General features: G+C 44.2%; 1 protein-coding gene and 1 non-coding gene across 2 annotated transcripts; one reads left to right on the top strand and one right to left on the bottom strand.

Moving 5' to 3' along the window:
- Positions 1-45,129: 45,129 nt before the first annotated feature.
- TRNAV-UAC (transfer RNA valine (anticodon UAC)) lies at positions 45,130-45,202 on the bottom strand. The gene has a single exon. It is a non-coding gene; the product is annotated as a tRNA-Val (tRNA).
- A 474-nt stretch (positions 45,203-45,676) lies between these two features.
- Positions 45,677-141,954, top strand: PPEF1 (protein phosphatase with EF-hand domain 1). Its single transcript, XM_056558764.1, has 19 exons — positions 45,677-45,750; positions 65,484-65,518; positions 78,331-78,468; positions 85,017-85,184; positions 100,765-100,892; positions 103,813-103,879; positions 104,772-104,932; positions 107,220-107,334; positions 108,487-108,533; positions 119,119-119,285; positions 120,398-120,434; positions 124,651-124,800; positions 126,214-126,510; positions 131,267-131,452; positions 131,841-131,983; positions 133,482-133,588; positions 136,448-136,611; positions 140,487-140,571; positions 141,434-141,954. Exons 4-19 carry the CDS (start codon positions 85,130-85,132, stop codon positions 141,646-141,648), a joined length of 2,124 nt encoding a protein of 707 aa, XP_056414739.1. The 5' UTR covers positions 45,677-45,750; positions 65,484-65,518; positions 78,331-78,468; positions 85,017-85,129; the 3' UTR covers positions 141,649-141,954.
- The last annotated feature ends 2,225 nt before the right edge of the window (positions 141,955-144,179 follow it).

Genomic DNA, 144,179 nt, shown 5'->3' with positions numbered 1-144,179 from the left:
GCCAAAAAAAAATTTCCTGCAGATCCGGAATCCAAGAAGGCCATAGTAGAGAAGGAGAAGGTAGAGGCAGATATCCGCACAGGCACAGTAAGGCGTGGAGAAGCAGAGTTGACATCAAGAACTGTGTCACCTTTGTGCGGAGTCAGCGTACGTCTTTCCAGGCGGGGAGGACGGATAGGACAATCCTTCAGGAAATGTTCGGTACCGGCATAGTACAGGCAAAGATTCTCCATGCGGCGTCGTGTCCTCTCTTGAGGTGTCAAGCGAGACCGGTCAACTTGCATAGCCTCCACGGCGGGAGGCACAGGAACGGATTGCAGAGGACCAGAGGAGAGAGGAGCCGGGGGGAAAAAACGCCTCGTGCGAACAAAGTCCATATCCAGGCGGAGCTCCAGACGCCATCCGGAAGAACGCATGTCAATGCGAGTGGCAAGATGAATGAGTTCATGTAGGTTAGCAGGAGTTTCTCGTGCGGCCAGAACATCTTTAATGTTGCTGGATAGGCCTTTTTTAAAGGTCGCGCAGAGGACCTCACTATTCCAGGACAACTCGGAAGCAAGAGCACGGAACTGAATGGCGTACTCGCCAACGGAAGAAACACCCTGGGCCAGGTTCAGCAGGGCAGTCTCGGCAGAAGAAGCTCGGGCAGGCTCCTCGAAGACACCACGGACCTCAGCGAAGAAGGACTGGACTGTGGCAGGATCATTGCGGTCCCAGAGCGGTGTGGCCCAAGACAAGGCCTTTCCAGAAAGGAGACCACGGCAGAGTCTAGAGTCCCCATCAAATTTGTCCGGCAGGGACAAGCAGGGGTTAGGAGCGGCCGGTTGCTGCGGAGGAGTTGCAGGAGCCGGCGGAGGAGATGGTTGTTGCAGCTGTAGCTGTGACTGAAATTGTGACTGAAGCTGCTGTATCTGTGACTGAAGTTGCAGTGTCACGGTGGTCAAGTAAGCCAGCTGGTGATTTCGTTGGGTGATCTTTAGGGCTTGCTGGGCGATCACCATGGAAATGTCGGCAAAACTTGACAGCGGCACCTCAGCGGAATCCATGGCCGGATCTACTGTCACGGATCGGCAGGCTGGAGGTGGATCCTCTGTGTCAGAGAGGGTTTGGCGAGGACCGTGTCGGTGGACCGGTTCTAAGTCGCTACTGGTTTTCACCAGAGCCCGCCGCAAAGCGAGATGGTCTTGCAGCGGCGGTAGCAACCAGGTCGTATCCACCAGCAACGGCTCAACCTCTCTGACTGCTGAGATAGGCATGGTACAAGGGATAAGGCAAAAGCAAGGTCGGACGTAGCAGAAGGTCAGGGCAGGCAGCAAGGATCGTAGTGAGGGGCAACGGCAGGAGGTCTGGAACACGGGCTAGGAACAAACAAGGGAACGCTTTCACTAGGCACAAGGGCAACAAGATCCGGCGAGGGAGTGCAGGGGAAGTGAGGTATATATATGGAGTGCACAGGTGAACACACTAATTAGAACCACTGCGCCAATCAGTGGCGCAGTGGCCCTTTAAATCGCAGAGACCCTAGGGAGCGGGGCCGCGCGCGCCGGGACAGGACCGACGGAGAGCGAGTCAGGTACGGGAGCCGGGGTGCGCATCGCGAGCGGGCGCCACCCGCATCGCGAATCGCATCCCGGCTGGAGGCGGTACCGCAGCGCACCCGGTCAGTGGATCTGACCGGGGCGCTGCAGCAACGAGGATGAGGCGAGCGCTCCGGGGAGGAACGGGGACCCGGAGCGCTCGGCGTAACACCAACTTTGAAAGATATTGTACCGAAAATTGTGCAAAAAAAAATTACGCAAAAAATGCAATTGCGCAAAATTTGCAGGGACATTTAGAACATTTAAGTGGTGTAAAGCCAATGATAAATGTCTCCCAATATGCTTATAATAAAGGCGATGGTGTGCATGTCAGCACAGCCTCTATGACACTTGATCTTGGAAGGAACACATGATTTCATAACTTTGAAAGCAGCTAAGAAACAGGTATCATTTTTATCTCTATATTTTTTATCTCCTTATCAGCTCTCCATCCGTAATCTCTTATCAGCTTAGAACTGTCCATGTCTGCAGCTCTAAGCATGATATAGACATTACAGATTTCCTTTAAGAAAGGTGAACAAACAGTTCTCGTAATGGCTCATCACCTAAATGGCCACTTTCTCTTTCTACTGCTGGATGAATACATTTATTTCTTGGCTTATCGTCTTACTTGTCACTGTTGCTCTAGATGAAGTTGAGTAGGTGGTTAGTGGGTTCCCATTGGTGTGCTGTAGGTATAAGGCCTTCTCTTACCTTTGCTAGAATCCCCTGTATGTAGAGGAGTTTCACACTGCACCACATGATGTAGAGGTGTGATGCCCGAAACTGGCTTGCAAGCCCATCTTGATCCATGTTAACTTCTCTCTAATATTCCATTCTCAAATTGTCATTGATTCGTAGGACATTGCACCACATGATAAAGCTGGGAAACATCCAATTCAACCAGCTAGGACCACAGTATCATCTCCTTTTTGGAGTAATGTATTCTGATGATTCAGGATTTGCCTTTTGGCCTATCTTGGAGAGAAAGGCAAAAAGTAAGCTAATAGATGTCCTTTATAACCTTATAACCTTATGTTTTTTGTGACCTAGAAGGGAAGAAACGAGGAGAAAGCTGTATGTACTTCCACCCTCCCTCCGATCAGGGCATTTCTTTAACAAGTACCTGTCACCAAATTAACTTTTCTAAACTAACTCAGACTATGTTCCCTAACTATTCCTAACACTCCTACCACCCTTAAAAAACAATTACAGAGCTTTAAAAAGCTCTGTATCTTACCTTTATTCTTGCTCACATAGTGCAATCTCCCAGCAGGAGAAAACGGGCGTTTCCCAGCAGGCATGACATCATTGAAGCCTGCGGGGGGACCACTTCCACCCTCATATGGTTGCAGTGCTGTGATAAATTGAAGACCTCAGGTTCTGTGCATCTTTCAGTGAGGCTCTCTGCAGCTTTCAGTGAGGATCAATGCATGTTTCAGTGAGGCTCAAAGCATGTTTCAGTGAGGCTCTATGCAGCTTTCAATGAGGTTCTATGCAGCTTTCAGTAAGGCTTAATGCATGTTTCAGTGAGGCTCTATGCAGCTTTTAATGAGGCTCTGTGCAGCTTTCAGTGAGGCTCTGTGCAGCTGTCAATCAAGCTAAGTGCAGCGAAACACTTCCTAAGTTTGGTCTCCTGCCAGGCCGGGAGGAGACCAAACTCACTGGCCCTCATTTACTATTCACAAACCGACAACTTTTGTCCGTTTTTTTTGTCGCATTTTTTCTGCGACATGGCGCAGACATGTTGCAGACATCATGAGCCAGTGAGCGGCAGTTCTTCCTGAGTCATCCCACTCGATTAGGCTGGAACCCGAAAAAGGGATGTGTCCCGACAAAGAAGGCCCTTTCACACATATTTATCATTGTAAAGCACCCGAATTGTCGTTTTTTTACCCCCCCCCCCCCTCCACAGCTCTAACCTGTTGCAAATAGCCCGAACTAACCTATGAAAAGCCTAGTATGTTGCATTTTTTGATGTGATGGATTTTTCTCATAAAATAGTGACTGCTTCTTTTTTATTTGATTGTTTCTAATGTAAATATATATATATATACAACAATGAGAAGCATTAACAACATGGAGAGGAGTCTCCTGCTCACTGAGCAGGCACTCTCGGGAATAGAGGTGGGGGAGGACAGTGGGACGGAGTTGCAGGACAGTCAGGCAGTTAGCTGGGTTACAGTTAGAAAGAGGGGTAGGGGGAAAAGTGTCAGGGAGGCTAGTCCTGAACTGGCACACCCCAACAAGTTTGCCCGCTTGGCAGATGAGGGGGATGCCATTACAGAGCTAGCAGAACTGCAGCAGGATACCGCCTCTGACCGCCAGGGGGGTGTCTGCTCCAGTAAGGAGGGAGGGAGGAGTACAGGGCAGGCCAGACAGGTACTAGTGGTGGGGGACTCAATTATTAGGGGGACAGACAGGGCAATCTGTCACAAAGACCGGGATCGCCGAACAGTGTGTTGTCTGCCTGGCGCACGAGTTCGGCACATCGCGGATCGGGTTGACAGGTTGCTGGGCGGGGCTGGAGAGGACCCAGCAGTCATGGTACATATTGGCACCAATGACAAAGTAAGAGGTAGGTGGAGTGTCCTTAAAAATGATTTCAGGGACTTAGGCCGCAAGCTTAAGGCAAGGACCTCCAAGGTAGTATTTTCTGAAATACTACCAGTACCACGAGCCACACCAGAGAGGCAGCGGGAGATCAGGGAGGTAAACAAGTGGCTCAGAAGCTGGTGTAGGAAGGAAGGGTTTGGGTTCATGGAGAACTGGGCTGACTTCGCTGTCGGTTACCGGCTCTACCGTAGGGACGGGCTGCACCTCAATGGGGAGGGTGCAGCTTTGCTTGGGGAGAAGATGGCTAGAAGGGTGGAGGAGTGTTTAAACTAGGGACTTGGGGGAGGGAACCTACAGCAAAGAGGAGGAAGATAGTGTAGATAGAGAGGTGGGAATTATAAATGTACCTGGGGGTGGAGCGGAGGGAGGGGTTAGAATAGTTAATAGGAATAGGCTTCATAGGAAAATAAAACTTACACCCTTGAATCCCATTAACCCCAATAACATAAAGGATGGAAATGTAAAGTGTATGTTCACAAATGCCAGAAGCCTAGCAAATAAAATGGAGGAGCTTGAGGCCTTGATACTGGAGGAACATATTGATATAGTTGGGGTCACTGAGACATGGCTGGACGCCTCGCATGACTGGGCTGTCAATCTGCAGGGGTTTACATTGTTTCGCAAGGATAGAATGAACAGAAAAGGTGGTGGAGTCTGTCTGTATGTAAGAAGTGGTATGAAAGTCAGTGTGAACGATGCCATAGTGTGTGATGATTTTGAGGAGGTGGAATCACTGTGGGTAGAATTACAAAAGGAGGAAAATACTGAAAAAATAATATTTGGGGTAATCTACAGACCCCCTAATATCACTGAAGAGATAGAAGTTCGGCTTCATAAACAAATAGAGAGGGCCGCCCGGGCAGGTACAGTGGTAATAATGGGAGATTTTAACTATCCAGATATAGATTGGGGTCCGGGGTTGGCTAAAACTACAAAGGGGCAACAATTCCTAAATTTATTGCAGGATAGTTTTATGGGCCAGTTTGTGGAGGACCCAACAAGAAGAGATGCCTTGTTGGATCTGATCATTTCCAACAACACAGAGCTGGTTGGTAATGTAACTGTGCGGGAAAACCTTGGGAATAGCGACCACAATATAGTTACTTTTGACTTAAAATGTAGAAAACAAAGACAGGCGGGGAAGGCAAAAACATATAACTTTAAAAAGGCAAACTTCCCTGGGCTGAGGGCTGCACTACAGGACATAGACTGGGGGGAGGAGTTCTCAAATACTGATACAGAAGGTAAAAGGGACATCTTTAAATCAACTCTAAATAACTATACATCTAAATATATACCAAAGGGGAACAAATATAAACGATTAAAACTAAATCCTACATGGCTGACACATGATGTTAAAAGAGCAATAAACAACAAAAAAATAGCCTTCAAAAAATACAAATCTGATGGGTCAGCTATAACATTTAAACAGTACAAGGAGCTTAATAAAATCTGTAAAAATGTAATAAAAACAGCAAAAATTAAAAATGAGAAACAGGTGGCCAAAGAAAGCAAAACTAATCCTAAATATTTTTTTAGATATATAAATGCAAAAAAAACAAAGACAGAGCATGTAGGACCCCTTAATAATGATAATGGGGAGGTTGTCTCAGGCGATCAAGAGAAGGCGGAGCTACTGAATGGGTTCTTTAGTTCTGTATACACTATGGAAGAAGGAGCTGACATTGGCCAGGTCAGTGCTGGTAACACATCATGTAATGTACTGAACTGGCTTGATGTAGAGATGGTACAAGGTAAGTTAAGTGATATAAATGTAAGCAAATCCCCAGGGCCGGATGGACTACACCCAAGAGTTCTTAGAGAGATAAGTTCAGTAATATCTGTACCCCTGTTCATGATATTTAGAGATTCTCTGGTGTCTGGTATTGTGCCAAGGGACTGGCGCAAGGCGAATGTGGTGCCAATCTTCAAAAAGGGCTCTAGGTCTTCCCCAGGAAACTATAGACCGGTAAGTTTAACGTGCATTGTGGGTAAATTGTTTGAAGGACTTATAAGGGATTACATACAGGAATACATAGGGGATAATTGTATTATAAGTGATAGCCAGCATGGGTTTACTAAGGATAGAAGTTGTCAAACCAATCTAATTTGCTTTTATGAAGAGGTGAGTAGAAGCCTTGACAGAGGAATGGCTGTGGATATAGTGTTTCTGGATTTTGCCAAAGCGTTTGATACTGTCCCTCATAGACGTCTGACAGGTAAGTTAAGGTCTTTGGGTTTGGAAATTTTAGTTTGTAACTGGATTGAACACTGGCTCATGGATCATACCCAGAGAGTGGTGGTCAATGATTCATACTCTGATTGGTCCCCGGTTATTAGTGGTGTACCCCAAGGTTCAGTACTGGGCCCACTGTTGTATAATTTATTTATCAATGATATAGAGGATGGTATTAACCCCTTAAGGACTCATAACCCTTTCAATTTTCCACCTAAAAATCCATATTATGGCTTATTTTTTGCGTCGCCAATTCTACTTTGCAGTGACATTAGTCATTTTACCCAAAAATGCACAGCGAAACGGAAAAAAAATCATTGTGCGACAAAATCGAAAAAAAAACGCCATTTTGTAACTTTTGGGGGCTTTCGTTTCTACGCAGTGCATATTTCGGTAAAAATTACACCTTATCATTATTCTGTAGGTCCATACGGTTAAAATGATACCCTACTTATATAGGTTTGATTTTGTCGCACTTCTGGAAAAAATCATAACTACATGCAGGAAAATTTATACGTTTAAAAATGTCATCTTCTGACCCCTATAACTTTTTTATTTTTCCACGTATGGGGTGGTATGAGGACTCATTTTTTGCGCCGTGATCTGAAGTTTTTATCGGTATGATTTTTGTTTTGATCGGACTTTTTGATCACTTTTTATTCATTTTTTAATGATATAAAAAGTGACCAAAATACGCTTTTTTGGACTTTGGAATTTTTTTGCGCATACGCCATTGACCGTACGGCTTAATTAATGATATATTTTTATAGTTCGGACATTTACGCACGCGGCGATACCACATATGTTTATTTTTTATTTTTTTTACACTGTTTTATTTTTTTATGGGAAAAGGGGGGTGATTCAAACTTTTATTAGGGAAGGGGTTAAATGACCTTTATTAACACTTTTTTTTTACATTTTTTTTGCAGTGTTATAGGTCCCATAGGGACCTATAACACTGCACACACTGATCTCTAATGCTGATCACTGGCGTGCATTAACACGCCTGTGATCAGCATTATCGGCGCTTGACTGCTCCTGCCTGGATCTCAGGCACGGAGCAGTCATTCGTCGATCGGACACCGAGGAGGCAGGTAAGAGCCCTCCCGGTGTCCGATCAGCTGTTCGGGACGCCGCGATTTCACCGCGGCGGTCCCGAACAGCCCGACTGAGCAGCCGGGTCACTTTCACTTTCACTTTAGAAGCGGCGGTCAGCTTTGACCGCCGCTTCTAAAGGGTTAATACCGCACATCGCCACGATCGGCGATGTGTGGTATTAGCCGCGGGTCCCGGCCGTTGATTAGCGCCGGGACCGACGCGATATGATGCGGGATCGCGGCGCGATCCCGCTTCATATCGCGGGAGCCGGCGCAGGACGTAAATATACGTCCTGCGTCGTTAAGGGGTTAACAGCTCTGTTTCTATCTTTGCAGATGACACTAAGCTTTGTAGCACAGTACAGTCTATAGAGGAGGTGTATAGGTTACAAGATGACTTGGATAGACTAAGTGTCTGGGCATCCACTTGGCAAATGAGGTTCAATGTGGATAAATGTAAAGTTATGCATCTGGGTACTAATAACCTGCATGCGTCGTATGTCTTAGGGGGGATTAAACTGGCAGAGTCACTGGTAGAGAAGGATCTGGGTGTACTTGTAGATCACAGACTACAGAATAGCATGCAATGTCAGGCTGCTGCTTCCAAAGCCGGAAGGATATTGTCATGTATAAAAAGAGGCATGGACTCAAGGGACAGGGACATAATACTCCCCCTTTATAAAGCATTGGTACGGCCTCACCTGGAATATGCTGTTCAGTTTTGGGCACCTGTCCATAAAAGGGACACTGCGGAGTTGGAAAGGGTGCAGAGACGCGCGACTAAACTAATATGGGGCATGGAACATCTTAGCTATGAGGAGCGATTAAAGGAGATACAATTGTTTAGTCTTGAGAAGAGACGTTTAAGGGGGGATATGATAAACGTATATAAGTATATTAATGGCCCATACAAAAAATATGGAGAAAAACTGTTCCAGGTTAAACCCCCCCAAAGGACGAGGGGGCACTCCCTCCGTCTGGAGAAGAAAAAGTTTAGTCTCAAGGGGCGACACGCCTTCTTTACCGTGAGGACTGTGAATTTATGGAACGGTCTACCTCAGGAACTGGTCACAGCAGGAACAATTAACAGCTTTAAAACAGGATTAGATAAATTCATGGAACAAAATAACATTAATGCTTATGAAGAAATATAAAATTCCATCCCTTCCCCAATATCGCGCCACACCCCTACCCCTTAATTCCCTGGTTGAACTTGATGGACATATGTCTTTTTTCGACCATACTAACTATGTAACTATGTAACTATATATATATATATTTTTTTTTTTTTTTTTTTTTTTTACTTAAAAACAAAAATGCAACACAAATACGAGCTTTATAAGGAAAGCATAAAATAAACCAGTCTTTATAGGTAACTATTAAAAAAGTTCATGGAGGGTCAAAAGGAGCAGACTAGAGCACGCGTAACACTACAGTTGATTTTAGCAAATAAGAACGTAATGTTGAAGCAAAAAACAACTTGTGAACCCCCCCCCCCAAAATCACTAACCCAGAAAATGCACACCCTCAAAATCCCCCCCTCCCCCACCACACCCTATCAACTAGAATTGCAGTATTGAAAAAGAATGGTCAGTATAGTAGTATTGAAAACAATAATGTTATTATCCCTTCTAAGATATATGACTTTACATTTCAATTATCAAAAAATACCTCTACAACAATAAGGTGCTTTTCCTCTGGAGTGAATCTTTGCTTCTGATCTTGAGATCCATCTTCAGGCCCTCCCTCATCTTCCAGATCAATATTTTCCTCAATAAGAACTGTCTGAGTAGGTTGAACCTCGGCCTCACAGACATTCCAGTCAGGTCTTGAACGAGTTTCAGGGATGCGGTCTGAGGAACAGGACGGCTGACTTACACATTCCATCATCCCGTGGAAACTGGCTGTTCAGGAATGCCTGAAAGGCTGCAAAAATTTTGTCTTTGCGGCGGGACATAGCTGCCAAAATGGAGTCTGCCTTTCACCTCCGAGACTTCTAGCCTTACTACGCAGACTTTTTGCAAAAAAAAAAAAAATGCGACACAAATACGAGCGTGCGACACAAAAAAAAATTACTTGCAACAATGATTGCGACACATTAGTAAATAAGCGTGAAAACTAAGGTGTCGGGTTCAAATACAACTAGAAACCCGACCCGACTTTCTAAGTAAATGAGGGCCACTGTATTAATTGTGGCAGGGAACAGAACAGGGCCACCTAGTGGCCATTTTTTCTATTATATTTTAAACATATTTATGTTGATAATTTTAAAAGAATGTTAATGGGAAAGTGTCTGCTATTTTCACAAGGAACACTATATTAAAAGTTTTATTTGGTGACAGGTACTCTTTAAAGAACATTTTATTGCCGGCTCAAATTTATGTAGTGAGAAAAACATATTAATAGGTTTTTCTTTTTATTCTGTGTTCTGAACATATTTGTTATGTTTCAACATCTACAACATGTAACAGTTTGATGGGTGCAGTCATTACTATCCATTGGCTTCCGGTACATTGAACTAGCTGGCTAATAGTGATCCACTGAAAACTCCCAAAGGCTCTTAATTTCTCTATTTTCTGGAACTGTTGGATGCAGGAGTGCAGCAATTTCCAGTAGTGGTTTGCTTCTTCTATATTGACTGAATGGCTGTAAGTGACCCATTGTAAACTGCTAGAGCATTTCTGAGAGATACTCTTGACTGAATGTACTTTATTCCCTAAGGAAACTATAACACAAAATTGATGGATACAAAAGTGCAGTAATTTTTTCCGTAATAGTGTCCTTCTTATATTGAGACTTTTGGAGAGACATTCCCAATGGGATGTATTTTCTATGGTGAGGCATTTATAACTGTCTCATGCAGAACTTCAGTGATCTTTATTTCCTCTTCCACTCATTTTTGCTCTTACTTTATTGAGTGCTATTTTATAAATTATTATAAAGTTCTTGAAAGACACTTTTGATAGCAGACATATAATTGGCAAGTTTCATCACTTAAAGGGGTACTCCGCCCCCTCCCATAGACTTGCATTGAGGGGGCAGGGCGTGACATCATGAAGGGTGGGGCTATGACATCACAAGCTCCCCATGCCGGCTCTAAGCGTTCGGAACATTTTGTTCCAAACGTTGAGCAGCGGAGTACCGCTTTAAGGGTGACTCTGTCATTGGACATTCTTAAAGGGCTACTCCAGTACCCTAAAATAGTGAAGAGAAGATGCGGTCCATGAGAGTAGAAGAATGGATGCGTGTTCAAAGGAAAGAATTATAGTAAGGTCTTAATATTGTTATTTCCTTTGGACACTGTGGGTAAGCGCCAAGACACGCATCACTGGTGTCCCGGTACCGTACCTTGTACCGTACCTTGTGTGCTAAGTCCCCAAAGTCAGAGTTCCTGTGTATCGGTAGGATCCTCCTAGTGGGATAACCCCTTGTCACCACTTCCTTCTTTAATTTTATATGTTTGGTGTGTATAATATGTATATCATTTATAGAGATGTATAGTACTTCCAGGACCTTAGGTCACATGACTATTAAGCCTACTGTTAGGTTAAGCTTAACCCCTTAAGGACCAGGCCATTTTATACCTTAAGGACCGGAGCGTTTTTTGCAATTCTGACCACTGTCACTTTAAACATTAATAACTCTGGAATGCTTTTAGTTATCATTCTGATTCCGAGATTGTTTTTTCGTGACATATTCTACTTTAACTTAATGGTAAAATTTTATGGTAACTTGCATCCTTTCTTGGGGAAAAAGCCCAAAATTTGATGAAAAAAATGAAAATTTTGCATTTTTCTAACTTTGAAGCTCTCTGCTTGTAAGGAAAATGGATATTCAAAATATATTTTTTTGGGGTTCACATATACAATATGTCTACTTTATGTTTGCATCATAAAATTTATGAGTTTTTACTTTTGGAAGACACCATAGGGCTTCAAAGTTCAGTAGCAATTTTGAAATTTTTCACAAAATTTTCAAACTCACTATTTTTCAGGGACCAGTTCAGTTTTGAAGTGGATTTGAAGGGTCTTCATATTAGAAATACCCCATAAAAGACCCCATTATAAAAACTACACCCCCTAAAGTATTCAAAAAAACATTCAGTAAGTGTATTAACCCTTTAGGTGTTTCACAGGAATAGCAGCAAAGTGAAGGAGAAAATTCAAAATCTTCATTTTTTACACTCGCATGTTCTTGTAGACCCAATTTTTGAATTTTTGCAAGGGATAAAAAGGAAAAAATTTTTACTTGTATTTGAAATTCAATTTCTCTCGAGTAAGCACATACCTCATATGTCTATGTTAATTGTTCGGCGGGCGCAGTAGAGGGCTCAGAAGGGAAGGAGCGACAAATGGTTTTTGGGGGGCATGCCGCATTTAGTAAGCCCCTTTGGTGCCAGGACAGCAAAAAAAAAACACATGGCATACCATTTTGGAAACTAGACCCCTCAGGGAACGTAACAAGGGGTAAAGTGAACCTTAATACCCTACAGGTATTTCACGACTTTTGCATATGTAAAAAAAATATATTTTTTTTTTACCTAAAATGCTTGGTTTCCCAAAAATTTTACATTTTTAAAAAGGGTAATAGCAGAAAATACCCCCCAAAATTTGAAGCCCAATTTCTCCCGATACAGAAAACACCTCGCATGGGGGTGAAAAGTGCTCTGCTGGTGCACTACAGGTCTCAGAAGAGAAGGAGTCACATTTGGCTTTTTGAAAGCAAATTTTGCTCTGGGGGAATGCCGCATTTAGGAAGCCTCTATGGTGCCAGAACAGCAAAAAAAAAACACATGGCATACCATTTTGGAAACTAGACCCCGCGGGGAACGTAACAAGGGGTAATGTGAACCTTAATACCCTACAGGTGTTTCACGACTTTTGCATATGTAAAAAAATATATTTTTTTTTTACCTAAAATGCTTGGTTTCCCAAAATTTTTACAATTTTAAAAAGGGTAATAGCAGAAAATACCCCCCAAAATTTGAAGCCCAATTTCTCCCGATTCAGAAAACACCCCATATGGGTGTGAAAAGTGCTCTGCTGGCGCACTACAGGTCTCAGAAGAGAAGGAGTCACATTTGGCTTTTTGAAAGTGAATTTTGCTCTGGGGGCATGCCGCATTTAGGAAGCCCCTATGGTGCCAGGACAGCAAAAAAAAAACACATGGCATACCATTTTGGAAACTAGACCCCTCGGGGAACGTAACAAGGGGTAATGTGAACCTTAATACCCTACAGGTGTTTCACGACTTTTGCATATGTAAAAAAATATATATTTTTTTTACCTAAAATGCTTGGTTTCCCAAAATTTTTACAATTTTAAAAAGGGTAATAGCAGAAAATACCCCCCAAAATTTGAAGCCCAATTTCTCCCGATTCAGAAAACACCCCATATGGGTGTGAAAAGTGCTCTGCTGGCGCACTACAGGTCTCAGAAGAGAAGGAGTCACATTTGGCTTTTTGAAAGCGAATTTTGCTCTGGGGGCATGCCGCATTTAGGAAGCCCCCTATGGTGCCAGGACAGCAAAAAAAAAACACATGGCATACTATTTTGGAAACTAGACCCCTCGGGGAACGTAACAAGGGGTAATTTGAACCTTAATACCCTACAGGTGTTTCACGACTTTTGCATATGTAAAAAAATATATATTTTTTTTACCTAAAATGCTTGTTTTCCCAAAAATTTTACATTTTTAAAAAGGGTAATAGCAGAAAATACCCCCCAAAATTTGAAGCCCAATTTCTCCCGAGTACGGCGATACCCCATATGTGGCCCTAAACTGTTGCCTTGAAATACGACAGGGCTCCAAAGTGAGAGCGCCATGCGCATTTGAGGCCTAAATTAGGGACTTGCATAGGGGTGGACATAGGGGTATTCTACGCCAGTGATTCCCAAACAGGGTGCCTCCAGCTGTTGTAAAACTCCCAGCATGCCTGGACAGTCAACGGCTATCTGGCAATACTGGGAGTAGTTGTTTTGCAACAGCTGGAGGCTCCGTTTTGGAAACAGTGGCGTACCAGACGTTTTTCATTTTTATTGGGGAGGGGAGGGGGGCTGTGTAGGGGTATGTGTATATGTAGTGTTTTTTACTTTTTATTTTATTTTGTGGTAGTGTAGTGTAGTGTTTTTAGGGTACAGTCGCACGGGCGGGGGGTTCACAGTAGTTTCTCGCTGGCAGTTTGAGCTACGGCAGAAAATTTGACGCAGCTCAAACTTGCAGCCGGATACTTACTGTAATCCTCCGCCCATGTGAGTGTACCCTGTACGTTCACATAGGGGGGGGGGAACATCCAGCTGTTGCAAAACTACAACTCCCAGCATGTACGGTCTATCAGTGCATGCTGGGAGTTGTAGTTTTGCAACCGCTGGAGGCTCCGTTCTGGAAACAGTGGCGTACCAGACGTTTTTCATTTTTATTGGGGAGGGGAGGGGGGCTGTGTAGGGGTATGTGTATATGTAGTGTTTTTTACTTTTTATTTTATTGTGTGTTAGTGTAGTGTAGTGTTTTTAGGGTACAGTCGCACGGGCGGGGGGTTCACAGTAGTTTCTCGCTGGCAGTTTGAGCTGCGGCAGAAATTTTGCCGTACCTCAAACTTGCAGCCGGATACTTACTGTAATCCTCCGCCCATGTGAGTGTACCCTGTACGTTCACATTGGGGGGGGAACATCCAGCTGTTGCAAAACTACAACTCCCAGCATGTACGGTCTATCAGTGCATGCTGGGAGTTGTAGTTTTGCAACAGCTGGAGGCACACTGGTTGTGAAACACCGAGTTTGGTAACAAACTCAGTGTTTTGCAACCAGTGTGCCTTCAGCTGTTGCAAAAGCTACAACCCCCAGCATGTACGGACAGCGGAAGGGCATGCTGGGTGTTGTAGTTATGCAACAGCTGGAGGCATACTACTTTGGCTGGGGATGCTGGGGATTGTAGTTATGCAACAGCTGGAGACACACTGGTTTACTACTTAACTCAGTGTGCCTTCAGCTGTTGCAAAACTACAACTCTCAGCAGTCACCGACAGCCAACGGGCATGCTGGGAGTTGTAGTTATGCAACCAGCAGATGCACCACTACAACTCCCAGCATGCACTTTAGCTGATTGTGCAAGCTGGGAGTTGTAGTTACACAACAGCTGAAGGTACACTTTTCCATAGAAAGAATGTGCCTCCAGCTGTTGCAAAACTACAAGTCCCAGCATGCCCATAAGGGCATGCTGGGAGTTGTGGTGGTCTGCCTTCTGCTGTTGCATAACTACAGCTAAGCAACAGCAGGAGGCTGTCACTCACCTCCAACGATCCAGCAGCACAGGTCAGTCCCTCGTCGTCTCCGCCGCCGCCGCTGCTCCTGGGGCCCCGATCCCAACAGGGACGCCGGGGATCGGGGTCCCCAGCACCAGGGGTCGTCTTCCCGCACCCGCTCACGTCCTCCGGAAGAGGGGCGGAGCGGGTTGCGGGAGTGACACCCGCAGCAGGCGCCCTGATTGGTCGGCCGGTAATCCGGCCGACGAATCAGGGCGATCGTGAGGTGGCACCAGTGCCACCTCACCCCTGCTGGCTCTGGCTGATCGGGGCCGTCTCTGACGGCCCCGATCAGCCAATAATTCCGGGTCACCGGGTCACTGGAGACCCGATTGACCCGGAATCCGCCGCAGATCGCTGGACTGAATTGTCCAGCAATCTGCGGCCATCGCCGACATGGGGGGTCATAATGACCCCCCTGGGCGATATGCCCCGATGCCTGCTGAACGATTTCAGCAGGCATCGGGGACCGGCTCCGCTCCAGATGGTTGCGGGGGGCCGGTAAAACACATGACGTTCTCATACGTCATGTGTCCTTAAGGACTCGGAAATGGAGACGTATGAGAACGTCATGTGTCCTTAAGGGGTTAAGGACCTTTCAGATCATGTGAGTGGGTCACATGATGTACCACAATGCTTTGTGAAAGGATTGACAGTTGGTGGAACCAATAAGCTATGAGCCGGCCCCTTGCCACATAAGGGCGCTGTGACCCAATCATCACTCTCTTGGGTTCCGGACTGTCAGAGAGAGAGGAGCTCTGTGTATACCTGCAAGACAAATCTAGGCCTGAAGCCTGCTAAGTTCAGCCAAATATTAAACCGTGAGTTCAACTTAACTCAATCCTAAATCTACATGACTACTGAACCTAAAACCAAACCCTAAATTCAGTCGAACAGCGTAAAGCAAGCCTCAGAGCTTATTTCCCTACTGTGAGGAACCTAAAGTCCGGTCCTCCGTAAAGACTGTTACTCCTGTTAACCTGCATAAAAGTTGCAGTAAAGTTATTCCAGTTTACTAAACCTCCGGTTGTGGACAATCCTTTATTCCTCCCTATCATTCCTGTTACGGGTGGCGGAAGGAAATATATATATACTGAGGAAGAACCCGCACCCTGGCATCATGACAGTTAAGGGTTAATCAAGCACCCTTTCATCACTGCACAGATACACCCTATCTACCCTACATCCCCACAAGCTCACCACACATCCGTACTTTTACATGCGTGGATCACGTCTTCTCATCCCTTAACTTATCTAAGAAACAACAACACGCGATGACAAGCATAGGACCAGAAGTCACTGAAACGGAAGTTGAGAGGAATCAAGGTAGGAGAGGAATATCTGGAAAATGTTTTGGTACTGGTATAGCACTTTCATGTAATCACCAAGATGTGGAAATCCCTGGGTCAAGGTAGCGACTCAACCTCCCTGGGTCAAGGTAGTGACTCAACTTCTCTGTCTGCTGTGATAAGGCAAAGTATAAGAGGATCAGGCACAGGCGAAGTCAGACGTAGCAAATGGTCAGGGCAGGCAGCAACGGTTCACAGGCGATAGTCAGTAGCAACGGGTTCGGCAACAGGCAGGGTAACACAGGAACAAAGAATGCTTTCACTCAGGCACAAGGCAACAAAGATCCGGCAGGAGGCTGTCGGAGGAGATGGTACTTCTAGGCAGTGCACAGGTGCAGGCCTAATTAAGTCAAAGCAGAAACCTTTAACCCTTAATAAACCACTTTGGACCAGGCACCAATCACTGGTGCACTGGCCCTTTAAATTTAATAGTCCCGGCACACGCGTGCCCTATAGAGCGGGGACGCGCCTGCCGAGACCACGTGACCGGAGCGCTGCCTGAGGACATACGCTGTGAGCGCACCAAGGCAAGCAGGGTGCCCGGAGCGCTCAGCGTAACAGTACCCCCCCCCTTAGGTCTACCCCTCTTTTTGGTACCCAAGAACTTGAGGATGAGACTGCGGTCCAGGATGTTCTCCTCCGGCTCCCAAGATCTCTCTTCAGGACCGCAGCCCTCCCAATCGACCAGAAATAATTTTTTTCCCCTGACCGACTTAGAGGCCAGGGTCTCCCGCACAGAAAAGATATCAGAAGTGCCAGACACAGGGGTAGGAGTGACATCTCTTTGGGAGAAGCGGTTGAAAACCGCCGGCTTCAGGAGGGAGATGTGAAAGCAGTTGAGAATTCTTAAAGTGGAAGGTAGGTGGAGCTGGTAGCAAACTGGATTGATCCTCTTTTTGACTCAGTAGGGTCCCAAATAGCGACGACCCAGTTTATAACTTGGGACCCTGAAATGGATGTACCTCAAAGATAGCCAGACCTTGTCTCCGGGGGTAAAGACTGGAGGAGCCCGACGTTTTTTATCCGCCTGGACCTTCATGCGGGATGAGGCCTGTTGGAGAGAGAGAAGTATCTAGCGCCAGATGGAAGCAAAGTCCCGTACTAGGTCGTCTACTGCAGGTTCATCGGAGGTAGAAGACAAGGGCAGAGGTGGCAGAGGATGACGGACGTAAACCACAAAGAAGGGAGACTTGTTGGAAGCAGAAGAGTCCTTGTAGTTATAAGAAAACTCTGCCCACGGAAGAAGATCGACCCAGTCGTCATGGCGAGAGGAGACGAAGTGACGAAGATAGTCACCCAGAATTTGGTTCACATGCTCCACCTGACCGTTGGTTTGGGGGTGATATGAGGAGGAAAAGTCCAACTTGATCTTTAACTGTCCACAGAGGGCTCTCCAGAATTTAGACACGAATTGAACACCTCTGTCAGACACAATATGGGAAGGAAGACCATGTAAACGGAAAATGTGCTGTAAGAACTGTTTTGCCAACTGTGGCGCAGATGGTAAAGCAGGTAGAGGAATAAAGTGCGCCATCATGGAGAAGCGGTCCACGACAACCCAGATTACCGTCATGCCATGAGATGGTGGAAGATCAGTGACGAAGTCCATGGCGATGTGAGACCATGGAGATTCCGGAACTGGAAGAGGCTGGAGCAGACCAGCAGGTTTCTGGCGCTGGGTCTTGTCTCTGGCGCACACAGAACAGGCTTGCACAAATTCGGTGGAGGAGAAGCAGCAGATGTTTGCTTGACAGGAACAGGCTTGAGACAGCGGCTGAAGAGGGACCCCAACTTAGGATCTCTCCGGAGGTCCAATCCAGGACAGGACAATGGCGTTGGAGCCAAGGCAGACCCAGGAGGAGTTCAGAGGAGGAAAAGGGGAGGACATAGAACTCCAGTTTCTCTGTATGAAGAATCCCAATGTCCATCTGGAGTGGCAGAGTACGGAACTGCACAGTAGCAGCGAGTCTCTCTCCATTGACTGTGGAGATACTGAAGGGCTTGAGAAGACGAACCACAGGAATATGATACTTATCAATCAAGGAAGCATGGATGAAGTTGCCGGCAGAACCGGAGTCCAGAAAAGCGACTGCAGTGAAGGGTGACTTGGTGGGTACGGATAGCCGCACAGATACCGTAAGACGTGGAGAGGAGGAATCCACACCTAGTAACGCCTCTCCCACATTTACTAGGTGCGTGCGTTTCCCGAACGCGGTGGACGGAGAGGACAATCTTTCAGGAAGTGCTCTGAGCTGGCGCAGTATAGACACAAATTCTCGCTTCTACGGCGGCTCCATTCTTGAGGGGTCAGGCGAGACCGGTCCACTTGCATGGCTTCCAAGGCGGGAGGCCCAGAAGAGGGTTGCGGTGGACGCTGGAAAACCAGAGCCAGACGAGGATAGCATCTAGGACGAGCTCTCTCCCTTTCCTGACCAAGTTCCTCTTGTCTCTCGGAGAAACGCTTGTCAATCCTAGTAGCCAAATGTATGAGGTCCCTAAGAGAAGATGGTATATCTCGTGCGGCTAAGACATCCTTTATCTCACTGCTTAGTCCCTTTTTGAAGGTAGCACAAAGTGCTTTATTATTCCATTTCAGCTTTGAGGCCAGGGTACGGAATTGGATGGCGTATTCACCCACTGTAGAGCTTCCTTGGGCCGTACCAGGGGAACGGAGTCTAAGGGGTTACTGGTTTTCACCAGAGCCCACCGCAAAGCGCGATGGTCTTGCTGCGGCAGGTAACCCCCAGGTCGGTCCTCCCAGTAGCGACTCAACCTCTCTGGCTGCTGAGATAAGGCAAAGTACAATAGGATCAGGCACAGGCGAAGTCAGACGTAGCAAATGGTCAGGGCAGGCAGCAACGGTTCACAGGCGGTAGTCAGTAGCAACGGGTTCGGCAACAGGCAGGGTAACACAGGAACAAGGAACGCTTTCACTCAGGCACAAGGCAACAAAGATCCGGCAGGAGGCTGTGGGAGGAGATGGTACTTATAGGCAGTGCAAAGGTGCAGGCCTAATTAAGTCAAAGCAGAAACCTTTAACCCTAAATAAACCACTTTGGACCAGGCACCAATCACTGGTGCACTGGCCCTTTAAATTTAAGAGTCCCGGCACACACGTGCCCTATAGAGCGGGGACGCGCCCGCCGAGACCGCGTGACCGGAGCGCTGCCTGGGGACATACGCTGTGAGCGCACCAAGGCAAGCAGGGAGCCCGGAGCGCTCAGCGTAACAATACAGTTTAGTACGGTTTTGAGGAATCAGTTTTTGATCAAAAACCTAATACGGGAACTGTATTGCAAAAACGTGGTGTGAATGCACCCTAATAGGTTACGGTTGGTGGAGCATAAGGTTGAAGACTTGAAAAATTAGGCTTGGAGTATGGCAGGGAATCTGAAATTTTTTTCTTGAAAATTCTAAATGGCATCAGTCTGGTCCAGCCAGAGTACTGCCAATCCTAGCTGACACAACAGTCAGGTTACATTTGTTCCTTGCTGTGTGATCCATGGTTCCCCATGCTCTCCTGGTGTGTACAGTCCTTTCCTGCATGTGTTAGCTCTCATTGAGGATACTACCCTGCACCCATTTGAAATTATGAATTTTCTGTTCATGTCTTTATTACAGCTGATGGTGGATGGGATTTCCCCTTGGCACTTTTTTGGAAAACTACCACTACAGTTTTTTGAGCCAAAGCCATAAGTGTATTCAAAAGAAATAGGAAATGTAAAGAAAGGACTTATACTTCTCATTCCAGCTGGATCCACTTCTGGGTTTTGCTCAAAAACTGCAATGGCAGTTAAGCAAGTAGAAATCCAGCCTTAGGGTACGTTCCCACACGGCGTATTTTGCTGAGTATTTGCTGCGTATTTGGTGCTGCGTATTTTCCTACCCATTGACTTCAACAGAGAAAATAAAATACGCAGCAGCAAATACGCAGCAAATACGCCGTGTTCCCTTAGGGAACATTCATACGTACATAATCTGCAGCGGAAAATCCGCATTGAATTCATTAGGTACTGAGAAAATCCACAGTATATTATGTATGTTTGAACGTGCCCGTAATGGGGTACACCTTCCTAGACATGTTATCCTGTATCCAAAGGGCCGGCGGTGCGGCGTTCATGAACACAGAAGCCTGGGGCTTCCGTGTTCGTGACGTCATGCCACGCCCCCTCAATTCATGTCTCTGGAAAGGGGCATGGTGGCTAATACACAGCCGTCATGCCCCCTCCAGGCTTCCGTGTTCATGAACGCCGCAGCGCTGGCCCAGAGATCGCGGGGGTTCCCAGTGGCCGAACCCTCCGCGATCAGAGATGTTATCCTCTATCCAAAGAATAGCATGTCTAGAGGTGGAGTACCCCTTTAAAGTTCTTTTTCATGCTATAATATAAAACATAAAACCGCTTCAAGAATAGATCTTGCTCTGTGTAGTAATCTTTTTCCCCCCTAAAATAACAAAGGTAACTTATGAATCTAAGAGATCTCTGATGATAACCACTTAACATTAATTATAAAGAAGGATCAAGTCCCAAAATACAGGGCTAAATTGGTTCAAATGAATTTGAATGAATTATTTAGAGAAAACTGGAGGAGCATTAGAAGAATGTTTTGAGAATAATTCCTCATCTGCTACTGTACAAGTGGTATGGGATTGTGTGAGGGCATTTTAAGAGGTATATTATTTATTTAAATAAATGAAGTTATTATAGAAATAATTTGTGAAGAAGGAAAAATAAATAAGCTAGTTGAACAATCATAGCTAATTCCTTTCATTTTATAAAGAAAGTCTCCAGGCACAAAAAAGACCCAGTTTAAGAACGTTCTAAATTTGCACTTTTTTTTCTTTGGTACAAAAAAAAAAAAACTTATAGGTAATATTAGCTTTTCAATTAGATTATGGGCCCTCATAGTAATAATTAAGAGCTTATTAAGAGGGATTTTGAGATATATTATCTGATGTATATCTTGTACAGTGAAGCCGGCCAAAATTGCACAAAAACCTGGTCCTCTTGGAGGGGGGATCTTCTCACAAATGCAGAATAAATTACGTAGTTGAATATCACAGGAAATCTGGGTTAGATAAGCGGTGGTCTTTTGGAGACATTTTACTGTATTTTATTTCCATCATTTAAAGGGGTACTCCGGTGCTTAGACATCTTATCCCCTATCCAAAGGATAGGGGATAAGATGCCTGTTTGCGGGAGTCCCGCCGCTGGGGACCCCCGTGATCTTGCACGCGGCACCCCATTTATAATCACGCACGCTCCGGGTCTGATTACTGGCAACCACAGGGCCGGAGGCGTGCGACGTGTGGCGTCACGCTCTTCCCCTCAATGCAAGCCTACGGGAGGGGGCATGACAGCTATCACGCTCCCTCCCGTAGGCTTGCATTGAGGGGCGGAGCGTGACGTCACACGGGGGTGGAGGCGTGACGTCACATGCCGTCGGCCCTGTGGTCGCCGGTAATCAGACCCGGAGCGAACACACTCCGGGGACTGATTATAAACGGGGTGCCGCGTGCAACATCACGGGGGTCCCCAGCGGCGGGACTCCCGCGATCAGGTATCTTATCCCCTATCCCCTTTATGGAGGTTTCCGAGAGACTACACTTATTACCTATGAATGGGATAGGTGATAAGTGTATGATTGCTGGAACCCCAACACTAAGATCCCTATCTTTCGAGAGATCTGGTGTCTGTCCCTGTGCCATTGAAAGTCAATGGGACTGAAAGAGATCTCCATCAGGCCCATAGACTTTTAATGGAGCAGCAGACTGCTCTGTTCAAAGGCGACATGGAACCCTTGTTTTCATGACCAGTTAGGTCCAAGCAATGGGGCTCTAGAATTCAGACACTTATCACCCATTCTGTGGATAGGTGTTATTTCTGTGAAGACCTCTTTACAGAGAAAACAGAAATCAATGTGAAATGCACCAGTTATATTATACAAGAAATAGAAAATAGGAAGATATTTTTTTGCCCAAATTGTTGACCTATCAAATCCATTCTTAATAGGATGTCTCCCGCAATCTAAAGAGCAATATTTATTTTTATCTAAAAAGATAAAACAGAGGAGGAATAGGCAGCCTACCAACTGTGATAAGGCGAAAGGGATGGTGATTGAAGGACGATATGTGTCACCAAGGCTCCTGGCCTTGGTGGAGTAAAGCCGTATAGTTTTCCAGTGTTTGTGCTGCGGTGCAGCCTGATGCTGTGTTTTTTGTATGGCTGGAAGGCTAACAAGGGACAGCTTTACTGGGAATGACCAAGAGCAGGGTGGGGGTCATTCCCCACAATCCAGGCCGGCTTTTCCCGGCTTTAACCTGTTAAGGACCAAGGACGTACAGGTACGCCTTTGCTCCCTGGTACTTAAGGACCAAGGGCGTACCTGTACGCCAGTGGAAACTTCGGTCCCCGCCGCGTGCCAGGCAGGGACCGGACCGGACCCTGCACAAATGCCCAGGGGGGTCATCAGACCCCCCCATGTTGGCGATCGCCACAAATCGCAAGTGCATTCACACTATTCCGGGTCATACAGATCTATGGTGACCCGGTGACCCGGAAAATAAGGGGGATCGCAGTTGTCCAAGACACCTTTGATCCCCCTAAAGGGATAGGAGTGAGGTGGCAGGGGTGCCACCCCTCCTATCCCTGCTATTGGTCATATAGACGCGACGATCAATAGCAGATCAGGGGCTGGGGGTTAACTTTCGATTTTCCCGTTCTGCCCACCCACAATCGGCGGGCAGAACGGCGAAACCCAAGGGGACCACTTACCCTGCGGGTGAGGCTGCGGGCGACGATTGGTGTCGGAATTCCGCGGGCGGCGATGTCGTGCGCCTGGATCCTACGGAAGCTGGTGAGTTGCCTAGCAACATCTGGAGGGCTACAGTTAACGACCACTATACAGTGGTATCAACTGCAGCCCTCCAGATGTTGCAAAACTACAACTCCCAGCATGCCCAGACAGCTATTTGCTGTGTGGGCATGCTGGAAATTGCAGTTTTGCAACAGCTGGAGGGCAACATTTTGGAGATCACTGTACAGTGATCCAACTGTGCCCCTCTAGATCTTGCAAAACTACAACTCCTAGCATGCCCAGATAGCTGATTGCTGTGTGGGCATGCTGGGATTTGTAGTTTTGCAACAGCTGGAGGGCCACAGTTTGGAGATCACTGTGCAGTGGTCTCAAACTCTAGCCCTCCAGATGATACAAAACTGCAAATCCCAGCATGCCCAAACAGCAAACAACTGTCTCGGCATGCTGGGAGTTGTATTTGCGTACCTCCAGCTGTTGCATAACTACATCTCCCAGCATGCACTTCGGGGAGCAGTACATGCTGGGAGTTGTAGTTTTACAACAGCTGGAGGCACACTTGTTGGAAAATACTGAGTTAGGTAACAGAACCTAACTGAAGGTTTTCCAACCAGTGTGCTTCCAGCTGTTGCAAAAGTACAACTCTCAGCATGCACGGTCTGTCAGTACATGCTGGCAGTTGTAGTTTTGAAACAGCTGGAGGTTTGCCCCCCATGTGAATGTACAGGGTACATTCACACGGGCAGGTTTACAGTAAGTTTCCTGCTTCAAGTATGAGCTGCAGCAAATTTTTTGCCACGGTGCAAACCCCTAGCGGTAAACTCACTGTAAACTGCCGCCAGTGCGAATGTACCTTAAAAACACTACACTACACTAACACATAATAAAGGGTGAAACACTACATATACACCCCCTTACACTGTCCCCCCCCCCCAATAAAAATGAAAAACGCATTGTACGGCAGTGTTTCCAAAACGGAGCCTCCAGCTGTTGCAAAACAACAACTCCCAGCATTTCCGGACAGCCGCTGACTGTCCAGGCATGCTGGGAGTTTAGCAACAGCTGGAGGCACCCTGTTTGGGAATCACTGGCGTAGAATACCCCTATGTCCACCCCTACGCAATCCCTAATTTAGTCCTCAAATGCGCATGCCACTCTCTCACTTCAGAGCCCTGTCATATTTCAAGGAAACAGTTTAGGGCCACATATGAGGTATTTCTGTACTCGGGAGAAATTACGCTACAAATTTTGGGGGGCTTTTTCTCCTTTTACGCCTTATGAAAAGGAAAAGTTGGGGTCTACACCAGCCTGTAAGTGTAAAAAAAAAATTTTACACTAACATGCTGGTGTTGACCTTTACTTTTTATTTTCACAAGAGGTAAAAGGAAAAAAAGACCCCCAAAATTTGTAACGCAATTTCTCCTGAGTAAGGAAATACCCCATATGTGAACGGAAAATGCTCTGCGGGCGCATAACAAGGCTCAGGAGTGAGAGCGCACTATGTACATTTGAGGCCAAAATTGGTGATTTGCACAGGGGTGGCTGATTTTACAGTGGTTCTGACATAAACGCAAAAAAATAAATACCCACATGTGACCCCATTTTGGAAACTACACCCCTCACGGAATGGTGTTTGACGAATTTTCATTAAATTTGGATGGGAAAATAAATTTAAAAAATCACTAAAATGCTGATGTTACCCTAAATTTTTCATTTTCACAAGGGAAAATAGGAAAAAGGCCCCCAAAATTTATAGCCCCATAAGTGGATGTAAATTGCTCTGCGTGCGAACTACAATGCTCAGAAGAGAATGAGCGCCATTGGGATTTTGAAGAGAAAATTTGTCCGGAATTGAAAGCCACGTGTGTTTACAAAACCCCCAAAGTGCCAGAACCATGGATCCCTCCCACATGTGACCCCATTTTGGAAACTACACCCCTCATGTAATGTAATAAGGGGCACAGTGAGCATTTACGCCCCACAGGTGTCTGACAGATTTTTGGAACAGTGGTCAGTGAAAATGAAAAATTAAATTTTTCATTTGCTCAGCCCACTGTTCCAAAGATCTGTCAAATGCCAGTGGGATGTAAATACTCACTGCACCCCTTATTACATTCCGTGAGGGGTGTAGTTTGTAAAATGGAGTCACATGTGGGGGGGGGTCTACTGTTCTGGCACCACGGGGGGCTTAGTAAATGCACATGGCCCCTGACTTCCATTCCAAACAAATTCCGTTCCTCCTCTTCTAAGCATTGTAGTGCGCCAGCAGAGCACTTGACATCCACACATGGGGTATTTCCATACTCAGAAGAAATGGAGTTACACATTTTGGGGGTAATTTTCTCCTATTACCCCTTGTAAAAATGAAAAATTTGGGGAAATGTTTTTTTCTTCATTTACACATCCAACTTTAACAAAAAGTCGGGAAATACTTGTGAGGTGTTAAGGCTCACTGTACCCCTTGTTATGTTCCTTGAGGGGTGAAGTTTCCAAAATAGTATGCCATGTGTTGTTTTTTTGTTTTTTTTTTGCTGTTCCTGCACCATAGAGGCTTCCTAAATGTGACATGCCCCCCAAAAACCATTTCAGCAAAATTTACTTTCCAAAAGCCAAATGTGACTCCTTCTCTTCTGAGCATTGTACTTCGCCGGCAGAGCATTTTACGTCCTAACATGGGGCATTTCCATACTCAGAATAGATGGGGTTACAAATTTTGGGGGCATTTTCTCCCATTACCCTTTATAAAAATGGTAAATTTGGGAAAAAACTGCACTTTAGTGAAAAAAATTTTTATCTTCATTTACACATCCGACTTTAAAAGTCATAAAACACCTGTGAGGTGTTAAGGCTCACTGGACCCCTTGTTACATGCCTTGAGGGGTGTAGTTTCCAAAATGGTATGCCATGTGGGGGTTTTTCTGCTGTTCTGGCACCATAGAGGCTTCCTAAATGCGACATGCCCCCAAAAATCATTTCACTCACTCTCCAAAATCCCATTGTCGCTCCTTCCCTTCTGAGCCCTCTACTGCGCCCGCCGAACACTTGACATACACATATGAGGTATTTCCTTACTCGAGAGAAATTGGGTTATAAATTTTGAGAGGCTTTTTCTCCTTTTACCTCTTGTAAAAATTCAAAAACTGGGTCTACAAGAACATGCGAGTGTAAAAAATGAAGATTTTGTGAAACACATAAAGGGTTAACACACTTACTGAATGTCATTTTGAATACTTTTAGGGGTGCAGTTTTTAAAATGGGGTCATTTGTGGGGTATTTCTAATAGGAAGGCCCTTCAAATCCACTTCAAACCTGAACTGGTCCATGAAAAATTCCGATTTTACAAATTTTGTGAAAAATTAGAAATTGCTGCTGAACTTTGAAGCCCTCTGATGTCTTCCAAAAGTAAAAACATGTCAACTTTATGATGCAAACATAAAGTAGACATATTTGTGAATCAAAATATAATTTATCTGGAATGTCTATTTTCCTTACAAGCAGAGAGCTTCAAAGTTAGAAAAATGCTATATTTTCAATTTTTTCATCAAATTTTGGAATTTTTCACCAAGAAATGATGCAAGTATCGACAAAATTTTACCACTAACATGAAGTAGAATATGTCACGAAAAAACAATCTCGGAATCAGAATGGAAGGTAAAAGCATCCCAGAGTTATTAATGCTTAAAGTGAAAGTGGTCAGATGTGCAAAAAACGCTCTGGTCCTAGAGTGAAAATTGGCCTGGTCCTTAAGAGATTAAAGCCCGGATCCCTCAGCAGGTGAGGGGTATTTTGTATTTTGGCAGCTGACACAGCTAGGAGAAGCTGTGTGTTTGAAGCTCTGTGTTGGATAACAGAAAAGCCATTGCCTTGTGCCACGCGGCACGAACCACTATGTGAACTGTTACCTAAGGAAGCTAAGTTGGACTTTTGTTTGCTGTTTCATTTTCCTGCATTAACCCCTTAAGGACCAGAGGTTTTTCGGTTTTTGCATTTTCATTTTTTGCTCCTTGCCTTTAAAAAATCATAACTCTTTCAAATTTACACCTAAAAATCCATATGATGGCTTATTTTTTGCGCCACCAATTCTACTTTGTAATGACATCAGTCATTTTGCCCAAAAATTTATGGTGAAGCGGGAAAAAAAATCATTGTGCGACAAAATTGAAAAAAAACGCTGTTTTGTAACTTTTGGGGGCTTCCGTTTCTACGTAGTACATTTTTCGGTAAAAATGACACCTGATATGTATTCTGTAGGTCCATACGATTAAAATGATACCCTACTTATATAGGTTTGATTTTGTCGGACTTCTGGAAAAAATCATAACTACATGCAGGAAAATTAATACGTTTAAAATTGTCATCTTCTGACCCCTATAACTTTTTTATTTTTCCGTGTATGGGGCAGTATGAGGGCTCATTTTTTGCGCCGTGATCTGAAGTTTTTAACGGTACCATTTTTGCATTGATAGGACTTATTGATCACTTTTTATTCATTTTTAAATGATATAAAAAGTGACCAAAAATGCACTATTTTGGACTTTGGAATTTTTTTGCGCGCACGCCATTGACCGAGCGGTTTAATTAATTATATATTTTTATAATTCGGACATTTCCGCACGCGGTGATACCACATATGTTTATTTTTATTTTTATTTACACTGTGTTTTTTTTTTATTGGAAAAGGGGGGTGATTCAAACTTTTAATAGGGGAGGAGTTAAATGATATTTATTCACTTTTTTTTTCACTTTTTTTTTGCAGTGTTATAGCTCCCATAGGGACCTATAACACTGCACACACTGATCTTCTATGTTGATCACTGGTTTCTCATAAGAAACCAGTGATCAACGATTCTGCCGCATGACTGCTCATGCCTGGATCTCAGGCACTGAGCAGTCATTCGGCGATCGGACAGCGAGGAGGCAGGTAGGGGCCCTCCCGCTGTCCTGTCAGCTGTTCAGGATGCCGCGATTAGCCGCGGCTATCCCGAACAGCCCGACTGAGCTAGCCGGGAACTTTCACTTTCACTTTTAGCCGTTAATAGCGATCGGCGCTGCGCGCTATTAGAGGCGGGTCCCGGCTTCACTATGACGCCGGGCCCGCCATGATATGATGCGGGGTTACTGTGTAACCCCGCGTTATATCAGAAGAGCAGGACCAAGGACGTACCGGTACGTCCTTGGTCCTTAAGGGGTTAAAGACTGTGTTTGCCATTTATTTTGAGTGTGAATAAAACACTGGACTTTTGCTTTACAAACGCTTCCTCAATACCTCAATACTGCTAACTGCACCTCACGACAGGAGAGCATGCGGGCAAAGCAGTGAGGCCAGCGTGGTTGGTGCGGGCAACCGCATGATAAGAAGCATATGTCCTGGGTGAAAGCTGCTGCTGCAATTCAAGGCCCATCCAGCACCATGGAAGAGGCGGTAAAACAGCTGATACAAGCCCAACAGCAGACCATTGCACAACACCAGCAGTCCATGGCACAACAGTAGGAGACCAACCAGCTACTGATACAGCAGATGATGGCGCTGCAGGCCGTAGCGGAGACTCAGACCACGCCAGATGCCCGGAAGGCTGTACGGATGGCAATGCCAAAGATGACAGCAGCCGAAGACGTCGAGACTTACTTGCCGGTGTTCGAGAGAGTGGCTGAGAGGGAGAAGCTACCCAGCGACCAGTGGGCTGAGGTCATCGCCCCCTTCCTGACTTCCGAGTTGCAGCAGGCCTACTTTGATTTGTCAGATGACCAGACAGCAGACTACAGCACGGTGAAGGGTGAGATACTTGCCAGACTGGGGGTTACTGTGTGGGTCCGGGCCCAGAATGTGAGGGAGTGGGGATATAAGCCGGCTGAGCCTGCCCGGCCGCAATACTATGACTTATTGCAGCGGCTCCAGAAGTGGCTGCAGCAAGAGGTCCTGTCCCTATCTGCTATGCTTGACCGCCTCCTGGCTGACTTGTTCTGGAGGGCTTTGCCCACACCCCTCCAGAGTTGGGTTGGTCAGGTATCCCCTAGCAATGCCCTGGGGATGGTGGACTTGGTGGAAAGATACAAGGCCACCACCAGACTGGGGGGGGGGGGGGGGGCATTTAAGCCCAGAAGGTCCCCACCTCTTGCCCAAGAGGATGTTGGTCCCTATGGTTCCCCGGGAGGTAATCCCTAAAATGGGCATGTCACAAGCCAGGACATATCAAGGCTAATTGCCCCCACCTGGGAGAACCCATGGACGTGAACTTTTCCCACTGCCCCTCCATGTATGCCCAGAGAATGTGTGCCGCAGGAAACCCCAAGGCAGGAGAGTCGGGACACCTGTGCTGGGTGGAGTTGGCAAGGCATGAGGTGGAGGCACTGCTGGACTCGGGGAGCATGGTGACTCTGGTGAGGTTGGAGTTGGTAGCCCGCATAGACTATACAGGACGGCAAGCGGGAGTGTTGTGCATCCACGGGGACTTGAGAGACTACCCCACTGCTCTGGTGACTGTGTCAACCCTAGCCAGCGAGTGGACCCACGAAATGGCCGTGTCCACAAAACTCCCTCACAAACTGATTATTGGGAGAGACTTCTCAGGTTTTGTGGCCCCAGATAAAAGCTCCCCAAACCTGTGAGGCAGGGGTGTCCCCAATAGATTGGCCTTATTCAGGGGTGACCCAAGAACAGTGGGAATCTGACCCCGATGAACCCACAGTAGGGGTGACCACACCTGACGAAGAAACGTCTCCATTACATGTAATGGTGGGAGATGTTGAGGAGCTGCCCTCAGGGCCCGAGTTGGCAGACCTCAACATCTCAGGAGAGAATTTTGGTACTGCCCAACACCAAGACCCAACGTTGTCACGGGCCTGGGGAAATGTCTTGGTTGTAGAAGGTGCACCCCAACAACCGTGGGCCGAGTCGGTATACCCCCGGTTTGTGGTCCACCAAGGGATGCTGTACCGGGTAAATCAGATGCAGGGTGAGAATGTGGAACAATTGGTGGTACCTAAAGCATATAGGAGGATGGTGTTAGAGTTAGCTCACGAACATATACTAGGGGGACATCTGGGCAAGCAAAAAACACAGGACCGAATTTTGCAGCGTTTTTACTGGCCCAGTGTGTACAAAGAGGTTGAAAGATACTGTGAGTCCTGCCCTACATGTCAAATTACTATCCCCCAGCCACATTAACGTAGTCCCCTGGTTCCCCTTACCATTATTGAGGTTCCGTTTGAGAGAATCGGTATGGATTTGGTGGGTCCCTTGCCAAAGTCCGCTAGGGGGCACCAACACATCCTGGTAATTCTGGACTATGCAACTAGGTATCCTGAGGCACTGCCTCTGCGACACACTTCAGCCAAACTCATAGCTAAAGAGTTAATGGAGATGTTCTCCTGAGTGGGTTTGCCTAAAGAGGTGATGACAGACCAGGGTACTCCGTTCATGTCGAAAGTAATGAAAAAGCTCAGTAAGCTGTTGCAGGTAAAACAGTTACGGAACTCTGTGTACCACCCGCAGACAGATGGCCTGGGAGAAAGATTTAACCAAACGATAAAAAAATATCTTAAAGCGGGTGGTGGCTAGAGACGGGAAGAATCAAGATCTTTTGCTGCCCTATCTTATGTTTGCGGTGCAAGAAGTTCCGCAGGCCTCTACTGGGTTCTCGCCCTTTGAACTGCTATACGGCAGACATCCACGTGGTTTGTTGGACATAGCAAAAGAAGCGTGGGAACAGCAGCCCATGCAGCACAAAGGTGTAATTGAGTATGTGAATGGAAACCTTGTTGGCCTTGGTCAAGGAACATATATACCAAAAGCGACCAAAAGTCTCATCAAAACAATAATGGCGCCAATAAAAACTACAGACCATGGCGAAAAAAATTAGCCCTCATATAGCCTTGTCTAAAAAAAAGTTATAGGAGTCAGAAGATGACAATTTTAACCCCTTAAGGACCAAGGACGTACCGGTACGTCCTTGGTCCTGCTCTTCTGATATAACGCTGGGTTACACAGTAACCCCGCGTCATATCACGGCGGGCCCGGCGTCATAGTGAAGCCGGGACCCGCCTCTAATAGCGCGCAGCGCCGATCGCGGCTGAAAGTGAAAGTTCCCGGCTAGCTCAGTCGGGCTGTTCGGGATAGCCGCGGCTAATCGCGGCATCCCGAACAGCTGACAGGACAGCAGGAGGGCCCCTTCCTGCCTCCTCGCTGTCCGATCGCCGAATTACTGCTCAGTGCCTGAGATCCAGGCATGAGCAGTCATGCGGCAGAATCGTTGATCACTGGTTTCTTATGAGAAACCAGTGATCAGCATAGGAGATCAGTGTGTGCAGTGTTATAGGTCCCTATGGGACCTATAACACTGCAAATAAAAAGTGAAAAAAAAAGTGAATAAAGATCATTTAACTCCTCCCCTATTAAAAGTTTGAATCACCCCCCTTTTCCAATAAAAAAAAACACAGTGTAAATAAAAATAAACATATATGGTATTACCGCATGCGGAAATGTCCGAATTATAAAAATATATCATTAATTAAACTGCTCGGTCAATGGCGTGCGCGCAAAAAAATTCCAAAGTCCAAAATAGTGCATTTTTGGTCACTTTTTATATCAATAAGTCAATAAGTCCTATCAATGCAAAAATGGTACCGTTAAAAACTTCAGATCACGGCGCAAAAAATGAGCCCTCATACCGCCCCATACACGGAAAAATAAAAAAGTTATAGGGGTCAGAAGATGACAATTTTAAACGTATTAATTTTCCTGCATGTAGTTATGATTTTTTCCAGAAGTCTGACAAAATCAAACCTATATAAGTAGGGTATCATTTTAATCGTATGGACCTACAGAATAAATATCAGGTGTAATTTTTACCGAAAAATGTACTACGTAGAAACGGAAGCCCCCAAAAGTTACAAAACAGCGTTTTTTTTTTCAATTTTGTCGCACAATGATTTTTTTTCCCCGTTTCACCATAGATTTTTGGGCAAAATGACTGATGTAATCACAAAGTAGAATTGGTGGCGCAAAAAATAAGCCATCATATGGATTTTTAGGTGCAAAATTGAAAGAGTTATGATTTTTTAAAGGCATGGAGCAAAAAACGAAAATGCAAAAACGGAAAACCCCCGGTCCTTAAGGGGTTAAACATACTAATTTTTGTGCATGTAGTTATAAGTTCTTTAAGTAGCACAATAAAATAAAACCTACATAAATTGGGTATCCCTGTAAATGTATGGACCTACAGAATAAATATAAGGTGTGATTTTTACCGAAAAGTGCACTGCGTAGAAACAGAAGACCCCCTGTTTTGCTGCAGATTATGTTATAAAATAAGTGATGTCATTACAAATTACAATTGGTGATGCCAAAAAACAAGCCCTTTATGGGTCTGTAGGTGAAAATTGAAAGCGTTATGATTTCTAGAAGGGAAGGAGGAAAAAAAAATGCAAAAAACTAAAATTGGCAGGGTCGCTAAAGGGGTACTCTGCCCCTAGACATCCTACCCCCTAGACAGATGTCTGATCACAGGGGTCCCGCCGCTGGGGACCACCACGATCCCGGCTGCGGCACACCACACATCCAGTGCACGGAGCTAACTCAGGCCAACCGTGAACCCCCCCCCCCCCTCGGTCATGTTAACCCCCCTGCCATAATCCGCCCAATAGGCCCCCAGGGACTCAAAGGCCCTTTTGTACCTATTGCAGCAAATCGGGACATTGGAAGGTACAATGTTGGGATTTAAACGGATTTCCCCTGAGGTCGTGGACCGGCCCTCAGGAAAGCAGATATCAGGTCCGAGCCCAAAAAAATCTAAGTCCGGACTCTCCCTATATGTTGCCCCCTGCCCCTATGTAAAAGTCTTTGTGGAGGGTATCCCGTTGGAGGCACTAATCGATACAGGGTCACAAGTGTTCACTATATCTAAAGAACTGTTTTACAAGTACTGGAATGTTAATTTGTTGTGTGAACCTGACAGTGTTGATGTCAAGGTAGTGGCAGGTAACAAGAAACCAATACCCAGGCATGGATATTGGGAGTCCACTATTCAAGTGGAGAAATGTGCTTAAGGGACAGGGAGTGATTGTAACTGATGTGTCTGATAAGGGATCTGCAGAATTCATATTGGGGATGAATATCATGATACATTGTTTTACTGACATAGTAGATTCTTTGCATGCCTCTCTCCCATACACGTCCCCCTCAGGCCAGCAGGCTGTGCAGCACCACTTAAAGGTTCTCCAAGCAGAGCAGAATCGACAAGGAAAAGTTTGCAAAGTACGGATTCAAGACATCAGGTCGGTGACCTTACAACCTAACACAGAGACAATCCTGTGGTGCCGTGCCCATTCCGGAGTGAGAAACAAGGACTATCAAGCTCTGTTGGAGTCTATCCAGTTGAAAGATCATCCACTAGTTCAAGCAGTAAGAAGTCTAGTCACCATTATTGATGGGAAAGTTCAATCTATCAAGTGTGGCTACCAGTCTACCAAAGTACACTCCAGTGGCCCAGCTGTATCTTCTAGAGCCAGGTGATAATTTATCAGAACGCAAAGTGGCTCAACAACGAGCAGACCAAGTGACTCCAGGTTCCATGGAAAGTCCCCCTGAACCCTGGTGGGCGAAACTTCAAGTGGGAGAAGAAACCACCCCGAAGGATCAACCCCGAAGGTTATCAATGTCGCCATGAGACACCACAAAGCCTTCAGTAAGCATCCTACAGATTTTGGATGTAAGTCCATGATCCAGCATTGGATTTTGACAGGCTACAACCCTCCTATCAAAGAGAGATACCGTCCGGCCGCACCAGGCATGTACCAAACCATCAAGAAGATGTTAGTCGACATGAAGGACGCCGATGTAATTCAGGAAAGTCAGAGTCCCTAGGCGGCGCCCCTTGTTTTGGTCAAAAAAGAAGGATGGAACCATGCGTTTCTTTGTTGACTATAGGAAACTGAATGACATCACCCATAAGGATGCTTATCCTCTTCCAAGAATTGAGGAATCACTCACCGCCCTTGGGTCGGCAGCATACTTCTCCACCTTGGACTTAACCAGTGGGTATTGGCAAGTGCCTATGGCTGTGGAAGACCGATAGAAAACAGCCTTTGTGACCCCTTTGGGACTGTTTGGGTTCAAGAGCATGCCGTTCGGGCTGTGCAATGCCCCTGCTACCTTCCATGGAGCAATGTTTGGTCATTTAAACTTCCAGAGTGTCCTGCTGTACCTTGATGATGTCATTGTGTATTCTAAGTCCTATGAAGAGCACCTTGGTTATCTGTCAGACGTCTTCCAAGTATTGATCAAACATGGATTGAAGATCAAGCCGTCCAAGTGCCATCTGCTCAAACCTCAGGTACACTACCTTGGTCATGTTGTCAGCGCTGAGGGAGTCCAGCCTAATACCGACAAGGTGGAAATTGTTATGAACTGGTCTACTCAGCGCACAGGATCTTCCCAGGATTTGCTGGCTATTACCGCCGATTCATTCCTCACTTTGCCCAGATTGCAGAACCCCTCACAGCCCTCTTGCGAGGTACAGCGAAGGAGAACTACAGTGGAAAGCTACCTGTGGCCTGGACCAAAGAGCAAGAGACAGCCTTCCAAGCCCTGAAACTTCTATTGATGGAGCCACCCATCCTGGTGTATCAAGGCTACAAACAACCGTTCTGGCTGTACACTGATGCCAGCTTCAAAGGTTTGGGGGCGGTCCTATCCCAAGTCCAGGGAGGACAAGTGCGGGTGATAGCCAGTCGAATATGCACTGAGCAGAAAAGAATGAGGCCAATTACAGCTCCTTCAAGCTGGAATTCCTTGCCCTCGTATGGGCTGTGACTGAGAGGTTTAAAGATTACCTGACTGCCACACCATTCACTGTCTATACAGATAATAATCCACTGGCCCACCTGAACACCGCCAAACTGAGTGCCATTGAGCAGCGGTGGGCTACAAGGTTGCCCAATTATGACTTCACCATCAAGTACAAAAGCAGCAAGTCCAATGTCAACGCTGATGTACTATCTTGGATGGCCCCCGGCGAGGAACCACCTGTCGAAGACGAGTGGGAAGACGTGGAGATGCCCCCATTCTACCAGAGATTTGTGAGTCAGAATACTGTAACTACCCGTGAAGAGGGCGAATCTAGGTCCAAGAAAGTCCAGGAAAATTTGTACAGCTGGAGGACTCTGCAGGACGAAAGTCGAGTCATGGGGGCTCTGTTGGACTACCTTCTAATGAAAAAGGTACCAACACATCTACATCGGGCTCAGAGCGACTACGAGTTGAAGCGGCTGTGGTGACAAAGATAGCGACTGTTCGTGCACAAGGGACTGTTGTACCGAAACTCTTTGGATCCGGTTTCAGGTGAACGACTTAATCAGATCAGGCGACGGTTTTAGTGGATTGGGATGCGGAGTGACATTGAGAAATGGTGCAGTGAGTGTACCGTCTGCAACGTCACCAAGGACGGGTGTAAGGATGCCGTTGGCTGTCCGGGCATGCTGGGAGTTGTAGTTTTGCAACATCTGGAGGTCCGCAGGTTGAAGACCACTGGTATAGGAGGTAATACTCACATGTCCCCACCGCTCCGGACCCATCACCGCTCATCACCGCTGCCCTGGATGTCGCCCTCCATCGCTGTTGCCGCGTCCCCGGGGTGTCCCCGTCGCTCCGGAACGTCTCTGCTGCCCGGTATCCTCGCTCTCCGTCGCCGCCATCACGTAGCTATGCACGCCGCTCCTATTGGATGATGGGATGGCGTGTGCGACAACATGATGACGACGAAGGAGAGTGCCGGCCATGCAGGGGATCCCGGCATGGAGCAGACACCGAGGAGGCAGGTAAGGTCCCTCCCGGTGTCCTGTAAGCTGTTCGGGATGCTGCGATTTCACCGCGGCAGTCCCGAACAGCCCGACTGAGCAGCCGGGTTAGTGTCACTTTCGCTTCAGACGCGGCGGTCAGCTTTGATCGCCACATCTGAAGGGTTAATACAGGGCATCACTGCGATCGGTGATGTCCTGTATTAGCCGAGGGTCCCGGCCGCTGATGGCCGCAGGGACCGCCGGTTTTAATGTGTATTTGCCGTAGAAGACGCACCAACTTTCCCCCCCCCAGTTTTGGGGAAGAAAAAGTGCGTCATATACGGCGAAAATCCTGGTAGATAAAGATAAAACATCACTTTTGGATAAAGTGGTAATGAACACTGTAAATGACTTCATGCATGGTGAATCTTTGTTTCCTCATATGCTGATTTATTTTGTAAAAAAAAAAAAGTGTAATGATGAAGATCTAACCTGGGGAATAAACAGCATCCACACACTCATCAATATTTTCTTTACGTCGACAAAATTCCTAGAATTCATTAATATGTAATGTAGGCGTTGGCATGATATAGGATTGAACATTTTTACTTTTCTACAACACACAGCAGTTGTACAATGTTTTATGAATGTGCCTCTAGTTTGTAAATTTTTCTGTTGATGTTTTTTTACTTTTATTTTTTTATTTATTTTTTTACAGATCTGTGTATGCTGATGATGTATAAGTCTGTTCAGGGGAGTAGCCATAAGGGGTGCAGAGGTAGCAGTCGCACCAGGGCCCTGGTGTCTAAGGGGGCCACAAAGCACATCTTCCCCATCAGAGATCGGTATTATAATTGTCACATGGGGCGCCATAGCAGATTTTGCAAGTTACACCTCTTTTTCTGCTCATTCTGTTAGGGTTGCGCATCCACAACGTATTTCACTGCTATGTCTAGGTAGCTCTGTGTGTCCGCTCATAGTGGCGGATTTCCTGCTGTAGACACAGTGCCTTCTTGAAGCAGATGCACAGAGAAAAACCCACTGCTACAAGTGGGCACATAGGGCTACCCAGCCGCAGCAGGGAGCTTGCGCTTGTGAAATACACTGTGAATGTGCCATGTGTGACCCTACCATTAAAAAGAAAACACCACTTATGTATGTGGTGTCCCGGTACGGAACACACCTGTCATCCTGACCTGTCAGGTGGATGTCATCTACTGTGTCTGCTCCAGGCCCACTGCTCAGGTTCACCTGTATAAGGCCTTATGATTTTATTGCAACGTGTAATATACTGTCAATGCACTTTTATGCTTTATCGTGCCCTAAGGAGTTAACTTCCTTGTGTAGGAGGGTGCTAAGGGGATCACATGCTTGCTTCAGCCAATCAGAGTTAATGACCTGCCTCCCCCAAGTCTTGCTAGACAGGGCAGAGTTAGTTCAGTCAGTGTTTAGGAGGAGAGGAGAGTGGATGTCACCTTTAGACCTCTGCTGTGGACCTGTACCTCACCATATGGTACAGGCCTAGGAGGTCGAGTTGCTTCACCAATCTGTCCCTGAGTGACATCACCCTTCACAGGATCCAGCCAACCAGACCTTGCAATTCAAGTTCAGCCAAGTCAAGTTCTGAAAGGATAGCAGGAGATAGACAGCCTCGGGCAACTCCGGTCCAAATAGGTCCAGTCTGGCATTAAGCCCTGATACAGGATTCCTGGGAGGTGTTTGTTAGCTCCTAAGTCTTATATGAGCTATACAATCCAATCCAGATCAGTTAAAACATTCAGCAAACATTCAGCAAGCAAAAAGTTAGTCAGTCAGCGAGGACTACAAGTTTCATAGTGCCATGAAACAACTGAGTAGTTTCCTTAACCCCTTAAGGACCCGGGCTATTTCCGTTTTTTCATTTTCAATTTTTCCTCCTTAACTTTAAAAAATCATAACTCTTAAAAATTTTCACTTAAAATTCTATATGATGGCTTATTTTTTGCATCACTAATTCTACTTAGTTGTATGACTAAGGGCGTCCTGTTACACGCCTGAAACGCGTAACCCTGTATTTACCGTTCCTGTTTTTATCCATTTAATAAATCTGGGATCCGCTTTACCTCGCTGGCATTTCTTCCTTGTTTCTGCATTCGGTGCTGCCATACACCTGCCGTGCGTTGGTTTTGGGAGGATGGTCCGGTGGTAGCTGATCAGCTCGCACTTTACTAATTCTACTTTGTAATGACATTAGTCATTTTACCCAAAAATCTACAGTGAAACGGGAAAAAAAAAATGTGCAACAAAATTGATGAAAAAACACTATTTTGTAAGTTTTGGGGGCTTCCGTTTTTATGCAGTACATTTTTTGGCAAAAATGATACCTTATCTTTATTCTGTAGGTCCATACGGTTAAACTGATACCCTACTTGTATAGGTTTGATTTTGTATCACTTCAGAAAAAAATCATGAATGCATGCAGGAAAATTTATACATTTAAAATGGTCATTTTCTGACCCCTATAACTTTTGTATTTTTCTTTGTTCAGGGCGCTATGAGGGCTCATTTTTTGCGCCGTCATCTGAAGTTTTTAGCAGTACCATTTTCGTTCTGATCAGACTTTTAATCACTTTTTATTAACTTTTTTGTAGTATAAAAAGTGATCAAAAATGCGCTATTTTGGACTTTGGAATTTTTTTTGCGCATACGCCATTGAACTAGTGGTTTAAAAAGCGGTATATTTTTATAATTCGGACATTTCCGCACTCGGTGATACCACATATGTTTATTTTTTTTATTATTATTTACACTGTTTTTTTTATTCTTGGAAATGCCGGGTGATTCAAACTTTTATTAGGGGAAGGGATAATTGAAATGGTTAATGATTTTTTTACACTTTTTTAATGCAATATTATAGCTCCTATAGGGGGCTATAACATTGCATTAACTGATCTTTTACACTGATGGATCCATCTCCATAGGAATGGATCAATCAGTGTTTTCGGCGATTGAATGCTCAAGCCTGGATCTCAGGCTTGAAGCATTCATTGGGCGATCGGACAGCACAGGAGAAGGTAAGAAGACCTCCTCCTGTGCTACCGCTGTTCAGGATGCCGCGATTATACCGCGGCGATCCCGAACAGCTCCCTGAGCTAACCGGCAACTTTCACTTTCGTTTTTAGCCGCGCGGCTAAAGGGTTAATAGCGCGTGGCACAGCGATCAGTGCCGCGCGCTATTAGAGGCGGGTTTCGGCTTCACTATGACGCCGGGCTCGCCGCGATATGATGCGGGGTCACCGTGTGACCCCGCGTTATATCGCAGGACCGGGACCCAGGACGAATCCATACGTCCTGGGTCCTTAAGAAGTTAAGCCTGCATCTCCGGTCGTTATTACCCAGCGCTAAGCCTAAGAAGCTACTATCCTTGGAGCGTGGAAGTCAACTCTACCCTGGCGTCACGAACTGTGTCTAATTATTACCCCAAACCACTGCCAGCACATCTCACACCACATGTACAATTTGGTTCATTTTGTTCAAGAGATAAAACCATTAACATATTACTTCTCAACAATCATGCTCACAATAGATGGCAATAAGCCTACAGGATCTCAATCAATGCAGGATTCTAACTGGAAAATAAAACAATATTGCATGCTGCGTTTTTGGGGGTCCCTTACTGCAACTTTTTATTGAACCTTTTCCACTTCTTTGTTTATTTTATTTATTTACTACGACTTGATCATTGCATTTTCTTTATTCCAGTGTATTTTAATAGGCTCTCCCTCTTGACAGGGCCTCTCTCAAGCTTGTTGCATTTTGCTATTGTATCTAAGGCAGTGCTTCTGAACCAGCTAGTTTAAGGGGTTGTCAAGCCTTAGAAAAAAACAACTGGCAAAGGGAAAAAATAAATAAGAAAGTCATACTAACCTGCCCTGATCCCCTGCAGCTGTCGCTCCAACTTTCCGTATTCCTGCCACTCATGAATATTTCCTGGTTCCTGTGATATTTCCACCCCACAAGAACTGTTACCTCAGCCACTCACCTCTTCAACGCCTTTAAGTACCCACTTAACCCCTTAAGGACACATGACGTTCTCATACGTCTCCATTTCCGAGTCCTTAAGGACACATGACGTATGAGAACGTCATGTGTTTTACCGGCCCCCCGCAACCATCTGGAGCGGAGCCGGTCCCCGATGCCTGCTAAAATCGTTCAGCAGGCATCGGGGCATATCGCCCAGGGGGGTCATTATGACCCCCCATGTCGGCGATGGCCGCAGATCGCTGGACAATTCAGTCCAGCGATCTGCGGCGGATTCCGGGTCAATCGGGTCTCCAGTGACCCGGTGACCCGGAATTATTGGCTGATCGGGGCCGTCAGAGACGGCCCCGATCAGCCAGAGCCAGCAGGGGTGAGGTGGCACTGGTGCCACCTCACGATCGCCCTGATTCGTCGGCCGGATTACCGGCCGACCAATCAGGGCGCCTGCTGCGGGTGTCACTCCCGCAACCCGCTCCGCCCCTCTTCCGGAGGACGTGAGCGGGTGCGGGACGTGCACCCCGGGTGCTGGGGACCCCGATCCCCGGCGCCCCTGTTGGGATCGGGGCCCCAGGAGCAGCGGCGGCGGCGGAGACGACGAGGGACTGACCTGGTGCAGCGAGGATCGTTGGAGGTGAGTGACAGCCTCCTGCTGTTGCTTAGCAACAGCTCCCAGCATGCAACAAGGGCATGCTGGGAGCTGTAGTTATGCAACAGCAGGAGGCAGACCACCACAACTCCCAGCATGCCCTTATGGGCATGCTGGGACTTGTAGTTTTGCAACAGCTGGAGGCACATTCTTTCTATGGAAAAGTGTACCTTCAGCTGTTGTGTAACTACAACTCCCAGCTTGCAAAATCAGCTAAAGTGCATGCTGGGAGTTGTAGTGGTGCATCTGCTGGTTGCATAACTACAACTCCCAGCATGCCCGTTGGCTGTCGGTGACTGCTGAGAGTTGTAGTTTTGCAACAGCTGAAGGCACACTGAGTTAAGTAGCAAACCAGTGTGTCTCCAGCTGTTGCATAACTACAATCCCCAGCATCCCCAGCCAAAGTAGTATGCCTCCAGCTGTTGCATAACTACAACACCCAGCATGCCCTTCCGCTGTCCGTACATGCTGGGGGTTGTAGCTTTTGCAACAGCTGAAGGCACACTGGTTGCAAAACACTGAGTTTGTTACCAAACTCGGTGTTTCACAACCAGTGTGCCTCCAGCTGTTGCAAAACTACAACTCCCAGCATGCACTGATAGACCGTACATGCTGGGAGTTGTAGTTTTGCAACAGCTGGATGTTCCCCCCCCCAATGTGAACGTACAGGGTACACTCACATGGGCGGAGGATTACAGTAAGTATCCGGCTGCAAGTTTGAGGTGCGGCAAAATTTCTGCCGCAGCTCAAACTGCCAGCGAGAAACTACTGTGAACCCCCCGCCCGTGCGACTGTACCCTAAAAACAATACACTACACTAACACAAAATAAAATAAAAAGTAAAAAACACTACATATACACATACCCCTACACAGCCCCCCTCCCCTCCCCAATAAAAATGAAAAACGTCTGGTACGCCACTGTTTCCAAAACGGAGCCTCCAGCGGTTGCAAAACTACAACTCACAGCATGCACTGATAGACCGTACATGCTGGGAGTTGTAGTTTTGCAACAGCTGGATGTTCCCCCCCCCCCCCTCAATGTGAACGTACAGGGTACACTCACATGGGCGGAGGATTACTGTAAGTATCCGGCTGCAAGTTTGAGCTGCGTCAAATTTTCTGCCGTAGCTCAAACTGCCAGCGAGAAACTACTGTGAACCCCCGCCCGTGCGACTGTACCCTAAAAACACTACACTACACTACCACAAAATAAAATAAAAAGTAAAAAACACTACATATGCACATACCCCTACACAGCCCCCCTCCCCAATAAAAATGAAAAACGTCTGGTACGCCACTGTTTCCAAAACGGAGCCTCCAGCTGTTGCAAAACAACTACTCCCAGTATTGCCAGATAGCCGTTGACTGTCCAGGCATGCTGGGAGTTTTACAACAGCTGGAGGCACCCTGTTTGGGAATCACTGGCGTAGAATACCCCTATGTCCACCCCTATGCAAGTCCCTAATTTAGGCCTCAAATGCGCATGGCGCTCTCACTTTGGAGCCCTGTCGTATTTCAAGGCAACAGTTTAGGGCCACATATGGGGTATCGCCGTACTCGGGAGAAATTGGGCTTCAAATTTTGGGGGGTATTTTCTGCTATTACCCTTATAAAAAATGTAAAATTTTTGGGAAAACAAGCATTTTAGGTAAAAAAAAATATATATTTTTTTACATATGCAAAAGTCGTGAAACACCTGTAGGGTATTAAGGTTCAAATTACCCCTTGTTACGTTCCCCGAGGGGTCTAGTTTCCAAAATAGTATGCCATGTGTTTTTTTTTTGCTGTCCTGGCACCATAGGGGCTTCCTAAATGAGGCATGCCCCCAGAGCAAAATTCGCTTTCAAAAAGCCAAATGTGACTCCTTCTCTTCTGAGACCTGTAGTGCGCCAGCAGAGCACTTTTCACACCTATATGGGGTGTTTTCTGAATCGGGAGAAATTGGGCTTCAAATTTTGGGGGGTATTTTCTGCTATTACCCTTTTAAAAATGTAAAATTTTTGGGAAACCAAGCATTTTAGGTAAAAAAAATATATATTTTTTTTACATATGCAAAAGTCGTGAATCACCTGTAGGGTATTAAGGTTCACATTACCCCTTGTTACGTTCCCTGAGGGGTCTAGTTTCCAAAATGGTATGCCATGTGTTTTTTTTTGCTGTCCTGGCACCATAGGGGCTTCCTAAATGCGGCATGCCCCCCAAAAACCATTTGTCGCTCCTTCCCTTCTGAGCCCTCTACTGCGCCCGCCGAACAATTAACATAGACATATGAGGTATGTGCTTACTCGAGAGAAATTGGGTTTCAAATACAAGTAAAAATTTTCTCCTTTTTATCCCTTGCAAAAATTCAAAAATTGGGTCTACAAGAACATGCGAGTGTAAAAAATGAAGATTTTGAATTTTCTCCTTCACTTTGCTGCTATTCCTGTGAAACACTTAAAGGGTTAATACACTTACTGAATGTCATTTTGAATACTTTGGGGGTGTAGTTTTTATAATGGGGTCTTTTATGGGGTATTTCTAATATGAAGACCCTTCAAATCCACTTCAAAACTGAACTGGTCCCTGAAAAATAGTGAGTTTGAAAATTTTGTGAAAAATTTCAAAATTGCTACTGAACTTTGAAGCCCTCTGGTGTCTTCCAAAAGTAAAAACTCATAAATTTTATGATGCAAACATAAAGTAGACATATTGTATATGTGAACCCAAAAAAAATATATTTTGAATATCCATTTTCCTTACAAGCAGAGAGCTTCAAAGTTAGAAAAATGCAAAATTTTCATTTTTTTCATCAAATTTGGGGATTTTTCACCAAGAAAGGATGCAAGTTACCATAAAATTTTACCACTAAGTTAAAGTAGAATATGTCACGAAAAAACAATCTCGGAATCAGAATGATAACTAAAAGCATTCCAGAGTTATTAATGTTTAAAGTGACAGTGGTCAGAATTGCAAAAAACGCTCTGGTCCTTAAGTTGTAAAATGGCCTGGTCCTTAAGGGGTTAAAGTACCATTTAAAGGGGTATTCCAGGCAAAAACTTTTTTTATATATATCAACTGGCTCCTGAAAGTTAAACAAATTTGCAAATTACTTCTATTAAAAAATCTTAATCCTTCCAATAGTTATTAGCTTCTGAAGTTTTCTGTCTAACTGCTCAATGATGATGTCACATCCCGGGAGCTGTGCATGATGGGAAAATATCCCCATAGGAGCTGCACAGCTCCTGGGATGTGAGTCATCATAAACCAGTTAGACAGAAAACAACAACTCAACTTCAGAAGCTAATAACTATTGGAAGGATTAAGATTTTTTAAAAGAAGTAATTTACAAATCTGTTTAACTTTCCGGACCAGTTAATATATAAAAAAAAAAGTTTTGGCCTGGAATACCCCTTTAAGGCTTCTTTCACATGGTCGTTTGTTGCTACTCGTTAAAAAACAGCGGCACCCAATAGATCCCATAATAGTAAATGGGATATGTTGAGTCCTGTTGTTTCCCGTTGTGTCCCATTTGTTTGCCCGTTGTGTCTCATTTAAAGGAGTACTCCGGAAAAGAAAAAGGTATCCCCTATCCTAAAGGTAGAGCATGTGTCAGATCTCCCACACGGCGTCCAACTCTCCTCCTAAATGGAGCGTGTCGACCACCGCACAAAGCTGTGGCTGACAAGCCCCCTCTATGCAGCTGTATGGGAGAGCCGAAGATACCGAAGTGCAGTGCTCTGGCAGTGGCTAACACACCCCATTCAAGTGGAAAGCTGGGGTGCCGGGTGAGAGATCTTGGGGGATTCCAGCAGTCGGACCCCACACGATCTGACACTTATCCCCTATCCTTAGTATAGGGGATACATTTTTCTATCCCAGGGTACCCCTTTATGTACCCTCTGTACAAAAATGCTCCTTGTTACCTGCTGTACAGCATAGTTCTCTGCCCAGTGGGAAGCAATGCTGCGCAGAATTGTTAAAGAGTCCTCCGTCCCTTTATGAATGACTGAAAAAGAATTTTGCTCAGAAAAGGAAAAAGAATATAGAAAGCTATCTTGTTTTCGCCACCCACCTGTTTCAGCTGCATGCCGCGGTGCCAACTCGGAAACAGCCGGGTGGCGACCACAGGGCCGGAGTATCGTGACATCACGACTCTGTCCCTGTGTAACGTCACCCCCCGGCCCCCGCTATGCAAGTCTATGGGAGGGGGCGTGCAGCTCAAACAGGTGGGTGGCGAATACAAGATTGCGGGGTCCCCAGCGGCGGGACCCCCGCGGTGGGACATCTTATCCCCTATCCTTTGGATAGGGGATAAGATGTCTCAGGGCCGGAGTACCCCTTTAAGGGGTTAAAAGGGCTCGGTGTATGTTTTACATAATTCTGCTGAAAATGTCTTATGATTTGAAATGATACATACTTCTATTGTTTGCCCTATTTGCCCCTTCCCCTGTCAGTTTTATTGCCCATTTGGCCCCACTTTTTATTGCCCATCTGGCCCCCCTGCTCAGTGATATTTGCTAATCTGTGCTCAAAACGATAGACCAAAAAAACTACGTTTCAACATATGTTAAGCAATTCTACAAAGAAAATGTTGTTGGAACTTTGTTACTTTATGTAGGAACATATAACCATAAAAAATGGGCATGTAGATGGCACAAAATACAATACAGACGACAATAATGATTACAAAATTAAAATATGAAGGAAAAATAAAACTTGGTTCCACTGGGGCTCGAACCCAGGACCTTCTGCGTGTAAAGCAGACGTGATAACCACTACACTATGGAACCTCTGTATAGAATTGCTGCAGATTTCCCTATAAAAGGGCAGTACACTCGGATTCCAGGCCATGCGTTTTCTAACAGGTCAAAAGGGAATCAAAATACAGTACGATAAACAATAACATAATGTAATAAGGTTATAATATAGGATAAAACGGCTATAGCCTAAATAGAGTAACCGGATGTTAGAATCAGCTGAGTAATAAGTGATTATATATCCCTATAGGTAAATATTATAGATCCTGTATACTTCCCATTCTGATGTATTTACCCTAAAGCCGCAGGATATAATCATTTATAAGATACGTCTAATAACAGCCCTCCCCCACAACGAGCTGCCCGGGAGCACATCACCTATTCTACCACTAGATGGCGCACACAGACTGTGAGAGAACACTGTGGGGACCTAACACACAGGACGGCAGCCGGTTAGACTGTATCCAGTAGGAGGGGCTTGTGACGTCATGCAGCTGCGGTTGCCGCGCTGTGGCGGCTGTATTATGTGTAATTGTGACGACACAGGAAAGCAAGGCTTGTACACGATTTGATACTTCGCTGTATGTGTAAATCTGGCTTGGCCACCTTTTTTTGCTGTTAGTTTAGCGAATCCTTTGAAAAATCTGGGTTATTTTGCGTAAGTTGCTGTCTAAACAGCAACATGTGAATTGCTTCAGACAATGGGGGGAGTTCGCAAAGCCTGTGCGGAGGAAAAGTTATCCAGTTGTCCATAGCAACCAATCAGATCGCTTCTTTCATTTCCTAAAAAAAATAAAAAATAAAAGCCTCAGGAAAATGAAAGAAGCGATCTGATTGGTTGCTATGGGCAACTGGATAACTTTTCCTCTGCAGTTTTTTCATAATGCTCCCCCATATATTATAGACTAAAACATGATTTAAAAAAATGCCTAATACCAGGTCAAAGGGGGAGATTTATCAAAACCTGTTCAGAGGACACTTTGCTGAGTTGCCCATAGCAACCAATCAGATCGCTTCTTTCATTTTTGAAAAGACCTTTGAAAAATGAGTGATCTAAGTGGTTGCTATGGGCAACACTGAGGACACTATTGCTTACCCTTTAGGACAGTGAAGCTCCAGCTGTTGCAAAACTACAACTCCCAGCATGCCCGGACAGCCGTTGGCTGTCCGGGCATGCTGGGTGTTGTAGTTTTGCAACAGCTGGAGGTCCACAGTTTGGAGACCACTGCTGTAGGATATCACATGTCTAGCGGTCAAGCGCATATCAATATAGCAGTATTCCAAAAATCTTATACATACAATCATTGTGCAAAAGCCAATAAGATACAATAAATATAGTAAAGATACATTTTTATCACGTGAATAATGATAGTAATAATAGAATATAAGTAAAATGGCACCAATCTGCGCTATTAAAAAAAAAAAGAGAGAGAATGTCAGAAATCAGATTATAAAAAAAGTGCAAACTAATGTGAAATGCCGGCCAGCTACTAAATATATGTCTGTAGATGGATATATAAGCTAGTTACTTAAACCACAAATTAAGCAGTAAATGGATAAATGTATACCAGCCCAAAGGATTGGAAGAATACAGCCACCCATGAAGTTTTTACAATACAATACAAGGACCAGGGCTCAGGTCCTGCAGGAACCCATGGGAAACGAGTTCCTGAACTTGACCCCTGACAAAGAAATACGATCCTACAGGGGCATGTGATACTACAGGGACATGTGATCCTACTAGGACATGCAATCGCGATCCTACAAAGAGCTGTGATCCTACTGGGACATGCAATCCTACAAGGACCTGCAATGCTACTGGGACATGAGTTCCTACTGGGACATGCAATCCTACAAGGATATTCAATCCTTATGGGACATGAGGTCCTACAAGGATATGTGATCCTACTGTGAATATAGGATCCTAATGAATCATGTAGTTCTACAGGAAAATTAGGAAATGTAATCCTACTGGGACACGTAATCCTACTGGGACATAAAATTCTACAAGGACATGTGATCCGATTGTGTGGCGGTATGGTGCGGCCATTGCTAGGGTCTTTAATAATCATGGGCACAAACCCCAAAGCATCTACTATCCCACGAAATATATATATATATATATATGTTGTCACATTCCCTCTCAGGTATTAGCTCTGGGACCGTCCTGGTCACTTGCCACGGGACACGTTTTCTCTCAATAAACTGCAGACAAAGGTTATTCATGCAAGTCTGGCACGTTGCCAGCTTTATTTAGACAGGTTGCAGGGGAAAAACAAACATAACACAGGAACAAAATACAATCCTAGACCGTCTGGTCACTGACTACACATATCAGCATTCCCTGACTACTATCTGGTGAGCTACCCTCAGCCAGTCAAACATGTGACTCCTGCAACCTGTGGTCCGCTCCTTGCCATACAGTCAGTTTTTAAGAGTCAAAAGGATAGTGGATGACCCAATACAGCTTGAACAAAGATTAGGTGACATGGAAGATAAGTTCATGTCTAGAGGGTACCCTAAAAAACTTATTAGGGAACAACAAGAAAAAGCAAGAGGATTAAATAGGTCCACACTACTACAGACAACACCCAGGATTAAACACCAAAATAGGATACCCTTCATCTCCACTTACAATGGATATAGCAAAGAGGTGGCACAGATTATTCACAAACATTGGTCAGTGATATCACACTCGTATACAAATGTACCAGAACTTCAGACTCCTCCTTTGCTCTCATATAGACGATCAGTCAGTTTGAGAGACAAGGTTGTGAAATCAGACATTTTTCCAGTCAAACACGATTTGGCCACACAACTGAGACCTGGATGTTATCCCTGTCTCAGTTGTGAAAACTGTAGTCTGATGATCAAGGGTGATTGTTTCACCCATCCTCAAACTAAATACAAATACAACATTAGGCATCATGTTACATGTAAGACAGATTATGTGATTTATGTGATTATTTGCCCCTGCAATTTAATCTATGTAGGGGAAACCAGCAATTCATGCAAGACTAGACTCAACAATCACAAATCTTCCATCAGGACTAAAAAAACGGAACTACCCATCCCAAGACACTTCCTAGAATTTGGTCACAATGTGAATCAACTTAGATTCACTATTATTGAACATGTCCCCATGCCCAAAAGAGGAGGGAATAGACAAAGAATTCTTAAACAAAAAGAGGTGATGTGGATTGATAAATTAAATTCATTACATCCAAACGGCCTTAATATAGATTTTCCTGTTCGTGCCTTTAATTAGGCATTTCTGCGTCTCCGTGATTCTTTAGGAACTTTGAAATTGCAGAGCCAGCGATGTTCCCCTATTTTTATAGGTTTTGTCAGCTACTCCGTAGTAATGGTGCTGTAACTTTTTTACGATTTTTTTATATTTGTCACTTACACTATGCCTCTCTATGTTTCTAGATACTCACCATCTGGGTCCGGAGACGAGCTGGCGTTACACCTGTGACCACCACAAGGATTCTGCTGAATATATAGGGTAATTTAGGAAGTCAAACATCCCACACCACTTTTTGATTGCAGCTTTATGGGATCTTGGACATAGTATTGGGGATGACCTAGTTTAGAAAAGGGCTTGAGATATTTATTTATTTAATCACATTGTATTAGGGAGCGCATAATGGGGGTTATGCATGTCCCAGTGGGCAGCTCTGCCGAACTATATATGGAACCACATAGTGAAGGAGTCCTAGTTGTGGGACCAGAACACGGAGATGGTTCCTTGAGAACAGGCTTTAGACCTGATATGTAATTGGTCAGATTAGGCTGCCGACACCACTGGCTTCTGTCCATAGGACAGACCCCTGCAAAATGAGCCATGGCCGCAAACCATATACAATGTAGGGTGCTATACTTTATGAGCTGAATATATGATACACTTATTTAAAAATGATTCTTGCCCTTAATTATAGGCTAGTATGGTCATCCTCAGTACTTTACCTTGCCCTTAAACTTGCCAGTACTCAACATGGCGCCCGTACTGTAATTGTTGTGCGCGTGCGCACAGAATATTGGCACATGCGCTGTGGAGATATGGACACCTTACCCGGCAACTGGTGACGACTTCCGGCGACGACCGGAAGTAACGAATCGGCACCTGCGTACTGGGTTTGTGTACAAACACCCTGCTCTCAACGGAAGTTGACCCCGATTGGACATCCACGCTGCTGTCAACAGGTGAACGCCGCCTCTTGAACCGGACCTCAGATGAATTTATTAGAATTTATTTGCACGGTACACTATTGAATCACTGTATTATATGAATAATATGTAAGCACTATATATGATTGTATACCGCTGTATTTATAACACATGTATATGAGACCGATGATGGTCTATTGGAGTACTTTTCTAGTTTGTTTTGATTTTGGTTTGGGCACACCCCCCTCATAGTTACATAGTTACATAGTTAGTACGGTCGAAAAAAGACATATGTCCATCAAGTTCAACCAGGGAATTAAGGGGTTAGGGGTGTGGCGCAAAACTATTGGCGCGATATTGGGGAAGGGATGAGATTTTATATTTCTTCATAAGCATTAATCTTATTTTGTTCCAGGAATGTATCTAATCCTGTTTTAAAGCTGTTAATTGTTCCTGCTGTGACCAGTTCCTGAGGTAGACTGTTCCATAAGTTCACAGTTCTCATGGTAAAGAAGGCGTGTCGCCCTTTGAGACTAAACTTTTTCTTCTCCAGACGGAGGGAGTGCCCCCTCGTCCTTTGGGGGGGTTTAACCTGGAACAGTTTTTCTCCATATTTTTTGTATGGGCCATTAATATACTTATATACGTTTATCATATCCCCCCTTAAACGTCTCTTCTCAAGACTAAACAATTGTAACTCCTTTAATCGCTCCTCATAGCTAAGATGTTCCATTCCCCATATTAGTTTAGTCGCGCGTCTCTGCACCCTTTCCAACTCCGCAGTGTCCCTTTTATGGACAGGTGCCCAAAACTGAACAGCATATTCCAGGTAAGGCCGTACCAATGATTTATAAAGGGGGAGTATTATGTCCCTGTCCCTTGAGTCCATGCCTCTTTTGATACATGACAATATCCTGCCGGCTTTGGAAGCAGCAGCCTGACATTGCATGCTATTCTGTAGTCTGTGATCTACAAGTACACCCAGATCCTTCTCTACCAGTGACTCTGCCAGTTTAATCCCCCCTAAGACATACGATGCATGCAGGTTATTAGTACCCAGATGCATAACTTTACATTTATCCACATTGAACCTCATTTGCCAAGTGGATGCCCAGACACTTAGTCTATCCAAGTCATCTTGTAACTTATGCACATCCTCTATAGACTGTACTGTGCTACAAAGCTTGGTGTCATCTGCAAAGATAGAAACAGAGCTGTTAATACCATCCTCTATATCATTAATAAATAAATTAAACAACAGCGGGCCCAGTACAGAACCTTGGGGTACACCACTAATAACCGGGGACCAATCAGAGTACGAATCATTGACCACCACTCTCTGGGTACGATCCATGAGCCAGTGTTCAATCCAGTTACAAACTAAAATTTCCAAACCCAAAGACCTTAACTTACCTGTCAGACGTCTATGAGGGACAGTATCAAATGCTTTAGCAAAATCCAGAAACACTATATCCACAGCCATTCCTCTGTCAAGGCTTCTACTCACCTCTTCATAAAAGCAAATTAGATTGGTTTGACAACTTCTATCCTTAGTAAACCCATGCTGGCTATCACTTATAATACAATTATCCCCTATGTATTCCTGTATGTAATCCCTTATAAGTCCTTCAAACAATTTACCCACAATGCACGTTAAACTTACCGGTCTATAGTTTCCTGGGGAAGACCTAGAGCCCTTTTTGAAGATTGGCACCACATTCGCCTTGCGCCAGTCCCTTGGCACAATACCAGACACCAGAGAATCTCTAAATATCATGAACAGGGGTACAGATATTACTGAACTTACCTCTCTAAGAACTCTTGGGTGTAGTCCATCCGGCCCTGGGGATTTGCTTACATTTATATCACTTAACTTACCTTGTACCATCTCTACATTAAGCCAGTTCAGTACATTACATGATGTGTTACCAGCACTGACCTGGCCAATGTCAGCTCCTTCTTCCATAGTGTATACAGAACTAAAGAACCCATTCAGTAGCTCCGCCTTCTCTTGATCGCCTGTGACAACCTCCCCATTATCATTATTAAGGGGTCCTACATGCTCTGTCCTTGGTTTTTTTGCATTTATATGTCTAAAAAAAATATTTAGGATTAGTTTTGCTTTCTTTGGCCACCTGTCTCTCATTTTGAATTTTTGCTGTTTTTATTACATTTTTACAGATTCTATTAAGCTCCTTGTACTGTTTAAATGTTATAGCTGACCCATCAGATTTGTATTTTTTGAAGGCTATTTTTTTGTTGTTTATTGCTCTTTTAACATCATGTGTCAGCCATGTAGGATTTAGTTTTAATCGTTTATATTTGTTCCCCTTTGGTATATATTTAGCTGTATAGTTATTTAGAGTTGATTTAAAGATGTCCCATTTACCTTCTGTATCAGTATTTGAGAACACCTCCCCCCAGTCTATGTCCTGTAGTGCAGATCTCAGCCCAGGGAAATTTGCCTTTTTAAAGTTATATGTTTTTGCCTTCCCCGCCTGTCTTTGTTTTCTACATTTTAAGTCAAAAGTAACTATATTGTGGTCGCTATTCCCAAGGTTTTCCCGCACAGTTACATTACCAACCAGCTCTGCGTTGTTGGAAATGATCAGATCCAACAAGGCATCACTTCTTGTTGGGTCCTCCACAAACTGGCCCATGAAATTATCCTGCAATAAATGTAGGAATTGTCGCCCCTTTGTAGTTTTAGCCAACCCCGGACCCCAATCTATATCTGGATAGTTAAAATCTCCCATTATTACCACTGTACCTGCCCGGACGGCCCTCTCTATTTGTTTATGAAGCTGAACTTCTATCTCTTCAGTGATATTAGGGGGTCTGTAGATTACCCCAAATATTATTTTTTCAGTATTTCCCTCCTTTTGTAATTCTACCCACAGTGATTCCACATCCTCAGAATCATCACACACTATGGCATCGTTCACACTGACTTTCATACCACTTCTTACATACAGACAGACTCCACCACCTTTTTTGTTCATTCTATCCTTGCGAAACAATGTAAACCCCTGCAGATTGACAGCCCAGTCATGCGAGGAGTCCAGCCATGTCTCAGTGACCCCAACTATATCAATATGTTCCTCCAGTATCAAGGCCTCAAGCTCCCCCATTTTATTTGCTAGGCTTCTGGCATTTGTGAACATACACTTTACATTTCCATCCTTTATGTTATTGGGGTTAATGGGATTCAAGGGTGTAAGTTTTATTTTCCTATGAAGCTTATTCCTATTAACTATTCTAACCCCTCCCTCCGCTCCACCCCCAGGTACATTTATAATTCCCACCTCTCTATCTACACTATCTTCCCCCTCTTTGCTGTAGGTTCCCTCCCCCCAAGTCCCTAGTTTAAACACTCCTCCACCCTTCTAGCCATCTTCTCCCCAATGTGTATCCAATTGAAGGGCCTATATATACACATGCTTGTATAATGTTTGATATGCTTGAGAAAGGCTCTATTGTCGAGCCGAAACGTAGCTTTTCTGCACAGATGTGTGAATAAACCCACGCTTTCACTGGTATACTGGTGTGCCGCTTCTACTTGATTCTACATATCACTTGGGAATTGGTCGGTTCCTGAAGCTTGGCACCCGGGCGGATCTGGAATCCTGGTGCACGGTGCTCCCCTTGACTCATTATTTCTATATATATATATATATATATATATATATATATATATATATATATGTTGTCACATTCCCTCTCAGGTATTAGCTCTGGGACCGTCCTGGTCACTTGCCACGGGACACGTTTTCTCTCAATAAACTGCAGACAAAGGTTATTCATGCAAGTCTGGCACGTTGCCAGCTTTATTTAGACAGGTTGCAGGGGAAAAACAAACATAACACAGGAACAAAATACAATCCTAGACCGTCTGGTCACTGACTACACATATCAGCATTCCCTGACTACTATCTGGTGAGCTACCCTCAGCCAGTCAAACATGTGACTCCTGCAACCTGTTACTCACAGTTCACACCACTTCTTGGACCACTCACAGATTCCAGCTGTGTGCTCCCTCAACAGGGTCCGAGTGTCTCCCCCTACAGCGACATTCTGTTTCCCAGGGAGAGCACAGATTAGATTGACTCTCCATCTCATATACACCTCCCTTCCCTGCTGCCTCATTACTTAAGAAGCAGGTGAGAGAATCCTCAGAGTGCGCAAAGGAAATACACCCTTTCCTTGCCACCTTATCACATATCCCCCCCCCCCCCTTTGCTCAGACCACCGGGAAGGAGCACATGTATTTGAAAGGCAGAAACCATCTGCCTTTCCTTTCTTTTGGACAACTTTCGTCCCACAGTCTCTGAAGTCCTTGACTTTTTCTTCCGGACTTTTACCAGCCACCAATTGCAAGTCTTTCGGTCACACCTCTCCAGTACCAGGTTCTTCACCCTGGTGTGGACAGGGTTCTTGAAATTAAGGACCGAGAGGACAGATGCTTCTAACCTTTGTCTTCTTCTGGCTTGCCGGACCTCTGCCTTTGCTTAAGAGAATCTTTCGGCCTCAATGGCTTCACCAACCACTGTCTTGTTCTCTGTAGCTTCAGAGGACCTCCGACACGGGTCCATCTCAGTTTCAACTTTAGAGGACTTCCCACCTGGTTTCACCACAGTTTTGACTTCAGTGGATTTGTCACATGGTTTCACCTCATCCCTTCCAGCTTTCTCTTCAGGGGCACCAGCTTCCTCAGGTTTGGCTTCAGAGTCTTTGGCTCCTTCAGATTCTTGTGTAGAATCAGCTTCTACTACTGTTTGGCTCTTCTCTGCAGCTTCTTCAGGCTTACTCTTCTCTTCACCTGTAGCTTCAGTTGTGCCATTCTCTTTACTCATAGCTTTTGAGGTTGACTCTGGTTTAGCTTCTGCTTCAGAGGATTTCTCTGCCTCAGCATTACCTTCAGAATTTTTGGTCTGCTTAGGTTTAGAGAATTTCCCATCTGACTTCTCCTTAGTCTCCACTTCAGGAGATTTCACACCAGGTTTCAGCTCAGTCCTAGCTTCAGGGGACTTCTTACAGGGCGTCACCTCAATCTTAGCATTAGAGGACTTTTTACCGGGCTTCAGAGAAAGCATCCCTGTATCCCATAACTTCTGCCCCAGAAGCCTTTCTTGAGCCAATTCCACCATAGCTTGGTCTCTGCTCTCTTTACGAACTTCCTGGTCTCTCTTCCTTTTTCTCACATTTTCGCTGCTTACACTGGAGCTTAGCAGACTTCATCCTCTCACTGTCAAGTAACTCTGTCAAGTCCCTGACAGTATCTTCCGAAGACAGCAATTGTTTCCTCAAGTGTTCATTGTCCGCCAGCACAGCCACCTGCTCGTAGAGTTGCACTCCCAGCAAAACCAAGGCAGCTTTGTGGGACCTTCTGCGCGTTTCGTTCTGCGCTTCCAGGCTCTCTTTTAAGATCTTCATGTCATCTTCCATCTTCATTTCATTCTTCTCTTTTTCAATTTTTTCCATGGCTACTAGCCTAGCCTTGTGATCACTCCGCAGAGCCTGATATGCACCATGTAGAAGACTCACTTCTTCTTCCTGGAATGTCATCCGCTTGGCCAGACTCTTCACTTCCCTCTCCTTGCTGGTCACAAGACCCTGGGAGCGGGACAGTTCATCCTGCAGAGCCACGAACTCACTTCTGTGGTGACTTTTTCCAGCTGAAGCCTCGCTTCTTGCTCTTTCTTAACCTCCCTGGCGGTATGATTCTGTCTGGAAATTTGTACCAAAAGCGGTACAATTTTTTGCATTGAAATTCCACATCTCCCCCCGTCACATTCCCCCTCCCTTGTCACATTCCCCCCCCCCATATCACATTCTCCCCCTCCTTGTCACATTCCCCCCCCTGTCACATTCCCCCCCCCCCCCCTTGTCACATTCTCCCCCTCCTTGTCACATTCTCCCCCCTGTCACATTCTCCCCCCTTGTTACATTCTCCCCCCCCTGTCACATTCATCCCCCCTGTCACATTCCCCCCCCCCTTGTTACATTCTCCCCCCCTTGTTACATTCTCCCCCCTCCATTTTACATTCCACTCCCCCCCTGTCACATCCCCCCCTTGTCACATTCCTCCCCCCTGTCACATCCCCCCCCCCTTGTCACATTCCCCCCTCTGTCACATTCCCCCCTATGTCACATTCCCCCCCCCCCTGTTACATTCTCCCCTGTGTCACATTCCCCCCTCTGTCACCTTCTTGTCCTGCAGCAGCATACACTAGGTTTGCCGGGCAGATTTCAAACCTAGTGTATTTGCTGCAGAACAAGCCCTTTCCCCTTCAGCCAATCACAGGCTTTACACCACTGCGGCCTGTGATTGGCTGAAAAGGGAAAGGTCCTGTAAGATGAATAGTGAAGAGAGCAGGGACCAGAGCGCACGGAGGGGAACGGCATCTTCAGGGACCGGGATTAGGTAAGCAAAAGGTTTTTTTATTTTCTTCCTTTTTACTGTTACACTTAGCTCAGTGTTTTTCTACCAGGGGGCCTCCAGCTGTTGTGAAACTACGGCTCCCAGCATGCCCGGACAGCCTTTGGCTGTCCGGGCATGCTGAGAGTTGTAGTTTTGCAACATCTGGAGGCCCCCTGGTAGGGAAACACTGACTTTTAGTATATGTCTTTACCTGCTCTGGCCGGCCCCCGCCACAGGAGCCAACCCGAGCAGATAATCACATATTTTCCTGGGGGCTGCATCACTATATCGCAAAAAGCAAAAATCGCGATTCGATTGCTTTTGCGATATACTGTGCAGCCCGCACAGCAACTCTGCAATTCTACCCCGAGCGTGACTCGGGGTTACCGCTTCTAGCAGCGAAAATTAACCCCGAGTCATGCTCGGGAATACCACTAGGCTGGTTAAAGCCAGCAAGCGATTTCTCCCTCTCCTCTGTCAAGCAATGTACCTCTTTTTCTTTCTCTGTCAACTTCACAGAAACCATCTGCAGGGATTCTTCCAGATTCTGGATCTGCTCCAGTTTTTTCCCAAGGCCAGCTCGTCTTTTCCGAGACCTTTTACTGACAGCGGTCTCCTCACTCTCGCTGTTAGACCTTGAGACATCCTCTGGTCCTCTGTCAGACACTCGACCCAGCAATTCTCCATCTCTAGATGAAGTCTCCCCCTTTTTTGGGGTTGCGGCTACTTGTGCCTCGTTATTATTATCATCAACAACAACAGGTGCCATCAACACCTGGCACTCTTCCTCTCCCACCACGTTGGCAACTCTGGAGACTCTTGCTAAACACTCCCGTCGGACCGGCAATTCCTTTGGCGTTAAGTTTGTTACCCCTAGCAACAACTTCAATTGCTCTTGGCACCTGGTGAGTCAGGGTGATTCCCGAACAGTTCCTCTGAACTGTCTCTCGGCTCCTTGGCAGACTTTTCTTTTGTCTTGTCACAGTCTCTCCACGGCCTGGCAAAAACGACTAGGGCTCCTGGGTCTGCAACAATATCTGGTCCAGTGGTTCAACCTTCCTGGTTACAACCCCTCTCTGGTCCAGATGCCACATCTCCTTCACTTACGACTCTGTCTGTGACCATAAGCGCAGCCCCCAGGTCCACTGGTACTCTCTTCCGGAGTTTTGTTTTTTCCGCAGCCATCTCCGTAGCTTCTATTCCAGTCACTTCTTTAACTTGTCTCGTGGACTGTTCTTCAGCTCCCCTAGTGGTCTGGCACACTCCCACCTGAGATATACCTAGGGTCTGCTGACACTGCCCGTCCTCATCCTCTGCTGAGTTACTGTCCGCTGCTATGTGGTGAAAACCAAGTGTTGTGAGCCTATCAGGTGTTCCTTCTCTAGTCACTTGACTATCTTCCCACAACTGCTGAAAAAACGGAAAATCCTTCCCCAGTACTACTTAATACTCTAAGGTAGGCTCTATTGCAACCTTGTGACTTATGGTACCATAGGGAGTAGAAATACACACACTAACTGTTTTATAACTCCAAATACCGGCTTGTATAGACATTACAGCAGGGTCTGGCTTTCTGCCACTGGTCTTTACCAGACTTATTACACATTTTGGATCTAACAAACCCATCATCTTTTTACCTTCTATTTCCAGCTCACACAGGTTTTCTTTTGTCCTGCAAGAGGTGGCAACAGTACTCTTTACATCAGAACACATTAACATAAGTGTTTCAAGAAAAACATTATCAGCCTGCATGGGTTCACAATATACAGCACCATTCACACAGTCCAGTAGAGACACCCCAGTCCTCAATACTTCCGGAACCTTTGGGTGCAAACTCTCAGGTGCACCCTCGGCATCCCACAGCTGCCAGAAATACGGAAAGTCTCTGCCCAGTACAATTTCAACTGTAAGGTCCGCACATACCTCCGTCATATAGCTTACTGCCCCCAAAACATGTATCAAAGGTAATTTGAACAGTCTTACCGGGCTCCAGGTGGGACTTCACAAAGAGAATTATTTCTGGCATAATCCGAGATACAGTCTGGCAACAATCCAAGTCCACCCACAGTGGGATTTCGCCCACCAACAACTCACGGGACCTCGGCTTCATCCTGACGACCACCGGTTGTGGCCCACGTCAGTTACCCCAGCAACGGCCTGCCGATGTCCTTTTTCCAGAATCAAAAATCTCGATCCATTGCCCCAAGCAACGCTCCTCCACAGACACCAAACTGTGCTTGAACTCCTCTGCTGGGCTCCTCCGACTTGCAATCTTGCAGGGGGTTGCTCCTAGCAACAGCTCCTCTCCAACTCGCTCGTTGGTTGCCCTTGTCAATGGGTTGCCCTTGTCAATGTGCTGTCCTTAGTAACGTGTGCCCGCATCCTCCACCAAAATATGACATTCTGTCTCAGGGATTAGCTCTGGGACCGTCCTGGTCACTTGCCACGGGACACGTTTTCTCTCAATAAACCCGCAGACAAAGGTTATTCATGCAAGTCTGGCACCTTGCCAGCTTTATTTAGACAGGTTGCAGGGGAAAAACAAACATAACACAGGAACAAAATAAAATCCTAGACCGTCTGTTCACTGACTACGCATATCAGCATGCCCTGACTACTATCTGGTGAGCTACCCTCAGCCAGTTAAACATGGGACTCCTGAAACCTGCTACTCACAGTTCACATCACTTCTTGGACCACTCACAGCTCCAGCTGTGTGCTTCCTCAACAGGGTCCGAGTGTCTCCCCCTACAGCGACATGCTGTTTCCCAGGGAGAGCACAGATTAGACTGACTCTCCATCTTATATACACCTCCCTTCCCTGCTGCCTCATTACTTAAGAAGCAGGTGAGAGAATCTTCAGGGTGAGCAAAGGAAATACACCCTTTCCTTGCCACCTTATCACAATATATATATATATATATATATATATATATATACATACACAGGGGTCAAGTCCTGGGGAAAAAAAGTGTAGGAACTCCTGCTAATAGGAACAGTGGAGGAGATTTATCAAAACCTGTGCAAAGGAAAAGTTGTCCAGTTGCCCATAGCAACCAATCAGATCGCTTCTTCCATTTTGCAGAGGCCTTGTTAGAAATGAAAGAAGCGATCTTATTGGTTGCTATGGGCAACTGGACAACTTTGGCTCTGGACAGGTTTTGATAAATTTCCCCCAGTGTTCCTGTTCTGGAAAAAGTGCAGGAACTCCGTTCTTACGCGTTCCTTCATGACTTGAGCCCTGTGAATATCTAAATATATATGTGGTGGCCCAGTACATGAGTTGCACTCCTGTACCCTTGCTGTCCTGTCTGGCGGACTCAATGTATAAGCTGTGTATTAATTTTACCTTGTGTTATCTATTGCATTGTCTGTATAATGTTTATACCTTTAAATCTTGTTACCATGTCTTGTAACCAGGGAAGTCGTCAGTGACTAGATGATTTGTGGGTGACCTATAGGACCCGTCCAAAGTCTCCCCTATATAAACCCTGGGAGGAGCTAGCTAGTCAGTCTAGAGTTCAGTTCTATGCATGCTGAGGAACAGTCAAGACCTGAGGGTGTCTGGTGTCCTGAGAAGACCCAAGGCCTACAACGTAGCCATGCTTCCACTAACCAAGTGCCCCACAGGTGAATGTCAAAACCTGGTAAGCTACACAAGGGGTTAAGTTTAGTCAGCTAGTCAGTCCTAGTCAAGTCAGTCAAGATCAGATTCAGCATGGGTCTGCAGCAATTAATCCAAGTCCACTACAAGTCCCGGCGAGCCCGCAAGTCTCTTAAGTCACTGGTCACTTCCTTTGGCCTAACTGAGCTGTGAAGACTATTCCTTCTGTCTGCCTCAGTAAAGCTGCCGTTGTTCCATAACTTGGTGTCAGAGTCATTATTTTCCCCGTGCCCAGCCCAGGATCCAGCGGCCATACCTTTGAGTAGTGTAGAGGTAAAACCCCACCCTGGCGTCATGAACACAAGGGGTTAATGCCATCTTCCCCTAGGGTAATAACATCTGCACTCCATCACACCCTCACCACAACTTTTGGCATCCACGAACATGATACGGGTGTGCGCCTTATGCAGAAAGTACCCCCCCAGTCTGAACTGTGTCTAGTATTGTAGAGTAAAACTGAAATTGCGCCAGAAAATGTACGGGACTTTGTCAGCGAAATCTGTTTATTGCGAGGCGCTTGTGAATTAAAGGGGGAGGGGAAGAAAAGTCTGCTATCTGCCATTGTGAACAGTAAAAGAATTGTGCCTGCCATGTGTAAAATATGGGACGATGTTATGTTACATAGTTACATAGTTAGTATGGTTGAAAAAAGACATACGTCCATCAAGTCCAACCAGGGAATTGAAGTGAAGGGGTGTAAGGGGATAAGGGGAAGGGATGTAGTTTTATAATTCTGCATAAGCATTAATGTTATTTTGTTCCAGGAATGTATCTAACCCTGTTTTAAAGCTGTTAATTGTTCCTGCTGTGACCAGTTCCTGAGGTAGACCGTTCCATAAATTCACAGTCCTCACGGTAAAGAAGGCGTGTCGCCCCTTTAGACTAAACCTTTTCTTCTCCAGATGGAGGGAGTGCCCCCTCGTCCTTTGGGGGGGTTTAACCTGGAACAGTTTTTCTCCATATTTTTTGTATGGGCCATTTATATACTTATATACGTTTTTCATGTCCCCCCTTAAACGTCTCTTCTCATGACTAAACAATTGTAACTCCTTTAATTGCTCCTCATAGCTAAGATGTTCCATGCCCCATATTAGTTTAGTCGCGCGTCTCTGCACCATTTCCAACTCCGCAGTGTCCCTTTTATGAACAGGCGACCAAAACTGAACAGCATATTCCAGGTGAGGCCGTACTAATGCTTTATAAAGGGGGAGTATTATGTCCCTGTCCCTTGAGTCCATGCCTCTTTTTATACATGACAATATCCTGCCGGCCTTGGAAGCAGCAGCCTGACATTGCATGCTATTCTGTAGTCTGTGATCTACAAGTACACCCAGATCCTTCTCTACCAGTGACTCTGCCAGTTTAATCCCCCCTAAGACATACGACGCATGCATGTTATTAGTACCCAGATGCATAACTTTACATTTATCCACATTGAACCTCATTTGCCAAGTGGATACCCAGACACTTAGTCTATCCAAGTCATCTTGTAACTTATGCACATCCTCTATAGACTGTGCTGTGCTACAAAGCTTGGTGTCATCTGCAAAGATAGAAACAGAGCTGTTAATGTCATCCTCTATATCATTGATAAATAAATTAAACAACAGCGGGCCCAGTACTAAACCTTGGGGTACACCACTAATAACAGGGGACCAATTAGAGTACGAATCATTGACCACCACTCTCTGGGTACGATCCATGAGCCAGTGTTCAATCCAGTTACAAACTAAAGTTTCCAAGCCTTAACTTACCTGTCAGACGTCTTTGAGGGACAGTATCAAACACTTTGGCAAAATCCAGAAACACTATATCCACAGCCATTCCTCTGTCAAGGCTTCTGCTCACCTCTTCATAAAAGCAAATTAGATTGGTTAGACAACTTCTATCCTTAGTAAACCCATGCTGGCTATCACTTATAATACTATTATCCCCTATGTATTCCTGTATGTAATCCCTTATAAGTCCTTCAAACAATTTACCCACAATGCACATTAGACTTGCCGGTCTATAATTGCCTGGCGAAGACCTAGAGACCTTCTTGAAGATTGGTACCACATTAGCCTTGTGCCAGTCCCTTGGCACAATACCAGACACCAGAGAATCTCTAAATATCATGAACAAGGGTACAGATATTACTGAACTTACCTCTCTAAGAACTCTTGGGTGTAGTCCATCCGGCCCTGGAGATTTGCTTACATTTACTTTACTTAACTTACCTTGTACCATTTCTACATTAAGCCAGTTCAGTACATTACATGATGTGTTACCAGCACTGACCTGGCCAATGTCAGCTCCTTTTTCCATAGTGTATACAGAACTAAAGAACCCATTCAGTAGCTCCGCCTTCTCTTGATCGCCCGTGACAACCTCCCCATTATCATTATTAGGGGTCCTACATGCTCTGTCCTTGTTTTTTTTGTATTTATATATCTTAAAAAATATTTAGGATTAGTTTTGCTTTCTTTGGCCACCTGTCTCTCATTTTGAATTTTTGCTGTTTTTATAAAATTTTTACAGATTTTATTAAGCTTCTTGTACTGTTTAAATGTTATAGCTGACCCATCAGATTTTAATTTTTTGAAGGCTATTTTTTTGTTGTTTTTTGCTCTTTTAACATCATTTGTCAGCCATGTAGGATTTAGTTTTAATTGTTTATATTTGTTCCCCTTTGGTATATATTTAGCTGTATAGTTATTTAGAGTTGATTTAAAGATGTCCCATTTACCTTCTGTATCAGTATTTGAGAACACCTCCCCCAGTCTCTGTCCTGTAGTGCAGCTCTCAGCCCAGGGAAATTTGCCTTTTTAAAGTTATATGTTTTTGCCTTCCCCGTCTGTAACTATATTGTGGTCGCTATTACCAAGGTTTTCCCTCACAGTTACATTACCAACCAGCTCTGCGTTGTTGGAAATGATCAGATCCAACAAGGCATCACTTCTTGTTGGGTCCTCCGCAAACTGGCCCATAAAATTATCCTGCAATAAATTTAGGAATTTTCTCCCCTTTGTAGTTTTAGCCAGCCCCCGTCCACAATCTATATCTGGATAGTTAAAATCTCCCATTATTACCACTGTACCTGCCCAGGCGGCCCTCTCTATTTGTTTATACAGCTGACCTTCTATCTCTTCAGTGATATTAGGGGGTCTGTAGATTACACCAAATACTATTTTTTCAATATTTCCCTCCTTTTGTAATCCTACCCACAATGATTCCACATCCTCAGAATCATCACACACTATGGCATCGTTCACACTGACTTTCATACCACTTCTTACATACAGACAGACTCCACCACCTTTTCTGTTCATTCAATCCTTGCGAAACAATGTAAACCCCTGCAGATTAACAGCCCAGTCATGCGAGGAGTCCAGCCATGTCTCAGTGACCCCAACTATATCAATATGTTCCTCCAGTATCAAGGCCTCAAGCTCCCCCATTTTATTTGCTAGGCTTCTGGCATTTGTGAACATACACTTTACATTTCCATTAAGTTTCACACATATAGTCTCACTAATGGGATTTTCAGAGTTATTGGGGTTAATGTTATTTTTTGAGTTATAAGGGCTAATTGTACTATTTAAGTTATTGGGGCTAATGGGATTTTTTGAGTTATTGGGTCTAACGTTATTATTTAAGTTATTGGGGCTAATGGGATTTTTTGCGTTATTGGGTCTAATGTTGTTATTTAAGTTATTGGGGCTAATGGTATTTTTTTAGTTAATGGGGCTTATTGTAGTTATTGAGTTATTGGGGCTAATGGAATTTTTTGAATTATTGGGATTACAATTTTTCGGGCTACATTTATTTTTACGGCTGGTTTGTAACCCATGGATCTCCTTAACCTCCCCCCACAGGACTCCTCTCCACCCACCATTATGTCCTGACCCATCTCAAACCTATCCATCCCACTGTCTGCTTTCTTTGCTTTATTATCCTCCCCCCACTCACCTAGTTTAAATACTCAGCCACCCCTTCCAAGATTCTCTCCCCCAGCATGTTGTGTAACAATGTGCTGGCTGTACCTGAAAGAGTTAAAGATGTGCAGGAGAAGCGCGCGAAAATGTCCCGCGCTGGTCAGCATCCCGCCCCTGGGCATGGAAACCATTTTGGCATCCTGAGTCCTCGGTGGAACATGAAAGATCCGCCCCTTGTTGCTGTGGGAGCGGGAGTACTTCTGGCCAGCGGCCATCTTCCCGAAGTCCACTATAAAAAAAATAGCGCATCGGCTCAGATGTTCCAGGAGCTGGCGGACTAGCTGCAGAAGATTTCCATTGGGGCTGAAGATGCCTATCTACAAGTCCCGCTGCCCAAGGACGACAGAGAGGGGCAAGCAACTCCGGCCGGCGGAACACCTGCATTGTCCCGAGGAGCTTCGCCATGAGTCAGTCCCCACATCACCAAACCTGGGGATCCAGGACGGAGAGTTGGAAGTGAGTACCCCGGCTGAGGCCACTTTCTCTACCCCTCCATCTACTCCCAGCCCAGACTACTGTTTAGTCAGGAGACTGACATTGTTATGTGGAAGTACCACTGTTATTTTTCCGGATGATGTAATATTTAAGAAAAGTGCCTGGTCGACTAACCAAGAACTCTTTTGCAACCATTTTTCGTAAGTTCATGTGCCTGGCTTACAAAAAAAAATCCATAAAATCACAGATTTTTTAAGAATTTATTTGCGAATTATGGTGGAAAATAAGTATTTGGTCACCTACAAACAAGCAAGATTTCTTGCTTTCACAGACCTGTAACTTCTTCTTAAGGGTATGTTCACGCTGGGACCAAAGTAACAAAGGCTACCATCAGTAACACACTACGCCACCAGGGACTCAAATCATGCAGTGCCAGACATGTCCCCCTGCTTAAGCCAGTACATGTCCGGGTCCGTCTGAAGTTTGCTAGAGAGCATTTGGATGATCCAGAAGAGGATTGGAAGAATGCCATATGGTCAGATGAAACTAAAGTAGAACTTTTTGGTAAAAACTCAATACGTCGTGTTTGCAGGAGAAAGAATGCATCCAAAGAATATCATACCTACTGTGAAGCATGGGGGTGGAAACATCATGCTTTGGGGCTGTTTTTCAACAAAGGGACCAGGACGACTGATCCATGTAAAGGAAAGAATGAATGGGGTCATGTATCGTGAGATTTTGAGTGAAAACCTCCTTCCATAAGCAAGGGCATTGCAGATGAAACATGGCTGGGTCTTTTAGCATGACAATTATCCCAAACACACTTCCCGGGCAACGAAGGAGTGGCTTCGTAAGAAGCACTTCAAGGTCCTGGAGTGGCCTAGCCAGTCTCCAGATTTCAACCCCATAGAAAACCTTTGGAGGGAGTTGAAAGTCTGTGTTGCCCAGCAACAGCCTCAAAACATCACTGCTCTAGAGGAGATCTGCATGGAGGAATGGGTCAAAATACCAGCAACAGTATGTGAAAACCTTGTGAAGACTTACAGAAAACGTTTGACCTCTGTCATTGCCAACAAAGGGTATATAACAAAGTATTGAGGTGAACTTTTGTTATTGACCAAATACTTATTTTCCACCATAATTTGCAAATAAATTCTTTAAAAATCAGACAATGTGATTTTATAGATTTTTTTTTTCTCATTCTGTCTCTCATTATACCTATAATGAAAATGACAGGCCTCGCTCATCTTTTCAAGTGGGAGAACCTGAACAATTGGTGGCTGACTAAAAATACTTTTTTGCCCCACTGTAGAATGTTTACAAAAAATGTCTTTTATTTTTTTCTTTTACCCATGGCATTTGTACAAGAGGTGTCCTGACCCTGTAAGGAGGAGCATACCTTAGCCACCTCATCGCCATGTATGCTAGGTATAGAAAGTAAAAGTACCTATGTGAATAAAAGTTAGTCTCATTCTTGAATAACTAAATTTCATGTACAGATAGTCAGTAATGTACATAGTATATCTTGTGTATCTAACAGTCAAATGCCACATGTTTAGTCAGGACTGTAGCTAACTAGTCAATGTATCCAGTCCATAATAGTCATTTAATGTCTAATGTCTATTGTTTCCTGTCCATTGTGCACAGGGTACTCTTGTGGCCAGAGAGTTCTGCAGAAAGGAGTAAGTAGCACATAAAGTGACAGAGCTATTGTGTATATATATATATAACATTCTCATGTGTTGTCAGAAAAAATGAATAACTGCTAGTCGAATGTTATGACGAGAAGTAGCTAAAGCCTCAGGCCCCCACAGGCATCAGGGTAGAGAGCCTCAGGCAGCCCAATCCGAACTGTAGACCACAAAAGCAGTTGCAAAACCTAATGATCTCAAACATATGTTTGCTCCATTTATCTCAGTTTTCAAAACCCTCAAAAGAATTAATCATGTAAGGACGTTGATTGTAATGCCACATGGACTCTTCCCCAGTTCATCAGCCCTGTGGAGGACATTGGTGCAATGCCCCAGGAACTGTCTCTGTTATCATTTCATGGCCTCAGTGTCCACTTTATATTCATCCGCCCTCCAGGACTGGGCGCCGAGGACGGCTGTTGTTAAGAGGGGTAGTTTGTGGTGGCCCAGTACAGGAGTTGCACCCCTGTACCCTTTCTGTCCTGTCTGGCGGACTCTATTGCAATGTCCCCTGAGTCCCCCATAAGCTGTGTTTTATAAATTGAATGGCAGTGGAGTAGTGAATCCGCTGAATCTGTGTGGATGATGGTGTGGGCCGTACCAGGGAGCGGAGTCTAAGGTGCTGCTGGTTTTCATCAGAGCCCACCACAAGGCGGGATGGACTTGCTGTGGCAGGTGGCACCCAGGTTGCTACCCCTGATACGACTCGTCCACACAGCCTGCTGAGGTGTTATGTGGTACAGATAAGATGAGGCATGCTCATAGTATGGACAGGCAAGAGGTCAGGGCAGGCAACACAGGAGCGTGGTCAGGAACGAAGCTAGGAGGTCAGAGGGCAGGCGGCACAGGAGCAAGGTCTGGTCACAGAGCAAGAGGTCAGGAACACTGTTAGACAACACACAACTGAAACACTTTTTCTAGGGCTAGTGAGCACAAAGATCCGGCAAGGACAGGAAGGAAGTGTGGGGTTAAATAGCCACAGGACCAGCCAAGCACCAATCAATGGTGCAATGGCCCTTTAAATCTGAGGAAGCAGGCGCGCGTGCACTAGGAGGCGGGGCACACGTGCCGACAGCAGGGAACAGTGGAGGGGACAGAGATGCGGAGAGGAGAGTGAGAGCCCGGCGTACGCATGCGGGTGCATCCCGCGATGCAAATGGTAGCAGAAGCAGCACGGGAAGACGGGGCCGGAACTCCCTCGCAGCCAGTGTGCCTGGCTGCAGCGCTACTTGTGACAATCAGTATATCGTTAATTGTCTATTGCATTGTCTGTATAATGTATATACCTTTAAATCTTGTTACCATGTCTTGTAACCAGGGAAGGTGTCAGTGACCAGATGACTTGTGGGTGACCTATAGGACCCCTCCAAAGTCTCCTTCATATAAACCCTGGGAGGAGCTAGCTAGTCAGTCCAGAGTCTAGTTGTCACGATGCCGGCTGGCAGGTAGTGGATCCTCTGTGCCAGAGAGGGATTGGCGTGGACCGTGCTAGTGGACCGGTTCTAAGCCACTACTGGTTTTCACCAGAGCCCGCCGCAAAGCGGGATGGTCTTGCTGCGGCGGTAGTGACCAGGTCGTATCCACTAGCAACGGCTCACCTCTCTGGCTGCTGAAGATAGGCGCGGTACAAGGGAGTAGGCAGAAGCAAGGTCGGACGTAGCAGAAGGTCGGGGCAGGCAGCAAGGATCGTAGTCAGGGGCAACGGCAGAAGGTCTGGAAACACAGGCAAGGAACACACAAGGAACGCTTTCACTGGCACTAAGGCAACAAGATCCGGCAAGGGAGTGCAAGGGAAGTGAGGTAATATAGGGAAGTGCACAGGTGATTACCCTAATTGGAACCACTGCGCCAATCAGCGGCGCAGTGGCCCTTTAAATCGCAGAGACCCGGCGCGCGCGCGCCCTAGGGAGCGGGGCCGCGCGCGCCGGGACAGAACAGACGGGGAGCGAGTCAGGTAGGGGAGCCGGGGTGCGCATCGCGAGCGGGCGCTACCCGCATCGCGAATCGCATCCCGGCTGGCAGCGGGATCGCAGCGCCCCGGGTCAGAGGACGTGACCGGAGCGCTGCAGCGGAGAGAGAGAAGCGAGCGCTCCGGGGAGGAGCGGGGACCCGGAGCGCTCGGCGTAACAGTACCCCCCCCCTTGGGTCTCCCCCTCTTCTTAGAGCCTGAGAACCTGAGGAGCAGACTTTTGTCTAGGATGTTGTCCTCAGGTTCCCAGGATCTCTCTTCAGGACCACAACCCTCCCAGTCCACTAAAAAAAAATTTTTTCCTCTGACCTTTTTGGCAGCTAAGATTTCCTTGACCGAGAAGACGTCCGAGGAGCCGGAAACAGGAGTGGGAGGAACAGATTTGGGAGAAAAACGGTTGAGGATGAGTGGTTTGAGAAGAGAGACGTGAAAGGCATTAGGGATACGAAGAGAAGGAGGAAGAAGAAGTTTATAAGAGACAGGATTAATTTGACACAAAATTTTGAAAGGACCAAGATAGCGTGGTCCCAACTTGTAGCTAGGGACACGGAAGCGGACATATTTAGCGGAGAGCCATACCTTGTCTCCAGGGGAAAAAACGGGGGGAGCTCTTCTTTTCTTATCCGCGAACCTCTTCATGCGTGAAGAAGCCTGTAAGAGAGAATTTTGGGTCTCTCTCCATATAATGGAAAGGTCACGAGAAATTTCATCCACAGCGGGCAGACCAGAGGGCAAGGGGGTAGGGAGGGGGGGAAGAGGGTGACGGCCGTACACCACGAAAAATGGGGATTTGGAGGAAGATTCAGAGACCCTGAAGTTATACGAGAATTCGGCCCATGGAAGGAGATCTGCCCAGTCATCCTGGCGGGAGGAAACAAAATGTCGCAAATAATCACCCAAGATCTGGTTAATTCTTTCTACTTGTCCATTGGACTGGGGATGATATGCAGAGGAAAAATTTAATTTAATCTTGAGTTGTTTACAGAGAGCCCTCCAGAATTTAGACACGAATTGGACACCTCTATCCGAGACAATCTGCGTAGGCAACCCGTGAAGACGAAAAATGTGTACAAAAAATTGTTTAGCCAACTGAGGCGCAGAAGGAAGACCAGGAAGAGGGATGAAATGTGCCATTTTGGAGAATCGATCAACGACCACCCAAATAACAGTGTTGCCACGGGAAGGGGGTAAATCAGTAATAAAATCCATACCAATCAGAGACCAAGGCTGTTCGGGGACAGGCAGAGGATGAAGAAAACCAGCGGGCTTCTGGCGAGGAGTCTTATCCCGGGCACAGATAGTGCAGGCTCGCACAAAGTCCCCAACATCCGTCTCCAGAGTCGGCCACCAATAGAAGCGGGAGATGAGTTGCACAGATTTCTTGATGCCCGCATGACCTGCGAGATGGGAGGAGTGACCCCATTTGAGGATTCCGAGGCGTTGGCGTGGAGAAACAAAGGTCTTTCCTGGAGGAGTCTGCCTGATGGAGGCAGGAGAAGTGGAGATCAGGCAGTCAGGTGGAATGATGTGTTGCGGAGGGAGATCAACTTCTGAGGCATCCGAGGAACGAGAGAGAGCATCGGCCCTAATGTTCTTATCGGCAGGACGAAAGTGAATCTCAAAATTAAATCGGGCAAAGAACAGAGACCACCGGGCCTGGCGAGGATTCAGCCGTTGGGCAGACTGGAGGTAGGAGAGGTTCTTGTGGTCGGTGTAGATAATAACAGGAAATCTTGATCCCTCCAGCAGATGCCTCCATTCCTCAAGTGCTAATTTAATGGCTAGAAGCTCTCGATCCCCGATGGAGTAGTTCCTCTCCGCTGGAGAGAAGGTCCTAGAGAAAAAACCACAAGTGACAGCATGCCCGGAAGAATTTTTTTGTAGAAGAACAGCTCCAGCTCCCACTGAGGAGGCATCAACCTCCAATAGGAAGGGTTTGGAAGGGTCAGGTCTGGAGAGCACGGGAGCCGAAGAAAAGGCAGACTTGAGTCGTTTAAAGGCGTCTTCTGCTTGAGGAGGCCAGGACTTGGGATCAGCATTTTTTTTGGTTAAAGCCACGATAGGAGCCACAATGGTAGAAAAATGTGGAATAAATTGCCTGTAATAATTGGCGAACCCCAAAAAGCGTTGGATAGCACGGAGTCCGGAGGGGCGTGGCCAATCTAAGACGGCAGAGAGTTTGTCTGGATCCATCTGTAGTCCCTGGCCAGAGACCAAATATCCTAGAAAAGGAAGAGATTGGCATTCAAACAGACATTTCTCAATTTTGGCATAGAGTTGGTTGTCACGAAGTCTCTGAAGAACCATACGGACATGCTGGCGGTGTTCTTCTAGATTGGCAGAAAAAATTAGGATATCGTCCAGATATACAACAACACAGGAGTATAACAGATCACGAAAAATTTCATTGACAAAGTCTTGGAAGACGGCAGGGGCATTGCACAGTCCAAAGGGCATGACCAGATACTCAAAGTGTCCATCTCTGGTGTTAAATGCCGTTTTCCACTCGTCCCCCTCTCTGATGCGGATGAGGTTATAGGCGCCTCTTAAGTCCAATTTAGTGAAGATGTGGGCACCTTGGAGGCGATCAAAGAGTTCAGAGATGAGGGGTAAGGGGTAGCGGTTCTTAACCGTGATTTTATTAAGACCGCGGTAGTCAATGCAAGGACGTAGGGAGCCATCTTTTTTGGACACAAAGAAAAATCCGGCTCCGGCAGGAGAGGAGGATTTACGGATAAAGCCCTTTTTTAGATTCTCCTGGACGTATTCGGACATGGCAAGAGTCTCTGGGGCAGAGAGAGGATAAATTCTGCCCCGGGGTGGAGTAGTGCCCGGGAGGAGGTCGATAGGGCAATCATAAGGCCTGTGAGGAGGTAGAGTCTCAGCTTGTCTTTTGCAGAAAACATCCGCGAAGTCCATATAGGCCTTAGGGAGACCGGTTACTGGAGGAACCACAGAGTTACGGCAAGGGTTACTGGGAACCGGTTTTAGACAGTTCTTGGAACAAGAGGACCCCCAACTCTTGATCTCCCCAGTGGACCAATCCAGGGTTGGGGAATGAAGTTGAAGCCAGGGAAGTCCAAGGAGAATTTCCGAGGTGCAATTGGGGAGGACCAAAAGTTCAATCCTCTCATGATGAGATCCGATGCTCATAAGAAGGGGCTCCGTGCGGAAACGTATGGTACAGTCCAATCTTTCATTATTTACACAATTGATGTAGAGGGGTCTGGCGAGACTGGTCACCGGGATGTTGAACCTGTTGACGAGAGAGGCCAAAATAAAATTTCCTGCAGATCCAGAGTCCAAGAAGGCCACTGTAGAGAAGGAGAAGGCAGAGGCAGACATCCGCACCGGCACAGTAAGACGTGGAGAAGCAGAGTAGACATCAAGGACTGTCTCGCCTTTGTGCGGAGTCAGCGTACGTCTTTCCAGGCGGGGAGGACGGATAGGACAATCCCTCAGGAAGTGTTCGGTACTAGCACAGTACAGGCAGAGGTTCTCCATACGGCGTCGTGTCCTCTCTTGAGGTGTCAGGCGAGACCGGTCGACCTGCATAGCCTCCACGGCGGGAGGCACAGGAACAGATTGCAGGGGACCAGAGGAGAGAGGAGCCGAGGAGACGAAACGCCTCGTGCGAACAGAGTCCATATCTTGGCGGAGTTCCTGACGCCTTTCAGAAAAACGCATGTCAATGCGAGTGGCTAGGTGAATAAGTTCATGTAGATTAGCAGGAATTTCTCGTGCGGCCAGAACATCTTTAATGTTGCTGGATAGGCCTTTTTTGAAGGTCGCGCAGAGGGCCTCATTATTCCAGGACAATTCTGAAGCAAGTGTACGGAATTGTACGGCATACTCGCCAACGGAAGAATTACCCTGGACCAGGTTCAACAGGGCAGTCTCAGCAGAAGAGGCTCGGGCAGGTTCCTCAAAGACACTTCGGATTTCCGAGAAGAAGGAGTGTACAGAGGCAGTGACGGGGTCATTGCGGTCCCAGAGCGGTGTGGCCCATGACAGGGCTTTTCCGGACAGAAGACTGACTACGAAAGCCACCTTAGACCTTTCAGTGGGAAACAGGTCCGACATCATCTCCAGATGCAGGGAACATTGGGAAAGAAAGCCACGGCAAAACTTAGAGTCCCCATCAAATTTATCCGGCAAGGATAAGCGTATCCCAGGAGCGGCCACTCGCTGCGGAGGAGGTGCAGGAGCTGGCGGAGGAGATGACTGCTGAAGCTGTGGTAGTAACTGTTGTAGCATAACGGTCAGTTGAGACAGCTGTTGGCCTTGTTGCGCTATCTGTTGTGACTGCTGGGCGACCACCGTGGTGAGGTCAGCGACAACTGGCAGAGGAACTTCAGCGGGATCCATGGCCGGATCTACTGTCACGATGCCGGCTGGCAGGTAGTGGATCCTCTGTGCCAGAGAGGGATTGGCGTGGACCGTGCTAGTGGACCGGTTCTAAGCCACTACTGGTTTTCACCAGAGCCCGCCGCAAAGCGGGATGGTCTTGCTGCGGCGGTAGTGACCAGGTCGTATCCACTAGCAACGGCTCACCTCTCTGGCTGCTGAAGATAGGCGCGGTACAAGGGAGTAGGCAGAAGCAAGGTCGGACGTAGCAGAAGGTCGGGGCAGGCAGCAAGGATCGTAGTCAGGGGCAACGGCAGAAGGTCTGGAAACACAGGCAAGGAACACACAAGGAACGCTTTCACTGGCACTAAGGCAACAAGATCCGGCAAGGGAGTGCAAGGGAAGTGAGGTAATATAGGGAAGTGCACAGGTGATTACCCTAATTGGAACCACTGCGCCAATCAGCGGCGCAGTGGCCCTTTAAATCGCAGAGACCCGGCGCGCGCGCGCCCTAGGGAGCGGGGCCGCGCGCGCCGGGACAGAACAGACGGGGAGCGAGTCAGGTAGGGGAGCCGGGGTGCGCATCGCGAGCGGGCGCTACCCGCATCGCGAATCGCATCCCGGCTGGCAGCGGGATCGCAGCGCCCCGGGTCAGAGGACGTGACCGGAGCGCTGCAGCGGAGAGAGAGAAGCGAGCGCTCCGGGGAGGAGCGGGGACCCGGAGCGCTCGGCGTAACACTAGTTATATGCATGCTGAGGAACAGTCAAGACCTGAGAGTGTCTGGTGTCCTGAAGAGACCCAAGGCCTAATCACGCATCCACACTTCCACTAACCAAGTGCCCCACAGGTGAACATCAAAACCTGTTAAGTTACACAATGGGTGAAGTCTAGTCAGTCCTAGTCAAGTCAGTCAAGATCAGTCTGTCTAAATTCAGCATGGGTCTGCAGCAATAATCCAAGTCCACTTCAAGTCCCAGCAAGCCCGCAAGTCTCTTAAGTCACTGGTCACTTCCTTGGGCCTAACTACCGCTGTTCAGTGACTTTGCGTCAGAGTCATTATTTGCATTGTGCCCAGCCCAGGATCCAGCCAACATACACAGTCCAACACCCGCCTGAGATGAGGGGTGGGGGATCACTTTATGGTTTGTACGGCCCTTTCTTCTGTCAATTATAGGCTGCACATTCTCTATTACACAGGGAGATGTGCAGCTGACAAACAACACTTTTTAAACTTATTAAAACTCTGCGCTTAGCTAAAGTGTTTGCTCGCTTTTCGGCTGATCACTGGCCTGTTCAGATGATAATTGCCCCCTGTAATAGAGAACTTAACCACTAGAGGGCAAACGACATACATTTACATCTCTATGCCCAGGGACTTAGAGCACAGCGACATACATGTATGTCGTGCGTTTTTTTTTGGGCTTCGTAATACATTAGATGATAAAATAAAGCTTGCCAATGAAATGTACAACCTGTTCCGCAATAGCTCTAAGCCCTAATACAACTTTGTCAGCGGAAGAATAAAAAAAGTTATGGGTCTTAGAATGGGAGGAGAAAGAAAGTGTAAGCCAGAAATTAAAATTTGAGGGTTCATGAAAGGGTTAAATACAGCAACTTGGCAGTACGCTGATGCTGTATATGCATTAATCTATTTATATTCATAAGTGATCTCCAACTTGTGACGTCTCCTATCTTGCAATCTTGCAAAATCAAAGATATTTGTAGCTTTGCAAGAATTGAAGAACCGTAGGTTGGAGATCACTGCTCTAAATAATAGAGCCATATAGTTATAAAGAAGTACTGCTACACAAGGGACAAATCTTATCACCATACAGTACAGACCAAAAGTTTGGACACACCTTCTCATTCAGAGTTTTCTTTATTTTCATGACTATGAAAATTGTAGATTCACACTGAAGGCATCAACACTATGAATTAACACATGTGAAATTATATACATAACAAAAAAGTGTGAAAATATGTTATATTCTAGGTTCTAGCCACGTTTTGCTTTGATTACTGCTGTGCACACTGTTGGCATTCTCTTGATGAGCTTCAAAAGGTAGTCACCTGAAATGGTCTTCCAACAGTCTTGAAGGAGTTCCCAGAGATGCTTAGTACTTGTTGGCCCTTTGGCCTTCACTCTGCGGTCCAGCTCACCCCAAACCATCTCGATTGGGTTCAGATCCGGTGACTGTGGAGGCTGCCGCTGGCAGTCCCCGCCACATCCACTTTCCCCGCACATTTCCGCCATCTTCCCCCCGCTCTGCCCCGACATCCAGAGGCGGGCAGAGCGGGGGATATGAACTTTCACCCCCGCCCCTGCCCTGTGATTCGCCCGTTAAGTCCTGATCGGACAATCACAGGGGACAGGAGGAGGTGGCGCCCTGTCACCTCGCTCCTGTCCTTCAGGATGATTGGAGCTTTCTCTGACAGCTCCGATCATCCCTATTTTCCAGGCTATTGGGTCATCAGAGACCCGATCAGCCCGGAATCGCTGCAAATTGCCGATCTGAATTGAATTGAATCGCCGACATGGGGGATCTCATGACCCCCCAAGCATTTGCACAGGATGCCTGCTGAATGATCTCAGCAGGTATCCCGTTCTGATCCCCGTTTGGCCAGTAGCGGGGATCGAAATTCCAACGGGCGTACAGGTACGCTCTTGGTCATTAAGTACCAGGTGCAAGGGCGTACCCATACGCCCGTGGTCCCCAACAGGTTATAGAATAAACATGTTCATTATTTGTGCAGAATTCTCTTGGACTTCATTGCCATCCATGAGACGGTGCACTTCCGTGCCATTCTACTGCTGATGATTTCTTGCTGCACGCGGACATCCTCTGGCTGAATGTCCACAGTGTGAACAAGGCCTGAGGAGATAAAGGAAATGGGAGGAAAACATAAGTGGGCATTTGCGAAAACTATTTTTTTTTTGTCCATAGCAATCAATCACATTACATTCCTAATTTTTCAGGAGCACTTTAAGAAAAGAATTCTGCACTGTGATGGGTTTCTATGGCCAACAGGGATAGTTTTTAGAAAGTTTTTATAAATCTGCTCCAAAGTATATGTGAGCAAGTGTCTTCATTTGACAACAATTTTTTTTACACCATAAAGTTCACTCTGTATTTATCACAGCTATCCATTGGCATCCCACCAAGAAAAAGATGTACTACAGCAGAACCCCTCCATTTCAATGGCCCGACAGTAGTCACCTATTGAGTAACTTTGCTTTCCACTAATGTTGTTACTTGTTGAGCTGAGCACCAGTCCAGCAAAGAAAACATTAATTAGTGCTGCTCAACGCTAATTAACTCTTTTGGGGGGGGGGGGGAATTGTATACACCATACAGCCTTTGCTTTACACTGTATACAGGAGAACTTTAACTTCTTCTGCAAGCAATAGTCTTTTCTCTCAAAAGGGGAGAGGAAGACTGCAGGAAGTAAGACACATGTTAGTATGTAAGTACCATAAGTCACAAGCTTTTGTTTATTATTGTAGGATATTTTTTCCGTGCCTGGGAAACCATGTTAAAGATAAAAGTGACAGGTTCCTAATAATAATCTAATAGCTTTTGTATTATTGTTCTTACATCAGACTTAGGATAAGCCTGTTTAGGACATTGCGTTCCGTTAATTAAGCAGGAATATCTGGCAGGACTAATATGTGATAATTATACCCCGAGGGATGGAGATTTGTATTATTCTTGTCATTGCTTCCTTCTCCGATTTCCGCTGAAAAACATTTATTTTGCTCAGGTCATCTAGTATACATACTATATGTCTGTATGGTAGTAGAGAAGAGAGTAGGAAAATAAAACACAGAAGTTTGATAAATGAAATAGGTTCATATCGAGTAGATCCAGTAGAAGGTCCATTGCTCATATTGATACATGATTTGTTTATAGATCACACATTGTTTGAGGCTTAAAAAAAAAATTGTCATTTGTTCCTGATCTGGTGCTGCTTATTCTACTGTAACCCATGAAGGCATGGAAACGTCCACAGCAACTAGGACCCAATGGACTCTATTATTGTATTGATGCAGCGCAGCTAGTTGTAACTTGCATTATAGAAGTGTGAGATTCTTATGAGCTGTAGGTCAGGACCATATTAGACAGCCGAGCTGCAATTTTGGGCTCTGTTCACATATTCAGGTTTTTAATTAAAATTTTTGAAAGGAAAGCCAGAGATAAATTAGAAAGGGAAGAACTGTATAAAAGAAAGACAGAAGTTTTTTCAGATTTCAGATCCATTCCTGGCTTTGTATTTATTAATTGCAAGTGAAAATCTGAAGGTGTGAACGCAGCCTTAACAAGCACTTATATTGTTGATCAGCGCCTGTTTACAAAGCCTATTACACGGCCTGGTAATCATGCAGGGAGGATGGCCTGAACGATCGCTGGGGTGCAGCCCTTTGCTGTAATCAGATGTTGGCCGTGCATCCTCTCTTACACAGGATTTTTAATACGTCAAACAGACCCGACAGCTGATTGCTGACCCTATTAGACGGCGCAATGTCAACTTTTCCGGCCAAAAATCGCCCTTTGTTATTGGCCCGACTAGTTACAAGTGTTCATTAGAAACTGTATCACAACTATTTTTGACCATTCACAGATCTTATCGACACCTGCTACTTCCTTACTTCCTCAATTTGCAAAACCTTATGGCATGTCCTTCTTGATGTTACAATTTTAATATTGTGGAATGTAGTTTTGTGTAGAATGATTCACTATAACATGTGGTTTCGTCATCTAAAAATAATGGGCAGTCCTAATCAGTGACTGACAGCTACAGTATGTATGCCTACAGGGAAGTCTGTCAATCACTGATAAGACAGCCTACTGGACACCTAAGCAAAGAATGAGTAGAAAGTAGAATAAATAAATGACATGCTATACAGTTAAAGGGGTATTCAAGTATTTTTTTTATTTGACTATGCTACAGGGGCTGTAAAGTTAGTGTAGTTCATAATATAGTGTCTGTACCTGTGTATGATGGATGGTCTCACAGTTCTTATGTGATCTTTGCCCCGATGTTTGTTATTAACAGCTTACAAAATGAGTGTCGTCTCAGGTTTTCCCAGGTTGCAGTGTGGCCCGAGACATTACATCACTAGTCAGGTGTTCAAAGGGAGCATGACTGCTTCAATGGGTGGAGCGAACCAGGATTGCAGGGAATTGTCCCAGGTGTGCTTTAATGGGTGGGGTTGCTGATGTGTGGGGGACAGAAAAGTGACCTCCCACTTACAAACAAAGGTTCCTGGGACTTGTAGTTGAAAGGGGGAAACTCCAACAGGAAATAGCCAGTTCACAAAAAGAAAGCAACAGCATTATGGTGGACTTAAAACACAGCCATTTAGCCCCAAAACAAGCACAAATCCTTCCTAAGCATGTCCATTACTGTCTGGCAGGTAAGTACTTAAACCACCTTATGATGGATAAGCCCTATAAATTAAATAATACATATTATAGACCAATTAAAACAATTATAAACAATGGAAAAAAAATCACAAAAAAAATTAAAAAAGGGACTGTTTTTTCCTATACTCCCCTAACCAAATACATGCAAGAAATAATTAAACTAGATCAATTAATAAATGATTGCAATGTTTGCTATGTTTTTACTTTATTTAATCAAATTACTTTTTATCATCTTTATACACTGTTACTTATTCGCATGTGTCATTACACATGACTGTATGGTTTATAAATGTACAGGCCAGTTTGCTTTAAAACAAAAGAAACTATGCAAATTGATAAAGTATATAGTTTTGTGGGGAAAAAATGATCATGACTAGTATTTTATTCATTTCAATACCTTTTCATCCTTGACTAATTTGTGAATGATTGCATAGGACCGCCCACTTCACTCCAAAACCTAAAATAGGCAACATAAAACCATATTAAGGGAGGGGGCCTATGAATGTACAATGAATTTAATAACAGAAACTATGGAAATATCAACAGTAAAGAATTAGGGCTATGGCTAACTGTATGAACTCAATGATTTGTGGTTATTAGGAGAAGTATTGTTCAAAGCCTGCGTACATATAGGGCACCTAGAATAATAGTCATAAATCTAAAAAAAAAATTAAAAAGTACTGTCTCAGCAAGGGTTAATTCTGATTCATTCAGTATGCATGTGATTTCTTCTGCATGAAAGGATGGAGAAGTGGTCACATGATTGCTCTTGTATAGCCAATGGTCTGATGGTGTTCTTATGCTTTGATTGTGTTTTCCATTGAGTGTGAGTTAAAGACAATCATAATACCATTTTACATGATGGATACCAGACCTAACCCTGCATGTTACTGAATCTATTAGCCTTCTTATGTTCTCTTCTTGCATGTTACAGCACAGGAGCCGACAGGCATAAACATTTTCTGCTTGGCTATGACTGTAAAAAATAAGATAGTGTACAACGTTGTGTCTTGGCTGAGAGCATTACTTTACAGAATCATTTACTAGATTATCCTCGCAGACGTTCTACATTTGCTTGTCCTGAGCCCACAGCATCCAATGAAGTCTACATGAGCAAATCAGGTACAGTACTTATGTCTACATCCCATGTCTTGGTGACCTGATGATCATATGTGGACAAGAAGATGACAAGTTCAAGGTAAGAGGTATTTACCAGGTATTTCTCTGTAAATAACGTGTGGCTTAGGCTATGTTCACATCAGCGTTCGGAGCTCCGTTATGGATCTCCATTCCCTGATTTTGTTGAAATGACAGGAAATGAGGGGAAAAAAAGGAGAAAAATCCTGCATGTCAGTTTTTTTTCTCAGCTAATATGAAAGATAACATTTAATAACATCAAAGTCAATGTGACCTGTTGGGTTCCGTTCATGTCCGGTGTCACAACCTCCATCCCAGCCCCGTTATCAGCAGGTATAACAGAGCTCCACAACACTGATGTGAACATAACCTTAGCTGTTTTAATGGTTGTCTCTTTTAAAAAAAAATATTGTTTTAATCAATAAATCTAATTCAAAACTGCTCCTAAGATATAATTCTTATATTGATTTGGCCCACAAAAACAAAACCTTGGGGCCTCTATTGTTATCTTGACCTCTATTATAAACAACTATCTGCATGGATACTTTGTATATTTGCATGCTGTTTCTATTGTATATTGGATTCCTTATGTCACCTGAGTTTTATCTATGATTCTGTATTTTAAGCCAGCAGGGCTGTTTTTGTCGGAGTGGTGTGGGCCCGGGTAGTATGTTGCGTTCGCATATACACCCAACTCTCACTTTCTTTTAAGGGTACCTTCACACGGGCGGATTACCTGCGGATTTTCCAACCATTGACTTCAGTGGGTCACAGTGGATTTTGCTACCATTGACTTCAGTGGGTCAGCAGAAAATCCGCAATAGAGGTGGATTAGCAGATTTTCCTTTGGACCCATTAAAGTCAATTGTAGCAAAATCCGCTGCAGTTTTTCCACAGCAAATACGCTGCAGAAATTTTGCAGGTAATCCGTTCATGTGAACTATAGGTTTACTATAGTGTATGCCCTTTATTGGCGTGCCCTCATTCACATTTATGGTACATCCCTAACCATTTTGGTAAGGTTTATTATTTGTACAGGTAAATACATTGCTTTTCAGCCACAACCACAAATATCTTTTGCATCAACCATGTTGTTGATTTAGTCGTTTGTTCTAGTTTTCCCCACAAATGGTTTTTAGGAATGGAAATAATGGAAGAATGGTAAAAGTATTCAATAGAGGGGGGAGTTTTGGACAGTGATGTTGCACTGTTTTTCATACAGAAATAAGCAATGGTACTTCTTTTGCCAGTGTGAACATACCCTAAGACATGCTTAGTGTGTGTTGTACATATTATTTGCACCATATTAGGGCTATCTCTTCTTACAAGCTATGGCTTTTCCTCACTCCCTTTCACTTATTTTGCTGTTGAACTTTTACATTTGTGTATAATTAAACGGTTTGTCTCACCAGTAGAGATGAGCGAACTTACAGTAAATTTGATTCGTCGCGAACTTCTCGGCTCGGCAGTTGATGCCTTTTCCTGCATAAATTAGTTCAGCTTTCAGGTGCACCGGTGGGCTGGAAAAGGTGGATACAGTCCTAGGAGACTCTTTCCTAGGAATGTATCCATCTTTTCCAGCCCACCGGGGCACCTGAAGGCTGAACTAATTTACGCAGGATAAGTCATCAACTGCCGAGCCAAGAAGTTCGTGACGAATCGAATTTACTGTAAGTTCGCTCATCTCTACTCACCAGTATTATATTTATTGCATGAAACAGTAAAAAAAAAAAAAAAAAACATTTAGTGTTTACAAAAGTGTATAGCAATGTGCATGTCCACCGAGCGATTCTTAATGGATACACATGTTCAGTCATATTCCCCACATTCATTTCTCTGCATAGTGACACTCTGTTCACTGTGAAGGAGCCCATTGACATTATTGTCTTTGTCTTGCTTCCCTGCTTGGTTTCTAAATAAGTAAAAACTGTGAATGTTACACACGTATACATTTACTACTGTGGATCCCACAACACTAAGTGCAGGAAAAGTAAGAAGGGACTATATGGTTTGTTGAGAAGGAGGAAGGAGACTCATCCTCAGAGCCCGTCCCCATCAGCACAGGATGGCAACAGTGACACCGGAGACACATGCAAGCAAAAAAATAAATAAATAAATAAATAAAAAAGTTATTTTGTGCATGCTAAAAACATCACAAATTGTTCAGAACAACAATTCAAATCATTTCTGAAGTTTTGGTATGAAATGAGTCATGGAATCAACCTTTTATGGCTTATGTAATCTTGAGGCTCACCCTTTATTATATTTCTTTTTTTATTTGGATAAAACTTTGTGTTAACAATTCTGGTGGTCCATGTCCTGTATACAGGGCCACCATAAGGGGGTACAGCCAGAACCTCAGTCAGGGACCCTTCACCTGCGCTCCCCATCGTGCCCCCTGTGACTGGGCCAGCAGGTGAAGCGGGGGGGGGGGGGGCTGCGCCCGCGGATCCAAAGGAGAGAACAGGAGCTGCGGGAGAACGTGGAAGAGGTGAGTGTTTTTTTTTTTTTTTCCATGGAGCTGTGTTAGAGGCATTACTTTATATGGGAGCAATGTGAGGGGGCATTATTTTGTATAGAGGCCATGTGAGGGGGCATTACTTATCTGGGGGCAAAGTGAGGGGGCATAACTTATATGGGGGCAAAGTGAGGGGGCATAACTTATATGGGGGCAAAGTGAGGGGGGTATTATTATGTGTGGGGCCATGTGAGGGGACATTACTATATATGGGGCAATGTGAGGGGGCATTACTATATATGAGGGTCATGTGAGGGGGCATTACTATATATGGGGAGCAATGTGAGAGGGCATGATTATATATGAGGGCCATGTGAGGGAGCATTATTATGTTTTGGGCCATGTGAGGGGACATTAACACTGAGTGCGCCTTTAAGACGCACCCAGCGTTGAGCCTGCTCTCGGCTGCAGCAGCTGATGTAACAGGAAGGAGCAGACGGCTCCTTCCTGTCACTCCAGCCCGGGCTTCCTGTGCGGTAGCAGCTCTGCTGAGGCTGTCAGCACAGGAAGCAGAGAGAAGAGGAGAGAACAGGAGCTGCGGGGAAACGAGGCAGAGGTGAGTGTATTTTACTATATATGGGGGCCATAGAAGGGGGCATTACTTATATGGGGCGAAGTGAGGGATCAATAACCCCTATATAGGAGTAGATTTGAGCTGTACACAGGTGCTGCAGACCATATAATAATTATAGTTACATACTCATAGGGTCCCATCTTTTCTGATCGGAGTCGTTCACTTTTCTCTTTCTTCTCCTTCTGTCCTGGGTCATCATGAAGATTTCTCCTGATCACAACTCGTCTTCACCGAATCTGCCAGACAAACATTTTAGGCTTCTCGCTACAGCAAAGTCCTCACCTCTATACAAACCCCCTATTTTATTATACTGCCCCATATAGTATTAGGCCCCAACATTGTCCTCCAGCATTATAATGCCCCGTACATTGCTCTGATGCATTATAATGCCCCCTTACATTGCCCCCATATAATATAATGCCCCCGTAGATTGGCCCATACAATATAATGCCTGTGTACATTGCCCTCATATATAGTAATGCCCCCTCACATTGCCCCCATATATAATAATGTCCCCATACAAATCACCCATACATAATAATGCCACCTCACATTGCCCACATACATTATTATGCCCCCTCACATTGACCCCATATATAATAATGTCCCCGTACAAATCACCCATACATAATAATGCCACCTCACATTGCCCACATACATTATTATGCCCCCTCACATTGACCCCATATATAATAATGCCTCCTTATATTACCTCCATACATTATAAATACTGTTACACCATGCTGAGAAACAAGGTTCCTTGGTTTCTGTTCTTTTCTCAAATTGTTTTTGTTGACCATGAGTTGTGTTCTAAAGTAAACTGGCCACATAATTGACTCAACTATGAAACTCTGGTGGACCCAACACCTTGTGCTGCCAAGTTGCTGTTGTTTTGGTGATGGATTTCACATTTTTCAGACATGTGGGAAGGCAGAGCCCCCCACCATGGACCCCTGGCATGAATAAGGAGGAGGGGAGGTCACAGCGCGCTTTTCAGGATCATCGGGGACGTGAGGAATAAACAAAAGCAGTTAAAGTAAAAGGAACAAAATTCTGGCCAAGTAATGTAACAATCCGCTAGGCCCCCACTATAACCCAGAAGAAGAGGGGGGTAACTGTGGAGGGAAGGTAAGAAAAAGAAAACCCCAGTACATAAAGGGACAGGAAAGGGCTCTAGGTACATCTCACTAAAGAATAGGGACCCTAGAAAGCACATAGGCAGGTTACCTCATGAGACAATTACATTACAACATTACAGGTCTAGAATAACCCAGAACTACCTCTTAGCCCCAGAGTTCCCCCAAGAACAGAAACTATAAATCACAGCAAACAAACAAGGTGATACTCAGACCGGGGAAAACGATCGGCTGCTTCTACTTGTGCTACATCTCCCCGCCGACTTTCGATGTTCCCTGGAGTCACCCGGAGACCTTGTACGACTACTTCTGCAACGTGAAGAATGAGAGAACGGATCACTCCTGCCCCGTGGAAATTGAGAACAATGAGGAGGAGAGCATTGGGGCATGGTGGCTCCTTCAAGATATCTCCCAGAGCGGCCTCTGCTGCAGCAGGTGTCTGGTATGTAGAAAAGGAGTCATCTGGACGGAACACTTTCAAAGTGGCCGGAGACTGAAGTTGAAATCTCTTTTTTGCTTTAAACAGCTCAGTGCAGACTTTACCATAAGCTCTACGTCGATTGGCAATTTCAGCAGAGATGTCTTCAAAAATAAAACGTTTTCTGTTACGGAAAGTAAGTGCAGATGAGCGTTTGCGATAGGCCCTCAGAAATTCTAATTTATCATTATAGTCCAGCAACTTAAAAATGACTTGTCTTGGGCGAGAGGCATCAGCCCGTGAAGAGTTAACAGTAGGTGGTTGGCCCAAGCGATGAGCCCTCTCTACTCTGCACTTGCGCTGAAGACATAAGGCTTTGGGCAAGTCACTTTCACAAAAGTCCTGAAGATCAGATGGGAGAAGAGATTCACTAACCCACATTATACGAAGATTGTTCCTGAGGGAACGGTTTTCCAGATCCTCCAGCTTCTAGCCGACATAGCAGAGATCAGTTTCAGTTTGACGAAGTCTGGTAGCAAGGCCACTATTTTAATCCTCCAAAGTGATAATGCGCTGCTCTGCCTCAGCTAGAGGACCCGATTGGGCACTTAAATCCATCTGAATCTGTGTTAACATAGAGCGCATGGTGTTTTCAAGGGTCTGCTGTATAGTAGGGGTGATGAACTTGACCAGAGCTGCTGCCAGCGTCTAGAGATCCATTGAAGAGAAGAAGGCAACCTCCGGGGTGGCCGCCATAGTAGTGGGGAGGCTCAGGTGGCAGTGGGGTGCCTTATTTAGGAGTGAATAGCGGCTGGCTGGCAGTCACATCCATAGCCATTATTTGGGTAGGTTCATGAGTGATTTTTGCAGAACTGGGGTTTTGAACTGATGCGGGGGGGGGGGGGGGGGGGTGCCAGTGCCCGAAGGGACTGTTAAGGTAGTGGTCCATGAGATAAGTAATAGTTCCCGCCTGTGGGACTGCAGGGTAGCTGTGAGGTAGAAGGGCCGGTGTTGTCTTGCAATACTGGGCTATAATGATGCTGTGACCCTTACATCGCCAGAGAGAAGGTAATGATGGCGATATTCCTATATGTGCAACTATAGCTTTTCCTGCTCAGGAGTATGGGGGAAACGTGAAGTACCCACCTCCAGAGAGAACCCCCAGCTGTAGCGTGGCCGGAGTGAGAAGATGACGGTGACCCCTTATGTAGGATTGGAGTCACCCAGTAGTGCTGTCCCTTGAGGAGGCTGAGGGACTCACCGTGTGTCCCAGTTGCGGTGTCTCCCTGGGTCGGGAGCGAAGTCAGCAGCCCATGCTAAGCTGCCAGTGCAGCAGTTATATCTTCAGCTGTGCTGTCTCCCCTGCGAAGATAACGGTCGCAGCGCTGAGGTGCGCGCATGCCGCAAGATGCTGCCGGGTGCTGCAGGCAAACGGAGCAGTGTCGGGAGCGCTCCCCTCTGATCCAGGACCCCCTGCCAGGCGGTACAGGTGAGTTGGGCCAGCTGCGGCTGGCTTTCGGTGCGGGTATGGGGCCCGGGGCGCAGGAGCTCCGTTCTCTGGCTCTTCACAATCCAGAACCAGAAGTCCATGTTGTTTTTTCAAAATGTAAAATAATTTGTTGGTCCTGTTCATGACTGATCCCAAAGAACACACATTTTTGGTAGAAAACTTTATTTAACACATATTTCTTTGCTTCACAGAAAACAAATATGAAATACGATTAGTTACATATTGATATCTAATGTGTACATAATTTTATGAATAAAAAAGTTCCAGCGATATCAATGATGTAACATCAAGCAGATGTTTCAGTGACAATAAGGTTTACAAGATCCTCATCATAACAAGCTTTAATGATTTCAATGCAGCAGTCCCTTTGAAACCATATTCTGCTAATCCATGTAATTTAATTTCTCGCTATTCTCCTTGTGTGTGACACACCTCCTTCCCTTTGTATTACAGACCAAAGCGGTTAAAGGTAAACAAGCTTGGGGACTTAGAACAGCATCAGTGAGAAGCCTTGGACTGCATGTGCCATAGAAAGTTCACAGTGGAGCACATTAGATTCTGGAGCCATGGGATGTGGGACATCAGTCAAGACTGAATATCAAGGCAAAAAGTCTGAAAAGGGTAAGCTCTTAAACTACATTTTATTTAAAGAAGTATTTATTATCTAATTTTCACCTAAAATCAATTGCAATTAGAATGATGAACTTAAGGCATCTGCAAATGCAATATATGTACATGATGTATATGTTTATCTTATTCTTGTATTTATCAATGTAAATCTCCTAGAAATTACAATATTACTAAAGTCATAAAAAACTATTTTATCTAAATATGATAGTTATGGCCAGAGGATGAAAAAAACCTTTAAACCTCAATCACACCTTAAGACCATATCTGAATGTTAAGACCATGTTAAAGGTATAGGGGCAGTTATATTGGTGTGAGTGTGTGGACGCATGTTTGTATGTATTGAACACAAACTGAGCAATTCCTGAGCTTATAATGTTGAGGCCCTGTCATCAGAATAATTTTTATTAAACCAACAGGAAGACATACTATCTGTAACACTCACTTTTCAGTAGACTGGAAAACTGATGATAGTGGATCCGCTGGACCTGTGTGGTAGATGACTCAGACCGCATCAGGGAGCGGAATCTAAGGTGCCGCTGGTTTTCACCAGAGCCCACCCCAAAGTGGCATGGACTTGCTGCGGCAGGCGGCACCCTGGTCACTACCCCTGGCACAGCTCTACCACACAGGCGGCTGAGGAGATTCGAGGCACAGGTGGGATGAGGCAACTCGTGGTCACAATAGCAGAAGGTCAGGGCTGGTAGCACAGTAGCATAGTCAGGAACGTAGCAAGTGGTCAGTAGGCAGGCAGCAAAGGAGCAAGGTCAGGTCACGGAGCAAAGTGTATGATGCACGGCAAGGAAACTCTCAGGAATGCTTTCTCTCAGGCACTAGGACAACAAAGATCCGGAAGGGAAGTGTGGGAGGTGGAGGAATTTATCATTGAGCAACAGGTGTTACTTCACTAATTGGCGCACTGGCCCTTTAAATCTTAAAGCTCTGGCGCGCGCACCCTAGGGAATGGGGACACGCGTGCCGGAGCAGAGAGGCAGAGGTGGGGGCAGGAGAAGCACCAGGTGAGTGACGGGCTGGGATGCGCATGCAGGTGCGTCCCGTGATGTGAATCCCAGCCCTGCCGGCAACAGCAGGTAACGGGACCATGCACTCACGGCCAGCGTGTGCGGCCGGAGTGTATAACGTAACAGTATCTCTTATGATACTGCACCTGAGTGTGTCCCTGAGAGCTCAGAAAATGTACTTCTAAACTGCCCTGCACTGTATGCTAATGTCCCCTAACTAGTCATCAGGATTTGCAGCTTTCAAGAAATAGTAACAGTCCCACAGATGTAATCACGCATACTGAGACATGGGTGAAAAACCAGTGAGTGCCCTATGTCATCCACTGCGTTTTCTCAGAGCTCTGAGCATGCACAGTGGATAACATTGGACCACAGTTTTTTGTAATACACTCATTTTCAGATAGATCTATCATGGTAAATAAAGTTAAAGTAAAACCACCCAACTCATATTACGTAGGCCCCCCTAATGTCACCAAACCACTTCTGGCCCATTGAGGCATTGTCTCCACAAGACTGTTCAAGGTGTCCTGTGGTGTCTGTTATCAAGACTTTAGCAGCAGGTCCCTAAAGTCCTGTAACTTTCAAGGTGGGGCCACCATGATCAAACTAATTTTTTGAACACATCCTACAGATGCTCAATCCCACTGGGAAATTCGGAGGCCAAGTAAACATCTAAAACATCTACCTACAGTAGTACCTTTTTACATTTCTCTATGGTCCAGTTCTAATGCTCACATGGAAATTTTAGGCCCTTTTAGTGGTGAATAGAGGTCAGCATGAGTACAGTAACTGGCCTACAGCTATGCTGCCCCAAATGCAGGAGGCTGCAATGCACACTAAAACTATGCTAGCTCTTTAGGTGTTAGAATAGTCATGCATTTACGTGCAAGCCCTCGTTGGTGCAGAAATGTGCCACTTTTTGCCGTTTTACGCCAGTTGTGCTTGTTTTATTTTTTATTTTATTTTAAGGGTGTGGTCTGGTGTTAAAGTGTATGCAGCCTAACCTCACATTTAATTTATTAAAAATACAACAGTGATCTGGCTGTACATTGTAGCTGAAATCTACACAAGCTCAGAGCAGGTGCAGATTTCAAAGTGTGGCACATGGGACAGGCACAACAACATTTGACTCATTAAGAGACTGTAGCTTTTTAATGAATTGGCCAAATGCAATAGTTATCAGGATTTTATTGAAGACTGACATGTGACAAGCTAGTCTTAATAAATCACCAGCATATGTCAGCCAGCATCAACTTTTCCACCAATTTGTGCTATAGTAGCTCTTAAGTGGAATCAGATGAAATGGGCTAGCCTTTTCTTCCCACGTTTATTAATAAGCCTTAGGTGCCCACAACCCTGTGACCTTTACCAGTTGTCCTTTATTGGAGCACTTTTGGTAGGTAGTAATCATTGCATACCAGTAACACCCAACATGACCTGCCACTTTGGTGATGCTCTGACCCAGTCATCTAGCTATCACAATTTTCTGTTCATGAAAGTCACTCAGATCCCCACACTTGCACATTTTCCTGCTTCAAGAATTGACTGTTTATTTGTTTGCTTTTTCTTAATAGGTGCCACTGTATCAACAGGGCTGGCAACTAGGTAGTAAAACTTATTGTTGGCAAATAGAATGTGTGAGATAATATATGTTACGCCGAGCGCTCCGGGTCCCCGCTCCTCCCCGGAGCGCTCGCTTCACTCTCTCCGCTGCAGCGCTCCGGTCACGTCCTCTGACCCGGGGCGCTGCGATCCCGCTGCCAGCCGGGATGCGATTCGCGATGCGGGTAGCCCCGCTCCCTAGGGCGCGCGCGCCGGGTCTCTGCGATTTAAAGGGCCACTGCGCCGCTGATTGGCGCAGTGGTTCCAATTAGGGTAATCACCTGTGCACTTCCCTATATTACCTCACTTCCCTTGCACTCCCTTGCCGGATCTTGTTGCCTTAGTGCCAGTGAAAGCGTTCCTTGTGTGTTCCTTGCCTGTGTTTCCAGACCTTCTGCCGTTGCCCCTGACTACGATCCTTGCTGCCTGCCCCGACCTTCTGCTACGTCCGACCTTGCTTCTGCCTACTCCCCTGTACCGCGCCTATCTTCAGCAGCCAGAGAGGTGAGCCGTTGCTAGTGGATACGACCTGGTCACTACCGCCGCAGCAAGACCATCCCGCTTTGCGGCGGGCTCTGGTGAAAACCAGTAGTGGCTTAGAACCGGTCCACTAGCACGGTCCACGCCAATCCCTCTCTGGCACAGAGGGTCCACTACCTGCCAGCCGGCATCGTGACAGTAGATCCGGCCATGGATCCCGCTGAAGTTCCTCTGCCACTTGTCGCTGACCTCACCACGGTGGTCGCCCAGCAGTCACAACAGATAGCGCAACAAGGCCAACAGCTGTCTCAACTGACCGTTATGCTACAACAGTTACTACCACAGCTTCAGCAGTCATCTCCTCCGCCAGCTCCTGCACCTCCTCCGCAGCGAGTGGCCGCTCCTGGGATACGCTTATCCTTACCGGATAAATTTGATGGGGACTCTAAGTTTTGCCGTGGCTTTCTTTCTCAATGTTCCCTGCATCTGGAGATGATGTCGGACCTGTTTCCCACTGAAAGGTCTAAGGTGGCTTTCGTAGTCAGTCTTCTGTCCGGAAAAGCCCTGTCATGGGCCACACCGCTCTGGGACCGCAATGACTCCGTCATTGCCTCTGTACACTCCTTCTTCTCGGAAATCCGAAGTGTCTTTGAGGAACCTGCCCGAGCCTCTTCTGCTGAGACTGCCCTGTTGAACCTGGTCCAGGGTAATTCTTCCGTTGGCGAGTATGCCGTACAGTTCCGTACACTTGCTTCAGAATTGTCCTGGAATAATGAGGCCCTCTGCGCGACCTTCAAAAAAGGCCTATCCAGCAACATTAAAGATGTTCTGGCCGCACGAGAAATTCCTGCTAATCTACATGAACTTATTCACCTAGCCACTCGCATTGACATGCGTTTTTCTGAAAGGCGTCAGGAACTCCGCCAAGATATGGACTCTGTTCGCACGAGGCGTTTCGTCTCCTCGGCTCCTCTCTCCTCTGGTCCCCTGCAATCTGTTCCTGTGCCTCCCGCCGTGGAGGCTATGCAGGTCGACCGGTCTCGCCTGACACCTCAAGAGAGGACACGACGCCGTATGGAGAACCTCTGCCTGTACTGTGCTAGTACCGAACACTTCCTGAGGGATTGTCCTATCCGTCCTCCCCGCCTGGAAAGACGTACGCTGACTCCGCACAAAGGTGAGACAGTCCTTGATGTCTTCTCTGCTTCTCCACGTCTTACTGTGCCTGTGCGGATGTCTGCCTCTGCCTTCTCCTTCTCTACGGTGGCCTTCTTGGACTCTGGATCTGCAGGAAATTTTATTTTGGCCTCTCTCGTCTACAGGTTCAACATCCCGGTGACCAGTCTCGCCAGACCCCTCTACATCAATTGTGTAAATAATGAAAGATTGGACTGTACCATACGTTTCTGCACGGAGCCCCTTCTTATGAGCATCGGATCTCATCATGAGAGGATTGAACTTTTGGTCCTCCCCAATTGCACCTCAGAAATTCTCCTTGGACTTCCCTGGCTTCAACTTCATTCCCCAACCCTGGATTGGTCCACTGGGGAGATCAAGAGTTGGGGGTCCTCTTGTTCCAAGAACTGTCTAAAACCGGTTCCCAGTAACCCTTGCCGTAACTCTGTGGTTCCTCCAGTAACCGGTCTCCCTAAGGCCTATATGGACTTCGCGGATGTTTTCTGCAAAAAACAAGCTGAGACTCTACCTCCTCACAGGCCTTATGATTGCCCTATCGACCTCCTCCCGGGCACTACTCCACCCCGGGGCAGAATTTATCCTCTCTCTGCCCCAGAGACTCTTGCCATGTCCGAATACGTCCAGGAGAATCTAAAAAAGGGCTTTATCCGTAAATCCTCCTCTCCTGCCGGAGCCGGATTTTTCTTTGTGTCCAAAAAAGATGGCTCCTTACGTCCTTGCATTGACTACCGCGGTCTTAATAAAATCACGGTTAAGAACCGCTACCCCTTACCCCTCATCTCTGAACTCTTTGATCGCCTCCAAGGTGCCCACATCTTCACTAAATTGGACTTAAGAGGCGCCTATAACCTCATCCGCATCAGAGAGGGGGACGAGTGGAAAACGGCATTTAACACCAGAGATGGACACTTTGAGTATCTGGTCATGCCCTTTGGACTGTGCAATGCCCCTGCCGTCTTCCAAGACTTTGTCAATGAAATTTTTCGTGATCTGTTATACTCCTGTGTTATTGTATATCTGGACGATATCCTAATTTTTTCTGCCAATCTAGAAGAACACCGCCAGCATGTCCGTATGGTTCTTCAGAGACTTCGTGACAACCAACTCTATGCCAAAATTGAGAAATGTCTGTTTGAATGCCAATCTCTTCCTTTTCTAGGATATTTGGTCTCTGGCCAGGGACTACAGATGGATCCAGACAAACTCTCTGCCGTCTTAGATTGGCCACGCCCCTCCGGACTCCGTGCTATCCAACGCTTTTTGGGGTTCGCCAATTATTACAGGCAATTTATTCCACATTTTTCTACCATTGTGGCTCCTATCGTGGCTTTAACCAAAAAAAATGCTGATCCCAAGTCCTGGCCTCCTCAAGCAGAAGACGCCTTTAAACGACTCAAGTCTGCCTTTTCTTCGGCTCCCGTGCTCTCCAGACCTGACCCTTCCAAACCCTTCCTATTGGAGGTTGATGCCTCCTCAGTGGGAGCTGGAGCTGTTCTTCTACAAAAAAATTCCTCCGGGCATGCTGTCACTTGTGGTTTTTTCTCTAGGACCTTCTCTCCAGCGGAGAGGAACTACTCCATCGGGGATCGAGAGCTTCTAGCCATTAAATTAGCACTTGAAGAATGGAGGCATCTGCTGGAGGGATCAAGATTTCCTGTTATTATCTACACCGACCACAAGAACCTCTCCTACCTCCAGTCTGCCCAACGGCTGAATCCTCGCCAGGCCCGGTGGTCTCTGTTCTTTGCCCGATTTAATTTTGAGATTCACTTTCGTCCTGCCGATAAGAACATTAGGGCCGATGCTCTCTCTCGTTCCTCGGATGCCTCAGAAGTTGATCTCCCTCCGCAACACATCATTCCACCTGACTGCCTGATCTCCACTTCTCCTGCCTCCATCAGGCAGACTCCTCCAGGAAAGACCTTTGTTTCTCCACGCCAACGCCTCGGAATCCTCAAATGGGGTCACTCCTCCCATCTCGCAGGTCATGCGGGCATCAAGAAATCTGTGCAACTCATCTCCCGCTTCTATTGGTGGCCGACTCTGGAGACGGATGTTGGGGACTTTGTGCGAGCCTGCACTATCTGTGCCCGGGATAAGACTCCTCGCCAGAAGCCCGCTGGTTTTCTTCATCCTCTGCCTGTCCCCGAACAGCCTTGGTCTCTGATTGGTATGGATTTTATTACTGATTTACCCCCTTCCCGTGGCAACACTGTTATTTGGGTGGTCGTTGATCGATTCTCCAAAATGGCACATTTCATCCCTCTTCCTGGTCTTCCTTCTGCGCCTCAGTTGGCTAAACAATTTTTTGTACACATTTTTCGTCTTCACGGGTTGCCTACGCAGATTGTCTCGGATAGAGGTGTCCAATTCGTGTCTAAATTCTGGAGGGCTCTCTGTAAACAACTCAAGATTAAATTAAATTTTTCCTCTGCATATCATCCCCAGTCCAATGGACAAGTAGAAAGAATTAACCAGATCTTGGGTGATTATTTGCGACATTTTGTTTCCTCCCGCCAGGATGACTGGGCAGATCTCCTTCCATGGGCCGAATTCTCGTATAACTTCAGGGTCTCTGAGTCTTCCTCCAAATCCCCATTTTTCGTGGTGTACGGCCGTCACCCTCTTCCCCCCCTCCCTACCCCCTTGCCCTCTGGTCTGCCCGCTGTGGATGAAATTTCTCGTGACCTTTCCATTATATGGAGAGAGACCCAAAATTCTCTCTTACAGGCTTCTTCACGCATGAAGAGGTTCGCGGATAAGAAAAGAAGAGCTCCCCCCGTTTTTTCCCCTGGAGACAAGGTATGGCTCTCCGCTAAATATGTCCGCTTCCGTGTCCCTAGCTACAAGTTGGGACCACGCTATCTTGGTCCTTTCAAAATTTTGTGTCAAATTAATCCTGTCTCTTATAAACTTCTTCTTCCTCCTTCTCTTCGTATCCCTAATGCCTTTCACGTCTCTCTTCTCAAACCACTCATCCTCAACCGTTTTTCTCCCAAATCTGTTCCTCCCACTCCTGTTTCCGGCTCCTCGGACGTCTTCTCGGTCAAGGAAATTTTGGCTGCCAAAAAGGTCAGAGGGAAAAATTTTTTTTTAGTAGACTGGGAGGGTTGTGGTCCTGAAGAGAGATCCTGGGAACCTGAGGACAACATCCTTGACAAAAGTCTGCTCCTCAGGTTCTCAGGCTCCAAGAAGAGGGGGAGACCCAAGGGGGGGGGTACTGTTACGCCGAGCGCTCCGGGTCCCCGCTCCTCCCCGGAGCGCTCGCTTCACTCTCTCCGCTGCAGCGCTCCGGTCACGTCCTCTGACCCGGGGCGCTGCGATCCCGCTGCCAGCCGGGATGCGATTCGCGATGCGGGTAGCGCCCGCTCGCGATGCGCACCCCGGCTCCCCTACCTGACTCGCTCCCCGTCTGTTCTGTCCCGGCGCGCGCGGCCCCGCTCCCTAGGGCGCGCGCGCGCCGGGTCTCTGCGATTTAAAGGGCCACTGCGCCGCTGATTGGCGCAGTGGTTCCAATTAGGGTAATCACCTGTGCACTTCCCTATATTACCTCACTTCCCTTGCACTCCCTTGCCGGATCTTGTTGCCTTAGTGCCAGTGAAAGCGTTCCTTGTGTGTTCCTTGCCTGTGTTTCCAGACCTTCTGCCGTTGCCCCTGACTACGATCCTTGCTGCCTGCCCCGACCTTCTGCTACGTCCGACCTTGCTTCTGCCTACTCCCCTGTACCGCGCCTATCTTCAGCAGCCAGAGAGGTGAGCCGTTGCTAGTGGATACGACCTGGTCACTACCGCCGCAGCAAGACCATCCCGCTTTGCGGCGGGCTCTGGTGAAAACCAGTAGTGGCTTAGAACCGGTCCACTAGCACGGTCCACGCCAATCCCTCTCTGGCACAGAGGGTCCACTACCTGCCAGCCGGCATCGTGACAATATAAATGCCTAGTCAGCTTGAAGCTAACTGTATAGAAAGCTGTACTAATGTCTAGTTAGCCTTATGTATAGAAGTTTGTGCTAATGTTCAGTTTAGCCTAATAAAAATGTATAGAGAGCTAATAAAGTGTCTTAGGAGCTAGCAACTACACGTCAGATAGCTACCTAATTGTGTAGTAAGCTTCAAAATGTATAATAAGTTTGATAAAGTTGTATAGGAAGCTAGAAACTAAAGTATAGATAGCTTCTTTAAATGTCTAGATAGCTTTAAATGTCTAGATAGCTTTACATGTCTAGATAGCATTAAATGTCTAGATAGCATTATATGTCTAGATAGATTTCTAATAGCCTAATCCAGATACTAGGAAAGGTATCAAAAGAATGTAAATGTGTTCAGTCTACTTAGGATGTATAGCAAAAGTACAGATCATCCTGTTCTATAGCATCCTGTTCTAGTCCTAGTCCCTCTGTCTCAGGGGACAGACGTCGAGGCTGACTTATCTTAAGTAAGGGGGTTTGTGGTGTCCCAGTACTGCATCTTATACGGTACCTATATATGTGTGGGTCCCCATAGCCAGAGTCCCTAGGACATAGGGATCCCTGTGATGTAGTTTACCCCTTGTCGCCTCTATTCCAGCTCATAGACCAGTAATTTATTTAAGGTTAATGTAAATAGGGTAATATATATGTAAATAAGTGGTTAATTACCTGTTCCATAGCGTTACAGGACCTGCGGGTCACGTGACTAGGTAAACTCTATGGTATTCTGCTTAAGGACCTTTGGAGGCCCTGTGACGTAAGCAATCCCATTACTCTCTGTAATGGTGAATGACAGATGTTCGGACCAATCGGATTTGCCCCACCCCCCCTGCCCATATAAGGGAGCAGCGGCCATGTTTTCGCTCTCTTGTTCCTGGGCTGTCAAACGAGAAGGACCTGTAGAGCAACTAACGCAGTGAGTTAGGCCCGAGCCTTGCGGCAACGGCTGAATCATTCCAAATATAGAGTGTATCAATTCCCAGACACTCTGCAGCATCACCGGACCTAATAATACCCCTAAATCCGGACGGATCTGCTAATATCTACCCTAAATTCAGAGACTGTATAAATAGCTCAAGCTCCGCAACAACTGTCAGTCACTAAGCAACATAAGGACTGTTTATATGAGACTGTTACTGTGCCTTGGATGTATCGCAAGCACTTAAGTAAAGTTGTTCAAGTTCAAGTTAAATCTCCTTGTGGACCTTAAGTCATTTCATGCACCTATCGTTACTGGGAAGGGCGGCGATAGGCCGGAGCATTGCCTCAACATACCAGCCCTCAGCCTGGCGTCACGAACTATAGGGTTAACATTAACCCCTCATATACCGATACCATACCACCACTACCATACACCCCCCAGGGGCTACCACATGGGCACTCTCATTAAAACAAATTTTTGCTATTGCACTCCTTATGGTGAATAAACAATCTTTCTAATGTACTTTGTTTAAAAAAATTAAGTTTTCAAAGTTTTATTTGTATATAAAAAAGCTGCCACTAGGTGTGTCCCTACTTGTTCAGAGCACATTTCCCCCTATCTTGCACAGACTTTGGACTCCTGCTGGCCTGTCAGAAGTCCAAATTCAGGAAATGAGTGCTGAGGGGGATGTATGCAGCCTTAGCCAATCATAGCTTATCTCACACACTGAACTGCTATGGACTGTGTGTAGCAGAGTGTGGGAGGAAGTTCGCCCCTGTATGGCTTCAGATGATGTCACGCCTGCTGGGTAACGCCCCTTCCCAGTCTGTGAATCTGACTGAGACTGAGTAGAAAATACAGAGCAATATCAAGGTAGAAAACTAGAAAATAACAAAAATAAAGGCAGGGGTGGTTTTTCATGATTCGGGCAGTGAACTGGGAGGATTATAAAATGTAATAAGTTCACGAGAGGTACTCAATTTCTTAAAAGTAGGCATGTACTGTATGATTGTGCCATTCCATACAGCGATAAGTCCTGGTTTATGAAACGGTTATGCTAGGATTTCAAAGAGTTTTGTAAAGGTTTAATACTGTTACTTCACACATTTGTTCCTGGAAAGAATCTAAACAAATTACATGTGTGTACTCTGAGGTATGTGATATTGTATCATTATTATTACACAGCTCAAACAAGCACTTTCTTGTCCCTTAGTGCTTGTTTGTTTTCCTGCATCTATCCTGTGTGTTTACCTCTTGGTAAATTATAGCTCACATACAGCTTATTCCTTTCTGAAGAACACACGATCATTAAATGTGGTTGAAGCTCTTGTTTTGTCTTTTTTTTTCACTTAAAGAGATCTGTCATCAACTTATGCCCCTTTATATTGAATTTTTGTAGACATCAGGTTTTTGTTGGTGAAAGAACAGAGATAACTCAAGTATATCTGACTCTGCTAATGAAGGTGGGAGCCATTTAGGATATATTTATTGGAATGGCAATAAAAAAAATTTAATTCGTCTGACACCGAATTCATTATCCTGCCTGGAGAAGCGCCCTGATAGAAGTCCTCTTTTCTGGCTCACCGTAACTGAGACATTCACCATTTGCATAAATATTTTTTACAGAGACATGTCAAAAGTTTTGAATGCTTGAGATCGCATTGATGAGATCCCTACAATCATCAGAACGAGTAGGAAGAAGCATATGCTTAAAGGGGTACTCCGGCGCTTAGACATCTTATCCCCTATCCAAAGGATAGGGGATAAGATGCCTGATCGCGGAGGTCCTGCCGCTGGGGACCCCCGTAATCTTGCACGCCGCACCCGTTAATTTCAGTCCCTCGGAGCGTGTTCGATCACGGGGCCGGAGCATGGTGACGTCACGGCTCCGCCCCGTGTGATGTCACACTTCGCGCCTTCAATGCAAGCCTATGGGAGGGGGCGTGAAAGCTGTCACGCCCCCTCCCATAGACTTGCATTGAGGGGTCGGGGCGTGACGTCACACGGGGGCGTAGTCGTGATGTCACGATCTTCCGTTCCCATGGTCGGGAGCCATAACCTCCAGCACTGACGGAAGCAGATACAGGTAGGTGCTGCGTGCTATATTGCGGGGGTCCCCAGTGGCAGGACCCCCGTGATCAGACATCTTATCCCCTATCCTTTGGATAGGAGAGAGATAAGATGTCTAGGGGTGCAGTACCCCTTTAACCTCTTTACGACACAGGATGTAAATGTACGTCCTGGTGTCCTGGTATTTAACCCACCAGGACATACGTTTACATATACTATCATTAACCAGGAACCCGCCGGTAATGGACATCTGCGATCGTGCTGCCATCGAGCAGACCAGAGAAGATATTTGATAATAGTGATCGTTGCTATGCCTATGCATAGCACTGTTCAGTATCTGCAATCTATTGGGGACAGTATCTGCAATCTATGGGGACATAAAAGTAAAAAAAAAAAGTTTTCAAAAATGTGAAAACGCCTCTTCCCCAATAACAATTTAAATAGCCTCTTTTTGACATTTTATCCCAAAAAGCATAAAAAAAAATTATAAACATATTTGGTATTGTCACCTGCGTTAATGTCCAAACTATCAAAATATAATGTCAATGATTCCATATGGTGAACCACATAAACGTAAAAAATAAAATCATAAATTGCTGCTTTTTTGTCACATTACATTCCCAAAAATATTAATAAAAAGCGATTAAAAAGTTTCATATATGCAAAAGTGGTACCGATAAAAACTACAGATCACATTTGATGGTAAAATGAGTGATGTCATTACAAGTACAATTGGTTGTGCTAAAAACAAGCCCTCATATGGGTCTGTGGATGGAAATATAAAAAAAGTTATGATTTTTAGAAGACGAGGAGGAGAAAACAAAAATGCAAAAATAAAATTGGCTGTACCCTTAAGTGGCTATATGGGTTATCCAGCGAAAAGATTATTTTATTTTTTTTCCTACAAACATGCCCAGGCTGTCAAAAAAAAATATGAAACATCGAGTGTACAGTTATTGTTTTTTTTTGTCAGCCTATGCATGTTCAAAAAAAAACTAATTTACTGGATAACCCCTTTAAGCACTTTACCTCCTAGCTGGCAACAATCTCCATCCTATTAAAAGTCTATGGGGCCAAGCTGGAGAGAAACCCCAACCAATCAAAGCTCCCAGATACTGTCGATATCGCTTTCCCATCCTACGGTCCTTGTCTTCTTCCTGGTTTTTAAGCCCAACTTATCACACTTTGGGTCAGCTAATCACTGTCAGTCTTGACTGGTGATAGGCTGAGCAACAGTGCCCGGTTACAGGCCTCGGCCCAGCCTTTTTCCTAGTGGCAATGTTACATTACATTGCCTCTCAGTGTATCGCAAGCTAAGGTGGGGCATTGCTGTGGCTGGTGATTAGCTGACCTGCAGTGTAACAAGTCAGGTCCCAAAACCAGGAAGAAAGCCAGAGCTGGAGGACCAACGACCAATATTGGTGGCATAGTAAAAGTTTGTAAATTTAAATGGTAGCACCCTAGGCATATCAAAAATATCAAAAACTTGGCTGAAGTACCCCTTTAAATTAGGCTTGTAAATGTTACCTATATGCCATTAAAAGCTAAAGACTGCAGTTGTGATTGCTTAGCTTCTCTTCCAAGATATAGACAAGACACTGAAGCTTCAGGGACAGTTAGCTCATCACACCAGGGATCCTTCCACACACCTGGTGGAGAAAACAGATGCAAGACTACATATGCATGTGTGTATACCATGGCACATTTACAGAGGTGGACTCAGTACGGCTATGAGAAAGAAACAGCCATTGACGCTCTCCTAACATTATTCCTGGGATATCTGCTGTTTTTAAAGGCCATCTGTAGCCGAAAACAATTTATCCCCTATCCACAGGACGTTGTGGCCGACATGCCTCCTCCATGTAGTTCTATGGGAGAGGCAGGGAGTCAGCTTTCGTGCCTCCCTGCCTCTCCCATAGAACTCTATGGGGAGGGGGCGGGGAGAGAGTGTACCGTCGACCTCTCCAGGTCGACGCTATCCACATTAGCACTCTCACCAAGTGCTAATGCGGGGGCCCCATTCAGGAGATCGCAAGCGGTCCCGACGGTCAGAGCCCCCCCGTGATCAAACACTTATCCCCCTGTGGATAGGGGATAAGTGTTATAATACTGCAGATGTCCTTTAACCCCTTAATGACCACTGATGTAAATGTACGTCCTGGTTTGGCGGTACTTCGCACACCAGGACGTACATTTACGTCCTGTGTATGACCGCGAGCATGGGAATGGTGCTCGCGTCATACACGTCAGGTTCTGGCTGCTAGCAGCAGCCGGGGACCTGCCCGTAATTGCCAACATCCGCGATCGCGCGGATGTTTATTAACCCCTCAGATGCCGTGATCAATACAGATCACGGCATCTGAGGCAGTGTGGTACTTTAAATGGATGATCGGATCGCCCGCAGAGCTGCTGCGGCGATCCAATCATCCAGCATGGCGGCCGGAGGTCCCCTCACCTGGCCGTCTCCCGGGGTCTTCTGCTCTGGTCTGAGATCGAGCAGACCAGAGCAGAAGATCACCTATAATACTGATCGGTGCTATGTCCTATGCTTAGCAATGAACAGTATTAGCAATCAAATGATTGCTATAGATAGTCCCCTATGGGGACATAAAAAGTGTTAAAAAAAAAATGAAAAATGTAAAAATAAAAAGTAAAATTAAAAAGTAAAAAATAAAAAGTAAAAAAAAAAGTGAAAAATCCCCACCCCCAATAAAAATGAAAATTGTCCGTTTTCCCATTTTACACCCAAAAAGCGTAACATTTTTTTATAAACATATTTGGTATCGCCACGTGCATAAATGTCCGATCTATCAAAATATAATGCTAATGATCCCGTATGGCGAACTGTGTAAATGTAAAAAACAAAAAAATTCCAAAAATGATGCTTTTTTGTCACATTTATTATGTTTATTCCCCAAAAAATTAATCAAAAATGTGCTAAAAGTTTTATATATGCAAATGTGGTATCAATAAAAAGTACAGATGACGGCTCAAAAAAGGAGCCCTCATACCGCCCTATATACGGAAAAATGAAAAAGTTATAGGTGGTCAAAATAGGCCGATTTTAGATGACAGATTTTGTACAAAAAGTTTTAGATTTTTTTAAAGTGGTACAAAAATATAAAAGTATCTAGCCATGGGTATCCTTTTAATCGTATTGACCAACAGAATAAAGAACACTTGTCATTTCTACCATAAAGTGTACAGTGTGAAAACAAAACCCTCCAAAATGTGCAAAATTGTGGTTTTCATAAAAATTTCCTCCCTACAAAAATATTTTTTTGAGTTCCTCGTACATTTTATGATAAAATGAGAGGTTTCATTACAAAGTACAATTAGTCATGCAAAAAAAAAGCCCTTATATGGGTCTTTAGATGGAAATATAATAGAGTTATGGATTTTGGAAGGCGAGGAGGAAAAAACTAAAACTCAAAAATAAAATTGGCCTGGTCCTTAAAGGGGTACTCCTTAAAGGGGTAGATGTCAGATCGCCGCGGTCCCACTGCTGGGAACCCCCGGGATCGCCGCTGCGGCACTGCGCTATGATTACTGCACAGAGCAAGTTCGCTCTGTGCGTAATGATGGGCGATACAGGGGACGGAGCAGCGTAACATCATGGCTCCGCCCCTCGTGACATCATGGCCCGTCCCCTTAATGCAAGTCTATGGCAGGGGGCGTGATGACCGCCACGCCCCCTCCCATAGACTTGTATTGAGGGGGGGGGGCGTGACGTCACGAGGGGCGGAGCCATGACGTAACGATGCTCCGGCCCCTGTATTGCCCGTCATTACGTGCAGAGCGAACTCGCTTGGTGCAGTAATGATAGCGCAGTGCCGCAGCGGCGATCCCGGGGCTCCCCAGCAGCGGGACCGCGGCAATCTGACATCTTATCCCCTATCCTTTGGATAGGGGATAAGATGTCTAGGGGCGGAGTACCCCTTTAAGGTGAAAATGGGGCTTGGTCCTTAAGGGGTTAATAAGTGTAAATACAAATACAGAACTTTATCATTTTGGGTCGGCGTTATCTTCAAATATATTCTTTGTGGGACAGCCCCTTTAAGTGTAACTGGATATTTAAGTCAGCTGTATAATTTTCTGCATATGAAACTGCATTGGAGGAACCTGCATGTTTCCTAACAATATGTAACCTAAAAATCTTTATAAGAAAATGCATTAAGTGTCATCAAACAGATTTCCTATAAGAGAAATTACAACTTTTTGTTCTGACAACTGGTTCACCGATATACATTTTTATCTTTCACAGATATATTACTTTTTATTGCTATAATTACCCTAGATTTCTCTCTTTATCAAGCAATTAAAGCAGCAGTGTTGATACAGAGATGGTATCGTTTCTACATGGCGAGATTAGAAATGAGACGACGCTACACACTTAATATTTTCCAGTCTATTGAGTATGCGGAAGAACAGGCACAGCTTCAGGTCAGTGTGTGTGTATATATATATATATATATATATATATATATATATATATCTTACTGTACAGATGTGTTTTTATGTTCACATAAATATGCAGACAATCAATGTATAGCTTCAAGTTTTTCTAAATATCATTAACCATTCTTCAAATAGCATCATTTTTTATTTTATGGTTTCAAAGCAGCTATTTTAATGTTTGCCTCCGGTTCAAAAAGGAGCAAATATCATAATAATACATCATAATCCCATAAGGAAACATTTAAATGGGCACTTTATATGTTGTACATCTTGGCAAAACATTAATCTTTCTGATATACTTCTTAAAAATCTCCTTTTTATAGAAATCATGGCTTATACATAAAGACAAAAAGAAGTCCCCATACCGTCCAGAACATAGAGGGACATTTATCAAAACCTGTGCAGAGGAAAAGTTGGCCAGTTGCCCATAGCAACCAGATTGCTTCTTCTATTTTTCACAGACCTCTTTAACCCCTTAAAGGAGTAGTCCAGTGGTGAAAAAAAAGGATAGGGGATAAGTTTGAGATCGCGGGGGTCCGACCGCTGGGGCCCCCTGCGATCTCTCTGTACGGGGCCCCGGCTCTCCGCCGAGATAGCGGGTGTCGACCCCCGCACGAGGCGGCGGCCGACACGCCCCCTCAATACATCTCAATGGCAGAGCCGGAGATTACCGAAGGCAGCGCTTCGGCTCTGCCATAGAGTTGTATTGAGGGGGCGTGTCTGCCGCAGCCTCGTGCGGAGGTCGACACGCCCCCTTCCCGCGGGCTGTCGGGGCTCCGTACAGGAGATCGCAGGGGGCCCCAGCGGATAGGGGATAAGTTGCTCACCACTGAGTCACCACTGGACTACTTTAAGGACTCAGGGTTTTTCAGTTTTTGCACTTTCGTTTTTTCCTCCTTACCTTTTAAAAATCATATCCCTTTAAATTTTCCACCTAAAAATCCATATTATGGCTTATTTTTTGCGTCGCCAATTCTACTTTGCAGTGACATTAGTCATTTTACCCAAAAATGCACGGCGAAACGGAAAATAAAATCATTGTGCGACAAAATCGAAGAAAAAAACGCAATTTTGTAACTTTTGGGGGCTTCCGTTTCTACACAGTGCATATTTCGGTAAAAATTACACCTTATCATTATTCTGTAGGTCCATACGGTTAAAATGATACCCTACCTATATAGGTTGGATATTGTCGTACTTCTGGAAAAAATCATAACTACATGCAGGAAAATTTATACGTTTAAAAATGTCATCTTCTGACCCCTATAACTTTTTTTTTTTCAATGTACAGGGCGGTATGAGGACTCATTTTTTGCGCCGTGATCTGAAGTTTTTATCGGTATGATTTTTGGTTTGATCGGACTTTTTGATCACTTTTTATTCCTTTTTCAATGGTATAAAAAGTGACCAAAATGCGCTTTTTTTACTTTTGAATTTTTTTGCGCGTACGCCATTGACCGTGCGGTTTAATTAATTATATATTTTTATAGTTCGGACATTTACGCACGCGGCGATACCACATATGTTTATTTTTTTTTACACTGTTTTATTTTTTTTTATGGGAACAGGGGGGTGATTCAAACCTTTATTAGGGAAGGGGTTAAATGACCTTTATTAACACTTTTTTTTTTGCAGTGTTATAGGTCCCATAGGGACCTATAACAATGCACACACTGATCTTTTACACAGATCACAGGCGTGTATTAACACGCCTGTGATCAGTGTTATCGGCGCTTGACTGCTCCTGCCTGGATCTCAGGCACGGAGCAGTCATGCGCCGATTGGACACCGAGGAGGCAGGTAAGGGCCCTCCCGGTGTACTGCAAGCTGTTCGGGACGCCGCGATTTCACCGCGGCGGTCCCGAACAGCCCGACTGAGCAGCCGGGTCACTTTCACTTTCACTTTAGAAGCGGCGGTCAGCTTTGACCGCCGCTTCTAAAGGGTTAATACCGCACATCGCCGCGATCGGCGATGTGTGGTATTAGCCGTGGGTCCCGGCCGTTGATGAGCGCCGGGACCGACGCGATATGATGCGGGATCGCGGCGCGATCCCGCTTCATATCGCGGGAGCCGGTGCAGGACGTAAATATACGTCCTGCATCGTTAAGGGGTTAAACATGAAAGAAGCGATCTGATTGGTTGCTATGGGCAACTGGTCAACTTTAACTGCACAGGTTTTGATAAATCTTCCCCATAATCCTGTCCAGCTGCACCATTATCTGTGTCCCAGCTAAAGCCCGTCTGGTGCTGGTGCTGCATTAAAGCGGGACTAGGACTCCTCTGCGCTCATTCCTCTCCTGTCTATGAGACTTCTGTCTGAAAACAGAGAGGAGAGGCAGAGGCGTAGCTTGTAGCTTCGGGGCCCTGATGCAAAATCTGCAAGAGAGCCCCCTATGGCGATTATTGTACAGCTCTCTTATGGGGCAGATGTGCTTTGGGGCCCCCTTAGGCACCAGGGCCCCGGTGCGACTGCTACCTCTGCTACTTCTATAGCTACGCCCCTGAGGAGAGGGTTACAATGAAGCCTGCAGTGACTGGATGAAGAGACCCAGCCAAGCACACTCAGGAAGGAAGTGTATTCATGATGAGTGAGGGTGGGTTTAGTGTTTGCCTTGGACACAACCTTTCCTGAGCAGTGGATGTCAGAATAAGTGAGCAGCAAAACAGAGAGATTTTTAAGTCAAATACAAAAAGTAGACACATAAAAAGCCATGCAAGCATCTTGACCTAGTGAGTAACATATAGAAGCATTATTATTCCTCTGTTGTGACATGTGTGCCTTGATCCATGTTTCTTGTTTGCAATCTTACAGCAACTCATAAACAGCTATTACCACTGTGTTGCTGTTATTACCTTTAGTTATTATTTCACTATTCATTGCTCTTTATCTTTGTTGTTTCCCAGCTATCCAACTTTTTCACATTCATGATGGATCATTATGCACAAATGAATGAGCAACAATCAGACCCAGGTAAGAGTAACCTTATGTTAACAGCAAGCCTTTAGCTCAGAAGGGTGTGCAAATGTTTTTACCAGTATGGGCCATAACAGCCATACCAATTTCTATAGGTACCAGGGGCCTCGGAGCTAATGAGATCATTAAAAAGCAAATAAGATTTTTCTGAGGAATAAATATGGAATAAACATGATTGTGGCCTTTATTCTAACTCCATCATGTGGGGTTTCCATTGTGTAGGAAAACTAATATACAGTATGAAGCTCAGTGTTTCCCAGCGAGGGTGCCTCTGGCTGTTTTTGAAACTACAACTCCCAGCATGCTGGAAGTTGTAGCTTTGCAACAGCCGGAGGCACCCTGATTGGGAAACACTGGTCTGCTGCTCTAGCTGCATGGAGATCACGGCCAGCTGGGGACTGGCACATACACAACAGCGCACTTCTCCCAGCAATATCTGGTGATAGGTCATGGTCAGAACACCAAGACCCCGAGTGATCAAACCTTTTCACATGTCTGTCTGACATATTAAAAGCTGCACAATACAATAATATAGCTCAGTATCTTGTTAAGAAGGTAGGCCACTTTTGACTTTGTTTTACCTTCAAAAATGACGATTTAGTCTAAGTTGCGTCACCACCGACTGTCATACAGTGTATGCATTTTTTAGTTTCAAACAATGCTCTTTTGCACTGATATTCATTATATATATATATATATATATATATATATATATATATATAAATAAACAAAGCATTGAGGCTTCTATAAAGTTCATCCTTCTCACAAATATGTACACAGTTTAGATAAGTCAAAACATAGTTATTTTTCATGTGTCCAATTCCAAAGCGTTAAACAAATTTCTTAGACTAAGACATAATACATGTGACATAAATGCTTAATTTTCCAGATTTAATTTCTGATATAATCAACTCTTCAAAAGGAGGGCAAAAGAAGCTTAGGGCGTATGAAACAATTGAAGTTCCTGACTCTTATGATGGACCACAACTTTCATTCCCTTTGTCTGTGTCTGACACAAATACCCTTCTCAGTGCTTTCAAGCAAGAAAAGGTAATTCTACGGAGCAGATGGGCAGGTTCATGAACATTGCCAGCATTCCCAACAATAGAACTAACCTTATCCATTGTTATCACTTACCCTCTTCAAACTGAATCTACAAATTTCCCTTCCTGTAAGCATTTTCCCCTCTACTACTTTTGAACATTTTAACTTATTTTGTCATTTTTGTATTCCTTCTTTAAAGGGAGTTTTAAAGGGAACCTGTTTTTATAAAACATTGGTGGCTTCCGTACCACAAAGATTTGCTCAAACAGCTGTTTTGTTTTAGAGGAATCATGTTGTATCTTCTGGCAGGAACAGGGCAGGAAGTCATTGGGGCTGCCCCAAGCCCTGATTGACAGATCTCTCTCTATACTCAAGGGGGCATCCTCTACGTCTTGAGGAAAGAAGGTTTCTACACCAGCACAGACTGGGGTTCTTTACTGTAAGAGCAGTGAGACTGTAGAATTCTCTGCCTGAGGAGGTGGTCATGGTGAACTCTGTAAAAGAGTTCAAAAGGGGTCTGGATGCATTTTTGGAGAATAATAACATCGCTAGTTATGTATATTAGATTAATAGGGGCAGAACATTGATCCAGGGATTTATTATGACTGCCATATTTAGAGTCGGGAAGAAATTTTTACCTCTAGTATGAGGGTTCTTTGCCTTCCTCTGGATCAACTCAGTAGGGACTTATTAGGGTTATAGGTTGAACTTGGTAGAATCTGGTCTTTTTTCAACCTTATGAACTATGTAACTATGTAACTCATTTGTTATAATGGGGAAGCTTGTTGGTGTTCCACACTGCCCATGATTTAGGCAGCATGAAATTAGTGACAGGTTCTCTATTCAGGTTCCCCTAGGTTAGGTTTCCACCCAGGTTTTTTGACATGTCTTCTTACTTTGGCTCAAAAACTGCGGTGTCAGTGTTCAAAAAAATGCCAGAAAAAAACCTGCGTGGAAACTTAGCCTAATACTTACATTTCTACTATTATATAAAGAAGAGGGATTTGTTGTGTACACGACTAAAAGACCCAGGTTTTTCTCAAGGACAAATAGCTATAGAATTTGTACAGGGTGAAAAAAACAGGTCTGCTTTCTACCAAAAAGAGCAATATACCTGTCCATAGTTTGTATGTGGTTTTGTTGGGCAGCCATTTTGCTTCTAGAGCTGTGCTATATTACCGGATACAGTTTCTGGAAGAAGGTAGCTATGGCATGGGGGACTAAAATGGGCGCAGACATCTCCTAGCACCCTTTTCCAGATTATTGTCTGCATTTCAATGTGATATTGGTTATTGGTGATCTAATGGCAGAACCTTCCTGTTAGTCATTAAAATAATTCCCATGATCTCAAAAGACCTATCAGTAAACAAGGTCATTTGAAGGAGGAAAAAGTATTCTTTCACACATCTTACTCACCAGACACATTTACGATTCAATGTTATAGAAATACTGTAAGCATGGCATAATATAGCAAAAGATTCAAGTAATATAGAATTGATGGAAGTGTAAATTTTTTGGCAAGTCACAGACACAGGTCAAAAGTTTTGATTGGTTGAGGTCTGAGACCTCCTTCAATCATTATAACGAGCAGGGAGAAGTGCGCAGTAGCATGCTTCACTCCCTGGGCTGTAGCTATCTCTGTCCAGCTTCACTAGATGGCCCCATTGTAAGTTTATTGGGCTGTTTAGTGAAACTGTCCAGAGAGCGCTGCAAATAGGGGAGTTTAGCACCCTACCATGCACTTCTCCACCTTTGAACAACACATTTTAACTATTAGCTTGAATCTAGCTTGAAGAAAACTCACGGCACTCGAGGTTCATGCTTCATCCATTTAATTCCCACAAGAGGTAGTTACATGTCAGGAGGGGGGAAAAGAGACAGGACGTCCCGTCTCTTTTTCCCCCTCCCGACATGTAACTACCTCTTGTGGGAATTAAATGGATGAAGCATGAACCTCGAGTGCCGTGAGTTTTCTTCAAGCTAGATTCAAGCTGGTATGAATTCTGTCTCTAAATTATCTCACACCGGATTGTTTTATGCAATAGAATGTTGGTTTGATGCATTTACGGGTTGAGTCGAAGCTAAGGTGTGTTAGCTGAATAAAATTTGCATATTAGACCTCCGTATCCTTTAATTTGCTAAAAGTAGACAGCTAGCCCAAATAAAATTTCATGCAGCTTCCTTATCAAGTGAGAAAAGGGTTAACATATTACTACAAATCTCACCTTATAAATGAATACATAAAAGCGGTGGAACTTTGTTGTAATTACTATATCTACTTTTTAAGTTTCAGCAACTTCATGCCCGCTATGTCCTACAGCTCTTTGACGAAATCAAAAATTTCCTAAAACAAATGCCAAACATTGTTCATTTGACTACGTCATACTCTAAACAGATCACCATATGTGGTGAGTATTGGCTGCAGAATTCTCAAGAACACATTGTACAGCTTCATGTAATGTCACTTGTTACGACAATGGGAGTTACTTGTAGTATTCCATCAATGTCATTGATTTACAGGAGGATATTCTCAACTGATTTATGTCAACTAATGAAATGTTATTGAAATTCTATTTATTATGTTTGGATTTATCAATAGGGTCTGCCCCTTTTTTTCAGATATTTCTGTTTTTACTGGGTAACTAATAAGGAAATAATATACACGCAGACAGGAAAATGGTGTTGCCATAGGTGTTATTACAAATATATGTCAGGGCTTATAGATCAATGGAGCTAGTTTAAGGGGTTGTGCAGCCTTAGAAAGAAAAAAAACATACCACCATACTCCTACTCACCTGCCCTGATCTCCCTGCAGCTGCCGTTCCAAAGCTCCCGCTTTCTGACACTCATGGATGTTTCCTGGTTCCTGTGACATGTTGACCCCACAAGAACTGCCCCCTTAACCTGTCACTGGCTGAGGCAGGTCACCACTGCAACTCCTTTAAAGGGGTACTCCGGCGCTTAGACATCTTATCCCCTATCCAGCTGTCACGCCCCCTCCCATAGGCTTGCATTGAGGGGGCGGAGCGTGACATCACACGGGGCGGAGCCTTGACATCACAACGCACAGGGTGCGGCGTGCAAGATCACCAGGGTCCCCAGCGGCGGGACCCCCACGATCAGGCATCTTATCCCCTATCCAAAGGATAGGGGATAAGATGTCTAAGTGCTGGAGTACCCCTTTAAGTACCCACTTCAAATACCCTTTAAGTGCCCCCTGTACAAGAAACTACCTGCTGTACAAGAAACTACAGCTTAGTTCTCTGCACAGTGGGAAGCAATGCTGTGCAAAACTGTTGAAGAATCCTCTGTCCTTTCATTCTCTGACTTGCCAGGAGTTCCACACAGACCATATTAAGGCTGTCTGGGCATTCTGGCAGTTGTCGTTTTTCAACAGCTGCAGGCACACTGGTTGGGAAACAGTGTCCTAGTGATAGGCCATAATGTCATAATATAAAAAAAATTGGAATAAGCCTTAGAGGAACACTTTGTACTGTATAAGGACTCAATTTAAAATAATAATATTTTTTACTGTCAGTTATTCATTTAATCCTGGCTAGGTGACCTCCATGGAAAATTGGATGATCTGCTGCTAATATTCTACAAGGTAAAAAAAATAATTATAATAATAATTGTGTGTCATAAAACCTCCACTTAATATTTTTTGAGTACATTTTTTATTATAATCCATTGGAAATGTTAATTTATTTTAGGATCTAAGACATTTGACCAATAGAGTTGCAGTAGCCTCTAAGTTATACATCTCTCTATGACTGTGTCCTGTGTTTCCTATCACGCTACTGGCTTGTTTGTGTGCCCTCCCTCCAACTACAATCCCCAGTATCCCTTGTTTCTAGATTGGAGGTGACTTGTCCCACTCCCACACATCACCCAACTAACCCATTGCAGCACAGCTAGACTATATTATAAACTACATAAACTTTACAGCCCCTGTAGCACAGTCAAAACAAATCCTGGAAGACCCCTTTAAATGGGCACTCTCATTAAAAAATTTTTTGCTATTGCACTCCTTATGGGAAATAAAAATGTTTCTAATGTACTTTGTTAAAAAAAAAAATTCTATGTTTTATTTGTGTATAAAATAGCTGCCACAAGGTGTCTCCCTACTTGTCCAGAGCACATTTTTTCCCATCTTTTGCACAGACTTTGGACTTTGGAGTCCAAAATCAGGAAATGCTGAGAGGGAGTGTGCAGCCTTATCCAATTATAGCTCATCTCACACACTGAACTGCTCTGTGATGTGTGTTGCAGAGTGAGGGAGGAAGTTCTCCCCTGTATGGCTTCAGATGATGTCACGCCTGCTGGGGAACGCCCCTTCCCAGTCTGTGAATCTGGGTGAGACTGATCAGAAAATGAAGAGCAATATCAAGGTGCAAAACTAACAAATCCTAAAAATAAAGGCAGGAGTTGGTTTATCATGATGGGGGCAGCGAACTGGGAGGATTTAAAAATGTAACATCATCATGAGAGGTACTTTTTAAAGCGTACCCGTCAGATCCAACAAAAAAACATTTTTTTTTATATATATTTAATAAACCCCTTAAGGACGGATCCATTTTTTACCTTAATGACCATGCCCTTTTTTTTTATTTTATTTGACTGGGTCTCTTTAAATGGTAATAACTTTAGAATGCTTTTTTGAGTGGAGCAATTTTGATCATAGGTATACCTCAACTATCTGAGACATAATGAGAAAAAAAATCCATAAAATCACATTGACTGATTTTTAAAGAATTTTTTTTTCAAATTATGGTGGAAAATACGTATTTGGTCAATAACAAAAGTTTGTCTCAATACTTTGTTATATACCCTTTGTTGGCAATGACAGAGGTCAAATGTTTTCTGTAAGTCTTCACAAGTTTTTCACTCACTGTTGCTGGTATTTTGGCCCATTCCTCCATGCAGATCTTCTCTAGAGCAGTCATGTTTTGGGGCTGTTGCTGGACAACACGGACTTTCAACTCCCTCCAAAGGTTTTCTATGGGGTTGAGATCTAGAGACTAGCTAGGCCACTCCAGGACCTTGAAATGCTTCGTTGCCAGGGGGTATGTGTGGGATCATTCTCAACTTCAATGCCCTTGCAGATGGCAGGAGATTTTCACTCAAAATCTCACGATACATCGCCCCATTCATTCTTTTTTTTACACGGATGAGTCGTCCTGGTCCCCAAAGCATGACGTTTTTACCCCCATGCTTCACAGTAGGTATGCTGTTCTTTGGATGCAACTCAGCATTCTTTGTCCTCCAAACATGACAAGTTGAGTTTTTACCAAAAAGTTCTACTTTGGTTTCATCTGACCATATGACATTCTCCCAATACTCTTCTGGATCATCCAAATGTTCTCTAGCAGTCCCTGGTGGCGTAGTGTTTTGCTGATGGTTGCCTTTGTTACTTTGATCCCAGCTCTCTGCAGTTCATTCACAAGGTCCCCCCGTGTGGTTCTGGGATTTTTGCTCACTGTTCTTGTGATAATTTTGACACCACAGGGTGAAGCGTGGAGCCCAGATCAAGGGAGATTATCAGTGGTCTTGTATGTCTTCCATTTTCTAATAATTACTCCCACAGTTTATTTCTTCACATCAAGCTGCTTGCCTATTGCAGATTCAGTCTTCCCAGTCTAGTGCAGGTCTACAATTTTGTTTCTGTTGTCCTTCGACAGCTCTTTGGTCTTGGCCAATCTTGCTTGTTATTGATAGTTTTTTTTCTCATTATGTCTCTTATAGTTGAGGTATACCTATGATGAAAATTACAGGCCTCTCTCATCTTTTTAAGTGAGAGAACTTGCGCAATTGGTGGCTGACTATACACTTTTATGCCCCACTATATATTTATTCTGTTGGTCAGTACGATTATGGCGATACCTATTTCATATAGCTATCTATGTTCTTTTTCCTTTTCTGAGCAAAATTCTTTTCCTTCCATTCATTTTCCAACAGCCATAACTTTTTTATGGCGAATTTTGCACTTTTTAGTTGTTTTCAGTTTTTACAGGTTATATTATGCTGCAATACATTTGTACTGCAGCACAGTATGACCTGATGAGCTGCACACTGTACAGCCTGTGCGATCCAGCCTGTGGCTGGATCTCACAGGCTTCTGTCGTAGGCAGGCTGCCATAGCAACTAATGGCGACGCGCCTATTAGCTCTGCCCTTTGACACGCCCCACTTTACTACTGGAGCGACACACTGTAACAAACCCCCTCCTCATATATTAGAGTATAATACTGGATGTAAAGGTACATGCACACCACAATTCGCCTGCTGCTATTCTTGGCAGATCCGTGCCATACCACCTTCATTTCAGTGAGCTGAAAAAAGTCAGCTAGTGACCATATCCAGCTTTTGACCGGACTGAAAAATGTGGTCTACTTCGGTTTTCAATCCAGGTCAAAAGTTGTTTGACTCCTTGAAATGAATGGGATAATAAATTATTTTATTTTTGGAACACAGTGCTCTCTGCTGACATCTCTGTCCATTTTAGGAACTGTCCAGAGCAGCATATGTTTTCTATGGGGATTTTCTCCTATTCTGGACAGTTCTTAAAATGGACAGAGATATCAGCAGAGAGCAATGTGGTCATGATGTCAGCAGAGAGCTCTGTGTTCCAAAAAGAAAAGAACTTCCTCTGTAGTATTCAGCAGCTAATAAGTACTGGAAGGATTAAGATTTTTTAAAAGAAGTAATTAACAAATCTGTTTAACTTTCTGGCACCAGTTGATAAAAAAAAAAAAAAATTCCACCGGAGTACCCCTTTCAATAGGAGCCCTACCTGCCAAGGATAATATCTATCTGGGGGGTAGAACTCAATAGCAAATTGTATAAATTCCGGACTCACAGCAGCTAGTACACACTGTCGGCTTACAGTGAGTTCTATGTGGTCATAGGCTTGAATGCGCTTTTAGGGTACTCAGGCAAATAACTGTAGATCAATTCCTCAGTAGCTAAAACCGGCCCTGGCGCAGGGCACAGTACAGTAATAACTTTGTATGTGATCGCTCGCAGGGCCATCAGTATTATAGTTAAGGCCACAGCTCGAGGGAGTACAGAGCTGGGGGGGAGAGAGTACAGAGTTGGAGGGTACAGAGCTGGGGGGGGGAGGGAGTACAGAGCTGAAGGGGTACAGAGCTGGGGGGAGTACAGAGATGGGGGGTTCAGAGCTGGGTGGGAGAGAATACAGAGCTGGGGGTACAGATCTGGGGGAGGGAGAATAGAGTTGGGGGGGACTGAGATGGGACGTATACTAACCTCTTCAGGACGCAGGGCGTACCCATATGCCCTGCATCCTGAGTCCTTAAGGACACAGGGCGTACAGGTATGCCCGTGGGAATTTCAGAAGTCATCCAGCAGGCATCCCGGCACATCACCGAGGGGGTCCTTAGACACCGGAAATCCCCAAACTATTCAGACCGGTGATCTGTGCCGATTCCAGGTCATACGGGTCTCCGGTGACACGGAAAATAAGGGGGATCAGGGGTAGGAGTGAGGTGGCAGGGGTGCCACCCCTCCTATCCCTGCTATTGGTCGGTCAGAAGCAACCGACCAATAGCAGATCAGGGGCGCGGGGGGTTAAAGTAGTCCGGGCAGAGCAGGGGAAGGACCCTTACCGGGCAGTGATCGGCGGCGGTGGGTGGTGATCCTCCAGCTTGCGTGGCGTGCGGCGATCCTGATGCAGGAGGTGATTAGTTGCCTAGCAACATCTTCAGGGCGACAGTTTGGAGACCATTGTGCAGTGGTCTCTTAACTGTAGCCCTCCAGATGTGGCAAAACTACAACTCACAGCAAGCCCAGATGCAAGTAATAATGAAAATTTACCATTATGTTAAAGTAGAATATGTCACGAAAAAACTATCTCGGAATCAGAATGAAAGGTAGTGGTCAGATTTACAAAAAAGGGCTGCGTCATTAAGGTGAAAATGAGCTGTGTCCTTAAGGGGCTAAGAAGAGGCTGTAAGGTGCTGTACTGGTCTTTGCTAGAGGGCAGCTCAGATCTCTGCTGGGGTCTCACTGCAGTTCTGAGGGAGCAGGGCAGCCTTTCCTTTCTTTACTGCCGGGATCCAGCATGACATGGGGAACTGCAGGCGCAGGGCTGCTGGGAGGAGTCAATAGAAGTCGGCTGGCACATGCCATGTGATGAGCCTGCTCCTCATTGGCTCAGTGTGCCTGCTGATATCTATTGACATTGCCCTGTCATGTGCCTGTGAAGCGCTTTCTGGTGCTGGGCTGTAGCAATGAGGAGATCAGACTTAGTTACATCTGATCTGTGCTGGCCGGTGATATCTCCTTACCTAGTGTCTCCTTCTATTTTACTGCAGAGAAGGAGACACTTGGTAAGAAGAAAACCGCACAGGGCAGCACAAATCAGATGTAACTGTAAAACAGTGCAGAATGGAGCAGGTATGTAACGGCTCAAGTTCCCGCATATGCTGACAGACTCACGGTCACTCTTGTCAATTCCTGCTAGTGCAGGAACTCTCTCAATGTGCGAGGCTAGAGCATCCAGCAGGGACTGGCGTGGGGAAGGGCCGGTGTTAGGGTGGGGCAACCTGGGCAATTGCCCAGGGCCCCATCTCCAAAGGGGCCCCATGTCAGGAGTGGACTCCATCTTCCAAAGGGCCCCAGTCACGCCACCTCCACTGCCCATCCTGATTGAAAGCAAGCAAGCAAGCACGCATGGCACAGCAGCAGTGATAGGAGGCAGAGGCTAAAGCTGCTCCTCCTATTCACTGTGCAAGTGTGCAGAAACAACAGTCAGGGCCGGAGTTAAGGGCCTGGGCAATTGCCCATGGCCCCCACTGGGGGTCCAAGGCACAGGAGTATGGACCTGCCTGCTCAGCCAATCACTGACGAAAAGTGGTGCCCTGCCTTAGTCAGTGATTGGCTGAATGGGCACTTGTGTGGTCTTCACAATATCACCAGAAACCAGGAAGTAGTGGTGATGAGTGGGGACCAGGAGCAACAGTGCCACAGCTGCCTGGATAACCCCTTCTATGGGGGAGGACATACAATTTTAATGGGTGAACCTTCCTACCTACTTAATAGAGGGACAGCCTACCTTTCTAATGGAGTGATCTTCCTACACACTTCCTACACACAAAAGGGTGTACTTCTATACTGTGTGAGACATCACTGTGGACATTGTTCCCATTTTGAGCTTAATGTATAAGAAAATTGGGTAGATTGTGAAATGATTGGGATGAGAATGGGAAAAGTGTGCAGCCTAAAATGTTTATCTGTCAGAAGATGAGTTGTGGATAGAAGAAATCAGCATGACAGTCTGGGCCGGATGGAAAAGAAAATGGAAAGTAATCAAATCCAATCAGAGATGACATTAGCTGTGAGTTACTATATGTAACTGTAGTCATTTATATGGTATTGAAACCTGTGTTGATCTGGTACAAACAACCATATGGTCAAAATGGTATTAGTCATTGTTTGTTGGTGATGGGAGTGTTCCTGGTGTGGCAGTATTATCTGGACCCTATATAATGGTATTGTGACTATGATTGTGTTGTTGGTGAGATATTTCGATATTTGGGGCCCTACTTTTAATTTTGCCCAGGGCCACACACAGTCTAAAATCGGCCCTGGCACGGGGCACAGTACAGTAATAACTTTGTATGTGATCGCTCGCAGGGTCATCAGTATTATAATTAAGGCCACAAGTGGCGCCCTACTTAGCCTATAGCCTAAGTGAATTTTCTAGACACCTTCAGTGAACCAGACTGAAAGGGGATACTAAATGGCCCAACAGTCATTCAAAAATAAAATAAAAAATATAATCTTATGTACATTAAACAAATCTATTAATTCTAAGATTTCTATCTCCTGTAGCTGGCAAGTTTGCTAGTTAATTTATTGAGGTCCCCAATGACTTACGATCACACTAATCCACATGTTGGGTATGTGCAGTGTAGAGGTCTCTACGGAGTACTCTTAGAAAATTGCTAGGATGAGTGCAGGTGAGGTCAAAGAAATTAACCACTTCCTGGCTAGTTGCTTTGAAAATCCTTTAGCACTGTTACATGTCTAACAGTACTGTACCTAAATCAATCTATGTCTTAATGACAAAGATAATACTATTGGAGGCATTTGTTATGACAGGCATTATATACACGGGTCTAAGTGTAGGTTTCCACACAGGGTTTTTTTCTGGCATTTTTTGCCATTGCAGTTTTTGAGCCAAAATCAGAAGTCAGAAGTGAAGAGAAGTCCTTCCTTTATATTTCCCATTCCCTTTGAATACACTTCTAGCTTTGGCTCAAAAATTTCAGTGGCAGTTTTCCCAAAAAAGACAGAAAAAAACCTGTGTGAAAACCTGGCCTATCGGGAAAGTGCAGTGAAGCAAGACACAGCAAGATTATTAAAGGCTGGACACATTTACGCAGATTTTTTGTAGTGTTGATTTGTTTCCGGAATGGACTGTCCAGAGTTAATCACCAAAGGGGAAGGATGGGGTTACAGAAATGCTTCTTTTTGGTCTAGCACCAATCACCCATTCTACCAATCAAAAATAAGACACAGGGACATTTGTATTTTGTTGGGTGAAAGTCGGCCACTGCTGTTTATAAAGGCATTAACGTATATAAACATTATAACACACCATTTACAAGACGCTGGATGTGAACTGTCAGTCGTCGGACTCCTGGCAAGCAAATCACCTTCCAGTCCAGCTTTACTATATCAGTTTTATCAACTGCCAGCTGTGACTTGTACTAGAAACTGAACACACAGCTAAAGGGGTACTCCGCCCCTAGACATCTTATCCCCTATCCAAAGTGCGATCTCCCTGCTGCACCCGGCGTTCGTTTAGAGCGTCGGGTGCAGCGCTGGAGGCTTGTGACATCACGGTCACACCCCGCTCATGACGTCACAGCCATACCCCCTCAATGCAAGTATATAGGGGGGGTGTGATGGACTTCACGCCCCCTCTGATAGACTTGCATTTAGGGGGCGTGGCCATTATGTCACAAGCAGGTGTGTGGCCGTGACATCACGAGCCTCTGCCTCGCATCGCCATTCATCTGTTACAGAACAAAGTTCGCTCACCGCATGTCTGGGGTGCAGCAGCCAAGATCGGGAGGGTTCCCAGCGGCCGAACCCTCGCGATCAGGCATCTTATCCTCTATCCTTCAGATAGGGGTGGAGTACCCCTTTAACTGTAAGAGGAACATGATAAATACAAAAACAGGGCAAGTAAATAACATATAACAACTAAACAACCCAGATGCCAAAAATTTTTCCCCAAGTTGTAGAAAAAGAAGCAGAGGATCCAGCACTTAAACCAGTACAAACAAATTTAACTTTATTTCCACGCTTTAAAAGAATACAACACACCAGTGCCATACACTGTAGAGGTTGTAGAAGGAAGAGTAACCAATATTTTTAATTATGACCTATGGGAGAAAATGCTTTTTGCACCCTTATTACAAAGAACTAAGCTATAAGAAGTGGATGTCCAGCCAGGTTTTCTCGTGCAAATAAAATCTTGTATCTTTATTGAATCACAGAAGACTTTAGCCAAGTGACGCGTTTCAGCCTTTATTGAGGCCTTACTCATACTAACTCTTAATGGCAAATGAATCCCTTTTATAGGGGAGGGTGTCCACAGACATGCGTCAGTACACATCTGCCACTAGTCAGGTAATCACCCTCTCCGATATTCATTTCTACAGCACCTGAATTTAACAAATAGGTGCTCAGTCAGCATATTAGTGGCGGTTTCTAATAGCAACGTTTATGTCACTAATCATGCAAATGTATATAAAAGCCTGAAAACTGGGTGGTATATCAAAAACACAGAATATAACACTTAAAATTATGTCTTAAACAATAAAAAAAAAGGAAAGATCTTCATGCATGACATTCAGGACTTGTGGAAAAATTGTAATATATATAAATAAATAAATGTGCGTTATACTACTCCTATCACTGAATATTATGCATATTACATGGAGACCAGTTTTATGTATGATATGCATGCTACATATACTAATATCATATGCATTGCTGTCTGCAGATAATAGAGAACATGCAGAATATGGGATTGAGAAGTTCGGATTATAGAAGATGTTAGTGTGAGATCATTAGCAGATCGTGTAGGATGGTAGACAGAGATGAGAGAGGAGATGTAGGGAGGTGCAGCTTTGTAGAGAGCTTTGTGTGTGAGACTGAGGATTATGTACTGTATTCTGGACTGAATTGGTAACCAGTGTAGTGACTGGCACAGGGAGGAGGCGTCGGTGTAGCGGCTGGAGAGGAAGATGAGTCTGGCTGCGGGATTAAGAATGGACTGGAGAGGAGAGAGTTTGGAGAAAGGAAGGCCTATTAGTAAAGAGTTACAGTAGTCGAGGCGGGAGTGAATCAAAGCAATAATGAGAGTTTTAGCAGTTTCAGTAGTGAGAAACGGGCGGATTCTTGAAATGTTTTTGAGATGCAGGTGACAAGAACGTGAAAGAGACTGAATATGGGGAGTGAAAGACAGATCAGAGTCAAGTATAACTCCAAGACAGCGAGCCTGCTGCCCGGGCGTTATGGTAGTACCACATACCGAGATGGAAATGTCAGGGTTAGGTACAGTATCAGTTGATGGAGAAAAGACAAGAAGTTCTGGTTTAGAAAGATTTAGTTTCAGATATAAAGAGGACATGATGTCTGAGACGGCAGAGAGACAGTCACTGGTATTCTGTAGGAGTGCAGGGGTGATGTTGGAGGAAGAGGTATAGAGTTGGGTGTCATCAGCATAGAGGTGGTACTGGAAACCAAATCTACTGATTGTTTTTCCAATGGGGGATGTGTAGAGTCCTTTGGACAGTACACATAGTTGATCTTCTAAAATACATTTTGCAGATAAATTAAATATGGGTAACAATTTTACCTCCTCTTGTACTGCTTCCTGATGCCTCTTCGTGGCAGATTTATGTTTCTGCTCCACCCTGCGTTTTTTGTAGTTGAAGATCTGGTGTGAACTGGATCATCATGCTGGGGACACGGTATCCCCAAGGCCTTAATAAACACCAAGATGTATTGTGGCATTATTGACTAATATGTGTGTATACTTGATTGGACAGGCCATCAGTCAGTGCCCTATCACATTCACTATAATGTGCATCAAAAAACCTTCTTAAGAGCATCTATTATTATAGATTTAGAAGCTATTTATTACATACTACTCCTTTGATTGTTAATATTTTGAGAGAAGAGTTGATATTTGGGAGCTAAATACACTGAAACACTTTATTTTTGGATTTTATTTTCCCGTCTGCTGTGAAGATCGTATCATTATTCCATTTTCTCATATATCCATATTCTGCATGTTCTCTATTATCTGCAGACAGCAATGCATATGATATTAGTATATGTAGCATGCATATCATACATAAAACTGGTCTCCATGTAATATGCATGATATTCAGTGATAGGAGTAGTATAATGCACATTTATTTATATATATTACTATTTTTCCACAAGTCCTGAATGTCATGCATAAAGATCTATGCTTTTATTTTTTATTGTTTATGACATAATTTTAAGTGTTATATTCTGTTTTTGATACACAACCCGGTTTTCATGCTTTTATATAAATTTGTATGATTTGTGACATAAACGTTGCTATTAGCAATGGCCAATATTATGTCGACTGAGCACATATTTGTGAAAATCAGGTGCTGTAGAAATGAATATCGGAGAGGGTAATCACCTGATTAGTGGCAGGTATGTACTGACGCATATCATTTGCCATAAAGAGTTAGTATGAGTAAGGCCTCAATGGAGGCTGAAACGCGTCACTTTGGCTAAAGTCTTCTGTATTCCTGATGTGATTCAATAAAGATACAAGATCTTATTTGCACGAGAAAACCTGGCTGGACATCCACTTCTTCTTATTGCTCTATTGGTGTGGTCCGCACCAGTCCAGGCCGGGTCATCAGCAAGTCGGGTAGAGCTAGCTATAAACAAAATCACATATAATATTTTAACTGGCTCTAAAAAAATAACATCCAAAATATACGCTATATTCATGTAATGTTAAATACGGTACATACTCTATATACATTAATTACATATAAATATCTCCAGTTATTGTTTGCACCTGATTTTGTAAATGATGCAGACTGCCGTGTTTCATTTGTAATTCTCCATCCGTTCTATCTTTGTTGTGATTGTGTTCTGCAGAATGGTCTCCCCTCACCAGAGAATACTTATCTTTTTAATGGAGATTTTGTAGACAGAGGGAAAAATTCGATAGAAATTCTAATAATCCTCTTTGCATTCCTCCTCGTCTACCCTAATAACTTCCATTTGAACAGAGGCAACCACGAGGATCCGATCATGAATCTGAGGTACTGCAGCCGATCACATGTTTCTAAACTGTAGTTTTTCATTAAATCTATATACTTTTGCGATATTTGTTAACTTTTGGTGACATTTCAAAGCATCACTCATGTAGCCACTAGGACAAACCATGTTCGATTTTTCGAGTTTACCTTAAAGGGATACTCCAGAGACAAAAAATTTTTATTTCTTCAAATCAACTGGTGCCAGAAAGTTATTCAGATTTGCTAATTACTTCTGTTTAAATAAAAAAAATAAAAAACAAGCCTTCTAAGACTTATCAGCTGCTGTATGCCCTGAATGAAGTCATGTAGTATTTACAGTCTGGCACAGTGCTCTCTGCTGCCGCCTCTGTTCCTGTCAGAAACTGTCCAGACCAGGAGCAAATCCCCACAGCAAACCTCATCTGCTGAGAAGTACTGGAAGGCTTGAGGGTTTGTATGTTTTCTTTTTGTTTATAAAACCTGTAGTATAACTTTCTAGCACCAGCTAATTTGAAAACATTTTTTTTTCTGGAGTATCCCTTTAATGCTGCTAGTTTCTTTAAGATGTAGCTGTCCTTAGATATTAGACTAGTGTCCAATTTGTATTGGAACTTTTTCTCACTTGTTTTGGTATATGTTTCTTTCTTGTACTGTATGTACAAATAAGTCCTGTCTAAAAACTATTTATAAATCTGAATAATACAAAAAAAAAAAAGCATACTCACCCGCTTGACCGCCACTTGCTGCTGACTCGCCTTAGAATTTAATTGGCTGACTGAGCATTTCCTGCAGTGTTGGCATGTTGGAGGAAGTAATGAGCAATTGGGACTGAGCACTGAGCGATCCCCTCCAGTGGTGGGGGATTGGGCAGGTGGGTATGTTTTGTTTTTCAAATGATGACAAAGAGAGAGGATCGCACTCACCAGGAATACAACTCTTTATTCCGTCACCGGTACGTAAGGCATATACACAAGTGGAGGCGGGGGGGGGGGGGGGGTAGGAGCTCCTATTTTAAAACTACCTTGCCTTCTTAAAAAAAAAAACTGTATTATCACCAAAGAATATCCCTTTATCTTATTCTTATGAAAATATAAGATACATATTATTCATTTATACTGTTTTATCCTCTTATTAAGGTATGGCTTCACAAAGGAAGTGCTGCAAAAGTATAAGGTCAGTTTATAAGTTGCATATGGAAATGGTGATACCCTTTTAAAAATAGATTAGGAGTATTATTGTCATTACAACTCTGCTACAACAGCTCTATATATTGCAAACCCACGGTTCCTTTACATTTACTATATATAACATTATATATATATATATATGGAAAGGGGGTAGCTCAACAGATGTTGAAAGCAGGTTTTTAGCGAGTACAGGTATAAGGTTGTGTACGTAAAACAACCTCATGAATTGTAGGAGAAAAAGAAGGGTATTACCGTTCTCAAGCTAAATCCTGTAAATGTGTGCGCATGTGTTCGTGAGAATGGTTCGGGCAATGAGTGCTAAAGAAATGGGTTTAAAATTATTTATATTTATTATTTCATAAAAAATGCACATACATCAGTGCTTTATGTGTGGTGTCTGCAGGGTCCATGCAGATTACCCACAAAGCACTGGACAATGAAAGTTTTTAAATAAAATCTAAAAGATATAGGGCAAAATATGTACACCGCTGGCTATGAGCCTGTATACTGTGGAGCTGTATGTGTTTGGTGCACTGAGTATATATTGTGGAGTTTGTTAGTATACCATGTGTACTGCGTTTGTTTTGCTCTTATATGTGGCTACTGGTGGTTAGCATATTTAAATATACAGGTAAAATATGTAAAAATATGTAGTATATAAACCTCTTTTGTGCCAACATTCAGAATGACAATTATAACTTATAACATATAGCTCCTTCTGGGTAAACAATTTGCTGACACGATATGTCCTAATAACATGTGTGCACAATAAGGTACATTAAGCCTGTAAATAAGGAAAGTCATACGGCATTGTATGCCAACTCCAGAAATGCTGTGAAGTAAAATGACAGTAGATTCCTGTCTTCTGTAGAGGTTAGTGTGATGGGTGTGCGCTGCTCGGGCTGCTCACCCGATGCATACTGACCACTAGCGCATCGGGTGAGCAGCGCACACCCATCACACTAAATATATGCAAAAACTTTCTCTCCGCATTCATAAGGAATGGCGCATAGCGCCAATGCAATAACCTCTACAGAAGACAGGAACCTACTGTCCTTTTACTCCACAACATTTCTGGAGTTGGCATACAATGCCGTATGACTTTCCTCCTACATATATATATACAGTACAGACCAAAAGTTTGGACACACCTTCTCATTCAAAGAGTTTTCTTTATTTTCATGACTATGAAAATTGTAGATTCAAACTGTAGGCATCACAACTATGAATTAAAACATGTGGAATTATAGACATAACAAAAAAGTTTGAAACAACTGAAAATATGTCATATTCTAGGTGGAAAGTGTCCCCAAGTGCAGTCACAAAAACCAACAGCAGCTCAGATTAGAGACCAGGTCAATGCCACACACAGTTCTAGCAGCAGACATATCTCTAGAACAACTGTTAAGAGGAGACTGTGTGAATCAGGCCTTCATGGTAGAATATCTGTTAGGAAACCACTGCTAACGACAGGCAAGAAGCAGAAGAGACTTGTTTGGGCTAAAGAACACAAGGAATGGACATTAAACCAGTGAAAATCTGTGCTTTGGTCTGATGAGTCCAAATTTGAGATCTTTGGTTCCAACCACCGTGTCTTTGTGCGACGCAGAAAAGGTGAACGTATGGGCTCTACATGCCTGGTTCCTACCGTGAAGCATGGAGGAGGAGGTGTGATGGTGTGGGGGTGCTTCGCTGGTGACACTGTCGGGGATTTATTCAAAATTGAAGGCATACTGAAAAAGCATGGCTACCACAGCATCTTGTAGCGGCATGCTATTCCATCCGGTTTGAGTTTAGTTGGACCATCATTTATTTTTCAACAGGACAATGGGGGAGATTTATCAAAACCTGTGTAGAGGAAGAGTGGTGCAGTTGCCCATAGCAACCAATCAGATCGCTTCTTTCATTTTTAAAGAGGCCTGTGAAAATTGAAAGAAGCGATCTGATTGGTTGCTATGGGCAACTGCACCACTCTTCCTCTGCACAGGTTTTGATAAATCTCCCCCAATGATCCCAAACACACCTCCAGGCTGTGTAAGGGCTATTTGACCAAGAAGGAGAGTGATGGGGTGCTGCGCCAAATGACCTGTCCTCCACAGTCACCAGACCTGAACCCAATGAAGGCAAAAGGGCCAACAAGTGCTAAGCATCTCTGGGAACTCCTTCAAGACTGTTGGAAGACCATTTCAGGTGACTACTTCTTGAAGCTCATCAAGAGAATGCCAAGAGTGCAAAGCAGTAATCAAAGCAAAACATGGCTACTTTGAAGAACCTAGAATATGACATATTTTCAGTTGTTTCACTTTCACTTTTCACTTTTTTATGTCTATAATTCCACAATTCCACATGTGTTAATTTATAGTTTTGATGCCTTCAGTGTGAATCTACAATTTTCATAGTCATGAAAATAAAGAAAACTCTTTGAATGAGAAGGTGTGTCCAAACTTTTGGCCTGTACTGTATATATATATATATATATATATATATATATATATATATATAAATAAATAAAAGTTTGGGCACCCCAGGTAAAAATTTGTATTAATGTGCATAAAGAAGCCAAGGAAAATGGAAAAATCTCCAAAAGGCATCAAATTACAGATTAGACATTCTTATAATAGGTCAACAAAAGTTAGATTTTATTTCCATCATTTACACTTTCAGAATAACAGAAAACAAAAAAGTGGCATCTGCAAAAGTTTGGGCACCCTGCAGAGTTAATATCTTGTACTGCCCCCTTTGGCAAGTATCACAGCTTGTAAACGCTTTTTGTAGCCAGCCAAAAGTCTTTCAATTCTTGTTTGAGGTATCTTTGCCCATTCTTCCTTACAAAAGTCTTCATGTTCTTTGAGATTTCTGGGCTGTCTGTCACGCACTGCTCTTTTAAGGTCTATCCATAGATTTTCAATTATGTTGAGGTCAGGAGATTGTGAAGGCTATGGCAAAACCTTCAGTTTACACCTCTTGATATAATCCCCCATGGATTTCGAGGTGTGTTTAGGATCATTATCCATTTGTAGAAGCCATCCTCTCTTTAACTTCAGCTTTTTCACAGATGGCATCAAGTTAGCATCCAAAATTTAAAATTTGCTGAAATTTTATTGAATCCATTTTTCCTTCTACTCGTGAGATGTTTCCTGTGCCACTGGCTGCAATACAACCCCAAAGCATGATTGATCCACCCCCATGCTTAACAGTTGGACAGAGGTTCTTTTCATTAAATTCTGTTCCCCTTCTACTCCAAACATACCTTTGCTCATTCCAGCCAAAAAGTTCAATTTTAACCTCATCGGTCCATAAAACTTGTTTCCAAAAAGCATCAGGCTTGTCTATATGTTCATTTGCAAAGTTCAAACGCTGATTTTTGTGGTGAGGACGTAGAAGAGGTTTTCTTCTGATGACTCTTCCATGAAGACCATATTTGTACAAGTATCTCTTTATAGTGGAATAGTGTACCACAACTCCAGTGTCTGCCAGATCTTTCTGGAGGGATTGTGCAGTCAAACGTGGGTTTTGAATTGTTTTTCTCACAATCCTGCGAGCTGTTCTGTCTGATATTTTTCTTGGTCTTCCAGATCTTGCTTTAACTTCCACTGTTCCTGATGACTGCCATTTCTTAATTACATTCCGAACAGAGGATATTGACATCTGAAAATATTTTGCTATCTTATAGCCTTCTCCAGCTTTGTGAGCGTCAACTATTTTCAGTTTCTGATTTCTAGACAACTGCTTAGAAGAACCCATGGTGCTGATTGTTGGGGCAAGGTCAGATGAGTCTGGGCATTTAAAATCTTTGAGATTGACATCACCTGGTCTTCCTAGATGATGATTGAGAACAATCCATGACACTTGCAGGTCTCAGCTTTGCAAAGGGGGCAGTGCATGCTATAAATTCTGCAGGGTGCCCAACATTTTTTTTTGTTTTCTGTTATTTTGAAAGTGTAAATGTTTTAAAATAAAATCTAACTTTTGTTTACATATTATAAGAATGTCTAATATGTAATTTGATGCCTTTTGGAGATTTTTCCATCTTTCCTTGTCTTCTTGATGCACATTAATAAAAATTTTTACTTAGGGTGCCCAAACTTTTGATCCCCACTGTACAGTATATGTATACTTTTTACACACAGTATATGCCTTTTAGCCTGAGAGCATATAAAAACATGTGTTAGAGTAAATTATACAGATCCTTTTTTCTACAGATTCATGCTAAGAACATACTACATCTACTTGAAGACATCTACAGTCTTCTCCCTCTTGTTACTATTATTGACAGTAAGGTTCTTATTTTACATGGCGGGATAGCAGATACCACAGACCTGGATTTCCTCACTACTATTAAAAGAAGCAAGGTGAGCATATTGCAGAACGGAACATAGAAACCCGAATAATTTGACCAATAAATAACCAATAACTAGCAGATAAATAATAAGATTAAAAATGTCATTATCATCACTACAGTTGCAGCAGAATGACTTGTTGTATGCTATTTATTCAGAATTTCTCCTTAAAAGGGCATCTCTTGGATTTTCTTCTAGTACAATACACATTTTTGCACCTACAGTTGCAAATAATTAATAGTAATAATCTGTGACTATTTTGCGTTTTTGTATTGCGCTCTCTACTTTCTTTAAAAGTAAGTGTGTGCCCGGCAGACTCGCTGTAATTTTAGCCAGAAATTGTTAAAAATGTTGCAGAAATTTATGCCAGCTGATAGGTGACTTAGATTTCTATCTGTGGTGCATGGGCAACCATAGATGTGACAAATCATGTATTATTAGGCCTATGCCTCTTCATAAATTTGAAGCAACTTACTCTGGTGTACTTTATTCTGTGCCTTAGTGTCTTTAGTTGTCCATTCCTCTTTCTGTCAGTATACCACAATGCTCAGTACTCTGTCCCCTTCTCTGCTATATCTGCACCTATGACCTTGACCAACTCATTCATTTCTTCAATATTTAATATTCTGTATATGTAGATGACATCTCAGAATCTATCTGTCCACTCCCAGTTTAGACACTCTACTTTATTTTATTGCCAGAGGCAAAATTTGTTCTTTGTGGCTGCTTTGTGCTCATTGTATAGAGGGGACCATACTGTTTGTAAAAACACAGCGATTAGCATCCTGCACTCACCGCTAAGTACTGGACTTGACACTCCTATATTGAGATCCCTGGAGGACCAGGCTTCAGAAGGTATGTGGGCGCTCTGAGCACCCACATACCTTCTGAAGCCTGGTCCTCCGGGGATCTTCATGTAGGAGTGTCAAGTCCAGTACTTAGCGGTGAGTGCAGGATGCTAATCGTTGTGTTTTTACATGCTAGCTGTTCAAATCTGTCCTTAATTACTTCCTAGCACCTCCGCTGGACTCTCTTTGGTTTTCGGCACCACATGTCCTGATAGTGAATGTCCTCTGATCGGCATACGGTCTGCTGTGATATATAGTGGTGCCATCCAGATTTTCTTGTGAACACAGACCCTACTGTTTGCTCTCATCCTTTTTTCTACTGGGTGGATAGAACCTTTGCAGGACTTCCTTCTCCAAAAGAACTGTGGACAGAAAATAAGTGTGTAAATGTGCCAAGGGTCATGGAAAGTATGTGGATGGGCAAACACCTGACTATTCTATTCTGGGTGGCAGACCATAGCACCATAATAGGGGACTCATTCTGATGTTTACCATGGATCCCCCCACTCTTTGTATGCCCCCAACTGTCTTTCAGCTTTCTAAAAAAAATAATAATACTTTTTTACTTTAATTGTAGTATAAATCAGCTTTGAAGCACCCAAAATCAGATCCAGAAAAAAATGTTCCCATACATAAAGGCAATGAGCTTCCTGCCGATGACTGCAAATCTTCCAAACACTCAAACAGAGTCCAGCATGTCCCTGACAAGTGCCTATCTCCACAAGTATTCTCAAGTTCTCATCTGCACACTGGTGGACTGCCGGCAGAATTTAGAAATGGTGCTATCCTGGAAATACATTACATGGATCCTGGGGTTCAGTTGCCTAATATGACTCCAGAACTAACAGCCGCTGAACAAAAGGAATGGAAACAGGTTTGTTACATATCTTACTCTAAGAGTAGAAAATGCCATGCCTTTATTACAATATGACCACATTTTCTGCTGGAAATGATCAAAACATTGGCAAAGATTTACTGTTGCTATAAGATTTTTTTTCCCCCTGTTGTATTATATTAAACTGGGTTTTTCCACTATATTTACTAATTTGGCACATGTCTTCTGAAAATTGGGATGCAGTTATATTCGCGCATCAGAGCTTCAGTCAGGTTTAAATAAACAATTACCGGTAAATAATTATAATTAAATAAAAAACCTACAGTAATTTTCCCTACCTACACATTTCTGTTTTTTTGTTTTTTTTGTTTGTTTTTATCACTTTAACCCCTTAAGGACCCAGCCATTTTACACCTTAGGACCCGGCCATTTTTTGCACATCTGACCACTGTCACTTTAAACATTAATAACTCTGGAATGCTTTTAGTTATCATTCTGATTCCGAGACTGTTTTTTCGTGACATATTCTACTTTAACTTAGTGGTAAAATTTTTGGGTAACTTGCATCCTTTCTTGGTGAAAAATCCCAAAATTTGATGAAAAATTTGAAAATTTTGCATTTTTCTAACTTTGAAGCTCTCTGCTTGTAATGAAAATGGATATTCCAAATATTATTTTATTTTATTCACATATACAATGTGTCTACTTTATATTTGCATCATAAAATTGACGAGTTTTTACTTTTGGAAGACACCAGAGGGCTTCAAAGTTCAGCAGCAATTTTCCAATTTTTCACAAAATTTCCAAAATCACAATTTTTCAGGGACCAGTTCAGGTTTGAAGTGGATTTGAAGGGTCTTCATCTTAGAAATACCCCACAAATGACCCCATTATAAAAACTGCACCCCCCAAAATATTCAAAATGACATTCAGACAGCATTTTAATCCTTTAGGTGTTTCACAGGAATAGCAGCAAAGTGAAGGAGAAAATTCACAATTTCCATTTTTTACACTCGCATGTTCTTGTAGACCCAATTTTTGAATTTTTACAAAGGGTAAAAGGAGAAAATGTATACTTATATTTGTAGCCCAATTTCTCTGGACTAAGCACATACCTCATATGTCTATGTAAAGTGTTCGGCGGGCGCAGTAGAGGGCTCAGAAGGGAAGGAGCGACAAGGGGATTTTGGAGCGTACGTTTTTCTGAAATGGTTTTTGGGGGGCATGTTGCATTTAGGAAGCCCCTATGGTGCCAGAACAGCAAAAAAAAAACACATGGCATACCATTTTGGAAACTAGACCCCTTGAGGAACATAACAAGGAATAAAGTGAGCCTTATTACCCCACAGGTGTTTCACGACTTTTGCATATGTAAAAAAAAATTTAAAAAATTTCAATAAAATGTGTGCTTCCCCCCAAATTTCACATTTTTGCAAGGGTTAATAGCAGAAAATAGCCCCCAAAATTTGTAACCCCATCTCTTCTGAGTATGGAGGTACCCCATAAGTTGACCTGAAGCGCACTACGGGCAAACTACAATGCTCAGAAGAGAAGGAGTCATATTTGGCTTTTTGAGAGCAAATTTTGCTCGGGGGCCAGGCCCCTTTAGGAAGCCCCTATGGTGCCAGGACAGCAAAATAACACCCACATGGCATACCATTTTGGAAACTAGACCCCTTGAGGAACGTAACAAGGGGTACAGTGAGCATTTACCCCCCACTTGTGTCTGTCAGATCTTTGGAACAGTGGGCTGTACAAAATGTTTAATTTGCGCAGCCCACTGTTCCAAAGATCTGTCAGACACCAGTGGGGTGTAAATTCTCACTGCACCCCTCATTACATTCCATGAGGGGTGTAGTTTCCGAAATGGGGTCACATGTGTTTTTTTGTTTTTTTTTTGCGTTTGTCAAAACAATCAGCCACCCCTGTGCAAATCACCTCAAATGTACATGGTGCACTCTCCCTTCTGAGCCTTGTTGTGCGCCCCCAGAGCAGTTTGCGCCCACATATGGGGTATCTCCGTAGTCGGGAGAAGTTGCATTACAAATTGTGGGGGGCTTTTTTCCCTTTTACCTCTTGTCAAAATGAAAAGTATAGGACAACACCAGCATGTTAGTGTAAAAAATTTATTTTTTTACACTAACATGCTGGTGTAGACCACAATTTCACCTTTTCATAAGGGGTGAAAGGAGAAAAAGCCCCCCAAAATTTGTAAGGCAATTTCTCCCGAGTACGGTGATACCCCATATGTGACCCTAAACTGTTGCCTTGAAATACGACAGGGCTCCAAAGTGAGAGCGCCATGTGCATTTGAGGCCTGAATTAGGGATTTGCATTGGGGTGGACATAGGGGTATTCTACGCCAGTGATTCCCAAACAGGGTGCCTCCAGCTGTTGCAAAACTCCCAGCATGCTTGGACAGTCAACGGCTGTCCGGCAATACTGGGAGTTGTTGTTTTGCAACAGCTGGAGGCTCCATTTTGAAAACAGTGGCGTACCAGACGTTTTTCATTTTTATTGGGGAGGGGAGGGGGGCTGTGTAGGGGTATGTGTATATGTACTGTTTTTTACTTTTTATTTTATTTTGTGTTAGTGTAGTGTTTTTAGGGTACAGTCACACGGGCGGGGGGGTTACAGCGATTTTCCCGCTGCGAGTTTGAGCTGCCGCGCAAAATTAGCTGCATCGCAAACTGCAGCCTGATACTCGCTGTAAGCCCCCTGCCCATGTGAATGTACCCTGTACATTCACAAGGGGGGGACCTCCAGCTGTTGCAAAACTACAACTCCCAGCATGCACAGTTTATCAGTGCATGCTGGTAGTTATAGTTTTGCAACAGCTGGAGGCACACGGGTTGGGAAACACTGAGTTAGGAAACAGACAATGTTTCCCAACCAGTGTGCCTCCAGTTGTTGCAAAACCACAACTCCCAAACATTCTCAGGCATGCTGGGAGTAGTAGTTCGGCAACATCTTTAGAGCCAGATGTTGCCGAACTACAACTCCCAGCATGCTTGGAGTTGTAGTTTGCAACATCTGGAGGACTACAGTTTGCAGACCACTAATACAGTGGTTCCCAATCTGTGCCCTTCCAGATGTTGCAAAACGACAACTCCCAGTATGCCAAAACTGTCCAGGCATGCTGGGAGTTGTAGTTCTGCAACATCTGAAGGGCCAGATGTTACAGAACTACAACTCCCAGCATGCCTGGACAGTAAGGGCATGCTGAGAATGTGTAGTTTTGCAACATCTGGAAGGGCACAGTGGTCTCCAAACTGTGGACCTCCAGATGTTGCAAAACTGCAACTCCCAGCATGCCCAGACGCCAAGGGCTGTCTGGGCATGCTGGGAGTTGTAGTATATAGGGTCCCAATACAGCAATGCATGTCGCTTTACGGCGACGTGCATTGCTGTAAAGGGCCCGACCGCGGCTGAAGATATACTTACCTGTCGCCGCCATCTTCCTCGCCGGGATCCGGGTCTTCAGGGACGAGGTAAGTACCGGGGCCGGTCCCCAGCACTCCCCCGTCCCCCGCCGCATCCTCCGGTCTTTCTCCCGTCCTCTCCGGACTTTCATGGGCCGGGCAGGACGGGAGGAAGTAACCGCCCCCCCTCCTGCGATTGGTCGGTTAACTAACCGACAGATCGCAGGGAATAGGAGGAGGTGGCAGGTTTGCCACCTCGCTCCTATACGTTAGCATGGCCCTGGCTGTCTGTGACAGCCAGGATCATGCGAAATTACCGGGCGGTCGGGTCCCAGAGACCCAGAGGTCGGGTCGGGTCCCAGAGGCATACATGGCCCCCCTGAAGGATTTCAGCAGGGATCCGCTTCCGATCTCCGCCGGGTGAGCGGCGGAGACCAGGAAAAGACATGACGTATGCATACGTCATGGGTCCATAAGACCCAGGGTATGAAGACGTATGCATACGTCATGGGTCCTGAAGAGGTTAAGATTCATGTAAATTTTAATAGTAAGTCTGTAGGATTTTAAGAAATACCTGTTGACACGTCCACTTTGTCAGGTTCAAAATGGGTGGAGTTGTTCAGATATTTTCTGTAAAGTGTCATAAGTTTCTAAATTTTTGGCACATAAAAATTCTCCAAACTTCACAAAAGAGAAACTAAATTGTCTGGGTAGGAATAGTAAATCTGGATGTAGTAACAATCCAAAAATGGATACATTGGGGGAATTAATTTAAACTGTGGTTCTTGGCACTAGCTGTCTAAGTTTTTCATGGATTTACTATTCTAGTGCATGTCCACTTAAACATCTGGCTTGTTTTATAAATGAGTCCCTATTCGGTAGTTTTTGCACATGCACCAGAACTTTGGCACTTGTAGCTAAAAAAAAGTGATTAGATTTTTCCACTAACTTTACCTTGGCTTATTGGCAGGAATTAAATCGACATTCACCACTTCAAACAACGTTCCAAAGTTTTATGTCCAACAAACAGCATAGGCAGTTGATGAACAACAATTTTGGCAGATGTGGAGCCGAAATTCTGGCACATCATGGGCGGTTGTGCTTTTCTTCTGTTTTTAGTGTTCTTTGAAAATTTGAGAAAGTACTTGCCTCCTCAGGGACTACATTAGATGCACTTTTATAATATGACACATTTTTTATGTATTGCATATTTACTCTATACTATTTAGAAGTTATTTAAAGCTATTGTTTTTTTTTACTTACGTCTTATATGACTTACCGTTCCAGATTATAATATCTCAGATATTTTAGCTTATAGTTCATTTCAGTGATAAATAGCACATTGTCCTAACATTTGATCTTTATTGGCTTAGGTTGTGGACATATTGTGGAGTGATCCAAGGAGCCAAAATGGCTGCTCACCAAACAGCTTTCGAGGTGGAGGTTGTTACTTTGGACCAGATATAACGAAAAAATTACTTGATCGATATGATTTAAAAATGCTGATCAGATCACATGAATGCAAACAGGAAGGTTATGAGTTAAGCCACAATGGAAGGGTAAGAACAAATAAAAACTATTTAGTTGGTTATTTCATTAATGAATTAGATCCACTTGTTGCGCAGCACCATTCACTAGGATTATTTTACATGACACTTTACTTAATCTTTTTTATTTTATAAATGGCCACACAGCCTCACTGTATTTAAGGGGATGATTGTTGGGTTGTGTGTAGAATTCACATTAGCAGCACAAGTTACTAATTACCACAACTCGGGCTAAAAAAAATAAAATACACAGTAAATAAACTGTGTATTGAAACAATGTACAGTATCCCAGGTATACAAAGTCCAATGACACATCCATAGAAGTTATACACAAGTAGCAGAGATGTAGATATTATACATCAAGAACATCTTTGTTGCATCTATTACATCTTCTTTATAGGTTATAACCATATTTTCAGCATCTAACTACTACGATGAAGGAAGTAACAGAGGAGCATATCTCAAGCTGTGCCCTGATCTAATTCCACGCTTTGTACAGTATCAAGTCAGTAAGAGCACACGCAAACTCACACTTCATCAACGGTAAGAGCACATTGTTTTACTTTACATGCTATTACTTTTTGTTTATAGGGGGATGAGTTCTGCCCCTTTAAATTCATCTAGCGGCACCACATTTTGTATATTTTGCTGTGAAAATTTAAAAAAAGCCATACTTACCTTCTGCAAACTCCCACTGCTGCCGTTTTGGTGGTTCCCAGTTTCTCCTGCTCTTAGCTGTTTACCCTCATGTGTTGTTGCCACAGGAACTCCCCACTCAGTCAATGCCTGGATGCAGTGATGACTTGCCTTAGCCAGTGATTAGCTGTTGGGCCAGTTCCTGCAGGAACAACACCTCACAGGAGCCAAATAGCACCCAAGAGCAGTGGGGATCAGAAGCAGTCAGAATGGCAGCAGTGGGAGATCAGACCAGGTGAGTATGTCTTATTTTTATTTTCTTTATTTTTATTTGTTAAAAATCTGCATAAAATAAAAAAAACTCAGAAGTATGTGGAATCACCCTAATAGGACAGCATGTCCTGTAAATATGGCCTTGATGTCTTGGTAGTGTACAAATTCAAAGAATGGTGTGTTCCCAGACCTTTTATATAATATGCTGTAACCTATTAACTCCCCATTGGATTCCTTCCCAAAGAATAATTATATGCTTCCCTTTTAATGTAGACTCATTACATTATCTAAACTTTGACATGTTGAAGAGACATGTCAAAAGTTTTGATCGGTCAGGGTCTGAGTGTTTAGCCCTCCATTGATCTCTACATATACCCAGGAGAAGTGTGCGGTTATGCATTTAACTCCCCAGCTCTCTGCCTTCTCCATCTCGCTGCAAAAGATGGGCTCCTTAGACTTATTATGAGTTTGTGCAGTGAGTTTAATATCACAGCATGCTGGAAAGTGAAGCCCATAACTGCAAGTTTTTCCTGGCTCGTTCTAATGACATCCCTAATGACCAGGACACTTTCATTTATTTGGTATATCATTTGCTGCCTGTCTGGTGTAAATTATTGTAAACCTGGCAGGCGATGGAAGGCCACATCCCTCACACCGAGCCCACTCCCTTACATGCTCCAAGAAAGTAAAGCAAGGAGGGGCTGTAAATGCCAGCCTTGACATAGCCTATTGGTTACAATGCAGGTTCCAAGATGAGCAGTTCTAGCTAGAATGGAAAATATCATACATTGACCATGGTAAATTTTCAGTGTCATTCCGTGCCTTGCTTCTTCACACTGTCACATCATTTACTCTAATCCAAGGATGGGGATTTGGTGCTGCATATGAAATTATTTTGATCTCATAAATTGAGCTTGAATTTTCGGTTTCTTATTGCAAAAAAAGATGTACAAAAATAGTTTTTCTGGCCACACAATGGAAGTAGACTTGGTTCACTTCTACTAAACATACAGTTATGTTATTAGAATTCTAACTGACTAACAGATTTTTTAGGCAGTTTTCTAGGACAATGTATCATCTATATAACAGTGAAAGAAAACCTTGACAACTTTTTGCTGGTTTCTCTCTGCAGGATGTGCGCTGTCGAAGATTCTGCTCTTAGAGCACTACAGGAACAATTTTTTGCCCATCACTCTGACCTTATGAAAGCTTTTAAAGAGCATGACCCAGATGGTACAGGTAAATAAAATCGTACTTATGACAAATTCAGCCTTTTTCTGGTTCCTATATTTGAAACATTCGCAAGGTGCTATATTCAGCAATTACATTTGTTTTATCTCCTTATTATTAGGTTTTACATGTTATAATTATGCATTGCTTATGTAAAAATTTTATTGTAAACCTGTCCAAAGGAAAAGTGGCAATAGCAACCAATCAGATCGCTTCTTTCATTATTCAGAGGCCTTTTATAAAATGAAAGAAGCAATCTGATTGGTTGCTATGGGCAACTCAGCAACTTTTCCTCTGGACAGGTTTTGATAGATCTCCCCGACAGTGCAGGAGGGCTTCACAAGCCTATTCTAGCCATGTCTGTGCTGACAATGCAGGCTGCTGTGTATTCACAAAAAATGCCTTTGTAATCCCACTGAGAGTGGGAGAGGTTGGGCCTGGAGTCTGCTATGCTCTGGGCTGATTGATAGATGGCATGCACGCAGAAGAAGCAAACAGGGCCGCCCTGTGTATCAAGCCATATCGTGACGTAGACGGAGAGAGGTGGTGCAGCCCCTGAGCATAGTGGACCTCAGGCTCCTTGACTGTCCAGCCGACTTTAAAGGAAAACTGTCACATGTTTTGTCCCGCTCTATCCATGGGTATCTGTGGATAGTGCGGGAGACGCTGAACATTTTGAGTCCTACCTTGCCCGTATCCACTGCGCCGTTCACCCATTATAGCTCTTTTACGGTGTATTCAAATTAGCTGCTAACTGGCACGGGCGAGGTTACTGCCTTCAAATGGCACTGTGACGTAACCGCTGCCCGGCCCGCAGCACTGCCCGGCTAATGAATATTCATATACTGCCTTACTATCTCCGTCTCATCTCGGCCGAGTCCCGGACGATACTGCGCATGTGCGGGAATTCTCACTACACCCGGAAGCGGTTTTCAGCGCTGCTTCATTCGTCCAGAGCAGCGCTGAAGACCGCTTCCGGGTGTAGTGAGAAATCCCTCACATTCACAGTATCGTCCGGGACTCGGCCGAGATGAGACGGAGATAGTAAGGCAATATATGAATGATGACAGCGCAGCACTCACCCTTGATAGTGGTTTATTCAGATCAAACGATACACAGGAAAGTGAAGATCCGCAGTACAGTGGGGTCCGGGGGGGAGAACAGGTATGAGGACTCAATCGAGTCCTTGCAGCAACGTTTTGTGGCAAAAAACGCTTGTGTATCGTTTGATCTGAATAAACCACTATCAAGGGTCAGTGCTGCGCTGTCATCATTCTTTTTTCTAAATTTTTACACCTCTGCCTATTGTTGCATTGCACCGCCCAGTGTACAGTACAGGCCCCTCATCATTAAGCACATATCTAATTAGCAGGACCCCAGTGCCGAGTGTTCGTACTCTATTCTCCAATAATGCAATATATGAATATTCATTGGCCGGGCAACGGTTACGTCACGGTGCCAGTTGGCAGCTAATTTGAATACACCGAAAAAGAGCTATAATGGGTGAACGGTGCAGCGGATCCGGGCAAGGTAGGACTCAAAATGTTCAGAGTCTCCCGCACTATCCACAGATACCCGTGGATAGTGCGGGACAAAACATGTGACAGTTTTCCTTTAAGAGAGATTACAAAGGCGTTTTTTTGCGAATACAGGTGAAACTCAAAAAATTTGAATATCATGCAAAAGTTAATTGTATTTCATTAATGCAACTTAAAAGGAAAGGAAGCCTGAAGTGCTCCAAAATCTCCTGGTGGACACATGCGTTGACCCTGGACTTAAAGGGGTACTCCACTGGAAAATCAACTGGTGCCAGAAAATGAAACAGATTTGTAAATTACTTCTATTAAAAAATCTTAATTCTTCCAGTACTTATCAGCTGCTGTTAAGATCCACAGGAAGTTCTTTTCTTTTTTGAATTTCCTTTCTGTCTGACCACAGTGCTCTCTGCTGACACCTCTGTCCATGTTAGGAGCAGGATAGGCTTTCTATGGGGATTTGCTCTTACTCAGTGGACCAGCACCAGCAGATGACATGGCTCGCCAAGTCATTGTAATTGGGGATTTGGGGTTTTCATGAGCTGTACGCCATAATCATTACAGTTATGACAAACCAGGACTTAAACTATCTTGCTTTGCATGTAATGAGTCTCTTTCATATATTAGTTTCACCCTATAAGTTACATTACTGAAAAAAAAGAACTTTGCACAATATTCACATTTTTCAAGTTTCACCTGTATACTGCACACTGCATTACCAACACAGGTATGGCTAGAATAGGCTTGTGAAACCCTACGGCACTGTGCGTGTATGTAGCTTCACAAGCCTATTTTAGGTGCCAGTTGCAAAAAAAATCTAGATGTCATGCAACCATAAAAATTATTTATAGTCAGAATAATTGGGTTATTTTCTTACCCTCTGCTTTATTATTGTACAGTAAATGTTTCAGCACCTCCTTGTCTGTGTTTAATATTTACTGTTTAATGTAGAGGGATTTTAACCACTGAGGTTTCTGAACATGTATAGAGACTGCAGGCATTGTGGGTTGCTGGAAGATGAGGAAGACACTTTTTCCTCCTAAAATCTATTATATTTTATATACTAAAATGTGTGACGAATTTATGCAAACAAAAAAGAACTTTCAGTTTGCAAAACTTAGGTGGATACAGTGCAAAATATATGCATTTATTTCTTACATTTCTTTTCAAATTTTTTTTCATGTACTATTACACAAAAACAACGTACACAAATGTGTATTTTTCTAAAAGTGCATAAAAAGGCAATAAACCGGACAGTGTGCATGTCAGTTGGCATTTCTTTAAGGTAACTAAGTTATATAACCATAAAAGAGCAAATAATTATACATTACAGGTAAAATCACAGTCAGTGAGTGGGCATCAGCAATGGAGGCAGTACTCCATCTAGATCTACCTTGGAGGACATTACGCTCAAGACTTGCACGGCTGGCTCCTGATGGGAGTGTGGAATATCTGTCATGTTTTGAAGATCTGCACATTGAAAAACCCATAAAAGAAGTAAGTGTAGTTTAGTTTATTTATTTATATTCTTTTCTGTTCCAAATCTTAAAGGGGTACTCCGGTGAAAACCTTTTTTCTTTTAAATCAATTGGTGGCAGAAAGTTAAACATATTTGTAAATTACTTCTATTAAAAAATCTTAATCCTTCCAGTACTTATTAGCTGCTGAATGCTACAGGGGAAATTCCTTTCTTTTTGGAACACTGATGACATCACGAACACAGTGCTCTCTGCTGACCATTTTAACAACCATGCATAGCAGATGCATAGCAGATGTATGCTAAGGGCAGCATGGTGGATCAGTGGTTAGCACTGCTGCCTCGCAGTTCTGGGCACTTGGGTTCAAATCCCACTAAGGACAACAATAAATAAAGCGTTATTATTATAATAACGTCATCAGAGAGAACTGTAATCGTGATGTCATCAGAGAGCATTCCAAAAAGAAAAGAATTTCCTCTGTAGTATTCAGCAGCTAATAAGTACAGGAAGGATTACGATTTTTTTAATAGAAGTAATTTACAAATATGTTTAACTTTCTGCCACCAGTTGATTTAAAAGAAAAAAGGTTTTCACCGGAGTACCCCTTTAAAGGGTTATTCCAGGAATTTCTTTTCATTTGACTATGCTACTATGCTACAGGGGCTGTAAAGTAAGTGTAGTTCATAATATAGTGTCTGTATCTGTATGTGACAGTTTTCTCACAATTCTTATGTGATTTTCGCCTCAATATTTATTTTTAACAGCATACAAAATGACTCATGTCTCTGGATTTCCCAGGGTGCAGTTCCTCGAGACGTGACATCACTAGTCAAGAGTGCAAAGGGAGCCTGTCCTGCTTCAATGGGTGGAGCAATCGCTGGGTGGGAGGGAGATAATTTTGTAACAGCTGTAGGCAGCCTGGATAGAAAATACTGGTCTTTTGAATGGAATGCCGCTCATTTGTGTTTCAATGGGTGGGGCGGCTGATATGTGGGAGGGAGGAAAGTGACTTCACACTTAAACATGGAAAAATGGGATTTATAGTATAAGAGACCAAACTCCAACACGAAATATCCAGTTCACAAAAAGCTAGCCACAACATTATGGTGATCTCACAACAGCCATTTAGCCCCAAGACAAGCACAGATCCTTTCTAAGCATGTCCATTACTGTCTGCCAGGTACGTTCTAAAATCACCTTTAGTATAGAGTACATAAAATCTGATACAGTCTATAAAAAAAAAAACATGGAAGGACAAAAAAGGGAGTAGACAGTGATAGGGAAATCCTAGCTTGAAACTGCAGGTGTCGGCTATGTCATAACTCCATACCCTGCCGTTTAACCCTCTAGATGCTCTATGATCCCCTGGGTTTCCAAATACCTCCCAACCCTCCAGGGCTGCCATACTTATACTCCGATTACACAGAGGAAATGGACAAAATGACAGTACACTGCAACACATTAGTACTGTACAAGAAATCATGTTCAAGTACAGTAGGAGGACTAAAATAAGTAAAAAAAAGTTTCAAAAAATATAAAAAATACCCAATATTAAAATTTTAAAGCACTCCCTTTTCCAAGTTCTCAAATAAAAAAATAAATCAACATAATTTATTCTGCCTGTTACGGAGCAGGATGTGGATCCTCTAACCTGTGTGGCTGATGACTAGTGTTGAGCGGCATAGGCCATATTCGAATTCGCGATATTTAGCGAATATATGGACGAATATTCGTCATATATTCGCTAAATTCGCATATTCGTAATATTCGCTTTTTATTTTTGCATATGTGAAAATTCGCGTATGCGAAAATGAGCATATGTGAAAATTAGCATATATAAAAATTAGCATATGCGGAAATTCACACGCCAGTCTCACACAGTAGTATTAGAGCCTTCCTTACACCACACAAGCTGGAAGCAGAGAGGGGTGATCACTGTGATGTGTACTGTGAAGAAAAAGAAAAAAAACGAATATTTGTAATTACGAATATATAGTGCTAAATTCGCGAATATTCACGAATTCGCGAATATGCAATATTCTCGAATAAAATTCGCATTGGGAATATTCGCGAGCAACACTACTGATGACTTGGACCGTGACTTCACACTTAAACATGGAAAAATGGGATTTATAGTATAAGAGACCAAACTCCAACAGGAAATATCCAGTTCACAAAAAGCTAGCCACAGTATTATGGTAATCTCACAACAGCCATTTAGCCCCAAGACAAGCACAGATCCTTCCTAAGCATGTCCATTACTGTCTGCCAGGTACGTTCTAAAATCACCTTTAGTATAGAGTACATAAACAAATTCGCGTATATGTGATTTTCGCGAATAAAATTCGCATTGCGAATATTCGCGAGCAACACTACTGATGACTTGGACCGTATCAGGGAGAGGAGTCTAAGGTGCCGCTGGTCTTCACCAGAGCCGCCGCAAGGCAGGATGGGCTTGCTGCGGCAGGTGACACCCAGGTCGCTACCCCTGACACGGCTCGACCACACAGGTAGCTTGTCTAGGCGAGGTACCGAAGGATAAGGCAGTAGCGTAGTCAAACGTAGCAGAAGGTCAAGGCAGGTGGCAATGGTGCGAAGTCAAATAACGTAGCGGAAGATCTAGATACATGGCTAAGGCAACAGCCAATATGGAACGCTTAATCTCAGGCTAGGGGCACTGAAGATCTGGCAGGGAAGTGTGGGTTGTCAGCACCCGGGGCAAGGCAAGTAATTTGTAACAGCTGTAGGCAGCCTGGATAGAAAATACTGGTCTTTTGAATGGAATGCCGCTCATTTGTGTTTCAATGGGTGGGGCGGCTGATGTGTGGGAGGGAGGGAGGAAGGTGACTTCACACTTAAACATGGAAAAATGGGATTTATAGTATAAGAGACCAAACTCCAACAGGAAATATCCAGTTCACAAAAAGCTAGTAATTTGCGCCCCCTAACCCGTGGATTTTAGCACTCGAGTCTCTTCCACTAGATTAGTTAAAGAAACCCTTACCCCCTAAGCACATGTATGTACATGTATTGCTCCCCCCCCCCACAATATTAGGCAGCTCCCCCCACATTTGTAGGCAGCTCCCCCCCACATTAGGTCAGCAGTTCCCCCACAATAGTAGGCAGCTTCCCCCTACCCCACAGACATACAGCTTCCAGCCATATACAGTGTATGACTAAAAACCAGGGGGCCTCCAGCTGTTGTGAAACTACAACTCCCAGCATGCCCGGACAGCCTTTGCCGGTCCGGGCATGCTGGGAGTTGTAGTTTCACAACAGCTGGAGGCCACCTGGTTTTTAGTATTAGTTTTTATATGCTCTGGCCGGCCCCTGCCTGCAGCCACACATGGGAGCCGGCCCGGGCACATAAAAAGAAGTATTCCTATCCCGGAGAGCGCGCCCCCCCAGATGTTGCGCCCGGCCCCCCCTGCACCCCCCACGCTACGCCTCTGGGGAGGTGCAGGGAATTTATAATGTAGTGTCAAGTGTAACAACTAATTATGGGCGTACTGGCCCTTTAAATTTCAGAGCTCCGGCGCCCGCGCCTTAGTAGCTTAGACACAGAGGAGGAGGTGGCAGGGGAGCATGGTGAGTAATGGGTTGGGATTCGCATTCGGGCACGTCCCACGATGCGAATCCCAGCACCCAGGGATTCAGGGACCATGCGCTCGCGGCCAATGTGTGACACTGCCGTGTGCAGCAACATCTGAATTATTAAAATATATTTTTATTTAACCCTCCCAGTGAACTTCATAAATAATACTGGAGTAGTAATTAAAGAGCTTTAGTAATTAAAATGATTTTACATTTATGTTTATATGTTTAAACCTTTTCACTGCCTCATTCATTCTGTATTTTTGTTTTCATGCATTATTTATTTCCATTTTTCTCTAGGTTCAACCTAGTTTGGTTGAGACGTTATACAGATACAAAGCAGACCTTGAGATCATCTTCAACATAATTGACAAGGATCACTCAGGTATTTTTCATAATATAATAGATCATTTTGCATGTTAGGTGCCTCATACCATCAGCCGGAAATGTGCCGTATACCATGTTTTTTTCCACTAAGAATGATAAAATACTCAGAATGTATGGAATTATTTGTCCCCATTTATGACTTTAGATGGATAAGTGTAAAATATGCGTTAGTTATTTTATGTACCCTGTAGTTCTTGTAAACAAAATAGAGTAAAGATGGAATATAGTGAGGGCCAACAAATTGTGCAGCCATTTGTTCAGGAGTTGTCCCTTATTGGTACTTATTCCATCATATATACAGCATGTAATGAATGGCACAGAGGGTTAAACATCTTCCTCTGTACACTTTACCTTGAGTTGTCAAACAAGGTTGACCATATATTACATAGGACATCTTTAATCAGTGATGTATTATTTAACATCTGATAAAATGATGGCATTCTGAACAAACTGTACCATAAAAAGACTGCATTAGATTTAACAATCTATTGTATTGTATAGTAAAAATAGAAACTTCTGGTGTATACAACATCTTAAAGGGAACTTGTCATCATGAAAATGCTATCTAATCTATCAGAATACTGTTATAGAGCAGGACACCTACACCCAGAGGCGTAGCTTGTAGCTTCTGTGCCCTGATGCAAAATCTGCAACAGGGCCCCATATGTCAATTATGTTACTGGTTTCTAATGGGGTGGATGTGCTTGGGGGCCCCCTTAGGCATCAGGGCCCCAGTGCGACTGCTACCTCTATAGCCACGCCCCTGCCCACACCCACAGGACTCCTGAGCATGGAAAGAGCAGAGATTTCTTGTTGTGTGTTTTAAACATTAAAGAGCCCTAATCTTACGTTTTATTTAGGTTTGATATCCATTGATGAATTTCGTCAGACCTGGAAGCTTTTCAGCTCGCACCTTCACATAAGTATAGATGATGCCACTATAGATGACTTGGCCCACAGCATAGATTCCAACAAGGATGGCAGCATTGACTTTAATGAGTTTTTGGAAGCTTTTCGAGTGGTTCACAAATTTGATGGGAAAGATAGTAACAAAAGATCAAAGCTGCTACACTAAACAGGAGGAAGAATTTCACAATCAAGGCAACTTAGACACTTGACTGTCTCTAAACCTTTAATTCAATGGTCTTTCCTGGCATGATACGTGTCCTGCCTAAAGCAGAGGCCAGAAATGCTTATCAGCTGTGTATGAAGGAGAAGAGAAATATGGACAATCATGGAGCAACATTCAGTGGCTGAACATCTAGGACCTTCACAAATGGTACTGAGATGTATTCTACAATGGACTATGTTGTGGGACTTATGGAAGATACATTAAATTGCAGGACATAATACAGAGACTACAAGCTGTCATAAAAGTATGGCCCAGGTTTATATATATATATATATATATATATATATATATATATATATATATACACACATATATATATATATATATATATATATATATATATAGAGATAGTTAGATAGACAGATAAAAATAATTGCTAAATATATCCCAACAGTATGTTTAATAGTCATTTAACTGGAGCATGAATCACATTTGCACACTCCATTTATTGTCTATGGGTGATAGCCAAGTAAAGATATCAAATACTTTAAGGGAATCTGTCATCAGTGTCACCTGCACTAACCTGTTGGTACAGGGTTGTAGTGCGGGTGACACTGATGAAAATGATACTTACCTTCTTCTGTCCTCGCCGCTGATCGTACATTATACTCGTTTTTGTTTTATGCAAAATAGCAGGCTTAGGAGCCTGCTTGTCCTCAGATTGGCCTGGCTTATGAATACGGTATTTATTATTCTGCTTCTGAAAAGGCACATGCACTGTAGACACATAGTAATTATGGAACACATTTGTTTTTAGAAATTTGCATTGTATTGTCCTCTTAAAAACAAATAAACTGAGTAGCCATTCCACTTGTCAATAAGTCCCTACACACTTGTCCCTTGCCACACATCCTATTGACAAGAGAAAAGGGAAGACACACTTTTCAGTTGTTTACAGAAATAATAATAGGAATAGCACAAAATTGAGTTCTAAGAAAGTTTCAGGCTCATGAAAAATACAAGAAGTTTTCCAATGATAAAACCTTTTTTTCTACTTTCAAATAAATGAGTTGGCTGAATTCCCAGCTAGAGTGTACAGCAGGAAAAAGAAGCTGTTACCGGATGTACACTAGACAGGAAGTCAGGCTATTTAAACAACAGAGCAGACAGTTTGCATCAGAAGCAAAAGGAAAGCATGAAATACCACAAAAAGGTAGTAAATAACTGTATTTTCCAAATGTATTAGTAAAAAAAATAGGTTTTATTATCTGATAACCCCTTTAACCCCTTAAGGATTCAGCCCATTTGGGCCTTAAGGACTTAAGGAAATTTTATTTTTACGTTTTAATTTTTTCCTCCTCGCCTTCAAAAATTCATAACTCTTTTATATTTTCCTCCATAGACTAGTATGAGGGCTTGTTTTTTATGCAACCAGTTGTCCGTTGTAATGCCATCACTCACTTTACCATAAAATGTATGGTGCAACCAAAAAAAATACTATTTGTGTGGTGAAATTAAAAAGAAAGCCGCAATTTTGCACATTTTGGAAGGTTTTGTTTTCACGCCATACAATTTACGGTAACCATGACATGTGTTCTTTATTCTTTGGGTCAATATGATTAAAATGATACCCATGATAACATACTTTTCTATTACTGCTGCACTTAACAAAAAATCGTAACGTTTTAATCAAATTAGTATGTTTAAAATCCCCCTATTTTGAAGACCTATAACTTTTTCATTTTATAAGCGGCGGACTGAGGGATAATTTTTTGCGCCGTGATCTGTACTTTTTATTGATACTATATTTGCTTATATAAAACTTTTATTACATTTTTTATAATTTTTTTTGAATAAAATATTATGAAAAAGCATCAATTTTGGACTTTTATTTATTTTTTTATGTTCACGCCGTTCACTGTAGGGTATCATTAACATTATATTTTAATAGTTCAGATATTTATGCACGCGGAAATACCAACTATGTATATTCATTTTTTTTTTTTTTTACACTTTTTGGGGGTGAAATAAAGAAAATGGGACAATTTACATTTTTATTGGGGCAGGAGGTTTTTCACACTTTTTTAACTTTTTTTTTACCTTGTTTACTTTTTTTTTTTTTTTACACTTTACTAATCCCCATAGGGGATCATTCAATCATTCAATTGCTAATACTGTTTAGTGCTATGCATTAGGCATAGCACTGAACAGTGTTATCGGTCATCTTCTGCTCTGGTCTGCTCGATCTCAGACCAGAGCAGAAGACCCGTGGAAGGCAGCGGAGGCAGGTGAGGGGACCTCCATCTGCCATTCTTGATGATCGGATCGCCGCAGCAGCGCTGTGGGCAATCTGATCATCCATTTTATTGACTGCAACGCTGCAGATGCCGTGATCTGTATTGATCACGGCATCTGAGGGGTTAATGGCGGACATCGGCAATATTGCGGATGTCGGCCATTACCAGCGGGACCATGGCTGCTATCAGCAGACAGAATCTGCCGCGCATGACCCGAGCATCGCTCAGATGCTCGCG

Source organism: Hyla sarda, chromosome 2 (genome assembly GCF_029499605.1).
Source record: "Hyla sarda isolate aHylSar1 chromosome 2, aHylSar1.hap1, whole genome shotgun sequence".
Lineage (NCBI taxonomy): Eukaryota > Metazoa > Chordata > Amphibia > Anura > Hylidae > Hyla > Hyla sarda.
The sequence above is the reverse complement of the archived record's forward strand: the minus strand, read 5'-3'. Positions and strand labels throughout refer to the sequence as shown.

What these genes read in the sequence shown, in the direction of transcription:
- PPEF1 (XM_056558764.1), top strand. Translation starts at nt 85,130, where the DNA reads ATGGGATGTGGGACATCAGTCAAGACTGAATATCAAGGCAAAAAGTCT. An exon ending in TGAGCAACAATCAGACCCAG is followed by an intron (nt 103,880 to 104,771) that starts GTAAGAGTAACC and finishes TTAATTTTCCAG; the next exon opens with ATTTAATTTCTGATATAATC. An exon ending in AATTGACAAGGATCACTCAG is followed by an intron (nt 140,572 to 141,433) that starts GTATTTTTCATA and finishes CGTTTTATTTAG; the next exon opens with GTTTGATATCCATTGATGAA.